At 45.1% G+C, this 129,694-nt stretch overlaps 1 protein-coding gene across 1 annotated transcript; it reads right to left on the bottom strand.

Annotated features, from left to right (window-relative positions):
* Nucleotides 1-35,890: 35,890 nt before the first annotated feature.
* On the bottom strand, nt 35,891-101,329 carry MYH13 (myosin heavy chain 13). The gene is made up of 42 exons (XM_055398484.2): nt 101,126-101,329; nt 99,078-99,221; nt 98,818-98,974; nt 97,879-97,906; nt 97,323-97,434; nt 96,240-96,332; nt 94,010-94,073; nt 93,827-93,925; nt 93,619-93,722; nt 87,434-87,572; nt 85,842-85,960; nt 85,017-85,166; nt 84,728-84,898; nt 82,020-82,329; nt 81,019-81,092; nt 80,836-80,923; nt 78,407-78,524; nt 77,103-77,226; nt 75,233-75,369; nt 73,757-74,012; nt 71,789-72,031; nt 70,005-70,181; nt 68,791-68,936; nt 68,594-68,684; nt 67,008-67,397; nt 66,078-66,204; nt 65,874-65,992; nt 63,648-63,844; nt 63,107-63,290; nt 62,560-62,725; nt 61,739-61,863; nt 60,253-60,561; nt 59,968-60,171; nt 57,840-57,965; nt 57,393-57,563; nt 54,816-54,920; nt 54,623-54,718; nt 52,852-52,986; nt 46,423-46,566; nt 45,951-46,128; nt 37,781-37,968; nt 35,891-35,902 (listed from the first exon to the last, which is right to left on the bottom strand). The coding sequence occupies exons 1-42, from the start codon at nt 101,327-101,329 to the stop codon at nt 35,891-35,893; spliced, it is 6,324 nt and encodes a 2,107-aa protein (XP_055254459.2).
* Nucleotides 101,330-129,694: the final 28,365 nt, after the last annotated feature.

The following is a 129,694-nucleotide window of genomic DNA, read 5'->3' on the forward strand; positions in this document are numbered from 1 at the left end:
CATTGATTTACATACAGCTGTCCAACTTACTCAGCACCACTGGAAGCATATAGAATTTGCCTCAATTTTTTTTGCTAAATGTTTCCTAAACTATCATGTTATAACAAGCAATGGTTAAATAAAATAAATTGATTTTCTGTCTTAAAATATTAACAAGAAAAGTCCGAAGTCCAGTGGAATGATGGACTCAGGGGCTTTATAGGTCTCTCTGGTCCTTGGAGTCTGATTGCTTCCTGAGCCACTCGTGCCTCTCTCCTGGGCAGAGGTGTGGGATGGACAGAAGCTGGGCTCTGGTGTCAGACAGCCCTGGGTTTGAATCAAAGCCCACCACTCACAGCTGTGTGGTCTTGAGTTTGTCACTTCTCTGGTCACTTGTCCTTGTCTATAAAAATGGAGACACCACATCCCTCATGAGGTTGTTGGTAACTATGAGACGGAAGGACCTTAGGCCAAGTCCCTGAGTCCAGCTCTTCTTGACCAGCAGCCCTTGATGGTGGCTCACGAAGAAGCTAGTCAGTCCCTCTAGTTTGCTCACTGAAGCTTGTGTCCAGTCCCAGCTTGGGCCTTCCCATCTCTTCCATAACTGGCCTCACCTTACCCCTGCCCAGCATTGCAGGTGGACACTGCCCAGGCACTCTGGGCACTTAGGGCTTGAGAAGCTGGAATCCAACCTGAAGAGCCAGAAAAATTCTAACACAGGGAGGGCTCAAGAGAGGTCCCAAGAGAAGACTGAACAGATCCAGCCACGTGGACCCCAGAACCTTGGACCACTTTGCTTGTCACACCAGATGTGCCTCCCTTTGGGGACCTCCTGCCAATGTTTTCCTGTTTGGGTTCCATCAAAGGGTTTCCTCCCTGGGAGTGGAGACAGGGCGGGTGTGATCTGAAGGAGGTAGTGGGGAGCTCCCCCTAGTGGCCATAATTAAACTTGTCAACCTGGGGCCTTCCGGGGCCCCCACCAAGCCCCACTCCATCCCACCTTCAGAAAGGACAAGAGCTTTGTCCTTTCTGAGCCTGCTTTCCAAACCTGTCTACTGCCTCTTTACACAAGGCCAGAGACCATAAACTAGAGATCCATGGTTCTAATTTACTTGCCAGTGCAATATTGTTGAAAAATTTTATTACATACCGATACCGAAACATCATATTTGACATAAAAATCCAGCTACATAATTTCTCTTGAAAAATCAGAAGCTCTGGCAACATTGAACTTTGGCTTCTGCCTGGCAACAATGTGAGGACAGTTTACAAAAGAAGCAAAAATCCCTGTCCTCATGGAGTTTATTGCCTGGTGGGGGAGGGGAGAGAGGAACAGTTCAGTTCAGTTTAGTTCAGTCTTTGTGACCCCGTGGACTGTAGCACACCAGGCTTCCCTGTCCATCACCAGTTCCCAGAGCTTGCTCAAACTCATGTCCATCTAGTCGATGATGCCATCCAACCATCTCATCCTCTGTTGTCCCTTTCTCTTCCTGCCATCAATCTTTCCCAGCATCAGGGTCTTTTTCAGTGAGTCAGTTCTTCGCATCAGGTGGCCAAAACAGGTCTTAATTAAGCCAAAAATGGATGCTTTCAAATTGTGGTGCTGCAGAAGACTCTTGAGAGTCCCTTGGACCGCAAGGATAGGGGAGGAAGGGATGAGGCCAGAACTACCCAACTGAGAACATCCTGGATTCCTGACTCATAGAAATGACTATCTTTATTTTAAGCCACTGAATATTGGAATGATTTGTTATACAGTAAGAGATCACTAGAATAGATTCTGACTTCAAGGAACTTAAAAATGAGTTGGAAAGCCAAGAAGTGAGTGAACCTAGCCAAGTTTATTAGACAGTGCCAGCTGTCTCAGGGTGACCAAGGCCCAAACTGTAAAACACTATCTATGTAAATATAGTAAATATGCCCACCCACTGGGGCTTCCCAGGTGGCACAGTGGTAAGGAATCTGTCTGCCAGTGCAGGATATACAAGAAGCAAGGGTTCGATCCCTGGATCGGAAAGATCCCCTGGAGGAGGAAATGGCAACCCACTCCAGTGTTCTTGCCTGGAATAGCCTATGGACAGAGGCTTTGCAAAGAGTTGGACACAACTGAGCACACACCCACACCCACACATCCCACCTTTTCTCTCCCTCCACTGCTATACCCAGTCCCTTCCTTTGCTCCTATCTTGATTGACCTTCCAGATCCTTGATTTCTATCATAACTTTGCAGTTCCCTGAAGGGCTGACACTTTCTCAAACTCTCAGCTGCTAGCGCCCTCAATTAACTAGCTACCTGGTCTCCCTGACTTGACTTTGAATATACTGCCAAGAGTAGAATCAAGGATGTTTAGACCACAAATCCCTGGTTCTGGCTTCTATTTCTTGGCAACAGTCAACACATAAATTTTCCAGCAAGAGACATATCCGCATAATTAGACCAACGATATCACAGACTCAGACGCATGCAAAGAGGGCAGGGCTAGAGAAGGGTACTATTCATCAAAACCTCATCATAAATTCAAGTTGAAGGATTGAAAAGAAACAAAACATGGACACTTCCCAAACCCAGCAGCTGGACCTCTCACTGAAATTCTGAAATCACTGCCACTCAAATCAACATCTGGGAGAGAATAAAAAATAATAAAGATTTAAAAAGAACAGACGCTGGGCAATTACCAATTGAAGTGTGGATCAGGAATATAAATTCTCCAAGAGCCTAAAGACAGAAATATACATTGGCACATGGGTCTTCAGACTGTGAATTTCATCTATCTGTCGCCACCATTCTTCTTTATTATGGCTAATATTTAGCTAGCAAACGCTCTTTTCTAAGCGATGAACATAATTCTGTTCAGGTTGACATGACCTGAATTAGTGTTACTGAATTTTTACTTATTCAGCACTGGCAGTGGAATACAATGTCCAAAAAGATGTGGGTGCTGAGCAGTAGCCCCAAAGAACATTGGGAAGACTTGTATTTACATTTGGGTTTTTAAGTCTTGAATCTTCATTTATTAATTATTGTGAAATTGGCACTTTTTTAACCTTCTGAACCTGTGAAGAAATCTATCAATAGAAATAAGACTTAACTCACAGAGTTTTTATAAGGATTAAATGAAGTAATTTATCTTTGAAACTCCTGACATGTTGCGTTTAGCTCCTTCACCTATGAAACAGGAACAATACGTCTGTCACAGGGTCGAGTTATGCTATAAGGATTCCTTAACTTACGATATTACTTAAGCTACTTGTAAGACATGTAAGAAACTTGCAAGACATGTAAGACACTTTGGTTTATACATAACAGAAAGTGAGACATAGCAGCTTTAAAATGAAAGGTTTTGAATTGTCCTAGTTAAACGGAAGGTGGGAGGTGGGTAGTTCCAGGGTAGGATCAATAATATCTGCATGAATCCAAGTCTTTGCTATTCATGTGACTCTCCCCTCATGGTGACAAAATGACTGCTTAGTGCCAAACATCACATCTTTATACCAGATCATTCAAAGCATGAAAGGAGAGGAATATTTTCAAATGTCTCTCTTATCAAGGAGGAAACATTTCTCAGACACTTCTAATAGATTCCCTTCATATCTCATTGGTTAGAACTGGCCCATGGCTATCTCTTGCTAGAAGGGAATCTGGGGAAATGAATGTCCAGCATTTCTGAAAGCTAACATGGGAAGCCATTTCTACCAGCAAGGAAGAAAGGAGAGAATAACTTTGGGGTAGGAAATATACACCCTGAGCCTGCCACCATAACATGTGAGAGCACTCACTATGAGGGGACCCATTAATCAACAGAGGTAACATGTTTCTTGAAAATTATCTGATCTTTTTAAAAATAGAATTTTATTTATTTTTATTTTTGGTTATGCTGGGTCTTTGTTGCTGTGAAGGCTACTCTCTAGTGTTGCAAGGGTGTCCCATTGCAATGGCTTTTCTTTTTTGTGGAGCACAGGCTCTAGGGCATTGAACCCATGACTTCTGCATTGGCAGGCAGCTCCTTTACCACTTAGCCACCAGGGAAGCCTGGAGGTAACATTTATGGAGCACTTACTGTACTATACTAGGCAACATTCAAAGTGTTCTACATGCATCACTTCATTTTGGATCTCAACAGCCCTGTGAGGAGGAACTATAATTACTCTTGTTTTATAAATGTGAAAACTGAGGCATAGCGAAGTTAATAAACTTTCTTAAGGCTCCCCAACCTATGAGTTTTGGGACAGAGATATTGATCTGAGTCACAGCAGGTTGTGTCTTCAGAGGACCAAGGTGGATGCTCAGCTCACCTCTAACCTGGTTCTCATCCCAAGTTTAAGTGGGTTTGAGTTGTCATGTGGTTGTTTGATTACCTATTTATTACCTTAGAGTTGATCCTGTTCGTGAAGTATTACCATAAAGCAATGGGATCTTTCACATTGTCCAGAAATTGCAGAATTTACATTGTGGTGGTCAGATTTACTGGGTCTGTGAGGTCAGCAACTCCAACTGTGGGGGGATGCAGGTGCCTGGCGGGGAGTCCTGAATCTGGGAAGACACGGCCCAGGGCACCACCAGCTGTGGGCAGTCTCTCTTTGACCTCCTGTTACGTGACAGGCCTAGGCTGGCTCAGTCCCTCTCTTCTACAGATTTACTGACAAGTGAAAAGAAAATTAAAACAGTGTGCTAAATTCCACGACGGGGAAGTTCAGGATGTCAGAGGTACCCCCGGGAGGGGCCGGCCCCAAGCAGGCTTCTAGAAGTCTTATTAGGGCTTTCTTGATCTCCTGCCCTGCTTCCTCCTGCTTCGGCTGTCCTACTCTTCACCGCAGTATACCAGCCTGCACAAGGCAGCCAGATTTGTCATCCTGAAGCAGTGTTTTCTCAACTTTTTATTACCATTATCCACCCCTCCCCAATCCCGTGCAATGTTAATACCATGGATATATTGTATGTCTGCTTATGTATTGTACACATATCTGTGCTTTATATGTACAAATGGTAAGATTCTTCTACCTCCTGAGAACCAATTTTTGCCCCTGGTGGAGAACATACTTCCTAGAAGAATAAGCCTCTTTCCCACAGATTGGCAATACAAGGGTCCTTGGCTGTGTTCCGGTGTATCTTGCATGAAGCCCTTTGATATTCCCCGAGGGGTATTTAGTAGAAGAGCTCTTTAGTCTGGTGCTGGAAGTTAAAGGCACAGATGAAGGGTATATCTAGGAAAGTCTCTAGTCAGTGGTTGGATTAGTTATCTGTTTTTCCATAATAATTACTCTGAAATGAAGCAACTCAAGACACACATTATCTTTCAGTTTCTGTGAATTAGGAATCCTGGTGAGACTTAGCAAGGTTCCCTGGCTCAGGGAGTCCCATAGGCTTCAACCAAGATGTTAGCTCAGGCCAAAGTCATTTCAGGCTCAACTGGGGAAGGATCTGTTCCCAAGCTCATTGTGTGCATCGTGTGCGTGCTCAGTCATGTCCGATTCTTTTGCGACCCCCCGGGCTGTAGCCCACTAGGCTCCTCTGTCCATGGGATTTTCCAGGCAAAAAATACTGGAGTGGGTTGCCATTTCCTTCTCCAGGGGATCTTCTCGACCCAGGGATCGAACCCTTGTCTCTTGCGTCTCCTGCCTCCTAAGCCCCACCCGAAAATTCTTAAGAAAAAGAGGGGGAAGGTCCTCACTCCTGAGATCAGGTTACAGAAGACTGTGACTTCTGTTCTACTCCTGCCCTCTCTCTCCTGCTAGCCTTCTCCGCATCCCTCCCTGATCCTCCCCCTCCGCGCTTCCTCTCCTGCCCCACCCCTAACCACTGCCTCCCAGGTTACAAGCTGCCCTGAAGGTGGGAGCAGTGGTGCTCTTTAGGAAGGAGAGGAACTAGGTGGGCTAGAGGCAGAGCATTGAGTAGATAGGGAAGCCAAACAGGAAAGGCTCTGGAACTAAGCAGGTGGGCCTAGCATCCCAGCTCAGCCATTTGCTTGTTGTGGGAGTAAATTGTCTACTTGTAGGGAGTAAATTGACCTCAACCTGAGTTTTCTCTTCTCTAAGATAATCCCTAAGACACAATGAGGCTGAGAAGATGAAATGAGATACTAAAAACCCTTAGTACAGTATCTGCTGCAGAGCTAGCATTCAGTTAATGTTCATTATTGTTATTAGCACTCAATAAATGTTCATTATTGTTACTATCAGTTCAGTTCAGCTCAGTCGCTCAGTTGTGTCCGACTCTTTGCAACCCCATGGACTGCAGCACACCTGGCCTCCCTGTCCATCACCAACTCCCGGAGATTACTCAAATTCGTGTCCATTGAGTTGGTGATGCCATCCAACCATCTCATCCTCTGTCGTCCCCTTCTCCTCTCACCTTCAATCTTTGCCAGCATCAGGGTCTTTTCAAATGAGTCAGCTCTTCACATCAGGTGGCCAAAGTATTGGAGTTTCAGCATCAGTCCTTCCAATGAACATTCAGGACTGATTTCCTTTAGGATGGACTAGTTGGATCTCCTTGCAGTCCAAGGGACTCTCAAGAGTCTTCTCCAACACCACAGTTCAAAAGCATCAATTCTTGGGTGCTCAGCTTTCTTTATAGTCCAACTCTCACATCTATACATGACTACTAGAAAAACTATAGCCTTGACTAGGCAGACCTTTGTTGGCAAAGTAATGTCTCTGCTTTTTTAATATGCTGTCTATGTTGGTCATAACTTTTCTTCCAAGGAGTAAGCATTTTTTAATTTCATGGCTGCAGTCACCATCTGCAGTGTTTTTGGAGCCCAAAAAATAAAGTCTTTTAATTTCATGGCTGCAATCAGTATCTGCAGTGATTTTGGAGCCCAAAAAAATAAAGTCTGACACTGTTTCCACTGTTTTTCCATCTATTTCCCATGAAGTGATGGGACCAGATGCCATGATCTTTATTTTCTGAATGTTGAGCTTCAAGCCAACCTTTTCACTCTCCTCTTTCACTTTCATCAAGAGGCTTTTGAGTTCCTCTTCACTTTCTGCCATAAGGGTGGTGTCATCTGCATATCTGAGGTTATTGGTATTTCTTCCGGCAATCTTGATTCCAGCTTGTGCTTCATCCAGCCCAGCATTTCTCATGATGTACTCTGCATATAAGTTAAATAAGCAGGGTGACAATATACAGCCTTGATACTATCCTTTTCCTGTTTGGAACCAGTCTGTTGTTCCATGTCCAGTTCTAACTGTTGCTTTCTGACCTGCATATAGATTTCTCAAGAGGCGGGTCAGGTGGTCTGGTATTCCCATCTCTTTCAGAATTTTCCACAGTTTATTGAGATCCACACAGTCAAAGGCTTTGGCATAGTCAATGAAGCAGAAATAGATGTTTTTCTGGAACTCTCTTGCTTTTTCGATTATCCAGTGGATGTTGGCAATTTGATCTCTGGTTCCTCTGCCTTTTTTAAAACCAGCTTGAACATCTGGAATTTCATAGTTCACGTATTGCTGAAGCCTGGCTTGGAGAATTTTGAGCATTACTTCGCTAGCGTGTGAGATGAGTGCAATTGTGTGGTAGTTTGAGCATTCTTTGACATTGCCTTTCTTAGGGATTGGAATGAAAATTGACCTTTTCCAGTCCTGTGGCTACTGCTGAGTTTTCCAAATTTGCTGGCATATTGAGTGCAGCACTTTCACAGCATCGTCTTTGTTCGCAGTGATGCTTCCTAAGGCCCACTTGACTTCACATTCCAGGATGTCTGGTTCTAGGTGAGTGATCACACCATCGTGATTATCTGAGTCATGAAGATCTTTTTTGTACAGTTCTTCTGTGTATTCTTGCCACCTCTTCTTAATATCTTTTGCTTCTGTTAGGTCTATACCATTTCCTTTACTGAGCCCATCTTGCATGAAATGTTGTTATTTATGTTAGTGATTGTTATTATCACTACTATATAAAGATAGTACACTTAGGGAAATTAGTCCATTCCTTAAAATCGAAATAATAATAATAATAAAAGAGCTGAATCTTTTATGATTAAGAAGATGCTTATTCAAGATTAACACAATTTCATATTTACTAATAAAGCATGGCCCGTAGGATGGGAACCACAGCTGTGAAGTAGCTATTCCATGTCAGACATTGAGTGAGGTACCTTATAAATCTATCTTTATGCCATCTTTTCAATTCACATAACTGATGGGTTATTATTCCCATTTCATAGATGAAGCAACAGAGAGTCAGAAAGATCCAATATGTTGCTGAAGAACATGAAGTTAACAAGAATCAGACATAATTTACATACCATGAAATTCACCTATGTTAAGTGTACAGTGCAGTGATTTTTAGTCTGCAGAGTTGAGTAATCATCATCACAATCTAAATTTAGAACATTCTCATCAACTCCCGAAGAAGTCCCTTACCATTAACTGTCACTCCCCTTTCTTCCTCTTCTCAGCTCCTGGTAGCCTGTAATCTCCATTCTGTCTCCACAGATTTGCATGTTTTGGACATTTCATATAAATGGATTCATATAATATGTGATCTTTAATTTGGCTTCTTTCACTTAACATAGTGTTTTCTAGGTTCATCCGTTTGTAGCATGTATCAGTACTTCATTTAAAAAGTGTATTTATATATTTCTTGGCTGTGCTGGGTCTTGCCGTGCATGGGCTTTCTCTAGCTGTGATGCATGGGCTTCTCATTGTGGTGGCTTCTCTTGCTGGCTCATGGACCCTAGAGCGCATGGGCTTCAGTAGTTGTGGCACGTGGACTCCACTTGTGGTGCACGGGCTTAGTTGCTCCGAGGCATGGGGCATCTCCCTGGACCAGGGACCTGTGTCCCTGGTTTGGCAGGTGGATTCTTAACCGCTATACCATCAGGGAAGTCCAGTTCTTCATTCTTTTTTATTGTTAAATAATATTCCATTGTATGTATACATTACATTTTGTTTATCCATTCATCTGTTGATGGGCACTTGGGTTATTTTTCGCCATTTGGCTATTGTGAATAATGCTGCTTTGAATATTGGTATAAAAATACCTACATTTCTGCTTTCTTTTGGATATAGACCTAGGAGTGGAATTGCTGGATCATATGGTAACTCTATGTTTAACTTTTTGAGGGGCTGCCAAACTGTTTTCCACAGCAGCTGCACCATTTTACATTCCCACCAGCAATGCACAAGGGTTCCAATTTCTCCACATCCTTGCCAACACTTGTTATTTTTTATTCTAGCCATCCTAGTGGGTGTGAAGTGGGTATCTTATTGTGGTTTTGATTTGCATTTCCCTGATGGCTAATGATGTTGAGCATCTTTTCATGTGCGTATTGGCCATTTGTATATCTCCTTTGGGAGAAATGTCTCTCCAAATCCTTTGCACATTTTAAAATCATGTTTAAAAAATATTTTAAATTTTATACCTCTTTATATATTCTGGTTGTAATACTTCTTTATATATAAGTCTCTTGTCAGAAAGAGGATTGGCAAATATTTCCCCCCATTCTGTGGGCTGTCTTTTAACTTTCTTGAAGGTGTTGTTTGAAGCAAAAGGTTTTTTAATTTTGATGAAGTACGATTTATTTTTTCTCCTATTGCTTATGCTTTTTTTGTGTGATATTTAAGAAATCATTGCTTGAGCCAACTTCACGAAGATTCACTGTTATGTTTTCGCCTACAAGTTTTATAGTTTTTGCCTTAAGTTTAGGTGTATGATCTATTTTGAGTTAATTTTTAGAATTGATGTGAGGTAAGAGGTCTCAATTAATTCTTTTACATGTAGATATTAGTCTATGTTGGTATATATATAGAGTTTGCTACAATAAAAACTTAATTTGAGAAAAGGCAATTTTTTTTTAGTGGCTTTTTGGTTTTGTTTTGTTTTTTAATTGGATTTTTGGTTTTGGTTTGGTTTTTTTTTATTATTCTTTTTTTTTAAAAGAAGTTCAGAAGTAGATAGAGCTGACATGGCAGTTCTATAATCATTGTTGAACCAAGATCCTGCTTCATCTGTTTGCTTCAACAAACACTGCTGTATGTGGCCTCCATCTTCAAGATTATTTCATGGTCACAGGGTAGTTGCTGAAACACCAGTCAACACCTCTACATTCTGAGGAGGAAGGAAAAAAAAGGCATGAAAGACTCTTTAAGTAACTTTACCTGAAACCAATTAAAAAGCTTGGGTTTACATCTCATTGTTGAGTCCTAGAGTAGGGAGTCTGGGCACATTAATATCAAAGTAAGGATTCTGAAAGTAAGTCAAGTGTGTATTCACCGATATCAAGTAGCCCAAGCAACAGGCCATGGTGGAGACTGGCAGTCACCTACCCAATATCTCTTCTTCAACATCCTTAGTGGCAAGTAGGATTGAGGGATGAGCTCATTATTGCTGGAGCTTCCAAGTTTTAGATGCTTAGATTCTCCATTTTATATGAGCCCTCCAAATTTTTCAGTGTTGGCAACTAACCAAAACCAATATTTAATCTTGCCTGGGCCAAACACAATACATCTGTGGCCCATCTCCCATCTTTCTTCTGGTTGTTGGCAACCCCTGCTTTCTGGTGAATGTCAGAGCCCTTTAAACACCTGAAGGGCATGGGAGCCGGGTTACACTTCCTCCGTGTGGCTCTGAGCCAGTGCATGGAAGTCACGAGCTAGGAGGTTTTGTCTCCTCTGTTAGGAAGAGCTCCATCCGCAGAGCTGTCAGAAACAGAAGGAGCTGCCTGGGGAGGTAGGAAGTTCCCTGTCGCTGGAGGTGTTTGAGCAGATGCTGGAGAACTGCTTGGCAATGACTTCTAAGGTCTCCCCAGCCCCAGGAGTCTCTGAAAATTTCCATGATGACTACTGCTGCTGCAGTGACTTGTTTGAAAGGAGACAAAAAAAAGGCGAGACGTTCTGCATCTGGATTGTCAGGGAGCTGGCAGCCCCCCAGCTGCTGTGTCCCCACCCCCTCAGTGACAAGGAATATGCCCTCACCATCAAGATGACCTCTAGTCAGTTTCCCCCATAGAGAGAGCAAAGGTTGGCTTCCCAAATATGGACAAGTGTGATTCATCTCCACTCATTGCATGGTATACAACAGATATGCGACTTTCTTATGGAGGATGACTCAGGCTATTCAATTCTATTCATTTATTTATTCAAAATTTCAGTGCTGGCTTTATGGGCATGTGACCTATGTAGGTGTATAGGGACCTGCATTCAGGAGGACCCTATGACTGTGGTCTTCCTTGGGCCAAACAATCTTTTTTCAAAGATTTTTTTGATGTGGACCATTTTTGAAGTCTTCATTGAATTTGTTATAATATGCCTTCTGTTTTGTGTTTTGGACTTTTGACCAGAGGCCTGTGGGATATTAGCTCCACAAGCAGGGATCAAACCTGTGCTCCCTGCATCAAAAGACAATATCTTAGCCACTGAACTGCCGGAGAAGTTCCTGATGCCTTTTTCTTAAAATTCAAATCCTTTTGGAACAGGGGACCCTGCATTTTCATTTTGAACTGGGCCCTGCAAATTAAGTAGCTTGTCCTCCATACTTTTACTCAAAATGTGTTCATTGTCTAGCAAACGCCAGGCAATGAGGATACAGAGCAACACCCACTGTGTTCATAGTCCACTTGGGAGCAGGGGATGGATGGTAAGAAACTACTGCGATAGCTGCTGTGGAGCACACTGTTCGCAAGAGGGAATATCACTCAGACAGAGAGGTTGGAAATAGAGAAGGCTCTTCAGAGGACTCAAGCTCTCAACTTCAATTGTTTGTTGAAAATCATTCTTCTATTATAAGAGAACTATAGGAGGGACATGGCTGCTTAATGAAGGACTACATTTCCCAGCATCCTTGGCAGTTGGTTGTGATCATGTGGCTACATTATCACCAATAGTATGAGTGAAAATGAGGTGGACCACTTCAGGATCTGGGCTGCATAAAACATCCCACCATGCCTTCTCCAACCTCTCTTCCTCCTCCCTGCAGATGGAATCTGCACATGATGGTGACCCAGCTTCTATCATGCAAATGATCTTGAGGACCAGGAGGTCAGCAGAGCAGAAACTGGAAGGAACCTGAGTTTCTGAATAATCATGAGGAGCAAAGCTTCCATTCACCTGGACTGTTCATCTCACAACTGCTACATGAAAAGGAAGAAATATATTCTTTAAGCCACTGCATTTTGGGAAATATGTTAGCCTACTCTACCAAATACAATGAATTTATAGGAGTTAGCCATGTGGAGAAATGGAGAGAGACAGATTTCAAAGCACCCAGTCAAGAGAGAGCATTGCACTTCAAGATGCATGAAGCAGTAGCTGTGAAAGGGCTTCATATAATAATATGATATCTCAGACATTTATTTCTCACAGTTCTGGAGGCAGGGAAGTCTAAGATCAAGGGGCCTGTAGATTCAGTGCCTGGTGAGAGCTCTCCCTGGTTTGCAGAAGGTTGCCTTCTCGTTGTGTTTTCAAATGGTGTGGAGAGGGAGCGCTGGTCTTTCCTCCTCTTCTCATGAGGACACTCATCCCATCATAGGGTTTCAACCCTCATGACCTCATCTAACCCTAATCACTTCCCAAAGGCCCCACCTCCAAATACTATCTTACTGGGAGTTAGATCTTAAACATATGAATGGGGAAAGGGGGCACAAACATTCAGACCATCGCAGGTGGAAGAAAGGGAGACTGGGCGATAGCTTGGAACTTGTGTGCCTTGTGAGGACCTTGGATGCCATCCTGTGGGCTGTGGAGAGCCAAGCTGGGGAGTGATATGATCAGATTAGCTTTTCAATCTGTCAGCTTGAGCTGGAACCTGCAAAATTTTAAATTTATGAAGTACTTCAGAATACCAGCCAATCATACAATGAGCACTCACATACCCACTTCCGAGCTTGAAAAATATATCACAGACGATGTCCTTGGTGTTCCCTTCCTAATGCTATCTTCGGCTTAGTATTTCTTTTTTTAAAGGCACTTGGAAAGGGCAAGAGTAGAAACAGGACATGCATCATCTCGTGTGTCCTCAGCATCATGCCAGGTACTGTCCTGTAGTACATGTGTTGAAGAAACAAACAAAACTTGTGTGTTCCCAGAGAGCACCAAGTCCTAACCACTGGACCACTAGGGGATTTCCAAGATACAGGATTTAATCTGGAGCACAGATAAGAAGATATGATGGGATATTTGCTTAGAATCTCCAGCCATGACCTACTTCTTCTGATTCATGTGTAGATGAATGGTGCAGTCGCAAGAAATCTGAATTATGTCTCTGAAAGGTTAAAATTCTGAGAAGGACTTGGAAGGATTTGAGGCTACAGGTGGTATTCCACCTTTCCATCCAGCTGATGACTGTGACTTTGGAAGAAAAAGGAGAGGATTCTGGGAGTGAACAGCTGGTGATGTTGATGGTGATGAAAAGGGTTTCATTTCCTGGGCAAAAGCCCAAGATACTGGAATAGGAGGCTCCTGGCAAAGGACTGAAAGTCACAGAGATGGGGAAGAATGTGTTTGGCAGGAGATTTCCCAGTGCCATCAAGGGGCATTTAAAAATATTGTTATGGGACATGGAGTGGACAGCTGCTGTTTTTGTCTGCTCAGCATCCATGTGCCATCTTCTCTTATCAGTTTCTTTATCTTTGAAGGGAAGCCATCCATCTTCAACATCCATTTGGCTGAAGGGGGTTGATTCCATCCTTTGTTTCCAGAAATAGTCAATCAAAATCTTAAAGACTGTTTTGAAGCTTGGCTATGTGACCGGATCTGGATCATTGAGAATTGGCACCAGGACTTTGCTCAAATGATTAGGAACAGGGTAGGCCTTCTTTTTTTAGGACTTTCCCAGTGGTTCAGACGGTAAGGAATCTGGGTGCAATGCAGGAGACCCAGATTCAGTCCCTGGGTGAGGAAGATCCCCTGGAGAAGGAATGGCAACCCACTCCAGTATTCTTGCGTAGAGAATCCCATGGACAGAAGAACCTGGCAGGATAGAGTCCATGGGGTCACAAAGAGTTGGACAGGACTGAGCAACTGACACTTTGACTTTACACTTTCTTTTTTTTTTAAATTTTTGGTCTTGCTGCACAGCTTTTGGGATCTTAGTTTCCTGACCAGGGATCGACCAGTGTGGAGAGCTTTCCCCTGCCTTGGAAGCATGGAGTCTTAACCACTGCACCACCAGGGAAGGCTTTCTTGCTTAGAGTGTCTGAGATGGTTGGTTATAAACTTGGAGCTGCTGAATGCTACCTTATCTTAATGAATCTGAGAGGGAAGTCAAAAATATAGCAGAAAGTGGAGCCTCATGATGGAGAGAGACAAATTCCTGAAAACATTAGAAACCCTGGATTAAACCATGTTTGCAGTTCACCCTTCCCCTTGAACTTCCCAGTTATGGGAGCCAGTATTCTCTCTCCTGCTCTGTCCCTGGTTTAATATAGTTTCCGTGAACTTGCTACCACTGATAGGAGAAAATGGAAGACAGCCTTTGTGATATAGACGGAAAGAGGGTAAGAGAGACAGTGCTGTTATTCTTGAGCAAAAATAAAGACAGCTGGTCCAGACTTTATTTATGGCCTTTCATGTCTATCTCCCAATGTGAAGGGTACAGGGAATGGATAAGGCAAGATTTTCATGTTACCGGGAGAAGACAAATAAAATTTCATAAGCATCACTCTCGGTTTGGAGGGGATTCCTAACTAGAAAGTGACAATGGAAGGATATATACTGCTTTAAAAATGCAAATCTCATAGAAAGGGAAAATCATGTAAGTCTCTCCACCAGTGTGGAGAGCTTTGTGGTCGAGAATGAGAACCACAGAAACAAGTCCACACTCCCCTCTCCACCCCCACCCTGGACCGAGGAAACTTCCAGAAGATGCTTTTGCTAACTAGTCCTATGGCAAAGGCCACAAAACAGGGTGTTCACAGGGAATTCCACTTACCGAAACGTAAACCGGAATTCTACTGTTGCTGAAGTTTAGAACATCTGATAAATTATCAGCTTATTTTGATAACAGTTTCTCAGAACACAGACATTATAACAGAAGAAGCTGTTCTGTTATTTTCCCCCTTGACTATAAAGGGAAGGCATCCCTTTTATGGAAAATTGAACAATAGGGTGGTCCAACGGCAACGGCTGATCAATCTGTTTCCAGATGTGATGATGGGACTTGTGTGCCAGATACTGGCTAATTATCTCATCAATAGGCTCATTTAATCTCTGCAGCAGTTTTAAGAGATATATTCTTATATGAGCCTCATTTTGTAGATGAGGAGACTGAGGTTTATCAAAACTAAAAAGTTTGCTAAGCCAAGTGGGTATCATAGAATCTGAACTCAGCCATCGGGATCCTAGCCACTGCAATATGCTACGTCTTTCATTCCATGGGTAAAAATTCCCCATTTGATGGTATATTTATCATTTTGTAGATTGCTTTTTTCCTTCCAGTGGATATTATGATGAGAGCACTTTCCCATTTTGTTAAACTCTTTTTTCAAAGTGCACAATTCAGTGTTTATTAGTAAAAACTCTTAAAGTTTTCAAAAAAAAAAAAATGTAATGAGACCAATCTAAGGGAGGCCTGTACACCCATTGCCCAGCTTCTGCAGTTGTTAATATCAACCAAACACCAACCCTCCTCAAACCAAAAAAAAAAACAATTTTCAACCCACTTGTTTCTTCCTTCCACTCCCCACTCCCCTTATCTAAAGCAAGTTGCAGATGTTGTTGTTTAGTCATTAAGTTGTGTCTGACTCTGTGACCCCCATGGATTGTGCCTGCCAGACTCCTTTGTCCATGGGATTTCCCAGGCAAGAATACTGGAGTGGGTTGCTATCTCCTTCGCCAAAGTTGGAATCATATTATTTTATCTGTAAATACTTCAGTATGAAATTTTGGTAATTCTTAAAGAGTATCGGATATCTAGTCTGTGCTCAAAATTTCCTGGTGTAAATATTATTGTAGAAACTTTGTAAATTTGATTCTGGGACTTCCCTGGTGGTCCAGTGGCTGAGATTTGAGCTTCCAATGCAGGGGTCCCAGGTTCAGCCTCTGGTCAGGGAACTAGATTCCCACATGCTGCGACTAAAGATTCCACATGTTGCAACCAGGATCGAAGATCCCGCGCATGCTGCAACTAAGGCCTGGGTCAACCAAACTACTGAGCCTTCATGCTGTAACTACTGAAGCCCATACACCTAGAGCCCATGTTCTGCTACAAGGGAAGCCACCGCAGCGAGAAGCCTGTGCACCGCCATGAAGAGTAGCCCCAACTCACTGCAGAAAGAGAAATCCTGTGCACAGCAATGAAGACCCAATGCAACCAAAAAGTTAAAAAAAAAATATTGTTTACATCATCTCAAATTGCATTGTCAGCGAAGGACCACTAAGCCCTTGTGGCTATTTACATTTACATTCATTAAAATTAAATACAATTTGAAAGTCCATCCCTCAGTTGATGGTCGCCTTTCAAAGGGTTGATGCTGCTGCTGCTGCTGCTAAGTCACTTCAGTCGTGTCCGACTCTGTGTGACCCCATAGACGGAAGCCCACCAGGCTCCCCCGTCCCTGGGATTCTCCAGGCAAGAACACTGGAGTGGGTTGCCATTTCCTTCTCCAACATGTGAAAGTGAAAAGTGAAAGTGAAGTTGTTCAGTTGTGTCCGACCCTTAGCGATCCCACGGACTGCAGCCTACCAGGCTCCTCCATCCACGGGATTTTCTAGGCAAGAGTACTGGAGTGGCCTGCCATTGCCTTCTTATCAAAGGGTTGATAGCTCTTGGTAAATGGCTATCAAGGAGCATCCCAGGTGGCTCAGTGGTAAAGAGTCCACCTGCCAGTTCGATCCCTGGGTCAGGAAGATCCCCTGGAGGAGGAAATGGCAACCCACTCCAGTATTCTTGCCTGGAAAATCCCACAGACAAAGGAGCCTGGTGAGCTACAGTTCGTGTGTTCGCAGAGTCAGACATGACTGAGCACAGATGTGGTAGTGGCTATTAAGATAACTGGTTCTATAGATAACTGTGTGGTTAGTGGCTATCTTACTGGATAGTGTGGATAGAGAACTTTGTCCATCATCACAGAAAGTTTTGTTGGGCAGCTGGTCTAGGAAGGAACAGTATTTATAAGGGCAGGAAAGTCTAAGCAATTTTAAAATATCTGCATTGGTAACGGTGGAAGGTCTTGAAAGTGTGCTGCACATCTGCATGGGGACCTTGACCAGCTTATATCACTCAAGAGGAACCAGCATATGTATCTCAGGTCTCATCACTCATTTACGTCCCTGCTCTGATTGAACCAGCCATGTACCAGCGAGGCGGACTTTATTTTTATAACTTACTTCCTGTTTTTCTCAAAAAAACAAACAAAAAAAAACAAACCCTATTCATACTCAGCAGTGGAAAAACTGAAGTTAGCCCAATCTTATCAGCTCTACCTAGCCACTTCCAGTTTAAAATAGTTTCATTTCGAGGAAGGAGAAGGAAATGGCAACCCACTCCAGTATTCTTGCCTAGAGAATCCTGTGGACAGAGGAGCCTGGTGGGCTGCTGTCCATGGGGTCGCACAGAGTTGGACAGGACTGAAGCCACTTAGCATGCATGCATGTGTTGGAGAAGGAAATGGCAACCCCCTCCAGTGTTCTTGGCTGGAGAATACCAGGGACAGAGGAGTCTCATGGTCTGCCATCTATGGGGTCGCACAGACTCGGACACGACTGAAGCGACTTAGCAGTAGCAGCAGCATTTCGAATAAATGTGCCATTATGTTCAGATGTTGTCATCTTCCATCACATGTCACTTGAGAGCCTCCTTGCCCTGGGCTCGGGGAGCAGAAGATGATTTTGCTTATTAATGCCCCTTTCCCTCCTCCCTGCAGCCCCTTGTGCCAGCTCTGAGGATCTCCGGTGGAAAGTGGAGAAGGAGGACCCCTCCTTTCTTTGCCAGGCTATGCTTCTCTGCTTGACTAGCCCTCGGCGTCCATTGGTGGCTGTGTACTTGGCTGGCCCCACCAATGTGGGGTAGCAGGTAGGATTCGGCCTTGAGGCTTGGTGCAGCCAAGGCCTGCCAGTGTGTCTCTGTCCAAGGTCTTCACCTCCCTTTCTCCACCCCACGCCCTTTCCCTTACTTCTCCCTGGTGTTGAAAGTTACTAACTCAGTTTATAAAGGGTACATTGGTTATACATTGCTGCAGATCAAATGACCCCAAAATGCAGCAGCTGAAAACAATAAACCATTATTAGTCCACATAGTTTTTGAGGGTTAACTGGGTGGTTCTGACTCCAGCTGTCTCGTGTGGTCCCCGTCAGAATCTCAGCTGAGCTTCATCACCTGAAGGCTTGACTGGGGCTGGGGAGCCATTTCCAAGATGGTGTGCCTGCATACTGATTGTCAAGAGGCTCAGTTCTTTCCCTTGTGGGCCTCTCCACAGGGCTGCTCATGACTTGGCAGCTGGTTTTCCCAGACCAACTGATTCAAAAGAGAGAGAATGACCAAGATGGAAGTGTCTTTTAAAACCTAATAACATCTCTTCTGTCATATTCTGTGGGTTTCATAGACCAACTCCCATAATTGGGAAGGAAGCTACCTAAGGGCGAGAATACCGAGAGACATGGATGCTAGGGTGGAGGGAGTCTGGTTACCATAATGAGGTTTATCCACTGTGAGGATCTGGCTGAGAATCAAGCTGTCTTTTATCATAGTCCTTTAAAATTAGGCAGGTTGTTTTTACCGCATGAGCTTTTCCGGGAAAGACCCGGGAAAGGTCCTTGCTGCAATTACCCTTGATACACCTGCTTATAAAATTGCATTTTGTTTTTATTATATAAGTAACATGTATTCATTGTTGGAAAGGAAAAAAAAACACACAGACTAAGTGAAAAGGCAGATAAAAGTCATCTCTTGGTCCACCCTTCAAAATTAAACTCTGACACTATGGTTTTACAGAATTTTCTTCTGTATGAATGTTACTTTTATGGAAACTTCTCTGTCCATTTATGCTTTTAACAACTATTTTTTGAACATCTATTTATGTGTCAGTAACTCATCTCACATGCTAGTAAAGTCATGCTCAAAATTCTCCAAGCCAGGCTTCAGCAATATGTGAACTGTGAACTCCCAGATGTTCAAGCAGGTTTTAGAAAAGGCAGAGGAACCAGAGATCAAATTGCCAACATCCGCTGGATCATGGAGAAAGCAAGAGAGTTCCAGAAAAACATCTATTTCTGCTTCATTGACTATGCTAAAGCCTTTGACTGTGTGGATCACAATAAACTGTGGAAAATTCTGAAAGAGATGGGCATACCAGACCACCTGACCTGCCTCTTGAGAAACCTGTATGCAGGTCAGGAAGCTACAGTCAGAACTGTACATGGAACAACAGACTGGTTCCAAATAGGAAAAGGAGTCCGTCAAGGCTGTATATTGTCACCTTGCTTATTTAACTTATATGCAGAGTACATCATGAGGAACGCTGGGCTGGAAGAAGCACAAGCTGGAATCAAGATTGCTGGGAGAAATATCAATAACCTCAGATATGCAGATGACACCACCCTTATGGCAGAAAGTGAAGAGGAACTAAAAAGCCTTTTGATGAAAGTGAAAGAGGAGAGTGAAAGGTTGGCTTGAAGCTCAACATTCAGAAAACAAAGATCATGGCATCTGGTCCCATCAGTTCATGGGAAATAGATGGAAAAACAGTGGAAACAGTGCCAGACTTTATTTTTTTGGGCTCCAAAATCACTGCGGATGCTGATTGCAGCCATGAAATTAAAAGACGCTTACTCCTTGGAAGGAAAGTTATTACCAACCTAGATAGTATATTAAAAAGCAGAGACATTACTTTGCCAACAAAGGTCCGTCTAGTCAAGGCTATGGTTTTTCCCGTGGTCATGTATGGATGTGAGAGTTGGACTGTGAAGAAAGCTGATTGCTGAAGAATTGATGCTTTTGAACTGTGGTGTTGGAGAAGACTCTTGAGAGTCCCTTGGACTGCAAGGAGATCCAACCAGTCCATTCTAAAGGAGATCAATCCTGGGTGTTCATTGTGAGGACTGATGCTAAAGCTAAAACTGCAATACTTTGGCCACCTCATGCGACGAGTTGACTCACTGGAAAAGGCTCTGATGCTGGGAAAGGTTGGGGGCGGGAGGAGAAGGGGACAACAGAGAATGAGATGGCTGGATGGCATCACCGACTCTGTGGACATGAGTTTGAGTGAACTCCGGGAGTTGGTGATGGACAGGGAGGCCTGGCGTGCTGTGATTCATGGGGTCGCAAAGAGTCGGACACGACTGAGCGACTGAACTGAACTGAACTGAACTGAATTCTACTTCGAGGAGTTTACCTAAGTAAGCATTCAAGGCCAGGAGCAAAGAGTTAGATACAATCAACTTATTCCAACGCAGTTACTAAATAATCTTAATGTGGTTTTACGTTTGTACTTGTATTTGTACTTAGGAAAATCTTTTTCATCATAGTTTCTGATTCTGGGATTTCTTATCCTCATCTGTTTATGAAAATCTCATTTTTGAGTGGTGAGATCTTAAGAAAATGTTTCCACTTTCTTTGCATTATGTTGGGTTGGCAAAAAAATTCCTGCTTTTATGTAAGATGCTGTGTATTCATGTGTGCTTAGTTGCTAAGTCATGTCTGACTCTTTGCAAACCCATGGACTGTAGCTCACCAGGTTCCTCTGTCCATGGGATTTTCCAAGCAAGAATACTGAGGTGGGTTGCCATTTCTTTCTCCAGGGCATCTTCCTGACCCAGGAATTGAACCTGCATCTCCTGCATTGGTAGGCAGGTTCTTTACTGCTGAGCCACCTGGGAATGTTACAGAATAATAATAATAATAAAAGGTATCATTATGGCCATCCAGTGTCCTCCACAGATGTACTTTTTTCTCATCATTTTTTTGTTTCTTTGTCCTTTTTCTCTGAATTTTGAAAAAAATTATCAGGTTGTTCCCTACACATGAATATTCCCCTTTTTAAATTTTTTAAAATAAAAAATTAACTAAATAATTAAAGCGGACAAAATAATACTCACAACATACATATAACATATAGGCTACCATCATCAGTTTAAAATCGAACAGTGTCTTAAAAAAATAAATAAATAAATAAAATCGAACAGTATCTTAGATGCTCCTCCTTGGTCACCTCTATCCTGAAACTTATGGTTATCATCCCCTTGCATTTCTTTATAGTCTTATTGATACCATGAACATGCGTATCTTTTTACATTGTCTAGTTAATGCATTTTTTTAATGCAAATGCAATCAAGTTACACGTGCTCTTCTGTGCATTGCTTCTGCCCCCTTCCCATCTTCACGTCTGTGAGAGTCATTCATGCTGATGGATATGGCTGCAATTAGTTTTCACGGTGCTGTAGTGTTTCCTTGTGTGAATGCACCCCATTGTATCAATTCTGCCCATGGACAGTGGGAAATTTCTGGATTCTTGCGATTACAAAGAATGCTGCAGTGCACATTCTGGTATATGCCATCCTCTGCACACACACAGAAGGATTTCTCTAGAACAGTCATTCCCAAACTTGACTGCACATTGGAATCACGTGGGAATTAACACAACAATAGCCTATTGATGTGTGGCTCATCCCCCCTCACCACCACCCAAGGCATTCTGGCTTAACTGGTATAGGGTCTGACTGGGTGTTAGAAAGCGGGTTTGGAACCATTACCCTGTGTGTCTGCCTGGCAGTGGAATTGCCAGTTTGTAGGCTATGTGCATCTTCTGTCCTACAGATTTTCTTACGAGGAACGTGGGAAAATTCCAGTCGCTTCAGGTTTTCACCAGTATGTGGTATTGTCTGATTAATGAACAGTTTTGGTAACACCAATTCTGCCATTTGCAGAGGGAGTGAGGATATGAGCTTTAATCTGCTATTGTTTTTAGTTTCCTTATATTCCTCCTTTATCAATCCCTTCAGTTCAGTTCAGTCGCTCAGTCGTGTCCGACTCTCCACGACCCCATGAATCACAGCACGCCAGGCCTCCCTGTCCATCACCAACTCCCAGAGTTCACTCAAACTCATGTCCACAGAGTCGGTGATGCCATCCAGCCATCTCATTCTCTGTTGTCCCCTTCTCCTCCCGCCCCCAACCTTTCCCAGCATCAGAGTCTTTTCCAGTGAGTCAACTCGTCGCATGAGGTGGTCAAAGTATTGCAGTTTCAGCTTTAGCTTCCAATGAACACCCAGGATCGATCTCCTTTAGAAAGGACTGGTTGCATCTCCTTGCAGTCCAAGGGACTCTCAAGAGTCTTCTCCAACACCACAGTTCAAAAGCATCAATTCTTCGGCGATCAGCTTTCTTCACAGTCCAACTCTCACATCCATACATGACCACGGGAAAAACCATAGCCTTGACTAGACGGACCTTTGTTGGCAAAGTAATGTCTCTGCTTTTTAATATACTATCAAGGTTGGTCATAACTTTCCTTCCAAGGAGTAAGCGTCTTTTAATTTCATGGCTGCAGTCAGCATCTGCGGTGATTTTGGAGCCCCAAAAAATAAAGTCTGACACTGTTTCCACTGTTTTTCCATCTATTTCCCATGAAGTGATGGGACCAGACGCCACGATCTTTGTTTTCTGAATGTTGAGCTTCAAGCCAACCTTTTCACTCTCCTCTTTCACTTTCATCAAGAGGCTTTTTAGTTCCTCTTCACTTTCTGCCATAAGGGTGGTGTCATCTGCATATCTGAGGTTATTGATATTTCTCCCAGCAATCTTGATTCCAGCTTGTGCTTCTTCCAGCCCTTAATGCTACTTTTATTTATCTTGCTCTGTTCTTTTCACCTGAGTCTGTTTTTCCTTGTAATCCTATATTTCAGAAAGGTCATGTCTTCTTGTATCCTCTGGTGGATGCAAAAAATTTCCTGGCATTTTCCTACTGATGCAACAATGCATGGTTATCAGTGGCTTGCTCTTCCTTTAGGCCTTCTAATAATGCATCTGCTTTCTATGTCGTTTTTGTTCCCCACTGGATTTTTTCATGGACCCTATGCTGATTTTGTTCTCACTCTCTTTTTAAAAAAATCTGACTGTGTTGGGTCTTAGTTTTGCCTTGCATGCGGGATCTTTTGTTGTTACGTGGGCTCAGTAGAGGAGCTGGAGGTGGGACCTTAGTTCTCTGGCCAGGTATCGAACCTGTGTCCCTTCATTGGAAGGTGAATTGTTAACCAATGGACCACTAGGGAAGTCTCTGGTTTTGTTGCTCTGAATAACACATGATCTAATACTTGTCAGCAGTTAGAAGGCAAATCACCTGTGGTCTCATGGGAGACGCTGGTCCCTTTTCCTACCCAGGCTACAGCTGAAGTGAGGCTTGATCAATACAGATCCTGGTGCATTTCTTTGATTAAAACAGGCTCTCACTTGGGATTCCACAGCTCTGTGAAGTGGCATCTTCCTCTCGCTCCCCTTTGAGAAGGGGGTCCGATTTAACTGATTCAATACCAGGTCTTCCTAGGTTAAGGGAGGGGGCAGGCAGGAGACAGAATGCCCATGGCCTTTTCTGAAAAAACGGAGATGATGATAGCATCTGTGGATTTATTACACAGAAAGGGCTTAGCATGATGTTTGACAGATGGCAAGCATTTAATAAGTGGTAGCTGCCCTCATATTTTATTGCTGGCATATTACTAGTGTATCGTATATTTGTGTGTATATTATTGACATGTAGTATTATTACTGTTCATCCTACTGGAATGAAAGCTACAGTGAAGGTAAGAGAATTTTGTCTATTTTTGTTCTTTATCCTCAGCAACTAGAACAGCGTATGACACATGGTACACACCCAAGAAATATTTGTTGGATGAATGAAATTTTGAGAATTTGGAAAGGTTATAGTCAGAATTGCTCACCATGTGCTATTTTGAATCAGAAGTTGGCAGCGTTACTTATATTAGTGAAAAATTTGAATCAACCTATATATATAGGTCAAACAGCAAGGGTTAGTTGAATAAATTACAGCACGTCAGATGCTGGAATGCTGCTGCTATTGCAAATTATATTGTGCAATATTTTTTGACTGGGGAAATGTTTACTTATATTGTTGGAATGAAAAAATTATAAAAAACTGTGTGTACTGTATAATCTCAAATATATAAAAACTGTGTGTATATAGGAAAAAACTAAAAGTAATATAACAAAACACTCATACTGGTTGTCTCTGGTGGTGGGATTAAAGATAATTGTGAATTTGCTTCTTTGAACTTCTCAGTGTTTTCCAAATATGTTTATAATAAGCATACATTATTCTGGAAATAAGAAAATCGTAATTTTTAACAGATGTGTACCAAAGATGAGTTAAGTGGCATAGATCCTGGGGATGCAGTACTGTTAGTACAGATCTGGAACAATAATGTCAGGAAGGCTAAAGTTGGGAGTGGTTTAGGGCAGTGGTCCCCAACCTTTTTGGCATGAGGGACTGGTCCCATGAAAGGCAATTTTTCCACAGACTGGGGTGGGGAAGTAGTTTGGGGATGATTCAAGAGCATTACATTTATTGTGCACTTTATTTCTATTATTATCACATGAGTTCTACCTCAGGTCATCAAGCATTAGATCCTGGAGGTTGGGAACTCCTGGTTTAGGGTTCAAAGAAAAATTTAAAAGACAATAGAATGGCAACTAGATCAGTTAAGGGTCTTAGTTGCAGCTAACCAGAAACTAACTCTGGCCAGTTTGAGCAGCAAGTCGGTCTATTTAAAGGGACCAGAGCAGCTCATAGAATTGCCAGGAGGACGGGAGGACTGTGGCAGCAGCCCCCAGAGAGAAACAATGCTCGAATTCCATTGCAGAACTAGCCCAGTTTTCCTTGTTGATGCTGGGTGCATGGTCAGTTCTGCTGCCCTGGGACCTGAACTCTCCCCTGGGAACCACAGCCCTCATTACAGAGGGTGCTCAAACTCAAGACACTGCTGTGTTCCTGGGAGCGTTAGAAATGCAGATCCCCAGGTTCTATCCAAGACCTACTGAGTCAGACTCTCTCAGGGTGGGACCCAGTCATCTGCATCTCAGCAGGCTGCTGCTGCTGCTGCTAAGTCGCTTCAGTCGTGTCCGAGTCTATGTGACCCCTAGACGACAGCCCATCAGGGTCCCCGTCCCTGGGATTCTCCAGGCAAGAACACCGGAGTGGATTGCCATTTCCTTCTCCAATGCATGAAAGTGAAAAGTGAAAGTGAAGTCGCTCAGTTGTGTCTGACTCTTAACGTCCCCATGGATTGCAGCCTACCAGGCTCCTCGGTCCATGGGATTCTCCAGGCAAGAGTACTGGAGTGGTTGCCATTGCAGGACTTCAGGGTAATTCTTGAAGAGACTGAGGTTTGAGAAACACCCTCTGTAGTTGCTGGTGATTCTTTGCATTCAAAGTCTAAGAGGCATGTGTCTGATCAGCAGACTCTGGGTCATGTGCCCATATCCTTGCTTCAGAGGAGGCTGGGGAGTGGGTGTCAGCAGTGATCAGCTCTGTGCTGATTTATGGGACTGTGGGGTTCTCAAGACCTAGAGAAATGGTCCAGATGCTGACCCACCAAGAGGAATGACTGGTGTCTACATCCTATTCCAACATTTGGAGCAATCAAAGAGGCATTTAGGGGGAAGGACATTGTGTCAGCCGTATTGATGATCATTTTTCCCTGGCCTTTGCCAACAACAAGAACAAAATCTTCAAACTGAAAAATGCACAATAAATTCTCTTTTAAATTTTTTTTAGCATTTTAAAATTATTAAAATTTATTTTTAATTGGAAGATAATTGCTTTACAATGTTGTGTTGGTTTCTGCTGTACAATTAGTTTTTTTTTTACTGAGGTAACATTGTATGTTTCATGTGTCCAACATTATGTTTCTAGTTCTTTATACCATACAGCAGGCTTACCACCAAAACTTTAGTTTCCATACAATTAACTTTCTTTACCCACTTTTCCCTCCCGGCTGCCCCTTCCCCTCTGATAAGGGCTACTCTGTTCTCTGAATTTATGTGTTTGCTTTTGTTTGGTTTGTTCACTTACTTTGTTTTTTTTTTCTTTGCTATAGTCCATATAAAAGTGAAATCATATGGTGATGGTCTTTCTTTATCTGACGTAGTTCACTTAGTATAATACCCTCAGGGTCCACTTGTATTGTCACAGCTGGCAGGATTTTTATCTTTTTTATGGACCAGCAGTATTCCGTAGTGGAGAAGGCAATGGCACCCCACTCCAGTACTCTTGCCTGGAGAATCCCATGGACTGAGGAGCCTGGTAGGCTGCAGTCCATGGGGTCGTTAAGAGTCAGACATGACTGAGCAACTTCACTTTCATTTTTCACTTTCATTCATTGGAGAAGGAAATGGCAACCCACTCCGGTGTTCTTGCCTGGAGAATCCCAGAGATGGGGAAGCCTGGTGGGCTGCCGTCTATGGGGTCACACAGAGTCGGACACGACTGAAGCGACTTAGCAGCAGGAGCAGTATTCTATAGTGTATGTGTGCCATATCTTCTTTCTCCATTCATGTGATGGACACTTAAATTGTTTCCTTATCTTGACTATCATAAACAATGCTTCAGTGAACATTGGTGCACATATATCTTTTCAAATTAGTGTTTTTGAATCCTTGGGATAAATACCCAGAAGTGGGATAGTTCTATCATGCAGTAGTTCTATTCTTAATCTTTTTAAAGGAATCTCTATACTGCCTTCCATAGTGGCTGCACCAATTTACAAAATTTTCAGATTAAAAAAGACTCAGTAATGTGTATTGTCTATGGATACGTATAAGTGTACTAAAAATACACAATGCAAAGGAATTCTATCGCTCCTTCTCTTGGGGATAGAAGTGGGGTTTCAGCTGTGTTTGAGACACCTTTAAGAAAATTATCTGAGACAAATATGGCAAACATCTGTTTCATCATGGTAGTGAGAACATGGATGCAAGAATGGTATTAATACCATTTAACTACTGACACACCTTGGGTCTGACCAGAAGAGACTCTACCTGCAGGCCTGGGCCTCATCCTGCTGTGTGAGCCGTTATACCTCGTCTGTTGCTGGATTGTGGGCGGGTCCTTGAGAAAGACCAGGCATGATACAAGCTGTCACCAGAGCTTTTGGGTAGGTTTGTGGATGATTATCTTGGGCTAGAGGCACATCAACAGATTGCCAGTTTTTGGCTCTGTCGTATCCAACAATATTATCTATAACTCAGGTGAAAACATAGCGGAGACACAGTCAGATTTGCAGGTGATGTGAAAGCAGGTTTCATGAGAGATCCCCAACTTGACTCAATCTCAAGATCTCTGATGCTGAGAAGTGAAGATGAGGTCTCTAACATAATCATCTCATCAGGTAGAAATGAGAAACTAGAGTCAATGAAACACACTTATAGAAATATAAAGACAGTACTTCATTGAGCTTAAAACCAGTGACTACTTGTAAACACCTGGCTTGGCAGGCTCGCATGTGAAAATTCCAGGAGCCTTAAAACCTTTTGTAATCCGCTGATAGGAATGTACATTGGTTCTGGAGGGTAAGTTGGTGATAAGTAATGAAAAGCCTCACAAGGAAATGCATGTCTTTTGATCCAGCAATTCAACCTCTAGGAATTATTAAGAAATCATCAGATATGCTAAGTGAAATAAGTCGGATAGAGAAAGACAAATACTGCTTGATCTCACTGACACAGAGAATCTGAAAAAACTGAACTCAGGGAATCAGAGTAGAGTGGTGGTTCCTAGGGGCTGGTGGGAGGTGTGGGGAACAGGAAGATATTGATTAAAGGGTACAAACATCCAGTTATAAGATTACCAAGTTCTGGGGATCTCATGTACAGCATGGTGATTATAGCTGATGATACTGTATCACATACTTGAAAGCTGCCAAGAAAAGCAGATTGGAGAAATTCTCTCCCCACAAAAAAGAAATGGTACCTATGTGATGGGATGGAGGTGTCGGCCAATACTATGATGATCATCATTTTGCAATATTTAAGTGCAGCAAATGGAAATCAACATGTTGAACACCTTGGACTCACACAATGTTATATATCTATTTATATTTCAATAAAGCTGGAGATAAAAGAAACCATCAGAGAAATGTGCAAAGACAGATGTATAAGGAGGTTTATCAGAGCATTGTTTATAATAGCAAAACAAAACACAGCTGTATAGAACCCATCCAGACGGTACTGGTTAGATATATACCATACGTGGACTATTAAACAACTGATGGAAAAGACAATACAATAAGCAGATAAAATAGTCTGGAAGGATATGTTTATAATGATTATGACTGGGTGGGTTGTGAGAGATTTTAAATTTATCTTTTGTTTATGTGTGTTTTCTCATTTTCCAAGGTTATGTGTTGCTTGTATGATGGAGAAGCAATGATTTTTAAAAATTAGTTTTAATTGAATATATAGACAGATAGACAAGAATAAAGCAAGCCTTTGCAGTCAGAGAACAGCAAAAGTGAATCATGACACAGAACTAGTTCAGTAAAAAAAGAATGCTGTCAGCACCACTAAATTCCTGAGATCAGAGCCTGCGCTGCTGAGCCCTCTGGACTGGACACTGGAAGTCAAGACTGGTACCCCTGCCCCACTCTGTCCCTCTTTGCTAGCTTCAATTCCCCTGCCTCCCCTCATTTCAAAGCTTAGGAGCATGTGCATCTGACTGACAGTGTAGGTCACCAGCCACACTTGAGCTTCATGGGAGGCTGGGAGAGGAAGATCCAGAATTTTCTACTTATCTAGTTGCTGTAGGACTCTGCCTCACATTTAAGCAGCCAAAAAAACACCGAAGTCCACTTTCACGTTTGACATATTTTTTTTCCTTCCTTTCTTTCTGTCTCCCTTTATCTTGAAGTTTAAGTTGATTTACAGTGTCATGTTAGTTTCAGGTATACAGTATAGTGATTCAGTTGTGTATCTATATGTATATATATATACATGTATAAATTATTTTTCAGATTCCTTTTTCCTCATAAGTTATTATAAAATACTGAGTATAATTTCCATGTTGCACTGTTCTTCAATGGGTCTACCTGTTTTCAGTCTCCCCTTGGAGCCCATCTGCAAGCTGGCAGCAAGGCTTTTTGTGGTGGACATCATGGTGGCTGCTCCAGTGTCATTCCAGCTCAGATGATCGGTCCAAGCCAGGCATGGCACATGCCTCTCTCCTCTGACAGGGCCATGTGACCCAGTGAGGTGAGGGGAGGGGTACCTGTAGGGAAGATGCTTTAGGGTTTGTTTGTGCCTGAATGTGTTACTGGCACTGCCTTTTTGCAGCCACCCCAGGGAAAGGCAATAACTCGTGTTTGCACAGTGGGGACTTGGAGAGATTCTGGGGTGTTTGTGGAGCTGGTTGTACCATGCCTGTAGCTTGCCTGCCCTTTATTTACAGTAAGATGATCAATGTCCTTATTGTTTAAGTTAGTTTTCATTGAATGTCTGTTATTTGCAGTGGAAAGCATTGCCCCTGATAGTCACTTAGCCAGAATACAAGTCTAGTCATTTCCCTTCTCTGTGGTTTTGGCATTGCCTTTGGAATCAAGTTCATGCTCCTTAACACGGTTCACCAGGTTCTTAGGTTGTAATCAGATGATCCTGTGTCCTCTTCCACAAACACCCCGCGATTCTACTCTTTTTCTTCCCCAGGATGTTCCTGTCCTCTTCCTCCATCTACTGGACTTTTATTCACCTCCCAGTGTCAGCTCAAGTGACAGCTCATCTTTGAAGTTTTTCTTAATGCCCCAGGCAGGATAAATGAATCCTTTAAGTGTCTCCTTTAAGTGTATTACTGTAAAGTAATACAGACTTTGTGTCTGTATTACAGAGCTTTCTGTAGCCTCACACACAATGGCAGGCTCTTCTGTTTTTGCTCCTTTGCTAAAATAAGAATTCCTTGAAGGCTACTACTATGTTCCATCCTCCTTGTAGCTCTTGTATCTTGTGTCAGTTCAGTTCGTTCAGTTCAGTTGCTCAGTCGTGTCCGACTCTTTGCGACCCCATGAATCACAGCACGCCAGGCCTCCCTGTCCATCACCAACTCCCGGAGTTCACTCAAACTCATGTCCATCGCGGAGAAGGCAATGGCAAGCCACTCCAGTACTCTTGCCTAGAAAATCCCATGGATGGAGCAGCCTGGTAGGCTGCAGTCCATGGGGTCGCTAAGGGTCGGACACGACTGAGCGACTTCACTTTCACTTTTCACTTTCACACATTGGAGAAGGAAATGACAACCCACTCCAGTGTTCTTGCTTGGAGAATCCCAGGGACAGGGGAGCCTGGTGGGCTTCCATCTATGGGGGCACACAGAGTCGGACACGACTGAAGTGACTTAGCAGCAGCAACAGCATGTCCATCGAGTCGGTGATGCCATTCAGCCATCTCATTCTCTGTCGTCCCCTTCTCCTCCCGCCCCCAATCCTTCCCAGCATCAGAGTAGGACCTAATGATTCTGTAAGTGATGATGAAATGTTTATGGAGTGCATCCTTGGTCATCCAGATTGTAGATAACCAAGCATATAGCTATTAACTTACTATTTTATTAAAAATAAAGTGATTATTATCAATAATAATGTCTTTGGGGCTTTGCTGTTTAAGAAGCTCTTTAATACACACTGTCTCAATTAATCCTCCCAGAATTCCTGTAACGCAAACATTATCCCCACTTCACAGACAAAACTGCGTAACCAATCAAAGTATATTTGTTGAGTGCCTACAATTTGCATAATGCTATGCAAAAGGCCAGCTGTGGAGGGAGGAGGCAAAGAAGTAAAAACCATAGTCTCTCTTCTCACAGAGTTAACAATTTACTCGGGGAGATAAAAAAATAAAACAAATGTGTCAATCACAAGAGACAAGAGCAGTGCGATACAGCAGTGCAGGATTTTTTTTCCATGTATTATTTTTTTAATTGGAGGATAATTTTTTACAATGTTGTATTAGTTTATGCTGTACAACAGGGTGAATCAGCTATATGTATACATATATTCCCTCCCTCTTGAAGCTCTCTCCCACCCAGCCCCATCCCACAGTGCAAAAATGTTGAAGGCAATAATTTATTACAAAATGAGAGAGGAATATAAGACATCAGTACCACAAGAATTACCATAAGAAAGGAGAATAGGAAAGATATATCCATCTGAATGCAGAGTGCCAAAGAATAGCAAGGAGAGATAAGAAAGCCTTCCTCAGTGATTCATGCAAAGAAACAGGTAAAAACAATAGAATGGGAAAGACTAGAGAGCTCTTCAAGAAAATTAGAGATACCAAGGGAACATTTCATGCAGAGATGGGCTTGATAAAGGACAGAAATGGTATGGACCTAACAGAAGCAAATGATATTAAGAAGAGTTGGCAAGAATACACAGAAGAACTATGCAAAAAAGATCTTCATGACCCAGATAATCATGATGGTGTGATCACTCACCTAGAGCCAGACATCCTGGAATGTGAAGTCAAGTGGGCCTTAGGAAGGATCACTATGCACAAAGCTAGTGGAGGTAAAGGAATTCCAGCTGAGCTATTTTAAATCCTAAAAGATGATGCTGTCAAAATGCTGCACTCAATATGTTAGCAAATTTGGAAAACTCAGTAGTGGCCACAGGACCGGAAAAGGTCAGTTTTCATTCCAATCCCACAGAAAGGCAATGCCAAAGAATCCTCAAACTACTGCACAATTGCACTCATCTCACATGCTAGCAAAGTAATGCTGAAAATTCTCCAAGCTGGGCTTTAATGGTTTGTGAACTGAAAACTTCCAGATGTTCAAGTTGGATTTAGAAAAGGCAGAGGAACCAGAGATCAAGTTACCAACATCTGTTGGATCATAGAAGAAGCAAGAGAATTCCAGAAAAACATCTACTTCTGCTTTATTAGCTACACTAAAATCTTTGACTGTGTGGATCACAACAAACTGTGGAAAATTCTTAAAGAGATGGAAATTCCAGACCACCTTAACCTGCCTCCTGAGAAATCTGATGCAGGTCAAGAAGCATCAGTTAGAACTAGACATGGAACAATGGGCTGGTTCCAAATTGGGAAAGGAGTATGTCAAGGCTGTATATTGTTGCCTTGCTTATTTAACTTATATGTAGAGTATATCATGCAAAATGCTGGGCTGGATGAAGCACAAGATGGAATCAAGATTGCCTGGAGAAATATCAATAACCTCCGTTATGCAGATAACACCACCCTTATGGCAGAAAGTGAAGAGGAACAGACGAGCCTCTTGATGAAAGTGAAAGAGGAGAGTGAAAAAGTTGGCTTAAAACTCAACATTCAGAAAACAAAGATCATGGCATCCGGTCCCATTATTTCATGCTGAATAGATGAGGAAACAATGGAAACAGTGACAGATTATTTTTTAGGCTCTAAAATTACTGCAGATGGTGACTGCAGCCTTGAAATTAAAAGACACTTGCTCCTTGGAAGAAAGGCTATAACCAACCTAGACAGCATATTGAAAAGCAGAGACATTATTTTGCCAACAGAAGTCCATCTGGTCAAAGCTATGGTTTTTCCAGTAGTCCTGTATGGATGTGAGAGTTGGACTGTGAAGAAAGCTGATCGCCGAAGAATTGATGCTTTTGAACTGTGGTGTTGGAGAAAACTCTTGAGAGTCCCTTGTACTGCAAGGAGATCCAACCAGTCCATTCTAAAGGAGATCAATCCTGGGTGTTCATTGGAAGGACTGATGCTAAAGCTGAAACTCCAATACTTTGGCAACCTCATGCGACGAGTTGACTCACTGGAAAAGACTCTGATGCTGGGAAAGGTTGGGGGCGGGAGGAGAAGGGGACGACAGAGAATGAGATGGCTGGATGGCATCACCGACTCGATGGACATGAGTTTGAGTGAACTCCGGGAGTTGGTGATGGACAGGGAGGCCTGGCGTGCTGTGATTCATGGGGTCGCAGAGAGTCGGACATGACTGAGCGACTGAACTGAACTGAACTGAACTGTATGGATGTGAGAGTTGGACCATAAAGAAAGCTGAACACCAAGAATTGATGTTTTTGAACTGTGGTGTTGGATAAGACTTTTGATAGTCCCTTGGACTACAAGGAGAGCAAACCAGGCAATCCTAAAGGAAATCAGTCCTAAATATTCATTGGAAGGACTGATGCTGAAGCTGAAGCTCCAATACCTGGGCCACCTGATGTGAAGAACTGACTCATTGGAAAAGACCCTGATGCTGGGAAAGATTGAAGGCAGGGGGATAAGGGGATGACAGAGGATTAGATGTTTGGATGGCATCACTGACTTGATGGACATGAGTTTGAGCAAACTCCAGGAGTTCGTGAAGGACAGAGAAGCCTGGCATGCTGCAGTCCATGGGGTCGAAAAGAGTCAGACACAACTGAGTGACTGAACTGAACCATAAGAATTAAGATAACTCTGGGGCTTACAGTGGAAGTCCATGAAGCATCTTCCAAAAGAGATTGAACCTGGATTGTTGGGATCAGTGGGATTTCACAAAATGAGGAAGGGGAAAGGCATTCGCTGTGAAAAGGGAAGGTTAACAGGGAGAAAGTACATCTCTAGGCAGCAAGGAAGAAGAGAGGAGAGTGAAAATCCCATGGAAGTGGATGAAGGTTTGTTGAATGGATGGATGGATGGATGGATGGGTGTATGGATGGATGAATAGATAGATACACAGCTTGGAGAGATAGGTAGATAGGTGGCTGGGTGGCTGAGTATATGACTGGATGAATAGATGGATGAAATTGCAGGTCACAGAGGCTGGCGCTCATTTTGCTGAAAATATCTCCAAACACAGCAGCACGATGAATTCTGTTCTCTTCACAAACTAACTTGGTTTAGGGACTTCCCTGGCGGTCCAGTGGTTAAAACTCTGTGCTTCCACTGCAGGGGGCACAGGTTTGATCCCTGGTTGGGAAACTAAGATCTTGCATGCCATGCAGTGTGGCCAAAAACAAACAAACAAAACCTCAAAGTAACTTGGTTTAGCTCATCCAGATGAAAGAAAGACATTGTGGCTGTCCAAAATCACTTGCTGATTTGAAACATTTGAATGGGGTCAGAGGTACACAGACAGGCCTGGGCTTAGGATGTCATCAGGCCAGGATAGCCTTTTAACATTATGCATGGGTATGTTTTCTCCAAACACCTGTGTGGAGACACACACAAGACTTTGTTTGGGATTTTTCTTTTCCTTTTTACTGCATTATGCCAAATTTTTGTTTTGACTGAATTGTCACTTTCCAACTTCCCGTGTGTGGGAGCCCAAAGCCCCATGAGTCAGCATAAATGAAACACTTGGACCCATAATAATGGTGGTAGCAAGTGTTTACATAACTTGGGTAAAGGATACAGTTCAGCTTGTTTGGGAAAAGGATATTCTTGATGGGAAAGTAGACTTGGTCCCTTGCTGCTGCTGCTGCTGCTAAGTCACTTCAGTCGTGTCCGACTCTGTGTGACCCCATAGATGGAAGCCCACCAGGCTCCCCCGTCCCTGGGATTCTCCAGGCAAGAACACTGGAGTGGAATGCCATTTCCTTCTCCAATGTGTGAAAGTGAAAAGTGAAAGTGAAGTCGCTCAGTCGTGTCCAACCCTTAGCGACCCCAAAAACTGCAGCCTACCAGGCTCCTCCATCCATGGTCCCTTAGTTCTATCCTTACTTCTGATGTAATCACATCCAAGGTTGATGGGCTTATGTGATTAACTTGAGATGAGAGTTTCCCCCTCCACTAGCTTTTGATCCCTAACTACTGATGAAGCCACATTATTAGCATAATATGGCCACATTTCTGCCTGCTCCACAGTATAACCCATCATCTGGGTTCCTGGTACGGAATTTCTGGCTGTACACCAGAGCCAAGGGCCATGCATTTGAACACAGGGGCTTTTCCTCCAGCAGAGGTGCTTTCCAGCTGGGGGTTTTTCCTAGGATAGGTCTAGCTCCAGTTTAAGTCAGAATGTTTGGACTCAGTATGAAGTGTGCCTTTCTTCTCATTTTTTAAAAATTTCCCAGCCTGAGATGGCTTGAGCAGCCTTCATTCAGATGTCTTGTGGTTTCTCTGTGAAGCCTTTTCTGGAAGACACTGTTGTTTAACTACACAAGTCATTTCTGGCCCCCTTTTTCCCCCTCCAGCTGCCTCCAATTACAGAAGCTGGAAAACCAAGTACAGAATTTCCCACATGTGGCCATGTAATCCAATTTGGGCCAGTGAGAAGAAGAGGAAGTCTAGCTGGGGCTCCTGGGAAAATTTTTCTTCCTTATAGGAAAGACAAGCTGAGATGCTCCAGAATGTCACCTTTCCCTCCATTTCCCCATCTCGAATGCATTTATGCTGATATGACTTGAGCAGTTAAGAAGGTTGGATTGGTGGGCTGAACAAATTCTGCAGGTACTTACTGAACCTCCATTATGTGCCTGACTGGTGGCTCAGTGGTAAAGAATCTGTTTGCCAATGCAGGAGACACAGGTTTGATCCCTGGGTCAGGAAGACCCCTTGGAGAAGGGAATGGCTACCCATTCCAGTATTCTTGCCTGGAGAATCCCATGGACAGAGGAGCCTGGCGGGCTACAGTCCATGGGGTCATAAAAGAGTTCGACACTACTGATCGACTGAGCACTGTTTGCCTGATGCTATCCCAGGTCCCAGGGATGTAGTTTCAAGCATGAAACGGTGGGTGCCTGTCCTCACGAGCTTGACAGCCTGGTCCCAGGGAGGGTAAAATCAACAAAGAAGAACAGAAATGGATGGACCAATATTGACCGAAAATGAGCAGGCCCAGCGAATCAGAAAAGAACTTTCCAGGTCTGAGGAGGGAGAAGGGGTAGACCCTCCTATAGGGTGCTCCTGTTAAAATACCGCAGACGAGGCAGGCTGAAGATGAAAGAGCTGTAGCAGGGAGCTTCACAACACCTACAGGGCAGAGATCAATCTTCACCATGAAAGGGAGAACGAAAGAGGGAGAGCAAAGTAGAGAAGCCGTGGGGCGTCTAAGGCTCACGCATCCAGCTGCAGGCAGAGAAGAGGGTGGTTAAAGAAAACCCTTGAAACTCTGTCAGGGCAGACAGAGGAGTAATGAAAGGGATTCTCATAAGTGCCTGGAAATAGGCTGACGAGAACTGTACAGATGACGGCTTAAAAAGGTTTTGTTCTTCTGTGGAACAAGGAGCAGTATTGTGGTTCATAGGAAGTGAGGTGCTCTGGTGTGTGTGTGGCTGAGATGGGGGCTTGAGGGGCAATCTCTAACCCCAGATGCACGGTGACTATCAGTGGCTATTCGGTATCTTACACTGGCCTGAGCAGAGGGCTAGAACTGTCCCCATGGAGATGCAATGAATTCAGGCCTTGGTTAGGAAGACAGAGATGTCGCTGTGTGCCCGAGTCAGAGCACATGACTTTCTACGAATCAGCATGACTGCTGCGTTAGCATCGGAGGGAGTAGCTGCAGCAGGGAGAATTGGGGACTGACTGCAGCCCCGAGAACCTGCCCCAAGGGCCTCTAGAGAACCCGTAAATGCAGGATCACAGCTGCCCTCCAAGGAGTCCCCACTGTGACCCCAAGGGTTAGGTGTGTCCTATCGACTGTCTCAGAGTCTGCCTCAAACTGAATCTGGAGAGTGACCAGAGGCCTGCAGAGAACACCAGGCTGGAATTTTCTGCCTTCCTTATATCAGAGGAGCCATGCAGATGTAGGAGAGTGTCGGCTCCGGGGTCACCCTCAGGATTAAATCCTGGCTCCAGGGTGGTTTTGGGCAAATTTTAACCTGTTTTTGCATCTACAAAATGGCCCAGTGATTCCTCCCTCACGGGGCTAAAGGGGAGTGAAAGCCTAGAAAGTGTGTAGGACGTAGCAGGCACTCACACCATGCTCAGCCGCTCAGTCGTGTCTGACTCTTTGTGACCCCATGGACTGTAGCCTGCCAGGCTCCTCTGTCCATGGGATTTCCTAGGCAAGAATACTGGAGTGGGTTGCCACTTCCTTCTCCAGGGGCTCTTCCCACCTCAGGAATTGAATGCCTCCTGCATTGGCAGGCAGATTCTTTACCACTGTGCCACCTGGAAAGCCCCTAGTAGGCATTCTATAAATAATTGCTGTTGTTGTTGTTATTATTACCTTTGGGAGTTTGGCAAGGGGAAGGCACATACTTTTTGGAATACACCATTTCCCCTTGGTCCTTAGCTTCGAGGGCAACCAACATTTTTCATTCCAGGCCGAAGTCTAAAGACAAACTTTAAACAAAATCCCAGACCCCTTAGCTGTTACTTCTCTCCTCTGCCCAGAGCAGTAGGCAGTGGTGACGAAGCCTTCCAGGGTGGTGTAACCTTGGCTTAAGAACAGCCGGGAAGCCAGCATGGAAACACACACAAGCCCGGTCATCACTCCTCCCCAGAAGTTCCGATAGCTGATGATAGGAGCTGAACGATCTGAACTTCAGCTTTGCCCTGCCACCCAAGGTTGTACTTTCTTAAGGAGACATTGTGATTGTTCTGGGGCCCCTGCCCCCACCACACGGCCTTCTATTAATAGATAGCCCTGCCAGGGCAGTCCTCACCTCGTTTTCTGGCTCTCTGCTTAAGTTTCTCCTTGACCCTGGGGGAGGATGATTTGCATAACATTTGAAAACAGAATCGTGGCAGCTTTTGTTAGATGCCAGGGGTCCTGTGAAGGGCACAGAGGCTAAAAAGGAAAAAACAAAAGGAAACATTCTGGGAATTCCCAGTTAGTTCTTGGCATCAGTAGGAATCTTAGTTCTCTGGGAAGTTTTTCTTGCACCCTAGTACCCCCTCCGCCTCTTCCTCCTAACACTTTCAGGAGCTTTGTGAGTAAGTGCCTGGGGCTGATTGGAGGCTGAAATAAGTCTTTTTTTTAGAGGTCCCAGGGGGTACCTGTGGATTCACCGCTGGCGATAACGTGTGTCGGGCAGATGTGCTCAGATGGGTAGCTTGGTGCGTGTCCAGATCTCTTGGAACTGTGTTGGTAGCCAGAGCCCTCTGGGGACCAGGGCTTTCGTTAACGTCCTCTGCTGTGGCCTTGTCCTCATTGGAATTCCTAATAATATTCCTAATAATGGCACCTGGGGTAAGGACAGTAATCACCTGTTTGAACTATTGTGGGTATTGAATGAGTATATATACAAAAAAGGCTTAGAATAGCGCCTGGCACAGAAGAGTCCTCAAATCTTAAGCTATTTTCTGTAGCATAGTATTTGTTAAAAGTAAATTGATTCTTTTAAAAATAATCCACCCTTTAAAATTTTTTTTTTAATTTTTTGAATTATGAAAGTATGATATTAACATTTGCAGGAGACTTGGAAAATACAGAACAAAGTTAAATATAGTTCTACTCTATATTACAGTTATTTTTAAGTAGCCAAATCAAGATTTTAAACTGGAGTTTCAATACCAAGCTCTCAAAAATTGATAGAATGAATAGACAGAAAATACGAATCCATCCTTTTCTATGCCCCAGAGGTCCTTTTTGGTAGAGCAAGCAAATCTTTGGGGCTTCCCAGGTGGCGCGGCCGGTAAAGAATCCACCTGCCAATGCAGGCAGACATAGAGATGCAGGTTTGATCCCTGGGTTGGGAAGATCCCTTGCAGTGGGAAATGGCAGCCCCCTCCAGCATTCTTGCCTGGAAAACTCCACGGACAGAGAAGCGTAGCTGGCTATAGTGCATGGCACCACAGAGTTGGACATGACTGAGTGACTGAACACACACAAGCAAATCTTCCCACCTTGTTTTTCTTCTTCAGGAATGCTTTAGTGATACTTCATCTTTTGCATTTTCTTGTAAAATGTAGGATTAACTTGTTAACTTTTACCAAAAGAAAGAGAGAGAGAAAAAGGGAGCGAGATGGAAAGGGTGTGGGCGGGGAAGGAAGACAGGAGACTGTAGAAATGTTTGATCTGGATTGCACTGAGTCTGTAAACAGATTTGGGCAGAAACCATGCCTTTATTTTGTAACGTCTTCTATCAATTCACAAGCTGTATCTTTGTTTTATGAAAAATTTTTAGTAGTTCTTAAGGATCTAAAATTCAATAGTTCTGTAATTTTCTCTAGAGGTCTTGTATGTGCTTTATTCACTGTTAGGAAATTGATTTTTTAAAAATTCAGTTATAAGCAGCATAATTAAAAAAATCATTTTCTACCTGTTCGGTGCTGGAATAAACAAGTATAATTTATTTTTGCATTTTGATTTTTAAATTTTTATAAATAAAACTTTAAATTTTGGATTAATTTTAGATTTATAGAAAGGTTGCCAAGATAGTACAGAGTTCCAGTATACCCCTCATTCAGCTTTCCTTAAAGTTGTTTTTTATTTTTTGCCATGCCACAAGGCTTGCAGAATCTTGATTCCCTGACCAAGGATCCAACTCAGGTCCTGGCAGGAAGAACACCAAATCCTAACCACTGGACCACCAGGGAATTCCCAAGTTCTCCCTAATGTTTATGTCTTACATAACCACGGCACACTTATCAAAACTAAAACCAATATTGTGCATTACTAGTTAAACTCTACACTGTATTTAGATAGTGTTCTTTTTTGGTTCCAGAATCCAATCCAGGATGTTTGCTGTTGTTGTTTAGTCACTAAGTTGCATCCAACTCTTTGTGACCCCATGGATTGTAGCCCGCCAACCTTCTCTGTTCATGGGATTCTTCAGGCAAGAATACTGGAGTGGGATGCCAGGCCCTCATCCAGGGGATCTTCCTGACCCAGGGATCGAACCCACATCTCCTGGGTCCTATGCACTGGCAGACGGATTCTTTACGACTGCACCGTATGGCTGTAAAAGCTTCCAAACACTCTCAGTGAATGTACTTATCTGCGGGAGACCGTTAACAAGCCATTCAGAGATGGGCACTGGCCTCCGAACCACAGTGTGTGTAGTATCACTCCAGATCTGTGCTTCTTGAACTGGGTGTGCTCACAGATGGCCTAGAGATCAGGTTCAGGGCCCAGTTTGAATTCGCTGTGTCTGGGAGGGGCCTGGAGTCTGTGCTTCTAAACACCCGGGGATGCTGCTGCTGCAGCATCACACTTCAGAGAAGCAAGGCTCTGGACTACAGCACCTTCTGTCTCTTTTGTCATGAGCAGCCACCCAAATATTTGAAACTGACAACTATGCTTCTAGCCCCCAAGCTTCTTCTCTGGACTAAAGAGGACCAGTTCCCCCAACTGCTATTCAGGCAGCTGTTGCCGCAGCCCCGTACCCCTACCCCTACTCGGGCTGCACCTGTGGATGGCATCCAGCCCCCCCGGCCCCCACCCCAGCCTCCTCTTTCCTCTTCCTGTCCCCCTGACATCTTGTGTAGAGCACCTTACGTTAGTTTCTCAGCTGTGTCCGACTTCCCGTGACTCCATGGACTGTAGCCCGCCAGGCTCCTCTGTCCATGGAATTCTCCAGGCAAGAGTACTGGAGTGGGTAGCCATTCCCTTCTCCAGCAGATCTTCCCAGCCCGGGGATCCAACCTGGGTCCCCTGCACTGCAGGCGGATTCTTTACTGTCTGAGCCACCAGGGAAGCTATTTCCTTCAGTCATTCCTAGGTTGGCTCCAGGCCTGGGGGGATTTTTGGATCTCTCAAGCTTCTGGGAAGCTCTTCAGGCTGGAGGAAGGAAGTTGCACTAGAGCCGGAAAGTGCAGTGTCCATCTGCCCCCCTGGACTGACGCCCTGGTGAGCCTCCTGACCCCCGCCCTCTCCAGGGTCTCCTGTCTGCCCTCCAGAGTCACCTCAATTCAACACTGGTGATCTGGGCTTTCCTGTCTGCATTGCCCCTTGAAGCATCCGGTTCACTTGAAGGGCTGCGAGGCGATAACAGGGGGGCCTTCCTTTTGCTGGGGACACGGGGCTGTCTGACCACACCAAGACACAGGAGTTTCTATGACTACATTGACACTTTTGTGACCCTCTTTACAAGGATCCCCTATCCCCACCACCCTGAAGACCTGTGCTCCATTTCTCAGGACTCCCCCGAAGCCAGCCTTCAGTCAAGGCTTCATTTTGGAAGATCCCTGTAAAATGTGTTTGCTGAGAAGGAACAGAATTGAGTCAGCCTCAAGTTCTAACATCTCAGCCAGGATTCTTCTATCAAATTAGGAAGTAGTTTGCCCAACCCCCAGGGCATAAATCTTATCTTAAAGTTTAAAGCTGACTTTAGAAAATTATGCACAGCTTTATAGAGAAATGGAAACTCAAAGGGATGAGGAACTCTATTTCATCATCCTGATTGTGGGCATGTTTGACACAGGGCTGTCATTGGCATGTATGTATTAACTTAAGCTTCTTTCATTTAACTTCTTTTAGTAAGTATGTTAATATCTGCATCTTGATGGACTCAAATGTTGTTTGTGCTGTTCTCTTTTAAAAGATACATAACCCTCCGAGTAATCCTAGACTATCATGGTGATTGCAAGCTCAAGCCCTACCTTTCACCAGCTGTGTGACATTAAGCAAATTCTTAACCTCTCTGAACTACACTTGTAAAATGAGGAGCCTACAGCAGAGAAGGTTTGTGAATATTAAACAAGATGGTGCATGTTAAGTTCTTAAAACAGTAGCTAGCACATGAAGCAGAGAAGGCAATGGCAAGCCACTCCAGTACTCTTGCCTGGAAAATCCTATGGATGGAGGAGCCTGGTGGGCTGCAGTCCGTGGGGTCGCTAAGGGTCGGACATGACTGAACGACTTCACTTTCACTTTTCACTTTCACACATTGGAGAAGGAAATGGCAACCCACTCCAGTGTTCTTGCCTGGAGAATCCCAGGGAAGGGGGAGCCTGGTGGGCTTCCGTCTATGGGGTCACACAGAGTCGGACACGACTGAAGTGACTTAGCAGCAGCCGCAGCACATGAAGAGTGCTCTAACATCAGCAGCTGTTATAACCATGACCTAAGGGATTCAGATAGCCCTCAATTACTAAGCATTTTAGGTTATTTGTGATTGTTTAATTTTAAAAATTTTAAAAAGATTTTTAAAAATTTATTTATTTTTGGCTGTGCTGGGTCTTTGTTGCTGTGCGGGCTTTTTTTCACCAGTTGTGAGTGGGGGCTACTCTCTAGTTGTAGTGTCTAGGCTGCTCACCGCGGCGGCTTCTCTTGTTGCAGAGCACAGGCTCTAGGGTGTGCGGGCTTCAGTAGCTGTGGCTCCTGGGCTTTAGAGCGCAGGCTGTGGCACACAGCCTTAGCTGCTCTGTGGCATGTGGAATCTTTCTGGATCAGGGTTCAAACCCATGGTTCCTGCATTGACAGGTGGATTCTTCACTGAACCACCAGGGAGGGCTTGCATTTTTTTTTTTTTTGAGGTGTAATGAAAATTAATTTAGTAAAGCTTTTATCAGAGAAGCCCATAAAAGAACACACGTAATAAAGACAATAAGAGAATTCTGACAAGCCCTGCAAGTATTTTATTGTTATGAAAATGCTGTTATGAACATTGATCCATTCCGGCAACCTCTGTGGACTGCCTCACCTGCCCTGGAGGATTCTAAGATGATGAAGAGGGTGCTGGCTCTTGAAGAGGTGGCGGTTTAGTGATGGAGAGAAACAGGAAGTGGGTGATTATGAAAACCCAAGGGCCCCGGAGAGGAATGGGTGAGGGCCGTGAGGCAGGCAAACGATGGGAGGCGCTCAGTGGAGTGGTTGAGGTCTGAGATGAACTTGTAATTCCTCAGAGGGAAAGGCACTTGTAAGCCTTATTATTTATTACCTAATTTTCTCCCGGAGCTTATAACATCTCCCAGTATGTGAGAGTCCCTCCATCCGTCCGTCCACTGCTGGCTGGAAGCCTCGTCTGCTTGCTCTCTAGAAAGAGTCACGCCCCAGCAGGGCCACCAGCCTGGTCCAGATCCCAGCCGGGTTCTGATCGGGGTCCAGATGTTTTGTCTGGCCCCACCCTGACCTCTCCCTTCTGATTCATGGGACAGGAAGCCCCTGGCTATGGGGCAGTGCCTCTGAGCTACAGTCTCTTCCTCCTCCCACGGTGGTGAGAGGCCCACCATGGAATTCAGGTCACTGGCGGGGGAGGAAATGATGTGATGTTATGAGAAGTTACACTCTTAGCAGGAGTGTTGAAGGATGAGGGATTCTGCTGGGTCTGTGTGCCGGCTGGGTCCAGGAGACATCTCCTGTTTAGACTCTGAGGTGGAGAACGTTGTGTCAGCCGTGGAGCCTCTTTCGTGGGGACAAGCAAAGAAGAAAGGGAAATGCCAACTGGCATTCCAGAAGCCCACTTTGTGCCAGGGGATTGACTGGCACAATCCCCTGTGTATTTGGCACAGGGGATTTGTATGGATTTGTCCTCACAGTGACCATGTGGGAAGGCAGTCCAATTCCAAAACTGAAAATCAGACTCAGCAAAGCCTACGGCCCCTTGCTTGTGAGCCCCGGTCATGAGCAGCAAATTGAGGTGGTCTATACTGCTTCTCCTGGGAGTAGGAACTTGACCTCATAGGAGGAAAAGGAAACATCCCTCTTGACTTTGGATTTGGGTATGGCTGGATCATCATGACTTAGAACTGATCAGTCAAAACTCTGCATCCTCCTGCCATCTCCTGACATCAGGCCTGACCATCCAGGCCAATGAGAACCAGCCCTTCAGCTTTTTTAAAAAATTATTTATTTACTTGTTTTTGTTTTTTGGCTGTGCTGTTTTCGTTGCTGTGCTGGCTTTTTGATTGCAGTGAGTGGGCCCTATTCTCTAGTTGCGGGGCAGTGGCTTCTCATTGCAGTGGCTTCTCTTGTCATGGAGCACAGGCTCTAGGGTACAAGGGCTTCAGTAGTTGTGGCATGTGGGCTCACTAGTGTCAGCTCCCGGGCTCTAGAGCACAGGCTCAATGGCCGTGGCACATGGGTTTAGTTGCTCCGAGGCATGTCGGATCTTCCGGAGCAGGGATCGAACCCGTGGGTCTTGGGTTGGTAGGCAGATTCTTTACCACTGAGCAACCAGGAAAGCCCAGCCCTTCGGCTTTTGCAGGAACTCCTGGAAAAAAAGATGCTCCTAGGCCACTAGCATAAGATGGGAAGATACAGGATACAAGCCTGGCCACGTTGTAATCACAAAGGAGCAGGCTTCTGGGGAATAATTTTGAGGAAAGCAGAATGGAGAGGTGGAAAGAAAGAGAAAAAATAAGAAACTGTCTGAAATCCTAGATCCAATGACACGTCTGTGGGTCCAGTCAGCCTGAAGATTGACTACCCTCAAAATGTTCATTTAGGTGAACCAGTAAATCTTCCTTCTTGCCTAGACATTGTAGCTGACTCTGTCACAGATGAATGAGTTCCTACGCCCAGGGTATAGCTGTGGAATTGGGACTAGGATGGTCTGACCCACATTTCCTTCCTGTCTTCCCCACCTTCCCATACTCCAAAGGAGGAAATCCTTGGCTCTGAGAAGTCCTCTCAATCTGCTGCCTTGAATCAGCTGGCCTGGTAGGACTGGTGGAAACACAGGGGTTCGGCTTGGCCCATACTATATACATCCTCCAGTATCTCTATATACAAATTCCAGGTTTGTCTTTACTTGGGTTCATTGGTTCCACGTAGTGGTATGCTGCTAACCTTTTAACAAGCAAAGAGATGAAAAGCCCTGCACTAAAGTGTTTGCCAGTTTCTGTGGTGTAAATATTTCCACCTCAGCCGGGTTCAGCATCCCCCATGACGTCCCTAAATGTGGAGATAGAGATGTAAGTAGCAAACCACTGGAGAGTATGTCCATCACGCAGATTTATTAGTTGTAAATCACAGATCGTAATAAAATGCAATAGATTAGTTATGTTGTTGTTCAGGCGCTAAGTCATGTCTGACTCTTTGCAACCTCATGGACTGCACCACACCAGGCTTCCCTGTCCTTCACTATCTCCTGGAGTTTGCTCATATTCATGCCCACTGAGTCAGTGATAGGCATCTCATCCTCTGCCATCCTCTCCTCCTTCAATCTTTCACAGTTTTATGTATTGATTTTTAATTTTTTTTTTTTTGGCTACACTGAGCTTCACGCAGGATCTTAGTTCCCCTACCAGGGATCAAACTCACGCCTCATGCATTGGAAGCACAGAGTCATAACCACTGGACTGCCAGGGAAGTCCCCATATTGATTTTTTATTACCTTTTTTTAAAAAAAATATACAGATACTCCTGGACTTTTGATGGTTCGATTCACAATTTTTCAAATTTAGAAAAGCAATATGCATTTAGTAGAAACTGTGCTTTGAATTTTGCATTTGGATCTTTTCCCTGGGCTAGAGATATGCAGTCTGATCCTCTGTTGATGCTGGGCAGGGCAGCCAGCCACAGCTCCCGTCAGCAATGCAGTCATGAGGGGAAACAACTGATATACTTACAGCCTTTCTGCATGCAGACAGCCGTTCTGTTTTTCACTTTCAGTAGTGTATTCAATACATTACATGAGATAGCCAACACTTTGCTCTCAAATGGGCTTGGTGTTAGATGATTTTGCCTAGCTGTAGACTAATATAAGTGTTCTGAGTACATTCAAGGTAGGCTGAACTAAATGATAATGGTTTGGTAGGTTTGATGTATTAAATACATTTCCAAATAAATGGTATTTTCAATTTACAATGAAAGTTGAGAAAGAGCTGTAATTTATCTCATTGTAAAATTATAAAATTTAAGTTTAATAATAAGTAAATTATAAAATTAAAATTTTAAGAACTGGCTCACAAAATTCCTAAAAGTTTCATAACTGGCTCTTGTGAGCTGGTACAAGCTGTTTCCAGGATACCACTGATGCCACTTAGATCTCAGCAGGAAATGATTGCGTCTTCCTGGGTTCAAGAGCTATTGGTGTGAGCCCAGGTTTAAATGAAAACAGGGACCTGGATGAGATCCTAAAAGCTTGATCTGGCAGGAGGCCTGTGGCAAAGTTGAAGTGTGCAATGAAGCTGAATGGGTCATTAGTGATCAGAATGGGATTTATGACCTGGAGATGTACACATGCCTTAGCGAAGCAGCCGTGCTTTGTGTGGTCAGCTGACCCCACTGCATAGGAGGGCTGTGGTGCAGGGAAATAGATGTCCAGGGCAGGGTGTGTACCAGCTGGGCTCTGGCTGGAAGCAGATGACACACCCAGATCAGCATAACGTGTGGGGTGTTTGAGGAAGAGACTCTGCACGGAGATGTAGGCAGGTTCAGGGAGGCCACGGGGATAAGGGAGAGCTCTAGGTGCAAACGGGGTGAGGGGACTGGTCACTGGAGATGGCGACAGAGCTGGCTGGGGAGTGAGTTACCAGAGAGAGAGTGGGGCCTTTGCCTACAGGAAGGATGCAGGGAATAAATGCCCTCTTCCTCTTCTTCCCTCAGATTTTCTATCTCAGCTCCCTGTTGGCTGGACCCACCCAAAGTCCGGAGGGCAAGGAAAAGCATTGTTTCTTTGACCTCTTTTGGGACAAGAGAAAAGTGGGAGGGATCTGAAGGGTCAGATGGCAAAGGTTTTGACCTGAGCATCTCACTGCGGACCTGGGTGTTCCCTTTGTCTGGGGCCGAGGAGAAGGGACGACAGACTTACCTTTGAAACCTCCACAGGCTGCCTGCATCTCAGAGACACCCAGGGTCTGGTCACCCACGCTGTTAGGGGCAGGAGGCTGTTTGTGGAGGCCCACTGCCTGCTACTCTGGGGACCAACCCTTCTCTTGCAGTCTGGCAGCAATTTCTGGGACAAGGGGAGTGAGGTCTGGGAGAAAACCCTTGGCCATGGTCCCACCCTCTGCTGCCAGGGCCATCACCGGGGCCCAATCACAGCCCGGCCAGTCCTAGGTCTCCATCGCAGAATCTGCAGGGTCCTCTTCTGAGGACACTCAGTTAGGGGGAGCCCTGGTCTGGGAGCCCTGACACTTTATCCTGTGGGGGTCACCAGATCCTATCACGAATCTGAATTTTCTCATCTGCAAAACCAGGGGCCTGGATGGGATGATCCTGTTTCCCAAGGACACCTCTGACTCTGAATGTCTATTGTCAAGACTTGAGGGGTAAGATCTCTGGGTTATTTGCATTATGAAAAGCCTGTCTTTCCACCGCCAGGAGATGGCAGCAAAGCTCTGTTTTGAAGAGGTCAGGGTAGGCTCTGTTGTCCAAGGCCCCCAGAACTTGAAGCCCAGGTTTGGTGGCTAGGTTTCAAACTAATAACAGCAGCAGCAGCAGCCAACAATATCATTATTATTATCATTCTTGTTAGTAAAACATCTCTAATTTGGGTAGTTGCTAGGAAAATCTCTTACATGCATCAGGTGTGAATTTTTCAACAGTTCCGTCCTGACGTAGGAAATTCCAGGACTTCCTGCTCCACGCTGAGGCTCAGAGACACTCCCCAACTTTCCCAAGGCCTTCTGGAAAGTGTGATGTGCTAGAGATCTGGGGAACCAGGGTGGGGTGAATGCAGAGATGCTAGGCAGTTCCAGGTGAACTGGGGAGTGTTGAAGCAGATGGAATTCATATCTGCTTTTTTGAATGTCAGAAAGAAGTGATTCCACAGGAAATTTTTTTGATGTCCCTCAAGTGCATGGTTTATTAGTTCTTTAAACCAGAGGAATCCCCATGGAGACACAGCCAAATCCCAGCGCCCTCTGAACCCCTGTCTTAATTCCACCTGCACTCTGAGGTCATGTGTCACCCCTGCCCACTGTGATGACACATTACCAGAGTACAAACTATGTGTCTGGCTCCAGACCAAGGGCATTTCTTGCATATGCTTAGTTACTTCTCAGAAGAACCCTCTAAAGCACATCATTACATCCCATTTTACACGTGAGGCAGCAAAGGCTCAAAGTCATGAAGTAACTTGTTCCAAATCGCACAGCTGTGCGTGGTAGGGTGGGACTGGGACCCAGAAGGTCAGCCCCAGGGCTTTTACCACACACACAGGGAAAGGCCACCGCGTGAGACTCTGCTGTATGGTGAGTCTGAAGGGCTTCCACCTCAGCTCCTTCTCAACATCAGAAAAGCCACAGCCCATCTGCTAGAAAATGGGGGTCTTAACACCTGCCTGAACTCCCGACAGGATTGTTGGGAGACCCTTGTGGAAAAGACGAAAATGGGGCACATGGATCCTCAGCATCTTATAGAATAGTTCTGCATAGTTGAAATTGTATTATCATTCTAATGGGAAGGGTGGTGCAGTGGGGTGGCAGGAGTGTAGGACTAGGATCTGGTGCCTGGCAATTTGCGAATGACCTTGGTTTCCTTGTGTATGAAGTTGAGAAGATTGAAGGATATCATTTTTTATGGACCTTTTCAGTCCTTACGTTTAGGCATTATGGTGCCAAGGATGGTGGTGATGGTGAGGATGATGGTGATGATGGTGAGGATGATGGTGATGGTGATGGTGATGGTGATGGTGATGGTGAGGATGATGGTGAGGATGATGGTGAGGATGATGGTGATGGTGATGGTGAGGATGATGGTGATGGTGATGGTGATGGTGATGGTGAGGATGATGGTGATGGTGATGGTGATGGTGAGGATGATGGTGATGGTGAGGATGATGGTGAGGATGGTGGTGATGGTGAGGATGATGGTGAGGATGGTGGTGATAGTGGTGATGATGGTGATGGTGAGGATGATGGTGATGATGGTGAGGATGATGGTGAGGATGATGGTGATGGTGATGGTGATGGTGATGGTGAGGGTGAGGATGATGGTGATGGTGATGGTGAGGGTGAGGATGATGGTGAGGGTGAGGATGATGGTGAGGATGGTGGTGATAGTGGTGATGATGGTGATGGTGAGGATGATGGTGATGGTGAGGATGATGGTGAGGATGATGGTGATGGTGATGGTGATGGTGAGGGTGAGGATGATGGTGATGGTGATGGTGAGGGTGAGGGTGAGGATGATGGTGATGGTGAGGATGATGGTGAGGATGATGGTGATGGTGATGGTGAGGGTGAGGGTGAGGATGATGGTGAGGGTGAGGATGATGGTGAGGATGGTGGTGATAGTGGTGATGATGGTGATGGTGAGGATGATGGTGATGGTGAGGATGATGGTGAAGATGATGGTGATGGTGAGGGTGATGGTGATGGTGAGGATGATGGTGATGGTGATGGTGAGGATGATGGTGAGGATGATGGTGAGGATGATGGTGATAGTGGTGATGATGGTGATGGTGAGGATGATGGTGAGGATGATGGTGATGGTGAGGATGATGGTGAGGATGATGGTGATGGTGAGGATGATGGTGATGGTGAGGATGATGGTGAAGATGATGGTGATGGTGAGGGTGATGGTGATGGTGAGGGTGATGGTGAGGATGATGGTGATGGTGAGGATGATGGTGATGGTGAGGATGATGGTGAAGATGATGGTGATGGTGAGGGTGATGGTGATGGTGAGGGTGATGGTGAGGATGATGGTGATGGTGAGGATGATGGTGAAGATGATGGTGATGGTGAGGGTGATGGTGATGGTGAGGGTGATGGTGAGGATGAGGGTGATGGTGAGGATGATGGTGATGGTGAGGGTGATGGTGATGGTGAGGGTGATGGTGAAGATGATGGTGATGGTGAGGATGATGGTGAAGATGATGGTGAAGATGATGGTGATGGTGAGGGTGAGGGTGATGGTGAGGATGATGGTGAAGATGATGGTGAAGATGATGGTGATGGTGAGGATGATGGTGATGGTGATGGTGAAGATGATGGTGAGGGTGATGGTGAGGATGATGGTGATGGTGATGGTGAGGATGATGGTGAAGATGAGGGTGATGGTGAGGATGATGGTGATGGTGATGGTGAGGGTGATGGTGAGGATGAGGGTGATGGTGAGGATGATGGTGATGGTGAGGGTGATGGTGAAGATGATGGTGATGGTGAGGGTGATGGTGATGGTGAGGATGATGGTGATGGTGATGGTGAGGATGATGATGATGGTGATGGTGAGGATGATGGTGAGGGTGATGGTGATGGTGAGGATGATGGTGAGGATGATGGTGATAGTGGTGATGATGGTGATGGTGAGGATGATGGTGAGGATGATGGTGATGGTGAGGATGATGGTGAGGATGATGGTGATGGTGAGGATGATGGTGATGGTGAGGATGATGGTGATGGTGAGGATGATGGTGAAGATGATGGTGATGGTGAGGGTGATGGTGATGGTGAGGGTGATGGTGAGGATGATGGTGATGGTGAGGATGATGGTGAAGATGATGGTGATGGTGAGGGTGATGGTGATGGTGAGGGTGATGGTGAGGATGAGGGTGATGGTGAGGATGATGGTGATGGTGAGGGTGATGGTGATGGTGAGGGTGATGGTGAGGATGATGGTGATGGTGAGGATGATGGTGAAGATGATGGTGAAGATGATGGTGATGGTGAGGGTGATGGTGAGGATGATGGTGAAGATGATGGTGAAGATGATGGTGATGGTGAGGATGATGGTGAAGATGATGGTGAGGGTGATGGTGAGGGTGATGGTGAGGATGATGGTGATGGTGAGGATGATGGTGAAGATGATGGTGATGGTGATGGTGAGGGTGATGGTGAGGATGAGGGTGATGGTGAGGATGATGGTGATGGTGAGGGTGATGGTGCTGGTGAGGGTGATGGTGAGGATGAGGGTGATGGTGAGGATGATGGTGATGGTGAGGATGATGGTGAGGATGATGGTGAGGTTGAGGATGATGGTGAGGGTGATGGTGCTGGTGAGGGTGATGGTGAGGATGAGGGTAATGGTGAGGGTGATGGTGAGGATGATGGTGATGGTGAGGATGATGGTGATGGTGAGGATGATGGTGATGGTGATGGTGAGGGTGATGGTGCTGGTGAGGGTGATGGTGAGGGTGAGGATGATGGTGAGGGTGGTGATGGTGAGGATGGTGTTAATGATATTGAGGATGGTGATGATGATGGTGGGGATGGTGGTGATGGTGAGGATGATGGTGATGGTGAGGATGATGGTGAGGATGATGGTGAGGTTGAGGGTGATGGTGATGGTGATGGTGAGGGTGATGGTGAGGGTGATGGTGGGGATGGTGGTGATGGTGAGGATGATGGTGAGGGTGAGGATGATGGTGAGGTTGAGGATGATGGTGAGGGTGATGGTGATGGTGATGGTGAGGATGATGGTGATGGTGAGGATGATGGTGAGGGTGGTGATGGTGAGGATGGTGTTAATGATATTGAGGATGGTGATGATGATGGTGGGGATGGTGATGTCAGACATCTGAGGTCACCTGACCTCAGAATCATTTCTTGTCACCACCACTGCTGCCAATCCCTGTGTCAAAGGCACAAAGGGTGAGCTGGTGATGAGATGCAAAGAGGGATCTAGAGGCCAGAGAGAAGGGACTGTCTAAGATGTTAGAGGAGAGTGCGTTGTAGTGCCTGGTACATAGTAAGCCAGAAACTCTGCACCCCTTGCCATCACCCCAACCCTCCATCTGTCCCAGAGAAGCTATGCTTTTTATTCTTATCTCTGCCTTACAGAATAAGGAAAATGAGGCCCAGGGAGTTAGTCCTAAGTTGCTCAAGACCACACAGTTGGTATGTGATAATATTGGGATTCCATCCAGGTTTAATGGAACCCAAAGTCCATGCCCCTGACCACATAGCTCAGTCTGACCATTGAGGCAACTCAGGTTCAGAGAATGTACATGGCCAACCCAAGCCACACAGCTATTGTTACTAAGTGCTCAGTCTGAGGCTCAGATTGAGTCTGGGCTCCTGATCCTGTCCTTGTTCATGCTGCTGCATTTCTATCCTTCCAGGGCAAGAAATCCAACTTAATCAGAATCAGGGGGCTCTGGGAGTGACCATAAGACTAGCCACAGTCTTCATCCTTGGCCAGAGCACTGTGGAGAGGATCCATGCACGTGGAGGAAAATGGGAAGGAGGAACAGGCAGGGCTTGCAGACCAGCTTATGGGCAGTCCTTCCCGAAGGAACTGTCCTCCTAGGAATGAATCCTGTGTTCAGGAGTGCCTACTACCTCTGAAGATGTTCTGGGAGCTGCGGGTGATGTGAGAGGAGTGGAGACACCTCCCCAGGAGAGATGGGATGGAAAAGCAGAGGTGCTTGGGGGAAAGAGACCTGGGGTCTTGGGAGAGTCTAGCCTGAGGGGTCTGGAATCTTGGGGGTCTGGGGTCCTCCAACCTGGATAACTGCAGAGAGCTTAATCCACCTGGGTCCAGTTTCCCTGTCTGTAAATTCAGGGGAACTGAGCTGGAAAAAATAAGGAATTCCTAGTAGAAAATGGCCCACAGGTACCTGAAAGTTATTTTTAACTGCTGGGGAGCTGGTGGTCTGTCTTTCAGTGAGTTGCTTTTCCTTCTTTCCTACTCAGGGCCGGGAGGGACCACTTCCACATCTCTTTTTTTATACAACAGACCTGGCAAGAATCTGAGAACAACCCCATGGAGGAAGAATGCTCAGTGACAATAAACATAACAGAGCCAGAGATCTGAGTTGCCAGGAGAATTTATTTCTCAGGACACCTTCCCTCTGCTCTCCCAAGCTGTCCCATGGCAACAGGCATCGGGAGGGGCTCATTCTTCCATCTTCTGGGGGAGAAAAAGATTCGTACACAGGAAATGAGTCAGGAAATGAGTCAAAGCAAAGGTGAGGCCGGGCCTCGTGTTCAAGTGGGGTAACTGGAGAGGCTGGAGTCTTGGGAAAACATTAAGATGTGGCTTTGTCTCCCTTTGTACATTGTAAAAGCAAACCAGTTGAGCCCCTGGAGATGGGGCAAATCCCCCCCAAAGCAGGGGCTTCTTGGGCACCACCTTTTACTACAGGGAGGGAGGGGCAGGGATAGTAGGGCATCTGGCTCCTGGCCCCTCACTGCTCCTGTGAGCCTGGAACCCCCGGGGATCTGGCTAAAGCAGGACATCAGTGAAGGCACGGCCAGCAGCCAGGGAGGGACACTGACAAGCACCGTCTGAGCTCTGCGGCTGCTGCCTGGTCCTGTTCTCAGGATGTCTGGAGCGGGGAGTCTGCTCTCACCTGGGCTCCCACATCTCGGCTCTTAGCCCGCAGCTTGTTGACCTGGGACTCGGCGATGTCGGCGCGTTCCTCGGCCTCCTCCAGCTCATGCTGGACCCTCCGGCACCTGGACAGCTGCGTGTTGGCCTGCTCCTCCTGAAGGGAAGGCCGAGGGGGCAGGAGAATGAGGAAGCCCCTCCCTCTAGCTCTGAGGCCCTGGGTCCCTGACAGCCTCTGTGGGAACGGGGGTACCAGGAGAGCTTGGGCCTCAATTCCCTGAGGTCAGAGGAGGGAGAGATAAGCTCTCCAGCAGTGAGGACGATGCCCTCGGCTCCTGACCATGTGTACCGCCCAGTCACCTGGGAGGTCCACTGCCCCCAGGATAGGGCTTCCTGGGCTTCCCCAGTGGGTCAGATGATAAAGAATCTGCCTGCAATGCAGGATACCCAGGCTCAATCCCTGGGTGGGGAAGATCCCCTGGAGAAGGGAATGGCAACCCACTCCAGTATTGTTGCCTGGAGAATCCCATGGACAGAGGAGTGGGCTACAGTCCATGGAGTTGCAAAGAGTTGGACATGGCTGAGTGATTAACACGTCACTTTTCCCCTAGGGTAGTCGCCTGTTCCCCTGTGCCCCTCCTGTATGCCATCCCCACCCCTCAGAGCTCTTTAGAGGAGACCAAGTCTCCCAAGGCACATAGAGGTGTCAGAGACCCATGGTCCACGCCCCGCTGCCCTGTGCCTGCTCCCGCCCTGTGTCTGCTCCCAGTGCCGTCTGCCTGTGGCCAGGCTGGGTCTGGTTGAGGACCATCCAAGGGTTTCTGATGAAGGTGGCCTGCTGGGCCCTGGCCAGTCCTGCTGCAGCTGTGCTAATCCCCCCCACCAACACCATTTAACCAGTCCAGACCTGCTTCCCAGAGGTCATGATGGAAGCCCTAGCCTCTTGAGCAAGGAACACAAAGGGCAGGGAGAGAAGCCTCATCTTCAGTCATTTATCTGGAGCAGGCTCCCCCAGATTTTGTCTCTCAGGATGCAAGTCCTGTGAGATGCTTTGTTTACTAAAAAGAGATGCCATGTTCCATCAAGGGTGAGAAATGCTACAACTCAGAACACCTCTTCCACTATGAGGTCCATCCCACATCATCTGCAAAATCTGAGAAACCCTTGAAGTAAAGCAACCCTCCAAATTTGTGGAACCCAGAGTTTCCCAAAGGATATCTCATCTATCAAAGAGAAAGACCCCACCCCTCTCCTCCTCACCACCCCCACTTCCTGCTATTAAAGTCCTTCAGACCTTGGGTCCCCAGAAGGTATTTGAGAAGTGCTCATTTCAGCCCAAACCATTTCCTCCCTGTTAGTTCCACTGTTTGCTCAAGGGTAGATCCGAAAGCATGAACTGGGGAGTGGGAGTTAGGGAGGCTGAGGAAGGATGGAGGTGGTGGGGGCCGGGGCAGGGGTAAGGTGGGATGACATGAATTAAGGCCAGGTATTTGAGGTCAGCTCACAGGGGCAGGGAGTTCTGAGTAACTCAGGGGCAGTGCAGTGAGTCAGGGTGGGTGGGATAAAGCCAGGTGGGTCAAGGCAGAGTGGAGGGATGGAGGGGTATGGCCCAGGACTGGTGGGGCCTGGGGGAGGGGGAGGAGACAAGGGAGAGGTAGAGGAGAATGTGGGAGGGAGAGAGAATAGGGGAAGGAGAGAGCAGGCGTCCTGAGCTCATGTTTATAGCCTGCAAATGAAAACTCAGGCCTCAGCTACCGTGGACCCTGTGAGACCAGGATGGACCCCATACTCACGGCCTCCTCCGCCTGCCTCTTGTAAGCCTTCACTTTGGCCTGCAGCTTGTCCACCAAGTCCTGGAGCCTGAGGATGTTCTTGCGGTCCTCCTCTGCCTGCAAACACAGGGTCCATGCCAGACCCATTCTCTGCTGCTTCTGCACATGGGGTCCAGGGGGCGCCCACTGGGGTTTCAGGAGAGTCACTGCCTACCTGGTAAGTCATCTCCTTGACCTTTCGCTCATATCTGTGGGCGCCCTTCAGAGCCTCGGCCCCTCTCTTCTGCTCAGCATCCAGCTCGTTTTCTAACTCCCGTACCTGCACCCAGAAGTGAGCACAGGGGTCAGGCCACATCTCCCAGGCTTTTCTCACCACTCCTGTGCAGGATGTTTTTAGGGTGAACTCAAGATCCTGTAAGTTCATTTTTGCAAAGCTATCTCCTCCTCAGGCTCAGAACACATTTTATTCTCAAGGCCACCGCTAGTCCATGCTGTGGTTTTGTGCAAATGACAAGATGCCTTCTTTGGGCAGAAGCAGCCCCAGGTGCATGTGGCTTGGCTAGTGGACAGAGCTTTGCAAAAGATGCCCCCTCCTCGGGGGCCACACAGCTGGGTGAGGGCTGTCATGGGGGCCGGGACTCCTGATTGAGGAAGGCAGTGGCAGGGGTCACAGAGAGAAAGTGGGCCCGGGAGAATTGAAGGTGTGTTTAAGCCCCAGGTCCAGCCGATGAATCCAAAGGAAGTCAGTTGTCATCACTGAGTATGAGTTTCTGTTTATCTGTTTATTTAAAAAATTTTTTTGGCTGCACTGCATGACCTGTGGGATCTTAGTTCCCCGATGAAGGATTGCATGCATGCCCCACACATTGGAAGTGTGGAGTCCTAACCACTGAACTGCTAGGGAAATTCTTGAATTTCTGTGTATTTAGAATAGAGATAATTCCTGTCAACCTATCTCAAATGTGGGGATCAAATGAGACAAAGTCTATGAAAGTATCTTTTGATTATATAGCACTACACAGGTATTATTGATTTCATAGCTGTGTCTGTCTTTTCTGAAGCTGTGAGGAAGTAGTACAGCCACTGGGAATGCAGGTCACCACCTGTGGCCCGATTCCTCAATCCAGAGGGGGTCCCATGGTGGTGGTGGCAGCCAGTCCTTGGTAATCCCAGCGGCCACAGAGAGGGCAGCTCTGGGCCTGCAGGCTCCCTGAATCAACCTTGAAATTTACCAGTGGAACCAGAAACTCTGAACACTGGAAAAGAAAAGACCCGTCCCCCTTCCCCACCAGCTCCAGGAAGCTGTCTCCTATCAGGTTCTATGAAACATTTGCTTCCCTAGGAATTCCCTCTGGGCTGCTATAAGGTTCATGGAGCTGAGTAACTGGGCAGCATTGGATTGGAGAACAGGCCAGGTGCCTTACCAAGCCATGGGGAGGCTGGTGGAGGGATCCCTGCCAACCCAGAATCAAAGAACCAGGGAGGGTAGCATGGGATCTAATTCCCATGGGGTCCATGGGAAGGCCAAGCCCAAGTTTGTTTTAATAGATGAGGACTGGGGATAATTAAAAATAAGCATTTCAAGAACTCTGGGGGGAGCTCTAAATACCCTGGCGTTGACTTTTGTTACTTGTGTGTCTGTGGTCTTGTAGTTTTTAGCTTAAAAATGGCTTCACATTTAAAGTGTACAAATGTAGTGATCACATCTTTGGGAGGGTGGCATCAAGAATGCGTTTGGGTCTTTCCTGTGGGAGAAGTGGTTTTCTTCTCTTCGCCACCTCTTCATCCTGTCTGCCTCTTTCATGTCCCTTCTCTTGGGGACAACAGAGACAGTTCCACATCCTTCTCTAAGCCCTCCTCCAAACTGCCAACAGGTAATGCAGCCCAGCTTAAAAAGCAAATAAAATGAACCATCCCAGGTCGAAAGGGAAAAGGAAAGGGCACAGGAAACAAAGGGAATCATCAGGAAAGAAACTGAAAACTAAAAAATATGCTCCCAGATCAAGAAAAAGCAGTACTGGTCTGCGTGTGGATTGCAAGTTGCTGGAGAGTTAGCCCGTGGGAAGCGCCAATTGCCCTGCATTTTGGATGGAGTGAGAAAGATACCAGAATCGCAAGTTGTATTTTGACAGTAGGAGATCCAGGAAGGGAAGACAAAGCGGCAGATTTTACGTGGGATGGCCTGTTGTTTATCAAAGTGCTTATTGTTGTTTAGTCACCAAATCATGTCCAACTCTTTGCAACCACATGGACTGTAGTCTGCCAGGCTCCTCTGTCCATGGGATTCTCCAGGCAAGAATACTGGCATGGGTTGCCATTTCCTACTGCAAGGGATCTTCCCAACCCAGGAATCTAACCTGAGTCTCCTGCACTGGCAGGTGGATTCTTTACCACTGAGCAACCAGAGAACCCCCTTATCAAAGTGCAGCTTGATGAATTACACCCAAATGTATAATCTTATGACTGCAAAGTATGTTTCCCCACCCCCAGTTAATATAGATCTGAATCTAAATAAAGATAGAATGTGAACATGTGGTTTGTCGTTACACTATAGGTATTGAGGGATACCCTTTCTGAAGTGGATCTGTATGTGTCTTGGGGTGTAGGGGCCAGAGAGGGAGGAGTGGGAGGGACATCTGGCTCACGGGGAGTTTCACACGTGGTCCTCAAACAGCACCTGCATGGACTCAGTGCCCACTTCCCTGCCATCTATGTTTCGGGACTGTGGTTCTGCCAGAGGCAGCTGAACCTCCGTCACTCTGGGAATGAGAGTCCCCTCTGGCCACCCTACCCGATTCTCCAGCTTCTGGATCTGCTTCTTCCCGCCCTTCAGGGCCAGCTGCTCAGCCTCGTCCAGGCGGTGCTGCAGGTCCTTCACCGTCTGCTCCAGGTTCTTCTTCATCCGCTCCAGGTGGGCGCTGGTGTCCTGCTCCTTCTTCAGCTCCTCGGCCATCATGGCCGCCTGGTTGTTCACAGGAGGCGTCTGTGGGCCACCTGCCCTCCTCTCCGGGCACACAGAGGATGCTGCGAGGCTGGTCCTGGGCGAGCTGCTCGCCTCGCTCCCTCAGCTCCCCTCCCACCTTGCCTCTGCTGAGCCTCCCATCTCCTCCACCTCTCCAGGAAACCACCACTGCCTGACTGCAGGGCTGGGGAGAGGAGACCGACCCGCCAGGCCCTGGCTTAGAGGCCCCTTTCCTATCTCCAGACAGCATCTCTGAGAGGAAAGAATGGAGCTCACGTCTGTGATGGCTTTCTTGGCCTTCTCCTCCGCATTTTTGGACTCCTGGATAGAGTTCTCCACCTCTGCCTGGCAGTGGGCTATGTCAGCTTCCAGTTTTTTCTTGGTATTTATCAGGCTCGTGTTCTACAAGAAAAATTAGATACCAGAGGTTCAGGCTGCATATAGAGACTTGCCGTGATTGGAAGGGAGAGAGTTGGGTGGGAAAGGAAGTGTAATGTTGAGGATGTTCCGGTTCTTATTTTTCATGTGGGTGAAAAATATTAAAAAAGACTCTCATTCTTGATCAGACAGAAAGTCCCAAATCAGATTCAAGAATTGTAGGTAAAATAACGGAATAAACAACGAAGGTAGGTTTTCAAATATTTGAGGAAGGATAGATTATTTAATTAATGGTGTTGGAACAAGGAAATGGTTGATTTCACTATATGAAATGAAAAATAATTCTGATGATCCAAACATTATACATAGGGCTGTAAATGTGATGCCAAATGAGAAAGCATTTGCAGTGTGCATTGCTGAAGAAATATTTCCTTCCTTAATATGTGAATAAGATATATCATTAAGAAAAAAGGGCAAAAGTACAAATAGCTAAGACACACCAGATAAAATACAAATAACCAATAAATATGACAAAATGTTCTACCTCCTTAGTAATCAAAGAAATATGAAATTTTAAAGTGAGGCATTTTCAACCGTAAACATTAGTGAAGATTAAAACAAATAATAGCTAAGCACTCTCACATATTTTCCCAATGGGAATAAAAATTGGGACAACTTTGTTAAAGAACAATTTATAGCATATAAATGCTTTTACTGTTTTGACCATGAAATTGGGCTTCTAGGAGTTTATTTACTTCTAGGAATATTAAGGAAAGAGTAATCATGGATGTACATGAAGAAGTTTGTCATAGCAATCTTCTAATCATAAAAATTTTTAATGGGAGCAATCTAAAAATACCAAACCATAGAAGACTGATTATATAAAAGTGTCATAATACACAACTAAAATGGACTACTTTTCTGCCATTAAAAAAAACTGTATCATAGAAAATTATTTTAAAATATAGAAATGTGCTTATGACATTATTAAATGAAAAAAATTCACAAAAGGATTGATGACATTTACCAAAAAAAAATCATATTTAGGTATAGAAACAAGAGTCTAGAATAAAAGATCCCCAAATGCTAACAATATGGTTGGTATTTTTCTGTTTTTTGGCTTGTATTCTCTAGTTTTTAAAGCAGGGAAATTTTTTTGGAATTCACTGATGGTCCAATGATTAGGGCTTTGAACTTCCACTGCAGGGGGCAAGGGTTTGATCCCTGGTTGGGGCTTCCCTGGTGGCTCAACTGGTAAAGAATCTGCCTGCCATGTGTGAGACCTGGGTTCTATCCCTGGGTTAGGAAGATACCCTGGAGAAGGGAACGGCTACCCACTCCAATATTCTGGCCTGGAGAATTCCATGGACTGCATAGTCCATTGGGTGGCAAAGAGTCAGACACAACCGAGCAACTTTTGCTTTCACTTTCTTGGTGAACTAAGAATCCACACGCCATGTGGTACGGCCAAAAATAAATACATAATACAAGGAATTTTGTAACTTTCTTAAAAATAATCATTTCAGAAGATGATCCTAATTATCTAAGTGTGCGTATGTGTTAGCTGCTCAGTCATGTCTGACTCTTTGTAATCCCATGAACTGTAGCCCACCAGGCTCCTCTGTCCATTGAATTCTCCAGGCAAGAATACTGGGGTGGGTTGCCATTCCCTTCTCCAGGGGATCTTTCTGACCGAGGGACTGAACCCAGGTCTCCCGCATTGCAGGCAGATATTTTACTGTCTGAGCTGCACGGAAGCCCTAATTATCTAAGCTTGCGGCTTATACGTTACTGCATCTGTGTAGCCTTCTCCAGCCCCTTTATGCAATAATTCGCCCTTCTTTATCTTCAGATAAAAGAAAGCTCAGCCATCTTCCATCTAGAGACAATGTTATCCCAAGAACTAAGCCTAATGAAAGTTGGTCTTGACCACTAGCCTGGGAGGAGCAGTGGGAACTCCATTCCATGGAGCCTGGACCCCGCCTGACCCCCGGGGTGGACCTGAGTGCAGCAAGAACGGACTCACCTGGGAGTGAAGAAGCTGCACGCGGTCACTGGCGTCCAGCAGCTCCTGCTCTGACAGCTTTCGGGTCCGCTCCGTCTGCTCCAAGGCCACCTTCATCTCCTCCAGCTCCTCCTGCAAGAGGCTGTTCCTGCGCTCCACCATGGCCAGCTGCTCCTTGAGGTCCTCGTTGCTCCTCAGGGCATCATCCAGGTGCAGCTGGGAGTCCTTCATAGGGAAGCCAGGGGTGAGACGGGAGCCCAGGGCAGGCTGAGGTCCCGCCAGGTCCCCCATGGGCCGCCCACTCACCTTGAGCTGGCCCTGGACTGAGCGCAGGTGTTTCTGGGTCTCCGCCACCTGGCGGTTGGAGTGGCCCAGCTGAATCTCCAGCTCATTGAGGTCTCCCTCCATTTTCTTCTTCAGCCTCAGAGCATCATTCCTGCTCCGGATCTCAGCATCCAGTATGCTCTGCGTGGCCTCTGCTGCCCGCTGACTGTTTCTTTTCAGCTGCTCGATTTCTTCATCCTTCTCAGCAAGCCTGCGGTCGAGTTCAGACTTCACCTGGTTCAGCTCTAGCTGGACACGCAAAATCTTGCTCTCTTCATGCTCCAAGGAACCCTGATAAAAGCAAAGGAGAGATTGGGAGTGCTGGGGCAGCCACCTTCTGGAATGAGGTTTTTCATCCCCATCATAATAAAATGGGTGCTGTTAGGCTCGTTTTACAAATGACTAGAACAATGCTCAAAGAGGTCAAACGGTTCGCTCCCAAATTGTGACTAGTGCTGAAACTAGAACTGAAACTTTGTTATAAACAAACAGCCTTATGTCTTGAGTACAGAGCATTGCTTTGAATTAGTAAAAATTGGATTACTGTGTCTTTGTAAAAATCAGTTCAGTTCAGTTCAGTTCATTTCAGTTGCTCAGTCGTGTCCGACTCTCCGCGACCCCATGAATCACAGCACGCCAGGCCTCCCTGTCCATCACCAACTCCCGGAGTTCACTCAAACTCATGTCCACAGAGTCGGTGATGCCATCCAGCCATCTCATTCTCCGCCATCCCCTTCTCCTCCCGCCCCCAACCTTTCCCAGCATCAGAGTCTTTTCCAGTGAGTCAACTCGTCGCATGAGGTGGCCAAAGTATTGCAGTTTCAGCTTTAGCATCAGTCCCTCCAATGAACACCCAGGATTGATCTCCTTTAGAATGGACTGGTTGGATCTCCTTGCAGTATAAGGGACTCAAGAGTCTTCTCCAACACCACAGTTCAAAAGCATCGATTCTTATAGTGACCATAAATCAGGAACCTACCTTATCTCTAAAAAGAGAAAGAGAAATTGTTCTCCTGTTACCCTGAGTCGTGGAAATTTCCCTAGAAATGTCTCAACCATCTGGCCCACACTGGCCACCATGGATGATTAAATTAGGACATTGCACTCTTTGGGCCACATGGAATTCCCAGTGGCCAAATATGACTGTGCATAGCTCTTTGCTGAAGCTAAGGCATTTGTAGCTGGCTTTCAGGATGTTTGGTGATGGAGTTCTTGCTTTCTGAGATGTTGAAGACATAAAAACAGGTTTATTTATTCAACAGGGAAAATATTATATGATGGATTAGAGGACATGGAGGAGTCAAAGCAGCAGGACACAGCTGCCCTCCCCAACCCCACCGTGGGGTGGGGGCAGCTGAATGTTCTTTTCCTCAAAGCTCCAGTGCCTCCTGGCAGGAAGGGCGCCCAGGGAGCATGGTCTAGATCCCTTCTGCAGTGCTCTGTGCTCCATCACATCCCAGGCACTTACCTCCACCTCTTCTAGGGCAGCCTGGAGGTCTGACTTTTCTTGCTCCACCTGCTTCTTCGTCTTCTCCACTTCCTGAAGATTCTTGTTTGTTTCCGCAATCTGCATGGTTAAGTCGGAAATCTCTTCTGCAAAGGACAGGCTTGATTTAGGCTATTTCCACAGGTTCTGTTTGATCACACAGGATCAAATTTTGCCAGGGAACTGAGGGACTGGCAATTCATGCATGACATTTATACAGGAAAGAACAAACACAGTGTAGCCTTTTGGGGGAGGTGTCGGTAAGACAGAGGTGTGTGGCCTCACCCGGAGGGGCAGAGGGAGGAACAGCAGAACACTGTGTGACCCTGCACCTTCACGCGGTCTACAAAATGGTCGTGGAGAGGACCAGGGAGGAAATCATGGAGAGTATGCATAGAATCACAGTCTCGGAAATAGAAGGGGCTTTTGGGGGCATTGGGTCTGGTCTAATTTTGTAGATCAGGAGTCTGAGACCCTAAGGGATTTAGTGTCAGACCCGAGGACACACAGCCACGTAGAGACAGAATCCACAGAAGATCTGTTCTCTAGCAGTGTAGGGAGCTTGGCAGCCCACGAGCCATCTGTTCTTGAGAACGAGGCTTGGCTGCCACTATGCCTTCCATTGGTGGAGTTTGGGTCTTGGGGTCGCTGATTAGATGTGAGGCTTTTGTGGGGCAGTGAGAAGGAGGCAGCTGTGGCTAAGTGGGGGAGAGGTTGCTGGAAGAGAAGTGGGGACTTTCACACCCCTGTGAGTGGGGGAGAGAGCTGGGGGCTCGCTTACCCCTGCGACGGGCAGTGCTCACCTTGCAGATTTTTATTCTCCCGTCTCAGTGTCTCTAACTGATCCACCACCTCCTCGTAGGCGTTGCGTATCTTGAAGACTTCAGTACTATGAGACCTGGACTCTTTCTGAGCTGCTTCCAACTCAGCTTGACTCTCATCCAGTTTTTGTTTCCACTCTGAGAAGACCTAGGAGGTGACAGAGGGACCCGTGAGGAGCTGAGAAGGCCAGAAACTGAGTCATGTTAACAGTGAGTCATGTCAGCAATGCCAAAGTGAGACCCTCCCATCTTTAGAAACCAAAGAAACAGGGGGATTCCCCAAACTCAGGGGTTCCAAACTCTGATATTGCTACAGAGATCTGCTGTATTCTGAAAGATATGCTGGTCTCAAAGGAATCTGAATTAACTTTGATGAAAAATAAAATTCCTTTCAGAGGGACCATCATAAAATCAAGAGACAGTGCAAAGCCCCAAACTCTCCACTCTGGAACTGATGCTCTGGGCACCTCCCCCTACCCCAAAGGTGTGTGCATTCACACATCTCTTTCATCGAGTGATGGGGAAGGACCTTATCGAAGTTCCTCTGCTTCTTGTCCAGGCAGGCACAGGCAGTGTTGGCCCGCTCCAAATCCAGCATCAGATCATCCACCTCTCCCTGGAGCCTCTGCTTGGTTTTCTCCAAGGACGCGCACTTGGAGCTCACAGCCTCTGTGTTTTCCTCTGCTTCCTGGAGCCTCTGGGCCAGTTTTTTCCTAAGAGGATCAGACCTACTGTTGCTGGGAAAGGTGGACTCTTTCAGAAGTAACTATCAGATCAGGAGGGAATGGAGCCATCTATAAAGGACTGGAATTTGATAAGACCAAGGCCTAGAGTTTGATGATTGGATAGGATCTAAGTATCATCTGAAGAATCCCAAAATGTTTGGTGGCAAAGCAGTCACCTAGGAGGGGCCAAGGGGACCAGAATGGACAGAACCCAGGGGGAAGGGCACGGAGCCCCGGTCTGTGTGCTTAGGAAAACTTGAAGGCCTAGGGAGGAAGACAGGGCCTGTCCCCTGTCTTCCTTGTGTCCCATGGTCGTTTCTCCTACTGTAACCTGGAAGCCCGTACTTGGCCTCCTCCAGCTCCTCCGTGCGCTGGATGGCGTCCGTCTCGTACTTGGTCCTCCACTGGGCCACCTCGCTGTTGGCCTTGGACAGCGCTCTCTGCAGCTCGGCCTTGGCTTCCTGCTCCTCCTCGTACTGTTCCCGCAGCAGGTCACAGTCGTGGCGGGAGGACTGCAGGGCATGGGCCAGGGCGCTCTTGGCCTGCGGAATCACCGTGGTGACAAATTGCAAAACCGTTTGGTCATTTTCCAGGGTGAGTAATTTTGTTTCAACCAGTGTTTCCCAACTTGAATCATTCACTTGCTGCCTTCACAAACTTAGCTGGAGCAGCATAGCTCCTGTTCCATTTACTTCACTTTTTAAAAAGTAGACTATTATATTTAAGTGGAAAATCATTAACACTTGCCGCAAACAGAAGGTAACCGAATAAATGCAATGGAGGTAAGACAATGTTACCACCTTCTAGCTAAGTACTTTGCAGCTGTGACCCTGTGTCCTAGTCCTACTCTCTTGTGTTTTGATGAGGAAGATGCACCAGTGTTAGACGGTATCCAAATTGAGGGGCTTCCCTCGTGGTTCAGTGGTAAAGAACCTGCCTGCCAATGCAGGAGACTTGGGTTTGATCCCCGAGTTGGGAAGATCCCCTGGAAGAGGAAATGGCAACCCCTCCAGTATTCTTGCCTGGGAAATCCCATGGACTAAGCAGCCTGGTGGGGTCACATGAGGTCACAAAGTAGTCAGACACGACTCAGTGACTAAACAACAACATCCAAATTGAGACCTTTTTCTTATTTAATCAGAATAATTGGAGGAGAATCAGAAAGGGATTCATCTTCTCACTACTTAATGGAGTGTTTTGGAATACTGTGACCATGAAAACCCCAAAAGTATATTCTGGTGTCATCAGGGGTTTGTGTCCCCACCCGGGGCATTCTGACATGAGCTGTGCGGTTTCCACGGCTCTGCCACCTCTTCCCAAGCAGAAGCGGGACATGCCTGAGGCCTCCATCACTGACTTCTACCTGGTCGGGAGGAAATTGGTGCTCTCATCGTAATGGTCACAGAACACTTTCTGGTTGGCCCAGTGCAGTAACTCATATATTTGCATCCTTTTAAAGGCACAGATTGGAGAAGGAAATGGCAAGCACTCCAGTATTCTTGCCAGGAGAACCCCATGGACAGTGGAGCCTGTAGAAGGGCTACAGGCCATGGGGTCTCAGAGTAGGACACGACTTAGCAGCTGAACAACAACAACAAAGACACAAATAAACAACAAACTTCTCCCAGGAAGGAAAGCTTAGCTCCTTCTGTATCCTGGCCAAAGGACAGCCTTGCTCCTGGAAGAGACCTTCTCAGGCTCTGATTCTCTCCACTCCCTCTGCCCCGCAAGTCCCCCAGGGACCCCAACCATAGACTAGAAAGATGGGAGACAAATACAGCACTTTTCTTGTTTTTTAGGAGAGGCAGATGGAATTTGCTGGAATTCCAGAAGAATGCCCTCTAAGTTTTAGCTGGCACATGGCAACCTCAGAACTACATATATACAGTTTTGGGGACTCTTGGTTTTCTGTTTTAGTTCTCTAACACACATCGACAACATTTACTAAACACCTACTGTGGGCACTGTTCTCCTGTGGCTGTAACTACTGTTAACTACTACAGTGGGGAAAAATAATTCTTGCCCTCTAGGAGGTGAGAGATTAGTTGGGGGATGTGAATTATAAATATCTTGATATTGACATCAAGAAAATGATGATGGTGTTTGCATTTATGCAAATGTCCCAAGGGTGCCCCCAAACCACCCAGCCTTTTGGAGGAGGGGGTTCTTACATGTAGGTGTTGTGGTTGGTGATACACAAGGGGTGATGGAGGAGCGAGAGGGGGTGGAATGATCGCTGGGCAGAGCAGGAAGATGCACACAGGCAGAGATGGCCCAGCTAGTACAGTGGTGGGGGGGGGGGCTGCCCCTGCCTGGGGAGGGCAGTTTATCAGCCCCTCCGCTAGGGAACAGAGGGGCTCCGAGGGTGGAGCACCCTGCTAGAATTTTCTAGCTCTGAAGAAGGAGATCCAATGCCAAGGTTCTGGAACCTCCAAGAATATGTTTCTGTCCTACTACAAGGAAGAGAGGAGCAACATCAGACTTCATGACACAGCACTGCCCTCAACCAGCTCCGTGGCTTCTCAGGTCCTACCCGACTCTGCCTTTCTAGACAGAGGCATCCATCCTTACCTTGGTTTCTTCCTCCAGCTGCCTCTTCAGATCCTCCAGCTGCTGGGTGAGGACCTGCTTGCCTTTGGTTAGCTGTGAGATCAGAGCGGCCTTCTCTTCCACTTGGTGGCTCAGCTCCCCTGCAAGCAGATGTGGGCCCACGCCAGGGTTTGGACCACCCTCTCCCACGGCGCAGTGGGGCCCCGGGGCCCTGCCCATCCTCACCATTTTGGGTCTGCAGCCTTGCCTGCTGCATGTTCAGGTCATGGATTAACTGTGTCTGTTGGTCATCCTTGGCCTTGATCTCATTAAACTGGTCTTCCACAGTCCGGCACATTCTTTCCACATTACTCTTGGGAAAAAAAAAAGTCAACATGAATGGGAAAAATGGATCCTGGTTTCTCAGTATCAAATCTTTTGATAGTTTAGCTTCAAAGTGGGGTTGCCACTTTGAAGAATCTGCCTGGCAATGGAGGGGACTTGGGTTTGATCCCTGGTCCAGGAACTAAGCTGTTACATGCTGTGGAGGAATTAAGCCCACGTGCTGCAACTAGAGAGTCTGAACATCACAACAAAAGACTTTGTGTGTCACAAATAAGACTTGACACAGCCAAATAAATAAATGGGCTTCCCAGGCGTCACTAGCAGTAAAGAACCCATCTACAGGAGACGTAAGAGACCTGGGTTCAATGCCTGGGTTGGGAAGATCCCCTGGAGGAGGACATGCAACCCACTCCAGTATTCTTGCTTGGAGAATCCCATGGACAGAGGAGCCTGGCAGACTATAGTCCATAGGGTCACAAGACTCAGATGCAACTGAAGCAACTTAGCAGGCATGTACCCACAAATAAATAAATAAATAAAAAAGAAAACGGGAGATGGATTGGATGCGTTTGGGAAAGACTGGATGAATGATGAGATCTTGAGTTGTAGCAGATCTACCCAGTTGAATGATGAGATCTTGAGTTGTAGCAGATCTACCCATTTGAATCAGGGCTCTGGTGACCTGAATGAATTTGGGGAGCCAGAAGCAGATGGAAGTGGAGAGAGTATTACCATTCAGAACAGGCAGTGAGTTGCAGGCATGGAACTGTACCCGCTCACCCAGCAGGTGGATGCTGCCTCGCCTTTGCAGAGAGCAGAAGCATCAGGTACCTTTGACTTGGAGACAGTCTCGATGTTACTGGCCATGTCGTCGATCTCCATCTTCAGCTCGCTCTTCTCCTTCTCCAGCTTCTGCTTGACCCTCTGCAGGTTGTCGATCTGCTCCCCCAGCTCGGCCACGCTGTCTGCGTGCTTCTTCCTCAGTGTGGCTGCCGTGGCCTCGTGCTGCAGGGTGGCCTCCTCCAGGTCCCGGCGCAGTTTCTGGAACTCCGCCTCCCGCTTCTTGTTCATCTCGATCTGGACCGAAGTGGCCCCGCTGGCTTCTTCCAGCCGCTCGCTGATCTCCTCCAGTTCCCGGGAGAGGTCCGCGCGCTGCTTCTCAATCTTGCCTCTGAGCGTGTGTTCTGCTTCCACCTCCTCCTCCAGTTCTTCAGTGCGGGCCTGGAAGGGTCACTGGGTCAGGAAGGTCGTGGGAGGTTGGGCAACAGCCGCACTTTGGGGAGGACATGGTGGTGAGGAATGGGGGTGGGCTTCATAAAGTCAAGAATACATTATAGCATTAAATCCTTGGAAGAAAATTGGCCACAATCTAAGTGCCCGTGGTCCAGGAGACCACAAAATAGTAAGATGTCCACTCATGTCTACCGTGGACAGCTCTGCAGGATGCATTGCTACATGAAGAGAGCAACTTGCATAATGATAGTCTCCATATAATATTTTAAATGTATATATATTTTTGTATATATATATATATATTGGTCATGCTGCATGGCTTGGATAATCTTAGTTCCCTGACCAGGCATCAAACATGGGCCCACAGCAGTAGAAGCACTGAATTCTAACCACTGGACTGCTAGGGAAGTCCCCATATACATATATATTATGTAGAAGTTTATACATATACATATTTATTTAAAATTCTTGTTCCTTTTAGGAAGATCCCCTGGAGGAGGGCATGGCTATCCATTGCAGATCCATTCCAGTATTCTCCCTGGAGAATCCCATGGATATAGGAACCTGGAAGGCTACAGTCTATGGGGTTGCAAAGAGTAGACATGACTGAAGTGACTTAGCATGCATGCACGCATCTCCTATATATTTTTCTTTGTGTCTTTGTACATAGATCCATGTGTACAAAAGATCCAGAGGATGCATTGGATTTCCGAGAAGATGGAAGGACACTGGACTTAGGGGTGGTGCTCAGAGCACCCTTATCAATAATATTTAGTCTGTGGGTAATTTTAATTATCTTCAAGAAAATCTATTTATATGCAACTTAGACAATTTGAATATTAACTTCAAAAAAATGGACGGAGATTCTCTCCAGCTCCAACAGGACTAAGACAAAAAAGCAGCAAAAGAAACCTGGGGATGAGACTTCCTTGGTGGTCCAATGGTTAAGAAAGTGCCTTGCAATGCAGAAGACTCAGGTTCAATCCCGGGTCCGGGAACTAAGATCCCACATGCTGTGGGGCAACTAAGCCCACACGATGCAACACAAGATTTCCTTTGCTGCAACTAATAACCAGTGCAGCCAAATATATAAATATTAAAAAAAAAGAAACCTAGGGGAAAGTGCAAGGAGGGGACCCTGATACAGGGATTTCCAGTCGGTGGGGAAGGTGTTCACACGTTACCTGCAGTTCTTTAATCTTCTTTTGTAACTGCAGACTGTGAACTTGTTCGTCTTCAATTTTGGTCTGTAGCTGACTGATTTCAAACTCCTTCCTGCAAATAGATAGGTTTATATATTTAAAATACCCGAATTATGAGCCCTTCAAAGGCGCAAGTTAGCTTTCGGGCTCAAACACAGAGGTGAACATGAAAAAGCTACTTCTTCAGTTTCTCCTCCACTTGCTGCTTGTCATTTTCTAGGTCCATGATGGACTCCTGGCACATCTTCAGGTCTCCTTCCAGCTTCCTCTTTGCTCGCTCCAGGTCAGCCCGCAGTTTCTTCTCCTGCTCTAAGCAGCCCTCCAGCTGGGAAGACACGGAGGGGGAGGTTGAGATTTGCCGGGAACTGAGCTTGCCTCTCAGCAAGGGCAGAGTCCCTGGGAACCCGCAGGTGTGAGCCCTCGCCTCTGCCCCAGGAGGGAGCATGGCCCCCTGCCTCCTCCCTCTTCTCTCCTCTGGCAAAGGCTGGATCCCCCACTGAAGCCTCTGAGTGCCTCTTTCAGCTGATGCCCGTTTGGCCTATCCCATATACCATGATGGAAACATGGCGCTGGGGGATGCACACTCTTACCCAGACAGAACACAAGGGGCATCTGTGGGAGGGCACTGCACCGGCTGTGCCTGTGAAGGTCTAGATTGTATACTATCAATCGCCTCCCCTACCTCCACCATGCAGCTGTGGGGAGATTTAGGCAAAGAGTGTGTGTTGGGGGGCGGTGAGGGAAAGGAGTTGTTGGGGAGGAGGACACCTGCTCTGGCCTCAGGACAATTGCAGCAATCTGGAAACATTCTAGCCACGACTGGGAGTGAAACCTTAAAGCTTCAAACCTGGCTCTTATATCAAGAACAAAAGTGTAACGTGATGCGGGGGTAGGGAGGGCATGGATGGTAGTTTTTCAGGCCACCAGTGGAACTCATTTTTAACAAAGTTAGAACAGGATTGGAGCTGTTGGAACCCAAGGACCTACAAGTGGATGCTAATAATGATGACAGTGATGCTGCTGCTGATGGTGATGATGGTGGTGATGGTGGTGGTGATGGTGGTGATGGTGGTGGTGAGGATGATGGTGATGATGTTGGTGGTGATACTAGCAGATAACATTTTACTGAACACGCTCTATGTGCTAAGCTTTCCATGAAAACTCTAGGAGGTAAAGCTAATTGAATCCCCATTTCACAAGGTGGAAACTGAGGCTTCACAAGTTTAAGTGGCTCACTCAGCATTCCACATTTACTTGGAAGGGGATGAGATCTGAACTCAGAGACTCTGACCCCAGAGTCGGAACCCTCCGCCCCTGCATCCTGTGTAGACCTCCTCTTGTCTTTGCTTCTGCAAGTCATCAACATTGGGGCATAGTAATGAAATATCCTCACGTCATCTGTCTGCTGCTCCAGCTTGGTATTTATTTTGATCAGACCATTGACTTTGTCTTCTTCAACCTGAAGATCATCCAGTGTTTGCTGGTGGGCTTCCTGCAGAGATTTCTTCTCTCTGGTCAGTTTGGAAATGTTTTCTTCAAGCGCTGTCATTTCTTCTGAAAGATTCTTTACCTGAGAGAGTATATCACCAGATGAAACCGGTTCAAACAATTAAACCAGAAACTTCCAGCAAAGGCTATTGATTTTTTTTTTCTTTGACTTTCTCTTTTTTTGGTTACTGCTTCTTTTCCTCTCCAGCAGGTGCCCATGGTGTTGGCTGCATCATCCTGAAATTGGCAGCCTCTGGTGTTTTTCAGTCCTCACTGGCCTATCACAGGGCCCTTTAGGATAATTTTTTTTTTTTTAAAGAGGACATCATATAGTACACAGAAGGACATTATCAATGCAAATATGCTGCCTCCAAAAAACAACACATCAACCTATACTCATCAGATTATATCCATGGGAATTTATTAGCTGGCTAGGGTTTAGAATGAGACAGGAAGGGGAAGAGGAATAGGCAGGAGGGGCTATGTAGGAAAATCCAGGATGGGCAGTCCCCTGTGTCAGGAAGCAGGGCAAGGGCACCAAGCATGGAGCTTTAAAGCATTAAATTGAACTTTTTCCCCATGTGCAATACTCTTCCAGATCAGAGGTTGTTAATTCCTGACCTATGGGCCAAATCTGGCCACATAATAGTTTACAACTTTTGAATAAGTTGTAAACATTGGGGGAAAAAATGAGATTTCACCTAAAATCTGGATGTCTGATTTCTCAAGGAAAATCAGAAGCTCTGGCCATACAGTGTTCACATCCCCACCTGGCAACAATTGGCTGGCACTGGGTCCTGGCTGCCACCTGAGGGCAGGGCAAGTGCTCTCCAGTTTGCCACAGTCCCCACCCCTCCCTATCACCCCCCTATCAATGCCCAGTTGTCCATTGGACACTGCCTTGAGTCATCTCTACCTTCCTGGCAACAAAGATGGTGTGAATCACGGATTGTATTTTCCATGTTATTTTGTGTGCATGTAAGTTTAGTCTACATGAATGGCTTCATGCTCTATATTTCATTTTCTTCCTTCGTCCCCACACTCAGCACTAGGTCTTTTACATCCATCTCGTTGTCCCAGTGGCTGTGTGATACACCCTGTTGTGTGTCCTCCACGTCTCACCTCTCCATCCCACAGGTGGACCCTGATCCTGCCTCCAGCATCCATCCCCCCCACCACGAGACATGCTGCCATGAGCCTCCTCATACATGTCCTCTTATGGACCTGGCAGAAGAACTCCTTGGTCTGTATACCCAGAAGCAGAATCCCTGGGTTGAAGGATGCATGGATTCTTAACTCAGCTAAGAATTTCCAGATGGCTTTCCCATAGGCTGCATTAGTCTGCATTTTACCAGTAATGCATGAGGGTCCCTGAACCTCTAACCTCCCTGCCAGTCCTTGGTGTGATTCAGTTTTCTGCTTCCTTCACCATCTGCCTCCCCAAGCATCTGCCTGGCTCTGTGGGCACGTTTCTTGGCTTCCCTGTGCCAAGTGCTTCTCCTGAAGGATCTCTTGCTTTGTGGAGGAAGGGTTGGGGCTAGAAGCTTGTGGTGTCACCAGGCAGGTAGCAGGGCGAGGGACGAGCCCACGGGTTTAAGAACAGGGCGGAGGCGGATTCACTCCCCTCCCACTTCCGGGCAATTCCTTCCACACCTGTCTCCTCTTGGGAGGAGCGGTGGGGATGCCCACCTTGTTCTCCGTGGCATGCTTCTCCTTCTCCACTTTGGTCAGGGTCAGCTCCAGGTCGTCAATGTCTCTTTTGAGGGAGGAGCATTTATCTTCCAGGTTCCTCTTCTTGGCAACCAGTTCAGAATTTATCTCCTCCTCCTCTTCCAGCCTCTCGTTCAGCTCCTTCACTTTGGCCTCCAGCTGAATCTTGCTTTTGATGAGTCCCTCACACCGCTCCTCGGCATCCATCAGGTTTTCTGTTTCCTAAAAAAAAAAAAACAAAAAACAAACACCAAACAGATCATTGTTTTTTCTAATTTATTTTTTGAAGGATAGTTGATTTACAGTGTTGCGTTAGTCTCTGCTGTGCAGCCAAGTGATTCATTTATACACAGATTCACATTCTTTTTCAAGTTCTTTTCCATTATAGTTTATCACAGGATGTTGAATGCAGTTCCTTGTGCTGTACAGTAGGACCATGTTATTTACAGACTGTTGTCTTTTAATCAGCCTCTTGACCAGCCCCAGAGGGAAGGGCTTTACCCTCCTGAAGCCCATTATCTGGACCAAGTTAAGGAATGGGTCATCGCCACACACACACGTATACACACGCATACGTGCACATGTGCACACATGTATGCACACACTCGTGTATATCATCCAAATGCTTTTTTTTTTAGCCACTAATAGTGTCATCTACTTAACAGAAATTCTCAAGCAAAGGCACATGTAGCATTTGTAAAGCCTCTGCAAATTTGCCACATCTGGACGCCTGGCCATCTCTCTCTTCCTCCTACACGAGTTGAAGATCAACTCATCCACTCTGTGCTTTGACATGCTAACTAATATTTCCCAAACTTGACCACCTTTTAAAACCCTCCACAGCAAAATGCGTCTTACGACTCCTGAGGCCTGTTTCCTTAAGCCACAGAACAGAAAACCCTAAATAGACAGAAACAAGTGATTAAATATGTACATTCCCCAGAGGGTTCTGCAATGAGTCTCTTGGAGTGGCCATGATTAGCTGATTATGTTGTTAAATGTAAACAGATTATATCCTCTCTTACTCACTTCCCAGCATTGTGAGAACTTGACACGCATTTCAAGGTAATGGATGAAAAGAGTCCAGCAAGAATAGCCTTCTGCGTTTACTGAACATGTCCTGTGTTACATGCATGAACTCATCTGAGCCTCCCAGCTACCCTAAGAGGTGAGGCGCTATTGCTGTGCCCATTTCACAGTTGAGAAAACTGAGGCACAAAGAAGCTAAGTCACCTGCCTGAGGTCACACAGCTGCCAAGTGGAGGATCTGGGATGTAAACCCAGATATCTGGTTCCAAAACTTGTTCTTGTGCTCACCGTGCTTGGGAAAGAGAAAGGGGAGGAGGAGGTACTGTGCACGTAAGCTAAAGGCAAATGTACTGAGAGTTTATTAAAAAGAGCAAACACTAAAAGTCTTGACTCTGTGAAATGAGACCATTTCGCTGCCAGAGTGTTGTGTATTAGATATACAGCTTCATTTTCCCTATATCTTTGAAAATATGCATATATTTAATTTTTAAAAATGTTTTTATCTTTAAATTTTTTGGCTGAACCACTCAGCCTACAAGAGCTTAGTTCCCTGACCAGGAATTGAACACTAGGCCATGGCAGTGAAAACCTGGAATCCTAACCATTAGGCCACCAGGGAACTCCCAATGATTTAGTTACATGATTTTTAAAAAGACTTGGCACATCACTGACAGATTTTTTATTATGACAAACACATCCCCTTCATGCCCACAGCAAAATAACATCTGACTCTGCTGTAGAAGACAGGGAGAAATAAAGTGAGCAGAAATTCACTTTGCAGTGTATTGAGTTCGCAAGCCCGGGCTGGCCTCCTTTTTACTAGCAGGGTAGTGATGTAATGCCCCACAAGCCCACTGGGTGGCACCACTATCTCTTGAATAAACTGATGGATCCTCCTGGCCTTGGGGAGATACTTACAGACTGGACCTGCAACTGGAGGTCATTCTTTTCCTGCAGCAGGGACACCATTTTCTCCTCCAGTTCCTTTCGGCGAGCCTCAGATCTGGCCAGTTCTTCCTTGGCTCTCTCAAAGTCTTCCTTCATGGTGGCTATCTCCTTCTCGGCCTCTGCGCTCTTCAGCAGGGGCTTGATCTTGAAGAACAGGTTCATCCAGGGCCAGTGCTTGACGTTCATAAAAGATCGGATGTTGTACTGGATGCAGAAGATGGAGTCCCTGTGTATTGTTAGGACTGGGGTTAATGGACCACCGCAAGGTGCTGTCTCCACCCCCCTGCCCCCGTGGGCCCCAAGACCTTCACCCTTATCGATCAGGTGGGAAGGAGGTACAGCTTGGCTGTACCCATCCCATGAGCTCCAGAGTCTGTTCTGCAAACAAAGAGGAGAGGGAACAGCATGTGCAAATTTGGGAGGTGAGAGAGGTCCCATCCACCTGGCTTCCACCTCCACCACCCTACTGAAAATGCTCACCCTAAGGTTGTCAGTCTGAGCAAACTCCGGGAGGTAGTGAAGGACAGGGAATCCAGGGTATCAGGGAATCAGGGGGAAGGGGTTCCAGTGAATCCCCACACAGGACTGGCCCACTGTGCTGCTGTTCCTCCTGTTGAATTACTGAAGGACTGAGGCCCTTCAAGCTTCAGTCAGTCCCTTCCGTCCTCTCCCCCATCATTTGCTTCCTAATTCAGGTCCTGTCGTCTTCCATTTGGACTTCTGCTGCAGCCTGCTCTTGGCCCCTCTTGTGCCATCAGGCCTGCTCTTCTTGTGGCTGCCAGTGACCTCTTTGAGTATGTGTGTGTTTTGTTTTATGGCCACGCCGTGTGGCAAGTGGGATCTTACTTCCTGGAACATAGATCATACCTGTGCCTCCTGCAGTGGAAGCGTGGAGTCTTAACCACTGGCTTGCCAGGAAAGTCCCCCAGGTGACCTGTGTGAGCTATTGAAACAAATCCGATCCTCTCGCTTGTCTCCTCCATGGCTCCCCATCACGTGGAAGATTTAACCTGGGCTCTTCAAGGTGGCAGGTGGGGACCTCCACTGCCAGCCTCTCCTCGCTCCAGCCAAGTGACCTGCTTTTGCTTCTCCCAACCCCCAGGCCACCCTTCCTCCAGCCGTGCAAAGCCTCCTTTGGAAAGCTCTTTCTTTTTTGCTGCCCTTTCATGCCAACCCCAGCCCCCAATCTGTCCACCTGGCCCTGAATACAACTGACACTACGCTTGTCACAGGCGTGAAAACTAGCCGAGCAGGTGTCTGCTTCCCACTCCTCTGTGGGCTCCTGGAGGCCACGGCTCATTTCTGCATCCCCAGTGTCAAGCAGGGGCCCCAGCACAGAACTGTGGCTCAGTAAATGTGTGACAAATAAGTGAACATCTTAAGACTAAAGCACGAAGTGATGGTCAGCTCCAGGGAGGAGGGTGGGGAGGCGAGGGCTTGCATCACCTCCTCTCCATCATCTTCTTGAACTCCACCCGCATCAGGTAGCCCCGGCATAAGGCCTGCGTGCGTGTCATCAGGGTCACCAGCTTCTCGTCCCTCATCTCCTCCAAGAGGCCCAGGAGTCCAGCTTTGAAGAATACCTGTGTGAAAGGAGAGATGGGCCCTGCTTCATCCCCAGCCTGTGCTCTCAAGGGGGGCTATCTCTGTCTAGCCCCAGCCCTTGCCTTCAGAGCCCTGACTTGGGACTAGCAGCCATCTGGCTCCCAGGACTCTGTTTCTGGGGGCTGTGTTCTCTGCAGGAGCCCCGCTGTGTCCTGCTCCAAGGTATGTTCCAGGCCCCGCTGACCCAGGCAGACAGATTCTGATGGAGTTCATGTGCAGGAAGCAAGGATGGGGCAGAAACATAATCACAGATGCAGACCAGGAGGGACTCACAGATGCCTCTGCCTTCCCATCCTCATCCTCCAATCTCTCCGCCCAGCTGAGGAGGTGGGTCCCCCCCATCGGAGCCTCTCCCTGCACTGCCCACACCTGCAGGGCTTCCTCTGCCCCTGTGATGTTCCCGGGAAGCAGGGCACCCATGGGGGCTGCAGGCTTTTCCCTAATGGGGTTGATGGTCCCCTGGTCCTTTTCAGGACATGGAGCTTTATAGTCAGGCCAGGATTTGCATCTGGCCTTTGTCACCCACTCTCCATGTGACCTTGAACAAGTCTCTTGTCCTGTTGGAGCCTCCCAGTAACCCCATTAGGTAAGTACCACCCTTATCACCATCAGGTGATCTGAAAGATTCTGTCACATGTGTATAGAAGGCATGTCACAGGTCTCAATACACACGTGCTCAATAATGGTGATCATTTCTATTGGTTATAATTCTTCTCAGGACCTCATGCTCCCTGGAATTCTGTGTTCTCTGATCTCTTGGACTCCTTCTCCCCTTTAGGGGCGCTCATTCTCTGCTCCTGTTGATTTCTTCTTTTGCTGCTGGGGTTGGGGCTGCTACTGCTAAGTTGTTTCAGTCGTGTCCGACTCTGTGCGACCCCATAGATGGCAGCCCACCAGGCTCCCACCAGAATCCCCTGGGATTCTCCAGGCAAGAACACTGGAGTGGGTTGTCATTTCCTTCTCCAATGCATGAAAGTGAAAAGTGAAAGTGAAGTTGCTCAGTTGTGTTCGACTCTTAGCGACCACGTGGACCGCGGCCTACCAGGCTCCTCCGTCCATGGGATTTTCCAGGCAAGAGTACTGGAGTGGGGTGCCATTGCCTTCTCCGGGGCTGGGGCTGGGCTACCAATTAAGCCTCTAGACGTTTAAAATCAGCATAGAGAGAGCTTCCTATACCTGGACAGAGTTCTCTTGGCCTGGACTTCTGGGCAAGGGACGGTCAGCTTTCCCAGAACGGGAAAGAGACACCTTTCCTCTCATCAGCTCACAAGCAGCCCAGTTCAGTTCAGTTGCTCAGTTGTGTCTGATTCTTTGCAATTCCATGGACTGTAGCATGCCAGGCCTTCCTGTCCATCACCAACTCCTGGAGCTTGCTCAAACTCATGTCCATGGAGTCGGTGATGCCATCCAACCATCTCATCCTCTGTCATCCCCTTCACCTCCTGCCTTCAATCTTTCCCAGCATCAGGGTCTCTTCCAATGAGTTAGTTCTTCGCATCAAGTGCCAAAGTATTGGAGCTTCAGCATCAGTCCTTCCAATGAATATTTAGGACTTATTTCCTTTATAATTGACTGGTAGGATCTCCTTGCAGTCCAAGGGACTGTCAAGAGTCTTCTCTAACACCACAGTTCAAAAGGGGGTTTGGGGGTTAACCCCACTGGCCTGGGGGTTACCTGGGGTGGGGGTCGTCCCTGCCCAACCTGTGCTCACCTTGGTGTGGCCGAACCTATACTGCTCCCGGTCCACGTCGATGGAGTTCAGAAGCTTCTCGGAAGCATTTTTGCTGTCAATGAACTGCCCCTCTGGGATGGCACCGGCATTGAGGATCCGGTACCTGATGAGGGAGGGTGAGGGGTCAGCGTGGGGCCTGGGTGTGAGTGGTCTGGAAAAGGGACTTTGGTGACCCAGCCCTGGGTGGAGCTGGGAGGGTGCTGGGCCCTGCTGCTTCCTGAGGGGCTGCTGTTTCCTGCTCCTCCCTGCTCCGGCCCTGGGGCCACAGAGCCCAGCAGGGTCCCAGCCTGGTCTCTCTGGGACAGGAGGAGGTGGTGTCCCGCATACCCAGGGTGGAGTCTGGGAGACAGAATCTAGGGAGCCACTGCTGCTGAGGGGACAAGGCCATGCCAGCAGCTGGCCCAGCACATGGGAGCCGAGGGGACGCCTCACCTGCACTGAAGGCCAGGTCAGGACTGGCACCTACCTACATTCCCCCCACCAACTGGGCAGTTCTGGGGAGGGTGGAGGTTTCAATTGAAGGGCAAAATTTCCCAATGGAATCAACTTCTATGAAAGGCTCTGTGCCTGAGACCATGCCTTCCAGAACCTTCTCCTGCTCCAGCCATAGAAGGAAATGGAATATTCTACAGTGACTAGTCTGGCAGAGGGGAATCTAGGAGTTGATTTTAGGCAAGCAGGCTGTGGCAAGAGGGAGAGGAACATATGGAAGCAAGGCCAGCAGAGTGCATGGCTGGGATGGTGCTTTCATAGGAGATGGCTCTTATCTGACTTAAAAGAGCCTTGAAATAAGCTGTGACCTGCAGGCTAGTGGTCATTCTAGAGTGTCCTCTTCTCACCTGTCCCCCTGGGCAAGGCCTGGACTTGTGGGCCCAGATGGCAGTCGGGAGGAGAGCGTTGGTCCAGGGCAGGGAATCTCAACTGGAGGAACACTGGGCAATGTCTGAGATTGAGGCGGTGTGAGTTGAGGCCAGGGGTGCTGCTAAAATCATGTAACACATAGGACAGTCCTCATGATAAAGGATTATTTAGCCCCAAATGTCCACAGTGCAGGGGTTGAGAAACCCTGGTCTGGAGTCACAGTCAGGCTCGAGTGGTCTGGGCTCTGATCTTGGGATTACTTTGTGCTGGTCCAGCCCTTGCTCTGTGCAAAGGCTCGTCGCCCTAGCAGAAGAATCCTATGGAAACCTTGGGAGCTCACCCAACACACAGCTGCAGGAGTGCCTTTGGGGGATGCAGAAAGTACCCTCCAAAGGAGAGAACTGCAAAGGCAGGTGACCTACCGCTGTTTGAAGTCAGCATAGAGGATCCGGCTGGGGAAGCCCTTCCTGCAGATGCGGATGCCCTCCAGGACCCCGTTACAGCGCAGCTGGTGCAGGACCAGGTGGTGGTCCATCACGCCTGGGGAGAGAGGAGCCCACGGCCTGTTAGCGGCTTTTCCACTGTTTTCTCTGATGGTCTGGGCACCACGAGACCCCTGGATACCCAGATTCAAATGGGAAGGTTTGGTGCCAGTAGAAATAATCTCAACATCCTGGGAAGACTCTAGCACCCTATAACCATGGGACTAAAAGCCAAAATATTAATCTTTGCCCTGTTCATCGTTCTTGACTCTGGTGAGGACAGAATGGTTGTCTTGATCTAGAAATGTCTCTCATCATTATTATTCTCATAATAACAACAGTTTTTATTATTACTATAATTGACAGCCAATATTTGCAGAGTGTTCATAATGTGTTTTGCCCTATATTGTTTTGCTTTTATTATTTTCCTTGGTGGCCTAATACATAAACAGGTGTAAGGGTTTCATGAGAATATGCAAAGAAGCAGCCTCCTCTGTCGTTACTGTGTTTGATATTTTGACGAGGTCGACCATATAATTTATTATATTGCACGCACTCTTACATATTTTTGTCTGCCTCATCAATCATGAGCTGACAGAGTTTATTTAAATTCACCTACAGCTACTGTTGTAGTGCTATCTACTAGCATTTTTTAAAAACTGAGGCATCATTAGCATCTAACATCTTATTAGTTTCAGGTGTATGACCATATCTGTATATAATTATGAAATGATTGCTGCAAGAAGTCCAGTTAGCCCCTATCACCATACACAGTGACAAGTTTTTCTCTTATGATTGGTCCTGTTTTAAATGCTGTACATGTACTGGCTTATTTAATTCTCACAACAACCCTCTGAGGAGGGTGAAGGGGGTTAATATTTACAAAATGAGTCACCACTTATAAGTGCTCACTAATAGGGTTTCTCTGATGGCTCACAGGGTAAAGAATCTGCCTGCAATGCAGGAGACCTGGATTTGATCCCTGGGTCGAGAAGATCCCCTGGAGAAGGGAATGGATACCCACTCCAGTATTCTTGCCTGGAGAATTCCATGGACAGAGGAGCCTGGCAGGCTATACTAGTCCATGAGACTGTAAAGAGTTGGGCACGACTGAGTGACTGTCACTTTCACTCAGTAAATAAATGAGTAAATAACTAAGTGAAGGAATCAATAAAGTGCCATTCAAACCTCCTTTTATAGACCAGAAAGCTAAAGGACTCGGCTGCGGTCCCTTGAGCAGTCACAGGTGGAGCTGGGCTGTTTTCCTGCATCATCTGTTTTCCTGTAATGTTGCTGAAGCAGAACTTGATGCCAGAAGCCCAGCTTTTGGGATGGAACAGCTTGGCTGATCAGTGAGCTGCCCCATAGCCACAGTGTATGTGATGGTCTGTTCTTTGTGACAAAGAGTGCTGAAACTCAGCTCTAGGCCAAGAATATTTGTGAATCGAAGACTGGAGATGGTTAAAGGTCTACTGAACTGCGCGGTGTGCTGTGTCTATATATCTGGTCTCTGATTCTCGATTTTCTCACTTAGGAAATGGAGATAAGCACACTTATCTTGCAGTGAACTGTTATGAGCAGTAACATAATAATGTTATAATACATAACATAATAATGTGACTGTAGTGGGCTCAGAAAACAGTTGTTATTGATTCTGTTTTTATTATGGAAGACCTAAGTTGATTATTTGCCAAATATAGTGGCTCTTCATTTTTCGGGGGAGAGGGGAGTTTTTAAGAACCTTATGAAAGTTGTGAATATAATGTACCTATATATGTGGTGGTGGTGGTGGTGTTCAGTAACTCAGTGATGTCCGACTCTTTTTGACCCCACGGACTGTAGCACGCCAATCTTCTCTGTCCTTCACTATCTCCCAGAGTTTGCTCAAATTTATGTCCACTGAGTTGATGATGAGTTGGCCAAAGAGTTCGTATATAACAGCTTATGGAATACCTGAACAAACTTTTTGGCCAACCCAATACATAATATTTTGGAAATAATTTCATAGTAGGAATATAGGTGAAATAAAAGATGCCCAGTTGAACTTAAATTTCAGAGAAAGAGTAAAATAATTATTTCAGTGTAAGTATATCCCAAATATTGCGTGGGTCATAGTTATACTAAGAAAAATTTCACTGTCTTGTCTGGAATTTGAATTTAATGGGGAGGGGTCTCATATTTTTAACTTGTTAAATCTGGGAGTCCTATTTCATAGACTGAAAAGAGATAAAGGCTATCATGGCCCCGTCCTCAGGGAAGCACACCCGCACATGCACACAGACTCGCTGACACATGCACACGCATGCGTGTACACCCCCCATGGAATTTTGCTTGTGTTTCAGGGAGTCCTGTTGTGGATTCTCACTCACCAGGTGTCTTAGTCTCATTGGGAATCAGACATCGCACAAAGTGAGGGTGAGTGCTTCTTAAGTTGGTCATCAATTTGTTTAAATTTTCCTGGGACACAAACCAGAAGAAACACATTTACCTTTCCAAACGCCATTTCACTGGGCAGAAAAGCGGCTGAATGTGGAAGGTGTGAAAAAACAAACCCTGAACACAGCGGACACGGTCTGGAAAGAGGAGCCCTTCTTCTTCCCGCCCTTCTTACTTGGCCCGGCGTCGCCTGGGGACAGACGGACACAGCGGGTGTGTCTGGTGAGTCCTGAGGACACAGTGGTGGCCTTCCTACTCACTCCCCCCATTTTATTGAGCTGTACTGACATATAACACTGTATAAATTTAAGGTGTACAAAGGAATGATTTGATAGCTGTATATACTGCAAAATGATCACTGCTACTTAACATTTATCACCTCCATAGTTAGTTTTTTTCTTGTGTCGAGTGCTTTTAAAATCTACTCTCTTAGCAGCTTTCAAGTATACAATACAGTGTTATTAATTATCATTGCCACACTGTACATTACACCCACAGAACTTATTTATAAGTATGCACCTTTTAACCCCCTTCACCCAATTTTCCCCCAACTCTTTCCTCCCACCTCTGGCAACCACAAGTCCGATCTCTGTTCCTATGATTTTGATTTTTTTAAGATTCCACAGATCAGTGATATCATACAGTATTTGTCTTTCTCTGTCTGACTGATTTCTCTTAGCTTAAGGCCCTCCAACTGCATCCTTGTTGCTGCAATGGCAATGTTTCATTCTTTTCTATGGCTGAGTAATATTCCATTATATGTGTGTGTATACACACATACAAAATATTACCACACCTTTATCTATTTATCTGGTGATAGACACAGGTTGCTTCCATATCTTGGCAATTGTAATAATGCTGCTGTAAATATTGGGGTGCATATATCTTTTCAAATTAGTGGGGTTTTTTTGGGGGGATGTATACTCAGGAGTAGAATTGTTGTTCATATGATTAGAACTCAATCTCTTAAGGAAGAGGAAGAATAGAAGTAGGAGAAAGAAAAGCAAAAACAGACAAATCAAAGTCATCCTGAAGCTCCTGTCCAATTATTGGTTTTTCATGAGCTGTGAGTGATTACATAGTTTCCATAAGGAGGGGTTTTAAAAAAGGGTGTCACCTGCTTCTGCACCAGCATAGTTGGAAAAAAGAAAGGACAGCAGCTTCAGCGAAGACTTCTGGTACAGCCCGACCACCGTCTCGTTCAGGGGGTCCTTGTTCTTATCCAGCCAGCCGGCAATGTTGTAGTCCACAGTGCCCGCGTAGTGCACCAGGGAGAAGTGGGCCTCGGCCTTGCCCTTGGAAGGTTTGGGTTTCTGGAAGTTGTTGGACTTGCCCAGGTGCTGGTCATACAGCTTGTTCTTGAAGGAGGTGTCCGTGGCCTTGGGGAACATGCACTCCTCTTCCAGGATGGAGAAGATACCCATAGGCTGGAGAGAGGATAACAGATTATCCTCAGTGTTCACTAGTACATCCCCAATGACTCCATCTTTGGTAGGAGCCAAGGGCAACTGCTTTGGTGCTGTCACTCTGTTACTAGGAACACTGGGATGCCAGTGCTGTGAGAACAAGGCTGTCGGTCTGCTTGGTGCCATGACAGAATAGTGCTAGACATTAAGCTCAGCAGCATTAGTTAGTTAGTTAGTTCAGTCGCTTAGTCGTGTCCGACTCTTTGCAACCCCATGAACCACAACACGCCAGGCCTCCCTGTCCATCACCAACTCCCGGAGTTCACTCAAACTCATGTCCATCGAGTCAGTGATGCCATCCAGCCATCTCATTCTCTGCTGTCCCCGTCTCCTCCTACCCCCAATCACAGCAGCATAGTAGGTGCTTATTTAATGTTTGTTGAACAAAAAAGCATGGAATGAAATTGCATGTATGTAAGTGCAGCTTTTTGTGAGATAATAGAAAACATATATACTGATCTCTGTCCCTGGTTCCTGGCAAAGAGCTTCTAAAGCCTTTGTACTGTCCTAGTGATGAGTACCGGAGAAGGCAATGGCAAGCCACTCCAGTACTCTTGCCTAGAAAACCCCATGGATGGAGGAGCCTGGTGGGCTGCAGTCCATGGGGTCGCTAAGGGTCGGACACGACTGAGCGACTTCACTTTCACTTTTCACTTTCACACATTGGAGAAGGAAATGGCAACTCACTCCAGTGTTCTTGCCTGGAGAATCGCAGGGAAGGGGGAGCCTGGTGGGCTTCCGTCTATGGGGTCACACAGAGTCGGACACGACTGAAGTGACTTAGCAGCAGTAGCAGCAGTGATGAGTACTAGAGCATCTATTGTTCTCTTGAGGTGACTCTGGGGTGGGGGCCCCTGACTGAGGGCTGATCACCAGAAAGACCAAGCCATGATGAGAAGTTCGGAATTTTCATCCCCTCCCCATCCACCAGAGAGGGGCGAGGGGCTGGAAATGCAGCTAATGATTGATCGTGCCTACATGAGGAAGCCTCCATAAAATCCTAGTTGTAGGTGATTTTGAGAACTTCCAGGTTGGGAAACATGTCCACACTGGGAGGGTGACACAATCCAACCTTTGGGGACAGAAGTGCTTGCATTTGGGACCCTCCCAGATCTTGTCCCATATGTCTCTTCATCTGGCTTTTCATCTGTACCCTTAAAATTTTTTAAATTTACTTTTAATTTTTTTGGTCACAATATGTGGCATGTGGGATCTTAATTCCCCAACCAGTCGGGTACCCAGGATTGGAAGCACAGAGTCTTAACAAGTGGACCACCCTGGAAGTCCCTCATCTGTTTTCTTTATTAAATTCTTTAATAAACTGGTAAATGTAACTGTTTTCCTGAGCTCTGTGAACCCCTCTAATAAATAATTAAACCTGAGGACAGGGTTGTGAGAAAATTTGATTTATAGCCAACTAGGTCAGACGTTATAGGACACCTACTGCTTGAACTTGGCATCTCTAGGTAGGGAGTGTCAGAATTGAGTTAAACCATAGGACAACCGGTTAATGTTGCAGAGGATTGCTTGCTGTCATGAGGAAAAACTTCCATGTGTTTGGTGACCAGAAATATAAAAAAACGAAGTGCTTTGTGTGAGTAGTAAAGCAAACTCATAGAAGAGAAACACACAGTAGGGAAGAACTAGTTTTTCCCTACATAGGAAGGAAGGAAAAAAAAAAGCTATATTTCCCCAACTTACTCCCTTTCAGGAACAAATTTACAAAAAATGTAAAGCTGCGTGAGTGAGTTAGTGAAGTTGCTGAGTTGTGTCCGACTCTTTGCGACCCCGTGGACTGTAGCCTGCCAGGCTCCTCTGTCCACGGAATTCTCCAGGCAAGCATACTGGAGTGGGTTGCATTTCCTTCCATACATAGATATTAAAATCATATAAGTAATATTTTAAGCAATAAAATCTGGGATTTTCAGTAGCCACCTTAGGAAGACAGGCTTCCAACACAACCAGTGCTCAAAATGTGATGGGAATTCCTTTTTAAAAAGTTATTGTCATCCTCTGTTTTCATAGTAACATTCCTCCAGGAAGCCCACTGCTCCACGGTCCCTCCTCCTTGGACAATTCAGGTATGTATGAAATGCCCAGTCATCCCTGGGCTTCATTCACATTCTTGGGGGTCACTGAGCCCTTGGATCTTAATCACTCACATACCTCTTTAATTGTCTGAACAGATTCTGGGAGCTTTCCAAACATTTACCCTTTCTGCACTGGAAATTCAGCTCTCTGAAGGTTCAGAGCCTGGGGACATTGGTTTAGGGAGCCAGTCTGTTAGCAGACAAGTGTTAGAGCAAAGAGGGGGTGGCCCAGCCGATGAGGAGCTGCCCCAGAGAGCAGTGTTTCTTACCTTCTCGATGAGCTCAATGCAGGCGGCCAGGTCCATCCCAAAGTCGATGAACTCCCACTCGATGCCTTCCTTCTTGTACTCCTCCTGCTCCAGCACGAACATGTGGTGGTTGAAAAACTGTTGCAGTTTCTCATTGGTGAAGTTGATGCACAGCTGCTCCAGGCTGTTGAACTGGGTGTTTCAGATACCAAATAATTTAAGTGAGTCTGGAAAATCCAGGGGTGATTCAACAGAGCAGGCAAAAAGCAGAAGGGCCCTTCGAGGACTATCATTTATCCAAACAACTCACATCAAAGATCTCAAAGCCAGCAATGTCCAAGACCCCGATGAAGTACTGCCTGGGCTGCTTGGTGTCCAGCTGCTGGTTGATGCGGGTGACCATCCACAGAAACATCTTCTCATAGACGGCTTTGGCCAGAGCACCCACTGAATTGGTCACCTTGAAAAAGGATCACCCACTCAACCCTCAAATTAGTATTTTTATGAGACCAACAAAGTGGATGCCTTGAAAGTCAAAGGCAGCAGGTTACTGGCAATTTCATACAGTTTAACCTAACGTTAAATCTGTCTCAAGGCATTTTCTCAGTTCATGAGGTCAATTCCATTTACAAAGCTTGTTTTCTACCAAGCATGGATATAACACATGACTCTAGCCCTGGCCACACCTGATTGAACCAGATGTGGACATCTGCTCCAAGTTGGGTTAAACAGAGTGTCTCTCCTGAGAATTTGGAATTGGGATCAAAAAGATGTTGGTCTCAGGTTGAGGATGGAACCATGAAGATATAAACTTGGGAGCTCTGGGGTGGTCACAGGTAGGGGAGGTAAGGAAAGCTTAGCCGCCTAGTGAGAACACGGAACAGGACAGAGAAGACCATCTAGAGTCCCTGAGAAGGAGGCTGCCTGGCTTCGGAGGGCTCTTCACTCCCTGGTCCCAGGCCCTCAGAGCACCAAGGCACTCCTTGAGTTACCCTGACCCTGAAGAATGAGTTTCTTTTCCATGCTGTAGCCAGTTGCATATGTTTTTCTGATCCCTGCAACTGAAAGAACTTCAGGATGAGACTGAAAATAGAAAAATACTCGAGTTGATTGGATTCAGAGCATTTCAATTTACCTGCTGGACATTTTGCCCTTTCGTGACATATTCGTTCCCAACCTTCACCCTTGGACAGCACAGGCCTTTCAGCATTTCTGCAGAATTCAGACCCATCAGGTACCCAGCCTTGTCAGCCACTGAAGGAAAAAAAGAAGCGGTGTCACATAGCCAGCAGCTGCTAAAACATCCAGTCGGGCCTTGGGTCCTCCCAGAAGTATTGTCTATAATCCTTTTGGATGTTTTTATGTTTTCCTACAAGCCCCAGGCCTGTACTGGAGTTTTGACCCCATAATCCAGGGTCCTGGTTTTTCAAGAACTTTCATTTTGCTTTGTATAATAGTCTTTAGTAATAGGTCAATTTTGACAAACTTGAAATTTAAATTTCAACAAAAAACATATACTGTTGGAATCTGATAATACAACAATTTGGACAATTAATATAAGTTGAACACATTCCTAATTTCTACAAGTGTTAATCATCAATAGTGTCTGACTCTTTACAGCCCCATAGACTGTAGCCCATCAGGCTCCTCTGTCCATGGAATTCTCCAGACAAGAATACTGGAGTGGGTTGCCATTCTCTTCTCCAGGGGATCTTCCTGACCCAGGGATCAAACCCGGGTCTCCTGCATTGCAGGAAGATTCTTCACTGTTTGAGCCACCAGGGAAGCTCAAGGTGCCATGCAAATACTTGAGAGAGAAATACAAAACCTTGCCTGCAAGTATTTGGAGATGGTCAAGTTCAGTTGAATACTGGCAAGTTCACAAAGTTCACTAGTTCAGTGGACTTTGGAATGAGCCTGGCCGCTTGCCTTGAGCTCATTGAGAAGTAGAGGCATGCTGCTTCCCAAGCTCCTCCTTGGTTGGGACCATCACTTCATTGCTGGTTGGGAAGTCACGTTAATAAAAACTCAGGGCAATGTTTGTTAAGGACTTACTAAGAGACCAACTGTGTGTTTTACTCTTTGCTCAAATTATCCCTTCTCCTTTTGCTCATTTACATGGATCCTACTATTATTCTTCTGATTACTTAAACTTGAAAGCTTAGGGCGATACATTATTTTTTTCAACCCTGACATGTTGTGTTGAGACAGGCACCAAGTCCTGCTTGTTTTACTTTCAAAATGGTTCACATGTCTTGTTTCCAAGAGTTGTGGAATAGTTTGGTGGCAAAGAGCCTGGGTTCGAATTTGGGCTCTGCTCCTTTGTGTGCTCATGCTCAGTTGTGTCCAACTCTGAGACTCCATGAACTGTAGCCCTCCAGGCTCCTCTGTCCATCGAATTTTCCAGGCAAGAATACTGGAGTGGGTTGCCATGTCCTTCTGCAGGGGATCTCCCTACCCAGGGATCAAACTTGTGTCTCTTTTGTCTCCTGCATTGGCAGGTGGATTTTTTTTTACCACTGCACCACCTGGGAATCCCCCTTTATGCCTCGTCTTGTCATTTGTCAAGTGGGGACAGTGACAGTAACCACATGGACAACCCAAACTCAGTTTGTACAGTTTTCCAAGAGCAGCTCTTGAGATGAACATCACGTTAGTCTCCCGTGACCCAGTCCACATGTGAACCAGGTGGAGGGTTGAACCTCATCCCCTTCCCATGTGTGGTACCTTCTGTGCCGTCCGGCTCTGCCTGCTCCTCCCGCTGCTTCTGCTTGAACTTCATGTTCCCATAGTGCATCACGGCGCCCGTCAGCTTGTAGATCCCAACCTTCTCCTCTGAGCTGAAGCCCAGGATGTCAATGGCATTCTAGGAATTAGAGAGAAGGACAGCCGTCACAGCAGACCTCACGGATCCCAATGCAGCTCTTTCCTGGCATTTTGTGGCGCACATGAGACGGCATTACCCCAATAAATGGATGACAGGTGGCGTATGGTAAGTTAGGGGTCAAAAACCATTTCTTTCATTGACCGTGTTTGGGTGGGTGGGTGGAGATTATGGGAAGAAAATGTGAATTATCTGTTTGCTTCCATCCAGTGAGCACTGATTTGAATCCTGTTCCAATGTGCATAGATTTGGGGCTGTTTTCTGGACGAGGCCATTGGGAACGATTGTGTGATTCTAGGAGGAGGCAGGCTCATGGACGCTATCGAAGAGCTTGTGAGCTTGGCGTTGCCATCTAGGAATTCCAGTGTTGTTCAGAATAGCAATGACATGGCATCATAAAATATTAGAACTGGAAGGGAAAATGCAATTTTTCAAATGTGAAAGGAGCTAAGGAAGGCACTAAGCACTGATAAATGGAATATTTCCTGCAGTATCAGTAAGCAAAAGATATCACAGCCATCAGCAATGGCAGCCCCCCTTCATGAGCCAGTAAGCTCTAAGGAAACTCAGGATGTGAAAATACAGGATACTGGCTCCAGAGAGCTGAGGTGCATATGAAAGGAATGCTTTCACTGAGTCCAGACTCTTGCATCTTCCCATACGTAGAAAAGCCCTACATTCCTTAAGTTTGGATATCTGCTTTTTTAAAATTAACAATCATCTTTTCATGTTCAGACTACCTGACCTTTGTGGCAAAACTTCTCTGTAACCTGACTTCCCCCCTCAACCTCCCCCATCACTCCTCCCCTCACCGCCCACCCCACCCCACCCCCCAGCCTCCTTCGAGCAGTTGTCTCAGGTTATTTGAGATGCTGCCTCCCGGGCTTGAAGTCCTAAAAATTCCTGCCAAATAAAACATAACTCTCACCATTTTAGGCTGTGACTATCTTTAAAGTGAACAACACCACCCCTATGTTATCTCATTAAGTCCCTATGAAAACCTTATAGGTGCACAAATTTTTCCAGATCTCCAGATGAAGCCCAGTTTCCCCCTCAGTCAGTCTCTTTCATGAGGAAACTTCCATAAGCCTCGTTTCCTTCTCCATCAGAGGGCAGACAGAATGAAAACCACAATCACAGAAAACTAGCCAATCTGATCACGTGGACCACAGCCTTGTCTAACTCAATGAAACTATGAACCATGCCGTGTAGGTGCCACCCAAGATGGATGGGTCATGGTGGGGAGTTCTGACAAAACATGGTCCACTGGAGAAGGGAATGGCAAACCATTTCAGTATTCTTGCCTTGAGAACCCCATGTACAGTAGCCCGATATGCTACTGGAGATCAGTTGAGAAGTAACCCCAGAAAGAATGAAGAGATGGACCCAAAGCAAAAACAACACTCATTTGTGGATGTGACTGGTGATGGAAGAACATTCTGATGTTATAAAGAGCAATATTGCATAGGAACCTGGAATGTTAGGTCCATGAATCAAGGCAAATTAGAAATGGTCAAACAGGAGGTGGCAAGAGTGAACGTCGACATTCTAGGAATCAGCGAACTAAAATGGACTGGAATGGGTGAATTTAACTCAGATGATCGTTATATGTACTACTGTGGGCAAGAATCCCTTAGAAGAAATGGAGTAGCCACATAGTCAACAAAAGAATCCAAAATGCAGTACTTGGATGCAATCTCAAAAATGATAGAATGATCTCTGTTCATTTCCAAGGCAAACCATTCAATATCACAGTAATCCAAGGCTATGCCCTGACTAGTAATGTTGAAGAACCTGAAGTTGAATGGTTCTATAAAGACCTACAAGACCTTCTAGAACTAACACTCCAAAAAGATGTCCTTTTCATTATAGGGGACTGGAATGCAAAAGTAGGAAGTCAGGAGACCTGGAGTAACAGGCAAATTTGGCCTTGGAATACAGAATGAAGCAGGGCAAAGGCTAATAGAGTTTTGCCAAGAGAACACACTGGTCATAGCAAACACCCTCTTCCAACAACACAAGAGAAGACTCTATACATGGACATCACCGGATGGTCAACACCAAAATCAGATTGATTATATTCTTTGCAGCCAAAGATGGAGAAGTTCTATAGAGTCAGCAAAAACAAGACAGGGAGCTGACTGTGGCTCAGATCATGAACTCCTTATTGCCAAATTCAGACTTAGTTTGAAGAAAGTAGGGAAAACCATTAGACCACTCAGGTATGACCTAAATCAAATCCCTTATGATTATACAGTGGAAGTGATAAATAGATTCAAGGGTGTTAGATTTGATAGACAGAGTGCCTGAATAACTATGGCACTGTATAGGAGGCAGTGATCAAGACCTTCCCCAAGAAAAAGAAATGCAAAAAGGCAAAATGGTTGTCTGAGGAGGCCTTACAAATAGGTGTGAAAAGAAGAGAAGTGAAAGGCAAAGGAGAAAAGGAAAGATATACCCATTTGAATGCAGAGTTCCAAAGAATAGCAAGATAAGAAAGCCTTCCTCAGTGATCAATGCAAAGAAATAGGGGAAAACAATGGAATGGGAAAGACTAGAGATCTTTTCAAGAAAATTAGAGATAGCAATGGAACTTTTCCTGCAAAGATGGTCACAATAAAGGACAGAAATGGTATGGACCTAATAGAAGCAGAAGATATTAAGAAGAGATGGCAAGAATACACAGAAGAACTATACAAAAAAGATCTTCATGATCCAGATATTCATGATGGTATGATCACTCCACCTAGAGGCAGACATCCTGGAATGCGAAGTCAAGTTGGCATTAGGAAGCATCACTATGAACAAAGCTAGTGGAGGTGATAGAATTCCAGTTGAGCTATTTCAAATCCTGAAAGATGATTCTGTGAAAGTGTTGCACTCGATATGCCAGCAAATTTGGAAAACTCAGCAGTTGCTGAGAACAGGACTGGAAAAGGTCAGTTTTCATTCCAATCCCACAGAAAGCCAATGGCAAAGAATGCTCAAACTACTGCACAATTGCACTCATCTCACACGCTAGTAAAGTCATGCTAAAAATTCTCCAAGTCAGGCTTCAACAGTACGTGAACTATGAACTTCCAGATGTTCAAGCTGGTTTTAGAAAAGGCAGAGGAACCAGAGACCAAATTGCCAACATCCATTGGATCATCAAAAAAGTGAGAGAGTTCCAGAAAACATCTACTTCTGCTTTATTGACTATGCCAAAGCCTTTGACTGTGTGGATCACAACAAACTGTGGAAAATTCTTCAAGAGATGGATATACCAAACCACCTGACCTGCCTCCTGAGAAATCTATATGCAGGTCAAGAAGCAACAGTTAGAACTGGACATGGAACAACAGACTTGTTCCAAATCAGGAAAGGAGTACGTCAAGGCTGTACATTGTCACCTTGCTTATTTAACTTATTTGCACAGCACATCATGAGAAACACTGGGCTGGGTGAAGCACAAGCTGGAATCAAGATTGCCAGGAGAAATATAAATAACGTCAGATGTGCAAATAACACCGCACTTGTGGCAGAAAGTGAAGCACTAAAGAGCCTCTTGATGAACGTGAAAGAGGAGAGTGAAAAAGTTGGCTTAAACTTCAACATTCAGAAAACTAAGATCATGGCATCTGGTCCCATCACTTCATGGCAAATAGATGGAGAAACAGGGGAAACAGTGGCAGACTTTATTCTTTGGGGTGCCAAAATCACTGCAGATGGTGACTGCAGCCATGAAATTAAAAGACGCTTGCTTCTTGGAAGAAAAGTTATGACCAACCTAGACAGCATATTAAAAAGCAGAGACATTACTTTGCTAACAGAGGTTTGTCTAGTCAAAGTTATGGTTTTTCTAGTGGTCATGTATGGATGTGAGAGTTGGACTACAAAGAAAGCTGAGTGCTGAAGAATTGATGCTTTTGAACTGTGATGTTGGAGAAGACTCTTGAGAGTCCCTTGGACTGCAAGGAGATCCAACCAGTCAATCCTAAAGGAAATCAGTTCTGAATGTTCATTGGAAAGACTGATGTTGAAGCTGAAGCTCCAATATTGGCCACCTGATGCGAAGAACTGACTCATTTGAAAAGACCCTGATGCTGGGAAAGATTGAATGGGGGAGGAGAAGGGGACGACAGAGGATGAGATGGCTGGATGGCAACACCGACTCAACGGACATGAGTTTGAGTAATTCTGGGAGTTGGTGATGGACAGGGAAGCCTGGCATGCTGCAGTCCATGAGGTTGCAAAAAGTCGGACATGACTGAGCGACTGAACTGAACTGAACTAGGTGAAGAACTGAGATTCTAAGAGAGTTTGCAGCAATGTGCAGGGATGGATTTGAAACAGGTCTGGATGTATCTGGGGAGCTGATGGTACAGGCAAGGTAGGTCTGTGTCAGTAGGACGGTATTGCAGAGGGAGGCGCTCTGGGGTGGCACCCCTTGTGAGGGAGGGAGAGTCTGCATCAGAAACTGAGGGAGGGGAGATTCTGAGGCCCTGGAATCCATATCCCACCCCAGCTAGCACATGTCTGTGTCCTAGGAGCGGGTAGCTACAGATAAAGAGAGAAAGAACTTTTGCTAAATGCTAAAAGGACGCCGGTGAAAGCATTACTGGAGAATGCAGTCTTTTGGAGACACCTGTCCCCCTCCATTCTGGCCATAGGTAAACCACTGTCCTGAAGACTCTGCTTGGGAGGGGGGAGCAACGGCAGCCCCTGACAGCGGGGGTTGCCTGTGAGGACCTGAGATATTACTTTGGGAATTTTTAGAATTCCTTAGGAGGGCCTTGGTTTCTCTGGTGGCTCAGATGGTAAAGAATCCACCTGCAATGCAGGAGCCTCAGGTTTGATCCGTGGGTTGGTAAGATCACCTGAAAAAGGGAATGGCCATCCACTCCAGAATTCTTGCCTGGAAAATTGTATGGATAGGGGAGCCTGCTGGGCTACAGTTCATGGAATCACAGAGAGTCGGACATGACTGAGTGACCAACACGACAGGAGGGACTTTTGGGAGGAGGTGGGGAGCCGAGAGGCCTTGTGTCAGTCACTAACCCTCCTCCCCAGGTGGTAAAGGCTGGAGAAACCTGGTGAGGAAACCTGGTTAAAAATATACAATAGCCAGATTGACGTTAACTGAAATTTATTTGATCATGAGCATTTTCTCCTTGCCTTAGAACAAGCAGCATCACCTGGAAATGGCAGACAATGAAGGGCAGGGAGCTGGGCCTTGGACAGGGCCCCTGGGGTATTGGATGAGCCCCTTTTCCGAAAGCTCTTACAGCTTCTGAGAGGGTGGAGCCACCCAGGGGTAGAGATGAACTGCACTGAGATGTATTTTAGTTAAAAATGTAAGTTCAGGGTTAAGCAGATCTGGGTTCAGACAGTTGTTCACAATCTGTCTTCAGGCAAATTGTGAGTTTTTTCCCCCAAGACTCAGCTTCTACCTTCATGAAATGGGGGCAAGAGTGGGGCCAATCCTAGAGGTTTTGTTGATGCTTAAAGGAGACGATGCGGGCAAAGCTCTTTTTTCAGTTCCTAGCACATTAAGTGTTCAACGCACTTAGTTATAATTGACTTTGGAGATGCTCCCCAGGGCTAAAGCCCAGAGGCCTGACAGGTGTGCTTCCTGTGAGACCGAGGGCAGGTCACCGGGGGAATGGAGCAGCTACTGCAGAATGGGGCTGAATTTTCCTGCTTTAGACTTTTCTGTATTTTCTAGATTTTCTTGAAGAACCATGTGGATGGTTCTTCTTGTATCCTGAAGACTTTGACCAATATCTTATCCATTATCCATGCAAATGTTATACCCTGAAAGGCTGCAGAATGGAACTGAAGGCCTGTTTTGGAGAACTTTCTGTTATTTCCATTTCTGGAGTTTTCTGGAGTGGGGACGGGGTGCCATCTGTACAAATTCTCCAAGATCTTAGGTCTAATCACTGAGCATCCTTCTGTCCCAGCTTCTTTGTGAGATCATGGATGCCTCCCAGTTCATGAATTCAACAATTCCTCACTTAAGTAAATAAACACACAGAATACTTACATCAGTGGCCAACAGCTCCTCACTGTCGTCGATACTGGCCACGGTGACCTCTCCCTGGCTCACGAAGGGGAAGTCAAAGGGGTTGGTTGAAATGAGAAGCAGGTCTGTGGAGCAGGAAAATCCCTTTAGCATCTTATGCACAACTGACTCTGGGATTTTTCCAATGAGACCGGTGTGGAAGATGAGAATGGTAACCAAGGAAACTTACCGATGAGTTCTGGCTTCTTGTTGGACATGATTTGGTAAAAAATATGATAGCTTCTCTCACTGGATAATTGAAATGTCACTCTGGATTTTTCTAGGAGATCTAAGGTAACAAAAAGCAATGTGATTTTTATGTTCCCCAGGAGATGACCTTGGGGCCAAATTCAAGGTGTGTGTTTGGACTCACAGGTTTCAATGTCTGCTGATGCCAGCTTTCCTGTGGCTCCAAAGTGAATCCGAATGAACTTCCCCTGTCCAACAACAGATTGACAAACACCATGGTTATTCTGGGCTTCCCTGGTGGCTCAGACAGTAAAGAATCTGTCTGCAATGCGGGAGACCTGGGTTCGATCCCTGGGTCAGGAAGATCCCTTGTAGAAGGGAAGGACTACCCACTCCAGTATTCTTGCCTGGAGAATCCCATGGACGGCTACTGTCCAAGGGGTCGCAAAGAGAACGACTGAGAGACTGACTTGTGGCTATTCTATTTGCATGGTATTGTCGCAGCCTCTGTTAGGTGTGACTGTGGATGGTGGGACATGTAGGGTCAGCAAGGGTGATGCCAGAAGCCTGAGGACTTCCTTCTCTCCATTTGCTTGGCATCCGGTCCCCACACCAGCTCAGCCAAGCCTCAGATAGCTCTGCCTAAAGCCCATGGCACTGTCCCTTTAGCTCTGGGGATGCCTGTGAGCTCCCTCTCAACTCTCTCTCGGGACCACCTCTCACCTGACTGCCTCCTTGGTCTCTGTCTTGCTCAGACTCTCCATAACATCTTTGCATTGATAAGCTGGTTGGAATAACTGACTTCTTTTTTGCCTCTGGGTGCTACTTCTGAGATTTATTGCCTCATATCCCCTTACTGTTTACTATAGGCAAACCTAGCTCCCAGAAGAAAGACCCACTCTTTCTAAAGACCTACTCAGCACCTGGGTTCACTCAGTTTGGGGTAATCAGAGGTGAAATTACATATAGTGTATATATATATATATATGTGTGTGTGTGTGTGTGTGTGTAAGCTTGTGCATGTGTGTGTATATTCCCTCCTTACATTGTTCATTTAATTGATCTCTACCATTCTGTGGGCAGATTCGAGGGCAAAAATACTGCCTTGCTTGTTCACCCACAGGCTCTGGAATCTACTGTACTCAGTGATATTCTCAGTATTTTCTGAATGAAGCCTAAAGCAGAGCTAATGAAGGATCAGCCAAGGTTTATGTGAATTATGTGTTGGGTTCTCAGGAGTTTTATCTCCTTAATGGAAGTGCCTCTGGGCACTTGCTCCTCTGGCCAGTGAAATTAGATAGAAGACTGGATATTTGTTTATTTGCCAATGTCAGAGGTAAATGCCTCTTCGGTTGAGCTAATCCTAAGTGAAATGTTGAAGGATGGGACATAGCCTTTGATTTAAACTTTTTCCCAATTTTTGAGCTCTGCTGCCTTCACTAGGTTTTTCTTCCTCCTGACTTGCTGCTACTGCTGCTGCTGCTGCTAAGTCACTTCAGTCGTGTCCGACTCTGCGTGACCCCATAGACGGAAGCCCACCAGGCTCCCCCGTCCCTGGGATTCTCCAGGCAAGAACACTGGAGTGGGTTGCCATTTCCTTCTCCAATGTGTGAAAGTGAAAAGTGAAAGTGAAGTCGCTCAGTCGTGTCCGACCCTTAGCGACCCCACGGACTGCAGCCTACTAGGCTCCTCCATCCATGGGATTTTCTAGGCAATAGTACTAGAGTGGCTTGCCATTGCCTTCTCCATCCTCCTGACTTGGAGGAGGTCAATTCTGCTAACTAACTTCACACTAAGGTTTTCATGGCTAGTAAGTCAGTGGATGTTGCTCAACGGACTTCTGCATTTTAAAATGATTCCACTCCAAAAGACCACTTTTTGCATAAAGAAATTGCTCTGTGCTTGTGGACTTTGAATCATTGTGACTTCAGGATGCTCTTGTGCATGTATGTGTGTGCTAAGTAGCTTCAGCTGTGTCTGACTCTTTGTGACCCCCATGGACTGTAGCCTGTCATGCTCCTCTGTTCATGGGATTCTCCAGGAAAGCATACTGGAGTGGGTTTCTGTGCCTTCCTCCAGGGGATCTTGCCAACCCAGGGATTGAACCCACTTCTTTTATGTCTCCTGCATTGTCAGGTGGATTCTTTACCACTAGTGCCACCTGGGAAGCCCCAGGATGCTCTAAGGTGATGTTGATTAGTCAGGGAAGGATAGCTAAATCCTCCCTGTGCTGGGAACAAGCCAGCATGTTCTTGGAAGTGTATCAGAATATCCTGGTTGGGCAGTTTGATCTGAATCACTTGGGGGTAGATGAGGCCAGGAACATCCTAGTTTGTGTGGCCATTTTTTCACATCCAGCACTGGAGGAGGGAGTTTGGTTTCTGGGGGCTGTTGACAGTTGGAATGAGTCTTACAAATCTCGAGGAGTTGTCATTCCTCACAGTCTTGGCGTTTCCAAAAGCCTCCAGGAGGGGATTGGCCTGGATGATCTGATCTTCCAGAGTTCCCTAAAAATAAGAGAAGAGGAAAAGGGAGGACTTTGGACATCTTCTGAAGTAATTTCTTGGTGACTCAAAAGTATGCTTGCTCTGGGAAGGGATTAGGGAGAGGTGTCACACAGTCCAGGCTGGTGGCTGGGGCAGAACGTGGAAGTACCCAGAAGCCCATCTCTACTCTACTGAAGGAGGCTTCAAGGTCTCATCCCAGAGAGGGTTTTAGCACAGCGTCACAGTGACTTCTGGCCACACCAGATTCCTGTTTGGAGTACTATCCGCTCCATCTCGATTTCCCAGACTGCCTTTTTTCTCTGACAACATTTCATTATAAAATACAGATTTTTAGAATACAGACCTGTGTTACTGCTTGCACCAGGACCCATTTATATTGATATTTGGATTCAGAAGTAGAATTTAGACTGTGAGCAATGAAAGTGACACATATGATAGAAACAGTGGTTCTTGAAAATATTTTTAAGTTGCATAAAATATTTCATGAGAATTATTATTTAAAAGTCCTCTTATGGAAAGCAGAGTTTTCACCCTCCCCCTTCCATACATGATTGCTTATCTTTCTGGCTCTCTGGAAACTGTTGTCTAGCCCAGTGGTTCTCCAAGTGTGGCCCCTAGACCAGCAGCATGAAGAGTGGGAACGTGAGAGAAACGCAACCTGCCAGGACTGTGAAGGTGAGACAGGAATTTCAAGCAGAAATTCTGGGCCGGGAGCCTAGCAATCCTTTGAGAACCTCTGGCCTAAACCACTCCTTCTCCAGAGGAGGATGTGAAGGTGGTCAAGGTCACTGGGCTGTTGCTGATGGGGCCTGTGCTAGAGCCTGAGTCCACGAGGTAGAGCCATTTCTTGTCTTGTCCCCTAAGTACTCCCAGGCAAGACCTCTTACTGTGCATCTCTGCTGAGCACAGAGCCCTGCAAACACCTAGTGCTCACCCAAGATTTAAGTTGTACTTATTCCAGAAGCCTTCCAGGTACAGGAGGCTGCTCACCTGCATCTTGCCTGGCTGCTGCTCCTTCTTCTTGTCTCCAGTGACTGCAATTGTTGCAAAGTACTGGATGACACGCTTGGTATTCACCGTCTTCCCAGCCCCAGATTCTCCACTGTTGATTTAAAAGTGAGATGCACAGACACAGAGAACAGAGCCACGGGTGGAAAGAGGCCCAACAGGAGTGGGGAGAGGAAAGATGGATGGACTGGAAGTTTTGGATTAGAAGATGCAAACTATTATATGTAGGATGGATAAGCAACTGGGTCCTACTGTATAGCACAGGGAACAATATTCAATATCCTGTGATAAACCATGATGGAAAAAATATGAAAATATATTGTATATATACAATTGCATATATAAGAATTGTATATATAAGAATATATACACATATATACCTGAATCACTTTGCTGTACAGGAGAAGTTAACACAACATTGTAAATCAACTATACTTGAATAAAATACATTTTTTAAAAAAGTAAGTGAGATAAAGGAGAGTGGAAGGGATGGATGGCTCTCTTCCAAGTCATCCTAGAGCAGACATGGGTTACTCACGTGATGAGGATGGACTGGTTGTCTCGATCTAGAAACACAGAGGGAAGCAGAACAGAATCAATGACCAACCAATAGGCAGGATGTACAAATAAGGCAACACTGGGTAGGGGTGGGTAGAGCCCCTGAGTTCTAGTTCTGAGTTTGCCATAACTAGTGGTGTGATGATTTGGGTATATCTAATCTTTAGGGCTTCCCTAGTGGCTCAGCAGTAAAGAATCCACCTGCCAAGCAGGAGACATAGGTTTGATCCTTAGATTGGCAACCCATTCCAGTATTCTTGCCAGGGAAATCCCACGGACAGAGGAGCCTGGCGGACTACAGTCCATGGGATCACAAAAAGTTAGACATGTCTGAGCAACTCAACACACACAATCTTCTTTGAGACAGTTGGTGCAGATTTCCCAAACGTAGAATGTGTAATGTGGGCAGCATGGGATGTGAACAGTGAGTCCCACGGTGTGAAAGATCTTCCCGTTCACAGATCTTTATCTCCTCACTAGTACTTTCTTATCTCCCTTTTTAACAACAGCAACAACAAAAACGCAAGTCCCAGACTCAGAACTTGTAAGAAGCCATAGCTTCTATTAATAATTAGATTTATGGATGCTTATTTGTTGTCACTGTGTTTTTCTTTTACCTTTCCCTTTTACTTGTGGAAAGTGACACTGGTTTTCCATTTACAATAGGTTGAATTGCGAAATTCATAGGTCGTGGTCCCAACTCTTAATCCCTCAAAATGTGACCTTATTTGGAAATGGAGTCATTGCAGATGTCTTTAAAGATGCAATCATACTGGAGTAGGTGAGAAGCCTCCATCATGAGAGGCCTGAGCACCACAAGTAGAGAATGACCCCTGCTCGCAGCAACTAGAGAAAGCCAGTGTGAGGCAAAGAAGAGCCAGCACAGCCAAAAATAAACACATAGTAAAAAAGAAATTACCAGTCAGCATGAACTGATAGGCGTTATCAGAGATGGAGAAGATGTGTGGCGGGGCCTCCTGGCGCTTCTTGCCCCTGTAGGCCGCCACCACCTCGGGGTTGTACACCGGCAGCCACTTGTAGGGGTTGACGGTGACGCAGAAGAGACCTGAATATGTCTGCACCATTAAAAAAAGAATATAATTATTTCATGAGGACATTAATACTGGTTTTCAAAATATTAACCACCTGCACGAACAGGGGCCACGAGAACAAACTCACGTAGATCATCCAGGCTGCATAGCGTTCCTTGAGGTTGTACAGCACAGCGGGCTCGTGCAGGTGGGTCATCATGGCCATGTCCTCGATCTTGTCAAACTTGGGAGGGTTCATGGGGAAGACCTGTTCGCTGTTGAGAGTGAGTGTCTGGAGATTGAGAGGAAAGGCAGGTGATGAGTGGCAGAGCCGATGTTTAGTATCCGTGCTGCAAGTGTGGGGAAAATGGTGAGGTACTGTGGTGCGATGACCCCATTACCAAGGATAACGTCATGGATCATATCTGTGCCCAGAGAGGGTCCATATATACCTGTTCTTGTTGAATCTAAGTCTGGTCAAACTGTGTAACCAGCTCTGGTCTGATGCCCCCAAGTCAGTGCGCCATTCTGCCACGAGTGGGTTCCACCTGTGCAGAGCTGTAGAGCCCTTCAACCTCAGGGTGGCCTGGGGTACTCAGGATGGCCAAGGCCAGAGCAGCTTGTCTCTGTGTTCCCCATTTGCTGTGAGTGCTACAGTGAGATCAAGCTTGGAATACTGGAAAGAACTCTTCCAGCATATTTGGTACATCTCCACCTCGATATCTCTATTCACATGGGTCCCTTTGTCTGGAAAATCTACATTGAAATTATGTCAAAGCTCTTCTTAGGTGCTACCTCATCCATGACCTGTCTCTGCTTTCCCCTGTCTTTTCAAGGCTTCCAGAATTCCTTGAACCTCTGCTGTAATAGTTCAAACATTTGGATTTGGAGTATGGTCCATGGCTAAACAGTATTTTGAGACTAATACCTAATTTTTCCTTCTCTGTTTTTCCCCTCCTTTTAAGCATACAGCTGGCACTCCATTACTCAGGAAAGGTAGAAACTAGTGCGTAAAAGATTAACAGCCAGTAAACCTTTCTAGTCTTTGCCATAAGCCTATATCCTTAGAAGAGCTTTGAGGGCTTTACTGAAAAAAGAAGGAGATTTGCTGGTAAAGGCCACACCTCTAGAGGAAATTAGGCCCTTCTGCCCCACTGCCCTACACTAAAGAGAGAGACACCCAAAGTAGCACAAGGGAGATGGAAAAATCTGTGAGTCTTGAAGATTCAGGGCTTGCTTCTTAGCAGATCCTTTAGGGGGACAGTGAGACCCAATGTGGTATTACTGAAAATGTGGCATAACTCTCGGGAGTGGACCCCAGTCGCAACTCAAGAAAATTTATTTCTGGCCCTTTTTAAAGAGACTAACATTAGAGGTTAAGTCAAACAACAATAATGATAGCAACAACAATAATAATCACCTGTTTTGTATGCTTGGATTTGTGAACTGCGATTTGTACCAGTCATGTACTCTTGATACCTATCCTGGATGATAAACTTTGGGGAAATAGTTACTGAGATTTTCTCATCTTTGCAAAGTGATGGACACTGACCTAGATGTGGTAGGTGTCCAGTAAGTACTGAACTGAATAGTGAAAGTGTTAGTCACTCAGTCATGTCTGACTCTATGTAACCCCATGGACACATGTGCTTGCCAGGCTCTTCTTTATGGAATTCTCCAGGCAAGAATACTGAGTGGGTAGCCCTTCCCTTCTCCAGGGGATCTTCTCAATCCAGGGATTGAACCTGAGTCTCCTGCAGGCAGATTCTTTACCACCTGAGCCACCTTGAACGGTGCTCTGTAATTCTCTGTAGTAAACTAGGCATTGCCTCTGGAGCTCCCTCTCTAAGTCACACTGCAGCCTAGAGAGTTCTATGTGGAATATTCACCCATCCAGCAGCAGTCTTCATCCATCTCTCCCTTCAATAGTCCAACCTCTTTCACCACCACCTTTCCCTTTCCCCAGAGCAAACATCACAAAAACTCTCAAAGCTCAAGTCCTTGGAGAAAGGAAGAGACAGGAGCAAAGGTGTGTGTCAAGGCAGTTTTCACCTGCCATGTCACTGTAAAGTAGATCAATGGAAGTCTTGTTCTGTTATCAGGTTGCTATGGATCAGCATGCAATTTTTAATATTTTACTCCAGAGGATAAATGAGGATGCCCACGTTAGCAAGAATGTCTGAGATCAACACTTACCCGGTCATCGAGGGTCTTGACTGTGACTTTGTCGTTTTCCCTGCCCTGGATCATACCCTTCACATACAATTCCTTATCATCCACTGCAAAGCAGGCTTTCTTGGAGTCGAACGGGCGGTTCTGAGCCTCGATTCTTTCCTTCTCCGATTTCCGCAGGTAGGGAGCTGCTTCTCCGAAAATGGCCATCTCCGCATCAGAACTCATGGCTGCAGGGGCTGGGGAGACCAGGGCTGCTGAGGCGGGGTGGAAGGGCTCTTGACTCTGAGGGGCCCAGCCTATTATCTCCATTCAAACAGGGGCCAGATTCAAAAGCTCCTGGGATTAACCCAGTTCCTGTGGAATCTAGGCCCAGGTTTAGGGGCCTAGAGCAGGCAAGTGGGGGTAAGCTAAAGGTTATATTTTACTACAAGAAAAATTTTTGAAGGGTTGCTTTCAACTCTGAGTGTTGATTTTGAAACAGCTCTAAGTCCAACTCCAGGTGTGGAAGTCTGAACCAATTAGAGGAATCTAAGTGGTGTTGGAGAAGACTCTTGAGAGTCCCTTGGACTGCAAGGAGATCCAGCCAGTCCATTCTCAAGGAGATCAGTCCTGGGTTTTCACTGGAAGGACTGATGCTAAAGCTAAAACTCCAATACTTTGGCCACCTCATGTGAAGAGTTGACTCACTGGAAAAGACCCTGATGCTGGGAGGGACTGGGGACAGGAGGAGAAGGGGATGGCAGAGAATGAGATGGCTGGATGGCATCACTGACTTGATGGACATGAGTTTGAGTGAACTCCAGGAGTTGGGGATAGACAGGGAGGCCTGGCATGCTGTGATTCATGGGGTCGCAAAGAGTCGGACATGACTGAGCGACTGAACTGAACTGAACTGAACTGAAGCTGAGCCCAATAAAAGAGAACTCAGAAAATACTTCCTTAATTCCATATCATATTTGAGCCTCATGATCTCTGTGTCATTCCCAAATCTTCAAGGTGTCTGAGAAGAATGACTAAATGTTGATAATTCCTAGTAGAAATTATCACAATTATGTAATTTGGAAGAGGAAAGAGTATTTTAATTGTCCTTTCAAATGATTGTGGATATTCTTTTTAGATACTGTATCAAAACTTACACATGATAGTTTCTGTGGTAGTTTCTTAAAGGCTAGTTGCAGCATAGAATCTGAAACCACATCAACAAACATTTGGTACCTGTTACCTTATAATCTGTTGGTCTGTGTTGAACTTTGAATGAAACTTTTACCAATGTACAAACATCATACATTGATCATTTGAGAAATCTTGTTCACTAAATTCTACAACACTTCCAAATATCAACGTATTTCATTACACAATATAAAAAAATCACAGTCATTAATATCAGCACTGATCTTATTAGGAAATTCAAATATTAGGATGTTGTCAAGCTAATGGTGGTAGAAACAAGTCTTCCAAAATTTCAATTTTTGCTTGAAAGCTCAACTCTATCATTAGTAACAGATACTGTCACTTGTTTTCCTTGAAAGGATACTTGAAAACACACTTCATTGTTTTTTGAGAAAATGTCTGCCAAATATCCAAGTCTGGGGAACCATAGTTTGTCCACTAATCATTCTTTCCAGTAAAAATGATGCTTCATGAATTAAGTGGCTGGTTCATCTTGCAACTGAGACAACTGCACATGTGCTTTTCCTCAAGACAACCCTCAGAGTCCAGTGTGCAGCAGGAGAGCTTTTCATGTGGACTTCCCGTTCCATTACAAAGAATATTATAAAGATGTTGGTGAAGTTGAGATGTAACAAAACCAATAATTTCCACTGCTATAAAATTTGTCATTTTTTCAATGAAGTTGGCTTTTTAAATAAAAAAAATTTTTTTTCAGTGTCAGTATATGGCGGTGAAGGTTGCTATGACAACTAGCACAGCTTGGTGCTGTGTCTTGTAATTAAGCACTAGATCTTTTATCAGTCCTTGCTTTTGCATCGTTAAGTCCACATAGTGAAGAAGCAAATGGTGTCTGGATATTATATTAAAATTTTTTTTACCTCATGTACCTCTTGAAAAGTTCTTAGGGATCTCCAAGGATCCGTGGGTCACATTTTTTTCTTTTTTAAAAATTAATTAATTAATTAGTTGGCCATGATGTGTCTTTGTTGCTGTGTGAGTGCTTTTTCCTAGTTGCCATGAATGGGAGGCTGCTCTCTGGTTGTGGTGTACGGGTTTCTCATTGCGGTGGCTTCCCTTCCTTGTTGTGGAGCACAAGTTCTGGGTGCTTGGGCTTCAGTAGTTGCAGCACATGGACCCTAGAGCTCGATTCGGTAGTTGCGGCGCATGAATTTAGTTGTTCTGCGGTTGTGGGATCTTCCTGGACCAGGGATCTAACCCATGTCTACTACATTGGCAGGAAGACTCTTAACCACTGGGCCACCAGGGAAGTCCCCATGGGTAACATTTCGAAAATGGTTACACCAGAGCATGAAGAAATCTCATCAGGTTGCTTGACTTCAGCCTGGTACCCAAAGTGTTGAAAGTTGATCCATATAAAAATCACCTGCCACAGAATCTCTGTGGTTGAGACTGAGGAAACCGAATTTTTCTCAGGGACCTCAAAAATGATGTTTGGGAACATTATTTTGCTTTTCTAAAACCATGGCATAGTCCCAATGGTCATACACAAAGTGATTTAGGCATCTATTTCTTAATTTTAATAGTGATAAGTTTATTTTAAAGTTTATTACCTTATTCTATCAAAATCTACAATGATGAATGATTTTACATTCCATAAATACAGGATAAAACCTTGTCTATTATGATACTTTTTTCATTGCTTCTAAGATGCATCCCAAGTGTAGAGATAATATTCTGTGAAAAATGTGAAGAAAATTAGAACTTATAAAATAGGGTCAGTCAGTTAGTCAGTCGGTTCAGTCACGTCTGACTCTTTGTGACCCCATGAACTGCAGCATGCCAGGCTTCCCTGTCTATCATTAACTCCCAGAGCTTGCTCAAACTCATGTCTATCAAGTCAGTGATGCCATCCAACCATCTCACCCTCTGCTGCCCCCTTCTCCCCACTGCCTTTAATCTTTCCCAGCATCAGGGTCTTTTCCAATGAGTCAGTTCTTTGCATCAGAAGAACTGACTCATTACATGGACCACAGCCTTGTCTAACTCAATGAAACTGTGAGCCATGCTGTGTAGGGCCACCCAAGATGGATGGGTCATGGTGGAGAGTTCTGAAAAAATGTGGTCCACTGGAGAAGGGAATGGTAAACCACTTCAGTATTCTTGCCTTGCGAACCCCATGTATGAAAAGGCAAAAAGATACAACACTGAAGAAAAAACATAGGGTAATATGACTGTGAAGTATCTGTTTATACAGTGATAGAAAGCAGTGTTTCTCTTCTTTGGTGTATAGGAATCCAACTGGGAATCTTGTTGAAATGGATATTGTGATTCAGCAGGTATGGAATACAGTTTGAGACTGTGAATATCTAAATATCTCAGCTGACACTCATATAGATGGTTCACACTTTCATAGCAAGCATATAAGGTAGCTTTGAAAAACACATCTAAGAAAAAAAAAGGAAACAAGTCAAAATACTAAATGAATTGATAGTACTGGTATTATGTGAATATTGCAAACTTTGTGATGATTATATAAGAATGAAGTCTGAAGGTGGGTGGTCAAGCTTAGCTCGTGGTCAAGCTAAGTCTTTAGGACTCCTAGAAAAACAGGACTTTCCATCTGGGATTCAGGTCACGACCAGTGTTGAGGTGGAGATTTCTCTTTTTCCACGCACAACTCCAACTGTGACTGAAAATCCAGTATCTTTTCATTTCACTGCATAGATGATTCATGAGTTGTCTCAGTGATATTCTGGCAAATGTGTTGTCCAGGCTACTCGAACACCTTCCAGGATGACTATTTTCCATTTTGGAAAAATTTTGGAAATTTTGGACAATTATTTGGGAAAGGTTTCTCAGGCCAAAGATTCTTCTTTCTTTAAACTAAAATCTGGGTTTCTGTGACTTCAGGATGTTCCATCCTCATTCCCTTTCTTGGTAACAACAAAAAGAATTCAAATCTTCCTAGAAGACAACTCTACACCAGTTTGATGGCTGCTCTGGGTTCCCCTTATCTTTTTCTTTTCCAGGCTAAATAACCTCAGGACCATCTCCATCTTCTTCTGCTGCTTTGGCACCTCCTTTACAGTCACGGTGAACTCACTCCTGTTAATCTCTTGAGGTGTGGCATCCAGATCACATGTCATTCTCCGTCAGCATGTGCACTCACCTCTCCTGACCTAGGTGTTATGCCCGAGGTGGTGACTGCCTTCTGGCAGTCTCATCACACCACTGACTCACTATTCACTGTCCAGCAAAGCCCCTCAATCCGCTGCCTACGTGTGGTTGCTAAGTCAGATCTTGTCCCCATATTTATACAACTGTACTCTGGGGCCCAGGGCTAAAACCATTTATGCTTGGCTGATAAACTTAGCCTTGTTAGGTCTGATCCGACTCCCTTGGCATGACTTGTGGTGTCCCTGGAGGCTCTACCCCCAGAAAGTCACCTAATTAGCTTCTCCTCGGTTTTAAGAGCTTGACCTACTTCCAAACCTACACAGCTGTGTCCCTTCAATCGTCCACTCTGTTCCAACCTTCAGGGTCTTCCAATGGAGATAGTCATTCCGGTCTACCTAAGCTCCATCACCACCTCTTTACTGCTCCTACCCCTTCTTTCTGCTGTCAGTGTACATGACACTGATCTCAACTTACATCCTTCTCCTGGGGATTTCTCAGCTACTGTATCTTGTCAACAGCGTTGTGGTCATGACTTAATTATGCTTTGCTTTCCTTGGTTCTGATTCATCTAGAGTTACCTCCAAAAAAAATGCAGATTTTGAAGGGGGAAGTGTTTTTATTACTATAGTGGACATAAGGTTGAATTCATTTCTATTTATTCTCTCAGCATTATTTGTGAGTAAAGGCATAGCTGAGTGGACTCAGGGGTGTGGACCCTGCTCAAAAAACAGCAAAGTTAGACTTGTGTGAAGACTGAATCCTGAGCCTATGAACATCATGCTCAGGGCCAACTAAGTATGTTGGCCTGGAGCTTACATGTCAGAGTTCTGCAGTGTATTTTATTATTCTCAGTGTGATGGGCAAATTTGGGAAGCCATTCATCCTTCGATACAATTTGCACCTTTGTAATCTGCCTTTAGAAATACTTAAGTAACTGATCTTAATTTCACCATTTTTAGCTTCTTATGAGTGCGACAAGGATGACAATGTATAAAATGTTTGCTAATTTCAATCAGATACTGTATTCCCAATCGAGATAGTAACTCTTACCTTCTTGGTTCCCAAAGCAACAGTCAGCGTCCTTCAGAAATGAAGTATCTTCTTGGGTGGTGGTTTCAGAAATCAAAACCAAACAAAAACAAAGAAAAATGAACTACAATGAGTTTAAATAAATCTAGAAACTGTGCTTGTTCTAAGTTTAGCTACTTTAAATAGGTACACCTTAGATGGTGAGTGAGTGAGTCAAGTCGCTCAGTCGTGTCTGACTCTGCGGCCCCATGGACTACAGCCCACCAGGCTCCTCTGTCCGCGGGATTCTCCAGGCAAGAGTACTGGAGTGGGTTGCCATTTCCTTCTCCAGGGATCTTCCCAACCCAGGGATCGAACCCAGGTCTCCTGCATTGAAGGCAGACGCTGTAACCTCTGAGCCACCAGGGAAGATGGTATGGGATGGAAATAAATTTTCCATTTTCCTTTTGGTTAAGTTCTTTATTCTTTAAATAGTTGGTTAAATACAATATTGATTAATAATTGTTTTGAGTATCTTCTGTGTGTGCCAAGTACCATGTTAGCTCCTTGGTGGTTTAGTCGCTAAGTCATGTCTGACTCTTGCAAGTCCATGGACTGTAGCCCACCCAGGCTCCTCTGTCCGTGGAATTTCCTAGGCAAGAATATTGGAGTGGGTTGCCTTTTCCTTCTCCAGGAGTTAGTGCCTTAAGCAGGTATAAAAAAGGATAAAGACAGTCTCTACTCTAAAAGAGTGCAAAATATAGTAAAGGGTAAGAGAAGTGCTCAAATAAATCCTTGAACAAGGAAGAATAATGCAAATTCTGTAACAGTCTAAATGAAATGTGAGGGGACTTACAGAGATGATGCTTCTGGCTGAGTGTAGGGGGCTGTGAGGGGTCAGGGAAGAAAGGAAGAGGAAGAATCACCCAGACTGTTAACTGAATCTTTAGATCAGTTAGTTGAGTTCTTTGGCAATGGGATAAAAGTTGTGAATTATAGGCAAGACTTCTTTAAGAGGTCTAGGAAGGGCACTCTCTTAAATATCCTATATTCCGTTGGAGAAGATGAAGGTACGTCAGCTGATCACTTATTTGGGACTAACCTCAGTCCACAAGTTTATAACCTGCATGAAAATCTCAAGGTATCATAAGAGTCTGAATAATTTTCCATATAAAATCTGACTTCAACTTCCCATTTACCATAGAGTACTTCTATAGAATCAGGGAATCATGTCATGAAATACCATTTAGGTAGAAAAAGACATTTCAACACTTGCTTTACTACTTTGGTTGCCTCCTTTTATCTTTTTCTTTTATAAGTCTTCAAAGATTTCTAGCTATATCCTAAAATTCCCCCACATTTTCCCAGAAACAATTGAATGATTAAGAATTTTATTTTGAATCCTCAGTTCAAAAGAAACCAGACTTGGAGGCAGAACCTTAGGTTTCTAATGCCAGTTCTGTAAAGTAACTGTTGTAATTTCTTTAGGCTTTGGTTTCCTTCTGTCAAATGAGACAGACCAGAAGATCTCAAGATTCCTCTTAGCTCTGTGAATGTATGACAGGAGGTTTTCTGGTGGAGATGGTGGCCAGAAATCAAAGCCTCACAAGTCTCTGTTGAGAGATGCTCCTGCCGGGTCAGATATGACCCAGCCCAAAGTCCACCGGGCACACCGTGCAAGAGCAATCTGGAAACCAGTCATTCATTAGTGGACTAAGGATGCATTCTGAGATGGGTAAAATGCATGAGAGGATTTCTTCCCACAATTATCTTCCAGAAATCCTGACATAAGAAAAACATTTAAATGATCACAAAAATTTCCAATAGTAGTTCAAGGCAATTGCAGAAGAGATATCACAAATTAGCATGTTTATTTGCTGACTGCATGTTATAATATTGACCTAAACAATTAGAGGGGTAAGTACACATTGTATTCAGCTTCATATCCTGCAAGTTTATTTTTTTGGTCTCCTAATTGCTTATATTCTTGTCTTTTTACTCCTTGTAGAAACTTCTTGGAAGGCTTTGTCACCTTATCTTCTGTACTGCCTTTAACGCAGCTCCTTGCACTTACTAGGTCTTCAGCAAAGGCTGCTGTATTGCTTTCTCTTCTTCTTTCCACGTAATCTAATCAGGTATAATCAGAGTAACATAGAGCAAAAAAGCGGGCACTTGTGAGCACTTACCTCACGATGCTGCGGTCAAAGCGGTTTCAGAAGCGTGACCCCCCGGGCTCCCTTTATACCCCCAAATCTGCAAGCCCAGCGCTCTAGCTTGGCTATATTTGGGGATCACCATTTACTCGTTAGATGTAAATGCGTTGTAGCACTGATCTCTCACTCTTGTTAAGTTACTTGGATAAATGACCAGCGGAGGCTGTGTAATGCCAAGTCAGCTGCGTAGGGATTTTGACGTTGGACACAGATCTTTGAGACTTAGAGAGTACTAGGGACTGAGTGGAACTGGGCAGAGTGTGCTGAGAAGGTCGGTGAAGGGCAGAGACACAGGATGAATTGTCAAGCAGTGGGTGATCAATAGCATGGATACTAACTATATCTCCTTTACCAAGGACTGTAAACATGAGAGAGTGTGTGCCTTTTCTCAGAAATTTCCGGAACACAGCGGGTTCTTTACCACTGAGCCATCTGAGAAGTCCCATTATAAAATTGAGAGCAGGCTTAAATTAGAAAAAAAAAAAAGTCGTAAAGTTCTAGAAGTTCTAATGAAAATACATGGTCTGTGTGACAACTCTTATGTTTGCATAGGTTTTTTTTTTTTTTGGCTGAGACGGAAGTGATGCTTGAATATGTAGGAATAACCATACATATTAGAAGTTAGAACCATTTACAGTAATACAGTCTGACTTGTTTATGTTGTATATGATCAATGTGTACTGAATTATATTCAATATTTTGTAATAACCTATAATGGAATGTAATCTAAAAAAAAGTAACTGAAGCACTTTGCCATATAGCCCAACCGACTCTGTGGACATGAGTTTGGGTGAACTCTGGGAGTTGGTGATGGACAGGGAGGCCTGGCGTGCTGTGATTCATGGGGTCGCGGAGAGTCGGACACGACTGAGCGACTGAACTGAACTGAACTGAACACAATATTGTAAATCAACTATGCGTGCCTGTGTGCTAAGTTGCTTCAGTTGTGTCCGACTCTTTGTAACCCTGTGAACTGTAGCCGGCCAGTCTCCTCTGTCCATGGGATTCTCCTGGCAAGAATATTGGAGTAAGTTGCCGTGCCCTCCTCCAACCCAGGGATCGAACCTGCATCTCCTGCGACTCCTGCAATGCAGGCGAATTCTTTACCCCTGAGCCACTGGGGAAGCCCAAATCAACTATACTTAAAAAAAAAAAAAAAAAAAACGATTCTCTAGTTTTCCAGTGGGTAGTCAGCAGCAGCAGTCTCATGTAAGTAAGGCATTTCCAAATGACAGTGTGCATTAGTGAAAATGAAACTATAGGCAGAGGAAGAAGCAGATAGGAATAAAACTTCCACATAGCATTTTCTAAAGCAGATTGGACAAAATGCTGATTCTGAGAGAAACTGAAATAAAAGGTTCTGTGGTTAAATGAGTTCGGGAAATGTGGCCAACTCTATTCCCTGCTATTGGAAATTCACCATAAATATTAGCATGGTAAGGAATCTGAGAAGTCTACCAGTAAAGAACCATGAAGAACTTTCTTGTAACTAGTGATGTGCTGTTGGAATACCATCTTACTCCCTGCTCAAGAAAATGAGAACAGAAGGCTGAAGACTGCAGTCCATAGAGTTATCTCGGTTTCTTAGCAACATTTGGCCCAGAACAAAGCAACAGAGAGTGATCAGGCAAAAACACAGCTGCTTTTATTCAAGGGACAGGCTTTGTATGTAGCAGATGCTCAGTAAATGTTGTTTCTGTGAATAAACCAATCAAGACAATTCATGGGGAATCTGTGTTGAAAGAGGGTTGGAGTGATAAAGTGGAAAAGAATGGAATCAGACTGAGTCTCACTTAAGAGTAAGAGTTTATATTTATTAAGAACTCACCACATACCCAGGCTTTATCCATATTGGCTCACTTACGCTTTGTAATAGTTTTGGAGGGTAGGTGCTAACATCATCCCCATTTTATGGCTGAAGAAATTGGGCCATTGAGAGTTTCAGTAACCCGCCTGAGGCCACACAACCAGCAAGTGGCAGAAATGGGATTCAAATCCTCTCTGGCTTTAGAGCCAATGCCTATAACCTTTCACTTTTGCAAGCCCAGCACTTTTGAGTGCTGGCGTACTGAGGAATGGAGACATGAAATAGGGACTCTGTCTCAAAGGAGGTGGTTGGTAATGGACATGGGAAGAGAGTACAGAGACACAAAAAGTACACTTTATTTTTCCAAGGTAAGCTTTAGTGCCAAGATGAGTGGGATGCCCAGTGGATTAGATGTATGGACAAGGTGTTTGAAACCCACAAGTTTTGTTGTACATGTAAAATATTATCAGAGTTGTTACTAATGATATGATACCACTTTGGAAGAGAGGAGAGATCTGAAGGGGCTTTTGACTGTGGAGATGATGATAATAATACTTTTTATAATTCTTTCCAATTTACAGGGGCTTCCCTGGTAACTCAGATGATAAAGAATCTGCCTGTAATGTTGGAGACCCAGATTCAATCCCTGGGTCAGGAAGATCTCCTGGAGAAGGGAATGGCTACCCACTCTAGTATTCTTGCCTGGAGAATCCCATGGACAGAGGAGCTTGGTGGGCTATAGTCCATAGGGTCACAAATTTTGTATGTTTTACTATGTTTATTTTTCTCTGCAAGCCTTAGGGGATTATATTACTTATATTATTAAGTACTAATAATAATCATTATTATTCCCATTGTCTACATGGAAAACTGAGGCCAAGGGGGGTTAAGTGATTGACAAAAGGCCCCACAGCTTGTACACTATGGAGCCAGAAGTGGCATCCCTGGTGGCTGATTCCAAAGACTGACTCTTTCTTCTATCCTCAACTCTATCTTAGAGGAGGGAGATTTTGAGAGCACAGGGAGGAGGCTGCAGGCTTAGGGAATGTTGGGGATTGCAGGGACTGTGGTTAGAAACAAAATTTCAGGAAGGTGTTTCAGGAAGGTGGACTGGGTAAGCCTACAGGGAAGAGTTGGGGGTAACACAGAGGTGAGGCTGGAGAATTGGGCTGGGCTTGTCTCTGATGGGCTCCTGATGCCCCTGGAAGGAATTAGGGCATTATTCTGAGATGATTGGAGAATGTTTCAAGGTTTTTAAGCAGAAAAGTAAATACACACACACACACACACACACACACTTACATACACACACTTAGGCCTGGCCAAAAAAAAAAAAGAGAGAGAGAGAACTTTAGGAGATGAAAGGAATATGTTTGCCTACATAAGATCTCTCTGAGCTCAAGACTCAATTTTTGAGGCCCTACCCCACATTATATTAATATCTTAAAATCCACTCAATATATTTATTAAACATACAGGCATGTTAAGTCATTTCAGTTGTGTCTGACTCTTTTTGTGATCCTATGGACTATATCCTGCCAGGTTCCTCTGTCCATGGGATTCTCCAGGCAAGAATACTGGAGTGGGTTGCCATTTCTTTCTTCAGGGGATCTTCCCCACCCAGGGATTGAACCCACATCCCTTATGTCTCCTGCATTGGCAGGTGGGTTCTTTATCACTAGTGCCACCTGGGAAGTCCATATTAAACATACAAGTAATATCTATTTGCCTTGAGAAGGAAATGGCAAACCACTCCAGTATTCTTGCCTGGAGAATCTCATGGACACAGGAGCCTGCGGGGCTAGAGTCCATAGGATTGCAAAGAGTCAAACATGACTGAAGTGGCTTAGCAAGCAAGCAATATCTATTTCCATTGAATATAAAAAAATAATCATAGTGGAAAACAAAGAGGGCCTTGATTTAGCAGTACAGAAATGAGATGTAAAAGGAAAGAGAAAACCTAAGGGATACCCTGAAGGCAGGACCAACAGGACTTTGATGATGCTGGCTTTGTGGAGGGAAATGGAATCAGAGAATCCTGCCTTTCATCCAGCCCTCACAACAGCCTAGAAATCTAGGGGCATGACACCAGCCCAGGAGCAATACTGAAGGGGGAAATATGAATTTATTCTTTAAATTGAAGTAGTAGTCCGTAGTGGAGAAGGAAATGGCAATCCACTCCAGTGTTCTTGCCTGGAGAATCCCAGGGACGGGGGAGCCTGGTGGGCTTCCGTCTATGGGGTCACACAGAGTCGGACACGACTGAAGTGACTTAACAGCAGCAGTAGCAGCAGTAGTCCTTAGCTCACACCCATGGCATCGTTCCATCTCTCTCAACTTCAAGACTCTTCTGTCCATTAGGGTTTTCTCCAGTCGTTACAAAATCATTTTGTCAACTCTCAAGTGACGGGGACTTTATTTGTGTCAAAATAACTCAAGGGAAGTGGTGTTTTCAAGAGAGAGGATATAATAAAAAGCTCTACAGGCAAGATGGAGAAAAGGAGGACCATGAAAAGGGCATTGGGTCAGTCACAGAGGTGATCCTGACATGAATGTCAGCAGGATGGTGGGGGTGGAAGCACTGAAGGCAAGGATTAAGGAGTGACAGGTGTCAAGGAGGAGGAAAAAGTTTTCCTGATTTCCCTGGGAGCAAATCTCTCCGCCAATCACTATAGGAGGTGCATTCAGAGGAAAGCGGATTTGGATGGAGAAAGCAGTAGCAGGGCCAACTAGAGAGGCCCAGGAAGCAAGTGTAATCAAGGTCGTTGCTTGGAGGGCTACTTGAGAAGAAAGGGCAATTAATTGTCCTAATAGGAGGATCACCCTTACCCCTCACAACCATCTAAAAGCTTATGTAACAGATGAAATTTCGCAAAGCAGCGAGAAGTTCCCCCGCCTCCAGGAACAGAAATTTCTGGGCAAAAGTCACAGGACAGGTACATTTGTGAAGGATACAAATTTATATTTAATCACCTAATTAAAAACACGAGTGAGAATATTAGCTTGCAGAACTAGAATGTTACCTTGAATATTACCTAATCAAACTGTGACATTACAGAATCAGAAATTGAGGTTCCGGACAGGTTACCTAATTAATCTTAATTAATTAAACAGAACTTTTCCCAGCTAACTCTCAGATCCAAGAGTGCTAGTTCAGAACACTTTCAAGTGCAACACATAATCTTCCATACTGCTAGCATTTATGCACTTCAATTTTGCAAAGAAAAAAGCTGATAGGAGATCATCCAGTGTGTGTGTGTGCTCAGTTGTGCCCAACTCCTTGCGACCCCAAGGACGGAAGCCCACCAGGCTCCTCTGTCCATGGAATTTTCCAGGCAAGAATACTATAGTGGGTTGCCATTTCCTTCTCCAGGGGATCTTCCTGACCCAGGGATCAAACCCACGTCTCTCGAGTCTGCTGCATTGGCAGTCAGGTTCTTTACCACTAGTGCCACCTGGGAAGCCCAGTGCAATACAGAACCTTTTGCACTGCAAGGATTTATGCACTTCAATTTTGCAAAACAAAAAGTTGATAGGAGATTATCTAGAGAATCATCTAAATTGATTTTCCTTTAGTCAATGAGGAGATAGATTTATCAGTTCTACAGGTGGGAAAACTGAGGCTCGGCAAGATTAAGTGACGGTTTATACAGCTAGTAAGTGGCAGATTGGGAACTAGAACAGGTCCAGTTTGTGTTTTCACTACAAGGCAGCTGCTTCTGGCTTTGCAAGATCCTGTAAGACACTAACGTTCTCAGAATTATACACGCTTCTCAGAATTACACACAAACCAGGCATCCTTCTCTGAAAACATCCTGAAGAGCATGTGTTCGTGACCTGGGAACATTGTGTTCAGAGAAGAAATTCTACCAATTGGTCTGCTCAATAAACTGAAGACCCTCCTCAATCTGACCTCATAACCTTGACTGATGGCTGTGAGAGTTAAGGTCTCCATCATTTGACCTTTCATGTCTATTAGTTGTGTTTTGATTACTTCAGTTGCTTAAAGCCTCATTAGAACAAAGGAAAGCATGATTGATTACTTTTTAAAATTTTTATTTGATTGAAATTATACTTGATTTACAGTGTGTTAATTTCTGCTGTACAGCAACACAATTCAGTTATACATACATTCTTTTTCATGTTCTTTTCTGTTATTGTTTATCACAGGATTGAATATAGTTCCCTGTGCTATACAGTAGAAGCTTGTTCATGATTAATAACTTTTTTCTTAAAAATTCATACCATTTTATTCTATAATAAAAACATTTTTCTAAACCATGATCGAAAATTTTGCTGGGCACCGCCCAAATGTATATTTACATTGTTAAAATCTCCATGACAATTTAGTGACTTAGAGTGGACTTTGAGAGTCAGAATGCTGGGATTCACCACTTAAATTATGTGAATTTGGGCAATAAGGCAAAACTTATTCTACTTTTCTGGGCCTCAGTTTCTTTATCTGTAAAATGGGGCTAATAATAATACCTAACTCATGGGCTTCTTGTGACAACTGAGTTAATGAATTCATCATAGGCTACTTTTTGAAAGGGACACAGAGTGGGTGAGACCATGTCAACAGGCAAGCCTGAGACTCAGAAGCCAGGAGCTTTCTCTAGAGAATGTACCAATCACTGTCAGTGCCAGTCGGCTCTGGAAGTCAGGACAATGTCTTCTATGTTGTTCTTTTATGTCTTTTTTTGTTGTTGTTGTTGTTTGGTAAGGCTCACCAGCTGACCACAGCTTGACTATTATTCATCCAGTCCTCCCAGCCCACCCAATTTCTTGTTCATATGGCACAGAACGTCTTTTTTTTTTTTTTTGCTCTTCTGTGCAGCATGCAGGATCTTAGTTACCTGACCAAGGATCAAACCCACATCTCCTTCAGTGGAAGTGCAGAATCCTAGGCACTGGATCACCAAGGAATCCCCTCAGAACATTCTTAAGTTACCCCTTCCCCTCAACACCACACACAACAATAAATCAAAAGAAGGAAGATGAAGCCTGGATCCCTCCAAGCGGGGTGACCCTCTTTCCTAATTTGCTTGGATTTGAAGAAATTCCTGAGACTTTCAGTTTTAAAATCAGGACCGTCCTTGGCAAAGTCAGATAAATTTATCATCCTACCCAAAATGTTGTTGAAGGTATGATAGTAAAGATGAGGTTGAATGGAACCAGCTGAGATCTGTCACCAAGCCAGGATAGTGATAAAAATCACATGTGGAACTGCTGATTTTAAAACTATAACACACTCGTTCAATTGTTTCTTCATTAAACAATCACTGAGGACTTACCACACGCTGAGAAGATTTTAAGTGCTAGGGAACAGAACAGGCAGGGTCTGCCTTCCTGGAAATTCTATTCTAGTGTGTGTATGTGGGGACAACAGATATCAAGTGTCAATTAGTGATAAAGTCTCTGAAGGAAAGAAAAATTAGGATAAGGAAACAGTGGCTCTGTGGTATCTAAACAGATCAATCAGGGAAGGTTTCTCTGAAGATGTGATATTTGAGCAGACACTTATTGAAGGAGCAAGCCAGGAGAATATCAACCAGGCACAGTATTTCAGGCAAAGGAAACAAACGCAAGCTCTTTGGGAGGGGAGCTTGGCTGCACAGGAACAGAATAAAAGCCAGTGGGGAAGGAATGAAAGGAGCCAGGGATACCGTAATAACGAATGAAGTGGCAGAAGTGGCGATGGGCCAGATAGTTAAAGTCTTGCAAATGCAGCCAAGGATATAGGATTTTACATGCCAGCTGTTACTATAAGGCTAACTTTATTCTTCCTATAGGGCTTCCCAAGTGCCTTAGTGGTAAAGAATCCACCTGCCAATGCAGGAGATGTGGGTTCAATCCTTGGGTCAGGAAGATCTCCTGAAGAAGGAAATGGCAACCCACTCAGGTATCTTGCCTGAAGATCCCATGGATAGTGAGCATGGAAGACTACAGTCCATGCAGTGGTAAAGAATGGCACACAACTGAGTGATTAAGCATGCACCCGCACATTCTTCCTTATTCTCTGTTGAGGGTTGGCCCTCTCAGTTCAGTTCAGTCGCTCATTCGTGTCTGACTTTTTGCGACCCCATGGACTGCAGCACACCAGGCCTCCCTATCCATCACCAACTCCCAGAGTCCACCCAAACCCATGTCCATTGAGTCGGTGATGCCATCCAACCATCTCATCCTCTGTCGTCCCCTTCCCCTCCTCCCCTCAATCTTTCCCAGCATCAGGGTCTTTTTGAAAGAATCAGTTCTTTGCATTAGGTGGCCAAAGTGTTGGAGTTTCAGCTTCAGCATCAGTCCTCTCAATGAACACCCAGGACTGATCTCCTTTAGAATGGACTGGTTGGATCTCCTTGCAGTCCAAGGGACTCTCAAGAGTCTTCTCCAACACCACAGTTCAACAGTATCAATTCTTTGGCTCTCAGCTTTCTTTATAGTCCAAATCACATCCATACATGACTACTGGAAAAATCAGAGCTTTGACTAGATGGACCTTTGTTGGCAAAGTAATGTCTCTGTTTTTTAATAAGCTGTCTAGGTTGGTCATAACTTTTCTTCCAAGAAGCAAGCGTCTTTTAATTTCATGGCTTTAATCAGCAACCGCAGTGATTTTGGAGTCCCAAAAAATAGTCTGTCAGGGTTGCTGCATCTATTTGCCATGAAGTGATGGAACCAGATGCCATGATCTTAGTTTTCTGAATGTTGAGTTTTAAGCCAACTTTTTCACTCTCCTCTTTCACTTTCATCAAGAGGCTCTTTAGTTCTTTGCTTTCTGCCATAAGGGTGGTATTATCTGCATATCTGAGGTTACTGATATTTCTCCCGACAATCTTGATTCCAGCCTGTTTTTTATCCAGCCCAGCGTTTCTCATGATGTGCTCTGCATATAAGTTAAATAAGCAGGGTGACAATATACAGCCTTGATGTACTCCTGTCCCTATTTGGAACCAGTCTGTTGTTCCATGTCCAGTTCTAACTTTTGCTTCCTGACCTGCATACAGGTTTCTCAAGAGGCAGGTCAGGTGGTCTGGTATTCCCATCTCTTTCAGAATTTTCCATAGTTTGTTGTGATCCACACAGTCAAAGGCTTTGGTATAGTCAATAAAGCAGAAGTAGATGTTTTTCTGGAACTCTCTTGCTTTTTCGGTGATCCAATGGATGTTGGCAATTTGATCTCTGGTTCCTCTGCCTTTTCTAAAACCAGCTTGAACATCTGGAAGTTCACGGTTCACGTACTGTTGAAGCCTGGCTTGGAGAATTTTGAGCATGACTTTACTAGCGTGTGAGATGAGTGCAATGGTGTGGTAGTTTGAACATTCTTTGGCATTGCCTTTCTTAGGGATTGGAATGAAAACTGACCTTTTCCAGTCCTGTGGCCACTAATGTGTTTTCCAAATTTGCTGGCATATTGAGTGCAGCACTTTCACAGCATCATCTTTCAGGATTTGAAATAGCTCAACTGGAATTCCATCACCTCCACTAGCTTTGTTCGTAGTGATGCTTCCTAAAAGCCATTTTACTTCACATTCCAGGATGTCTGCCTCTAGGTGAGTGATCATATCAACATAATTATCTGGGTCATGAAGATCTTTTTGTATAGTTCTTCTGTGTATTCTTGCCACCTTTTCTTAATATCTTCTGCTTCTGTTAGGTCCATACCTTTTCTGTCCTTTATTGAGCCCATCTTTGCATGAAATGTGCCCTTGCTATCTCTAATTTTCTTGAAAAGATCTCTAGTCTTTCCCATGCTATTGTTTTCCTCTATTTCTTTGCATTGATCATTGAGGTAGGCTTTCTTACCTCTCCTTGCTATTCTTTGGAACTCTGCATTCAAATGGGTATATCTTTCCTTTTCTTCTTTGCCTTTAGCTTCTCTTCTTTCCACAGCTATTTGTAAGGCCTCCTCAGACAGCCCTTTTGCTTTTATGCATTTCTTTTTCTTGGGGATGGTCTTGATCCCTGTCTCCTGTACAATGTCATGAACTTCCGTCCATAGTTCATCAGGCACTCTATCAGATCTAGTCCCTTAAATCTATTTCTCACTTCCACTGTAAAATCATAAGGAATTTGATTTAGGTCATACCTGAATGGTCTAGTGGTTTTCCCTGCTGCTGCTGCTGAGTCACTTCAGTCATGTCCGACTGTGTGTGACTCCATAGACGGCCTCCTACCAGGCTCCCCGTCCCTGGGATTCTTCAGGCAAGAACACTGGAGTGGGTTGCCATTTCCTTCTGCAATGCATGAAAGTGAACAGTGAAAGTGAAGTCGTTCAGTCATGTCCGACTCTTAGTAACCTCATGGACTGCAGCCTACCAGGCTCCTCCGTCCATGGGATTTTCCAGGCAAGAGTACTGGAGTGGGGTGCCATTGCCTTCTCCGAGTGGTTTTCCCTACTTTCTTCAATTTAGGTCTGAATTTGGCAATAAGGAGTTCATGATCTGAGCCATAGTCAGCTCCCAGTCTTGTTTTTGAGGACTGTATAGAGCTTCTCCATCTTTGGCTGCAAAGAATATAATCAATCTGATTTTGGTGTTGACCGTCTGGTGATGTCCATGTGTAGAATCTTCTCTTGTGTTGTTGGAAGAGGGTGTTTGCTATGACCTGTGTGTTCTCTTGGCAAAACTCTATTAGCCTTTGCCCTGCTTCATTCTGTATTCCAAGGCCAAATTTGCCTGTTACTCCAGGTGTTTCTTGACTTCCTACTTTTGCATTCCAGTCCCCTATAATGACAAGGACATCTTTTTTTTGGTGTTAGTTCTAGAAGGGCTTGTAGGTTTTCGTAGAACCGTTCAACTTCAGGTTCTTCAGCATTACTGGTTGGGGCATAGACTTGGATTACCGTGATACTGAATGGTTTGCCTTGGAAACGAACAGAGATCATTCTGTCGCTTTTGAGATTGCATCCAAGTACTGCATTTGAGACTCTTTTGTTGACTGTGATGGCTACTCCATTTCTTCTAAGGGATTCTTGCCCACAGTAGTAGATATAATGGTCATCTGAGTTAAATTCCAGTCCATTTTAGTTCGCTGATTCCCGAAATGTCGATGTTCACTCCATTTGCTTTGATTCATGGACCTAATATTCCAGGTTCCTATGCAATATTGATCTTTACAGCATCAGATCTTGCTGCCATCACCAGTCTCATCCACAGCTGGGTGGTGTTTTTGCTTTGGCTCCGTCTCTTCATTCTTTCTTATCGGCTCTTTTTCTACTCAGCTTTACTTCATTCTTTCAAACAACAATTTAACACCTGCTCTTCATTTAACAAATACCTTTTAAAGACACTGCTCCAGGCATCGGGAATTAGCAGTTGGTTCTCTCAGAAATCTCAAGAGCTAGTTAGGGGTAGGTGAGTGGAACACAACATTGAAAACACATGAAAAAATCAGCAGCAGCCCTGGACTTGGAGAGAAGTCCCCAATAACAACTGGGAAGAAATCAGGTTTCAATTTCCCAGAGAAGGGAGGAGTTCATTTCCAGTGCCCGCCAGGGCATCCTGGGAGGAGTGCGCCCCAGGGCATCCTGGGAGGAAGGAAAGACCGAAGTTCAGTTCAGCCACTCACTCATGTCTGACTCTTTGCGACCCCGTGGACTGCAGCATGCCAGGCCTCTGTGTCCATCACCAACTCCCGGAGTTTACTCAAACTCATGTCCATTGAGTCGGTGATGCCATCCAACCATCTTTTAGGATTTGAAATAGCTCAACTGGAATTCCATCACCTCCTTTAGTTTTGTTTGTAGTGATGCTTCCTAAGGCCCATTTGACTTTGCATTCCAGGACGTCTTCTGGAAAGGCTGAAGCAATGCCACCATTGTTGGAACCAGCCTGGAACCTATGGTGGAGCTTGGCTGGTGAGTGTTGTGTTTGTGAGTATGTGAGAGAGGAAGGCCTTCATCATTTTCTCTGAGATTCCAGAGAGTAACTCTCTGTGGTAAGAGGAGGGTGTGAAACTAGACGTGGGGAGGGAATTCGAACGCCCGGATTCTTGGTGACTGGGCCTCAAGGAAATTTTTGAAAATTCTCACATTGTCAAATTCCATTTGAAGCTTTTCAGTGCATTTATAAGCATGTTATTACATTGCTTATCCATATACCTAGGATAAGCTAAATCCATTTTGGGGTATTAAATACTGTGGGTATTAATTGAATTACTTTTCTGAATATGCTAGAAAAAAAAATTTGAGTCTGTTTCTCAGAAGGTACCACCTTTCCCATCCATGCTCTGAATGATATTTTTTATAATTTGAGGGCTCCCACTGTGTTGTTCCTCAGTTTCCCTGAGCGAGAGCCATAAGCCATAGTTTCTGTGAGGAGCTGAGAAAGTAGCCTGACCTCTTGTGAAGGTCAGGCTACTGAAATATAAGAAAAGTCATGTTTGGGGTATGTTCCCCAAGGGGGATATTTTTCTTCTTCATCAGCGAAGAGGTTTTCTTTTTCTCTCTGTGGGCTCCGGAAGCAGCATCTTGGTGGGGCTTGGAGCCAGGAGGGAGGAATCAGGCTGGTAAATTCCACTCTTAAGTAAGGTTCTTTCCATCTGCCCACAGCTGATTCTTCTGCTTCCTACTTAGGAAAATGTGACCCACTTAAGTCTGCAGTGAAGGTGCCTGGGGACACTGGTGTGTGTAACATGCATCCAAACCTCTGTCACAGCCAGGAGGTAGAATTTAAGTTTGCTTGCTGACAGCTGTTGTGTTAGCCCTGGAATGTTAATCCTTAGCAAGAGTGTGGATGAAAGGCAGCAGCTTTTAGCACTTGTGTTAATGGTCTCATCCATCAAATGACCCACTCCTCTTCACCTTTCTCTTATCAGTTATACCCATGTCTTTGATGAGAAGTAGATATGAAGACATCTTAAGAAGCAAGTTCCTTTCATTTATTGTATTTTTTTAAAAGAACCTTTAAAACAATTTCAAAACTAAGGTACACATTGTAGAAAGATGGAAAAATATAATCAAACATACTGAAAGAAAAATTTAAACCACTCCTAAGATTTTAACATAGATCACTGGAAAAGACTCTGATGCTGGGAGGGATTGGGGGTGGGAGGAGAAGGGGACGACAGAGAATGAGATGGATGGATGGTGTCACTGACTCGATGGACATGAGTTTGAGTGAACTCTGGGAGTTGGTGGTGGACAGGGAGGCCTGGCGTGCTATGATTCATGGGGTTGCAAAGAGTCAGACGCGACTGAGCGACTGAACTGAACTGAATCTCTACCTAAAATGGGTATAAATCCTTTTACACATTTTCCCCCTATGTCTGTAAACACATAGACATTTTTTTAAAATTAAAAAAAAACATGTTTTTCAACAAATACACAGTTGGGATATCAGCCTGTAAGCATGGTTTTGTGTTCTGCCTTTACAGCTTATTAGATTATGGAAATTCTTATCATGATATTAACTCTCGTTCTACATCATAGTATTCTAGTAAACTTGTGCCCATGTGTTTATGTATATCTTTATGAAATTCATATAATAGACTTCCTGAGCAAAGGCTATGGATGTTTTCAGGTTTGCTGTAGTGCAGTGCCTGTCATTACTGTCTCCACCATAATGATATTGCATAAAAAAACAAACTGTTCACTAATGATTGTCCCAAGTCCAAGCTCATATTCCTTGCTACATGACAGGCCCATAAATTGAGAGACAGTTGTTGGGGCAACAATTAGTGACTTTATTCAGAAAGTTAGCAAACTGAGAAAGGTGGTAGACTAGTACCGCAAAGAACAATCTTACCTGAGTTAGAATTCAGGCTTCTTTTATACTAAAAGGGGAGGGAGTGTGGTTGGTTGTTGCAAACTTCTTGGTGTTGGAATCCTTTGTTCTTGCAGCTGTCCATGTAGGTCAGGTCATGATCTTCCTGTGAACCTCCAAAAGATAAATGTTGTTCTCTGTTTTGCAACTTTTTATCTCTATACAAATGGAAAAGTGTTATACCCTTAAAGGTCAGAGTCTTGAGAGTGGGTTGTTCTCTGTTTTGCAACTTTTTATCTCTATACAAATGGAAAAAGGTTATACCCTTAAAGGTCAGAGCCTTGAGAGTGGGCTGTCTTATATATTTCAAGCTACAGGAAACACTCTTATCTTGTAGCAAAAGCTATAGAATACAAAATGTTAAAGTAAAAGAAACAGATTTAATATAGAGTCGGATTTGTTATTCCTTATTGTGGTATGTGATCATGCTGATCATCAGGTGTTGGAAACATACAATAGTCAATGTAGCATGATTGCAAAATGACAAATACTGCAAAACTTACAGAATTTCCTGAAGTTGATGAAAGTGGTATTAGAAAGCTGCTTGAATTTTGCAAAACGATTCCAGTATGTTGCAGCAGCATTGAACTAGTTAATGATAAAAGATCTGAAAATGGACAAAGGTGATGATCCATTAAGTGTTTCAGGAGAGAGTAAGTTTAGAATCAAAGAATTAGGAAGGCAGTGAAGGCATCACACTTTGTTGTTGTTGTTGCTGCAAAAGACGTTCTTTATGATGGATTGCAAAAATCAAACATAAAGGGTGCCATATCATACAAGATTGTGGGAACTATGTTCCTTTCCTCCTGACTCCAACGCTGATTCATTCTTTGTTCTAAGAGTTAGCAGGGATGCAGTTACAGCGTAAATCCTGTGAAGAACAAGAGCAAATAAATTTATTTCAATACTTCTGACTTGGTTTTTATTATTTACTTTTGGTTTCACTGGGTCTCCATTGCTTTGCTTGGCCTTCTCACCACGATGTCTTCTCTTATTGCAGGGGCTCTAGGCTCGTGGGCTTCAGTAGTTGTGGCATACAGGCTTAGTTGCTCCGAGGCATGTATAATCTTCCCAGACCATAGACAGAACCCATGTCCCCTGCATTGGCAGGCAGATTCTTCTTTGCTGTGCCACCAGTGAAGTCTTGTCTTGATTTTAAGATAAAACCCCAATTATACTTTTTCCTCATAATTTACTGTGTAATTTTGGACTTAGTTTTAATTTAGATTCACTTTAAGTGATTGTTTTGAGGCACGTGATTGTCTCTGTAGAAAATCCCAAAGAAATTCCTTCCCCCCAAACTCAGAACTACGAAGTGAGTTCAGTAGGGTTTTCGGATATAAGATACACACACAAATATCAATTTTATTTCTTTAAGCTAGCAATAAGCATGTGAGCCCCCAAATTGGAAGTACAGTACCATTTACAATTGCCTAATTTGCCAACCAAGGTCCGTCTAGTCAAGGCTATGGTTTTTCCCGTGGTCATGTATGGATGTGAGAGTTGGACTGTGAAGAAAGCTGATCGCCGAAGAATTGATGCTTTTGAACTGTGGTGCTGGAGAAGACTCTTGAGAGTCCCTTGGACTGCAAGGAGATCCAACCAGTCCATTCTAGAGGAGATCAATCCTGGGTGTTCATTGGAAGGACTGATGCTAAAGCTGAAACTGCAATACTTTGGCCACCTCATGCGACGAGTTGACTCACTGGAAAAGACTCTGATGCTGGGAGCGATTGGGGGTAGGAGGAGACGGGGACGACAGAGAATGAGGTGGCTAGATGGCATCACCGACTCGATGGACATGAGTTTGAGTGAACTCCGGGAGTTGGTGATGGACAGGGAGGCCTGGTGTGCTGTGATTCATGGGGTCGCACAGAGTCGGACACGACTGAGCGACTGAACTGAACTGAACTGAATGCCTTAACATTGTCAAAATGGAAAACCGATATAGCAAAACTGATCCTAGAAGCAATGATCAACTAGTTGAAGAGTAAACATGAGAATCGATTACTCTGGCCTGTCACACATGTTAAAACAATGATCCTTAATCTGACTCGATGGACATGAGTTTGAGTGAACTCCAGGAGTTGGTGATGGACAGGGAGGCCTGGCGTGCTGTGATTCATGGGGTCGCAAAGAGTTGGACACGACTGAGCGACTGAACTGAACTGAAAAACAAAAAGAAAGTAAAAGAAAAATTTAGATGTAAATCTAACAAAACATGTACAGGACTTGTATACTGGAAACTATAAGACAAGAAAGAAAGAATAAATAAATGGAAAAACATAACATATTCATGAATTGGCAGAATCAATGTTGTAAATAAGTTAGTGTTCCCCAAACTTGTAAATACATACGATTCCCATCAAAAATTTTAATTTTGGCTTTAGACATACAGTGTCCTAATTATTATTTTTGCAAAGCACTGTAATTGCAGTATTTCCCCAATGAAATTTCCTTCTTTTGCACCCCTCCACCCCTACCCCACATGTTATGGGAGTTTAGTTCCCTGACTAGGGATTAAACCAGAGCCCTCAGCAGTGAGGGAGTGGAGTTCTAACCACTGGATTGCCAGAGAATTCCCCCACAGTGACAAATTTTAAACACCTTCAGTTCAGTTGCTCAGTCGTGTCCGACTCTGTGCAACCCCATGAATCACAGCACGCCAGGCCTCCCTGTCCATCACCAACTCCCGGAGTTCACTCAAACTCATGTCCATCGAGTCGGTGATGCCATCCAGCCATCTCATTCTCTGTCGTCCCCGTCTCCTCCCACCCCCAATCTTTCCCAGCATCAGAGTCTTTTCCAGTGAGTCAACTCGTCGCATGAGGTGGCCAAAGTATTGCAGTTTCAGCTTTAGCATCAGTCCTTCCAATGAACACTCAGGATTGATCTCCTTTAGAATGGACTGGTTGGATCTCCTTGCAGTACAAGGGACTCTCAAGAGTCTTCTCCAACACCACAGTTCAAAAGCATCAATTCTTCGGCCATCAGCTTTCATATTTAAAGAGTCTTGACATATGTGTACACTGTGACACCATCATCTGAATCAAGATGATGGACATGTGCCTTATCCTCCAAAGTTTTCTCTGGGGCCTTTGTCATATGTCCTACTGTCCTTCTGTACCTCCCATAAATCCTACCTCCCTATCCCTATCTCTGTATCGGTCAGCTTTCAGCCACTATAGTTTCATTTTTGGCTTCTAGAGTTTTGTGTGAATGGAGTAATGGAGTCTACACTTTGTGGTCTGACTACTTTCCCTCAGCAAAATTATTTTGAAATCCATCCATTTGTGTGGTGTGTGTGTGTGTTAATAGTTTATTTTAATCTTCCCTGGTAGCTCAGTGGTAAAGAACCCCACCTGGTCTTTAGAACAGGAAGGAAATGGCAACCCACTTCAGTATTCTTGCCTAGGAAATCCCATGCAGAGAAGAGCCTAGTGTGCTACAGTCCATGGGGTCACAGAGTCGGACACAACTTAGCTACTAAACAACAAGTATTACACTATATGAATTTACCACGATGTGTTTGCTCATTCACCTGTTGATGCTCATTTGGATTGTTTTCAGTGTGGGGCTGTTACATATAAATATGCTGTGAGTATCAGGTTTTTGTGTGGACGTACACTTTCATTTCTCTTGAGTAAGTACATCAAAGTGAAATGATTGGAACAAATGGATAATTTCTTAACTTTTTAAGAGACTGGAAACTGTTTTCCAAAGTGACTGTGTTGTTTTCCATGATCACTAGCAGGTGTGAGAGGGCCAGTTCCCCCACCTCTTGGTTAACACTTGGATTTTTAGCCATTGTAATAGGTGTGCCAGTGATATTTCATTATGTTTTAATTATTAGTCTCCTGATGACTGATGATGTTGGGCATTTTTCATGTGCCTGTTTGCTCTCTGTATATCTTCTTTGGTGAAATGTTTGTCTGATTTTGGTTCTTTAAAAATTGGGTGATTTGTTTTCTTTTTAGTGAAGATAGATTTATGTATTCTGGACACAAGTCCTTTATCAGGAATATGATTTTCAGATACTTTTTCTCAGTTGGTGGCTTTCTTTTCTTTCTCCTTAATACAGTTTTTCAAGGTGCAGAAACTTTGATGAAATCCAGAATATCATTTTTTTTTCTTTCACGGCTTGTGTTTTTGTGTTGGCATCTAAGAAATCTTTGTGTAAACCAAGGTCACAAAGATTAAGTCTTATGTTTACTTTTCAAAGTTTTTATGATTCTACTTTTGGTTCCTTCTTTGATCCAAAGCTTTATTTAGGAGAGTATTTAGAAATTTTTCTTGTTTTAAATTGTTGTATTAATTTTAGACATTTATGAAATTGTGGCCTGTTCATTTTGTACTGTAAAGTTGTGGACTGATAGGGTTGGGAGGCAGGGGAGAGTGGATAGTAGAAGATGGAGAGGGACAGCCATGCATAGGTACAATATTTGTCTAGATTGCATTTTTGTATTATTTCCTCCTTATTTTCTAGAGACCAAACACCTCATGTTTATCCTGGACTAAATCTTTCTTGTCTTCAGTTCAGTTGCTCAGTCATGTCCGAATCTTTGCAACCCCATGGACTGCAGCAAGCCAGGCTTCCCTGTCCATCACCAACTCCCGGAGCTTACTCAAACTCATGTCCATTGAGTCGGTGATGCCATCCAACCATCTCATCCTCTCATCCCCTTCTCCTCCTGCCTTCAATCTTTCCCAGCATCAGGGTCTTTTCCAAGGAGTCAGTTCTTCGCATCAGGTGGCCAAAGTATTGGAGTTTCTGCTTTCTTTCCAATGAATATTCAGGACTGATTTCCTTTAGGATTGACTGGTTGGATCTCCTTGCAGTCCAAGGGACTCTCAAGAGTCTTATCCAAAACCATAGTTCAAAAGCATCAATTCTTTGGTGCTCAGCTTTCTTTATATAGTCTAACTCTCACATCCATACATGACTACTGGAAAAACCATAGCTTTGACTAGATGGACCTTTGTTGGCAAAGTAATGAATATTCTTCCTTTATTCAGAAGTTCTCTCTCGTTCTCTCTGACCCATTCATCTATCCAATCTGTCAGAAAATCCTGTGTACACTACACAGTACATCTAGAATCCATGTGCGTCGCATCATCTCTTGGTGCTATCTTTCTAGTCTGAGCCACTGACATTTTTTAATATTTTATTTTGCAGTAGGCTTCTAACTAGTCTCCCCAGTTTCTACCTCTGCCCCCTTCAGTCTACTCTCAACACAGCAGTCAGAGTGATTCTTTCAAAGGTGTGTTAATATCACTCCTCTGCTCAAAACCCTCCAAAAATTTCCCATCTCATTGTGAGTGAAGACACACGTCCTCAGGGGGCCCTGAGGCCCTGCATTATCTCTGGGCTCCCACGTTTCCTCTCTTATGTGGTACCTGTCTTGCTGATTCTCTTCTAGCCCTGCTGGCCGCCTTCCTGTCCCTGGAACCTGCCAAACTGCCTCTGCTTCAGACCTTTGCATATTCTTTTGTTCCTCTGCCTGGAATTCTCTTGCTTCCCTTAGGTCTCAGCTCAAATATGTTCTTATTAAAGAGGCCTTCCTCAACTCCTCTTTACAAAACACTACCTTCCTCCCTTTTATTTCTCATCAAGAGACCTTCCTCAACTCCTCTTTACAAAACACTAACTGCTTCCTGTAAGGCCGGACCCTGGTGGCCATCTTGGCTTCTCCTTCTCCTCTTCCCTTTCCCGCCGGCGGGAAAAGGCCCCGCTGGACTTTGACTATTGTGCTCTATTCTCTCATTCCCTCCCTCACTGCTGGAGTGTCCTTGAGGTATCGGTTCCTGGTAGAAATCAACCCTCTCCTAACCTCCCCCTCCTAACCTCCTGTCCAGAAATAGCATTCTGCCCAGAAACAGCAAGAACTATTCCACTGCGTCAGCACAACCTTGAGCAGATCGGACAATCAACCCAGTCTTACCCCTGGCTAACTGATCTGTGAGAGACCACCACTCCAAACCTTGCTGTGAAGCTATGTAAGTTGCTCTTTGTTCGTGAGCGGACTTCCTCGACTTCACTCTGTTGGGTCCTGGAATCCTGCCCCGGGGGGCACCTCGCCATTAAAGCCTGTTGCACCACTTACCTGGTGTCTGAGTTATTTTTACCTAACATTATCGAGCCATTTTGACCTTACAGTTCCCTCTTATTTCTTTTTTTCTCATCAGCACTTATCTGACACATTTCATAGCTTCCTGTTTGTTCATTGTTTTTCTCTCCTTATAAAATATAAGCTCCTAGATGGCGAGAACTATGCTTTGTTCATGGCAGTTACCATAGAACTGGGAGCAGTGCCCTGCACACAGTAGATGTATGGAGTGGGTGCAGGAATGGGTCCTTCTGAGGCAGTAACCTCAGGGAGTGTTTTACGTAGTACTTTGTAACAATCTTGAGAGATTTAATAGAATCAAGTCCAGCAAAAGATAATTGTGTGTGTATGTGGTGGAGGTGGAGATGGGAAAGGGCATGCTGGGTGGTGAGAAAGGTACAAACACTGAATGTTCTGCAAAGCCATATATAAAAGATAACAGCTAGGTGAGAACTGTGTTTGAGAATAAGTCATTCTGGAAATAAAAAAATGACACTCTGGTTCACTATGGTTTTTATTTCATCAAGAGGCCTTTGAGTTCCTCTTCACTTTCTGCCATAAGGGTGGTGTTATCTGCATATCTGAGGTTATTGATATTTCTCCCAGCAATCTTGATTCCAGCTTGTGCTTCTTCCAGTCCAGCGTTCCTCATGATGTACTCTGCATATAAGTTAAATAAGCAAGGTGACAATATACAGCCTTGACTTACTCCTTTTCCTATTTGGAACCAGTCTGTTGTTCCATATACAGTTCTGACTGTTGCTTCCTGACCTGCATACAGGTTTCTCAAGAGGCAGGTCAGGTGGTCTGGGATTCCCATCTCTTTCAGAATGTTCCACAGTTTATTGTGATCCACACAGTCAAAGGCTTTGGCATAGTCAATGAAGCAGAAATAGATGCTCTTCTGGAACTCTCTTGCTTTCTCCATGATCCAGCGGATGTTGGCAATTTGATCTCTGGTGCCTCTGCCTTTTCTAAAACCTGCTTGAACATCTGGGAGTTCACGGTTCACATATTGCTGAAGCCTGGCTTGGAGAATTTTGAGCATGACTTTACTAGCATGTGAGATGAGTGCAATTGTGTGGTAGTTTGAGCATTCTTTGGCATTGCCTTTCTTTGGGATTGGAATGAAGACTGACCTTTTCCAGGCCTGTGGCCACTGCCGAGTTTTCCAAATTTGCTGGCATATTGAGTGCATCACTTTCACAGCATCATCTTTCAAGATTTGAAATAGCTCAACTGGAATTCCATCACCACCACTAGCTTTGTTCGTAGTGATACTTTCTAAGGCCCACTTGACTTCACATTCCAAGATGTCTGGCTCTAGGTCAGTGATGGCAGAAAGTGAAGAGGAACTCAAAAGCCTCTTGATGAAAGTGAAAGAG

Source organism: Moschus berezovskii, chromosome 20 (genome assembly GCF_049115385.1).
Source record: "Moschus berezovskii isolate FMDL1 chromosome 20, NW_MosBer_1.0, whole genome shotgun sequence".
Taxonomy (NCBI): domain Eukaryota; kingdom Metazoa; phylum Chordata; class Mammalia; order Artiodactyla; family Moschidae; genus Moschus; species Moschus berezovskii.

Coding starts and splice junctions, on each gene's coding strand:
- MYH13 (XM_055398484.2), bottom strand. CDS start 101,329: ATGAGTTCTGATGCGGAGATGGCCATTTTCGGAGAAGCAGCTCCCTAC. Junction 57,564..57,839: donor CCAAGAAAGCCATCACAGAC/GTGAGCTCCATT, acceptor GTGAACAACCAG/GCGGCCATGATGGCCGAGGA. Junction 54,921..57,392: donor TCCAGAAGCTGGAGAATCGG/GTAGGGTGGCCA, acceptor TTCTGGGTGCAG/GTACGGGAGTTAGAAAACGA.